The 144179-nt window shown below is 35.0% G+C and overlaps 1 protein-coding gene across 1 annotated transcript; it reads left to right on the top strand.

The window, feature by feature from the left end:
- Positions 1 to 58505: 58505 nt before the first annotated feature.
- LOC134739319 (UDP-glucuronosyltransferase 2A2-like) lies at positions 58506 to 114900 on the top strand. Its single transcript, XM_063663135.1, is given in 7 exon segments — positions 58506 to 59220; positions 66629 to 67258; positions 103905 to 104053; positions 106909 to 107040; positions 108043 to 108130; positions 108596 to 108815; positions 113664 to 114900. Coding segments are annotated over 7 exon segments (2214 nt in total). The 3' UTR covers positions 113944 to 114900.
- The last annotated feature ends 29279 nt before the right edge of the window (positions 114901 to 144179 follow it).

Genomic DNA, 144179 nt, shown 5'->3' with positions numbered 1-144179 from the left:
TCATCAGTACAATTTCCAAATGAAAACACTTAAAATAATCTCATATTACTATCTTTCTCTAACAGAACCATGATGTAAGGACAGTGATAACAAATATCTGACAATGATATGATTATTTCCTCATCCATGGAAATTCTCCTTAATAAACTAAAGGGCTATTTTCTAAAAAGCCAAAGCATTGCTTTCAAGAACTTTTCATCATGACATGGATAGACACTCAGATTCATACATTCAAAGGGAAGTGTCATGTATTCCCTTTCACTCCACCCTATTCTATTGTGTTATCTTCCTAAATTATTTCTATCTACGTTCTTCATTCTCTTTCCCATTGACCCTATGTTCTGTGTGATAAAAATTACGTCATTGGAGGCTTTTGAAGGTTAAGTATTATGCCCCATTTCACCATTAATCAACGTACAACTCTTCTCCATATTTTGTAATTCCTTTCATATACAGAAAAAAAGATACTATAATTTGTTCAAAATGCTTGATGTTAATGATATATGGGAAAACAATTATTTTGTGCAGCGATCTTCAGATAACTGGGAAAGGCCAGGGGAAAAAGAGAGATAGTGGTGGTTATCAATGACCCATATATAAATTGTTTTTATTATGTAAGCTGTCTTCACAAATGTCTTCTTATGTGTGATCATTAGAATTGTTTTTTATATATATGTAAAATTTCCACATTATCGAGACATTACTTTCAGCAGTGAAGTAATCCTTTTTTAACTGCCACTTAATGAATTGAATAAAATATAATTTATTGTATTTTGCTATAATAAACTATTGATGACTATTTGATGACTGCGTGCCATTATGACATTTAACTGGCTTATATTTTGAAATCTCATTTCTGTTTTTTTGTGGCTATTTTAATTTTCCACCCTCAAAATATAAACGAGTATCTTTGTAGTAGGAAAATCATAAAAATTAACAGCTTCTTCCTTAGTTAATAACTCTGCATATTGTTTTTGTGCATGGAGCAGGGGCTAAATCAGGAGGGGATTTGAGGCAACATTGAAGACCAAGCAGTATAGAACAAAAGATAAGAGCACAAAATCTGTAATTATAAAGCCTTTTTAGAATTAGGTCTTTGCCACTTTCTAACCATGAAAACTTGAGCAAGTTACAACTTTTCTGCGCTCAATTCCTTATCTGTACAATGTAAACAATGAGTATTTCTTGCAAAGATGAAATAATATATAAAACAATTAAAACAGTGCCTAGCATACTTCAGTATGCTCATTTAATATTAGCTGCCATGAAGGTAATCATCGTGAAAATCTTGAAATTTTATTTATCTAAATGGGATTGAGGCATCGGATTTCTTGTTCCACACTGCTAGCTGGCTTCAAAATGTACAAATATTTTGCAAATTACTGGGAGGCAAGGAGGTTTCTGGCTTCATTACTGTTACCATTGTTCTTTTGTTGTTTGCTACCAAGTTAAATTTTTCACGTGTGTCAAGTACTCCTGCTTAAGGCATTACTCTCAAGTACTTAATATTTTCAATGTGTGTCAATGATCATCATTCAACAGAAAACACAGCAAGGCTATAAAGATTGGAATAACACTGCAAATGATATATAGGTTGTAATAATCCAGCTATTGAAAAAAAAAGATAAGTTAGATACTGTGACATAGGTGGATTGAAATTTCTCAGTGGGAATTTGATTACATGGGGAAGCCTATTTTTTAAATTTCAAATTTTTATTTATGTATTTTTGTAGAGCAGGTTCTTGCCATGTCGCCCAGGCTGCTCTCAAACTCAGGCCTCAAGTGATCCTCCAGTCTCGGCCTCCCAAAGCACTGGGATTATAGGCATAAGCCACCATGCCCAGCCACAAAGTCCACATTGTCAAACTTAGCATTTGGGTGTCATGTAAATTCACATATATATTCTCTCAGTAATGCTTTGTAATCATTTTGGTAGCAATTGGGAAATGCTGTGTCTCAGCATCTTTAGAAAATGCCAGCGGACACGTAGAAAATGACTTTCAAATGTGTTTGAAAATCTTAAATGCAAATTTTCTTGGCCCTATTATAATCATAAATTTATTGGTCAGGAATTGGGAAATGGCTAAACACAAATGGGCTCTATCTCTTACTTTATCATCTTACCTAAGGCTGATCACAGCCTTTTCTCATTAGTCTACAAGAAGAAATAATTTTCTTAATAATTATAGAATATGATAATAGAATTGGATATATGCAATTGGGTAACAATTCAACATTAATATGATATGTAGAGTGATATATAATTAGTATATTTTATATTTTATTACCATTTTAATTGATAATTTATTAGATATGAGACAATACTGTAGAAGTATCAATATATTCCATTTTAAAGCAAGCAAACTGAGACTTAGAACTGGGATTCAAATATAAGTCTGTTTGTCTTCAAAATGTCATTCAACATTACATGATACTTTGTAGAATTATATGTAAATAATCACCTTCAGATATTAGATTACCTCTCAAACATGTCATGGAAATAATTAAGTAATGGTGCCTAAACTGACAATGTTAAATTTACAAGTTCTATTCTCTCTTAGAGACCTCATATGGCAAGGATACTGCCTGAGAAATTATGAAAATTTGATTTATGAGTGCTTTTTTTCTATAAACTGTATTATAATTGGTGCTTGTTTATAGTCTTAAATAATGACGGCAATACCATAATTCAAACTCATCTAGGTTAATTTGAGTTTCAAGTGTTGATTTTAAAACTTACTCATTAAGAAGGAATGTCTCTGGTAAAATGCATAGAGTCCCAACAAATGATTAATAAGATAATGCAGCCTATTCATAAGAAGGGCACTAAATGTACCCTGTCCTGTTCTCTTCTATTGAGAGAAAGAGAACAAGATGTCACAAATCTTATGAAAAAGCTTCTCCTGTAACTTTGAATATGGGAAAAAAGGAGAGGGAACAAACTATTTTCTCACAACTTGCATCCTCTATACCCCCTCCCTCCCTTCCTCTAGAACTATTGGCAAGAGTATCAACATTGTTGTGCATATTAGAAGTTTTTGTAAAAGAAAGATTCTTGTAGATCTCTCTAGAGATTCTGATTAAGAAAGCCTGGAGTGGGACTCTAATTTACACATTTTATAAAACACTAGAGGTGACTCAATAGCTGTATTATATATTGCAATTTCCAAGTGATGAAGATGAACTACTCATTTTGCAAGTAATAGATAGATAGACAGATTTAACAGCTACAAAGTAGCTCCTTTTGTACGAATGAAATTCATATTTAGAAATGCAGAAAAATAAAATAATGAAAACATAAAACTTAAAGCCAGTGGCTAAATATAATTTGAAGGGAAAGAGGAAGTTAAGCGAATCACATAACTTAAAACTGGCCTTTAGCCAAATATGCAGTGTGTTTTAAAATAAAATAAATGGGTAACTTTCCCAGTACAGTTTGCTTAGTGTGTAAACTATTCATTCGCTTAAACAATGAGTATAAATTGGGTTTCATTGAGAACATTTTTTCTTATTCCCTGGGTAATTATTTCTTCCATTTTTTGAAAGCTAAGTTTCTGAATAGATTAGTATGTGATAAAGCTATATACTCTCCCATTGTTTTGCCTGAGTTGTTCTTATTGTTGTATTTTGGGGTCTTGAGCTTGAACCACACTGGGCCTCTTCAACAAAGCCAAAATGCAAGGGAAGCAAACCAGAAAGGGATAGTAACATACAATAAAAATAAATAGATATAAAGTCTGTTCAAAGCAGCCTAGTGGTCAAGGAATATTTTAGGGGTACCAAAATTTCATCGCAATATCTGAATTTTTCATGATCGTTGAAGTTTTACCTTTTTTTTAAGTATAACATACAGATAGAAAACTCCAAAAATCATAGATATACAGAGAAACCTTCCATGAAATCTGAGTTACCAGATTTCATGTCTCTGGTTAATTTGGTTAATGTTTAAGAAACAGAACATTACCAGCATACCGGAGCCTCACCCTTCCAGTCAATGTTACTCCCAATGGAAACCACAAGTCTGATTTCTAACACCATGGATTACTTTTGCCTTTTATTTTGAAAGTTATATTAATGGAATGGTACAGATGGACTCTGTGGACTTTGTGACTTTTTTCACTCAACATTGTATTTTACTGATTTATCCATGTTATTGCATGTTGTTGTAGTTTTTATTTTTATTATTATATAGCATTCCATTGTGAGACTATACCAATATTTATTTGCTTTTGATATGCATTTCAAAATTTTCAGTTTGGTTTACTACAAATAGTACTACGGTGAACATATTATTTACATTTTTGGTATATATATTTTATGTGCATTTTCCTTGAGTGTAGCCTAGGTATTGATTTACTAAATAATGAGATGTGCATACATTTAAGATATACCACCATATACTTTTCCAACGTGGTTATATTGATTTACAATTACACCAGCTGTACAAAAGCATTCCAGTCCCAGATTTTATACTCATCACCTATTATTTTATGTAATTTTCATTTTAACCATCTTGGTAAATGTGTATTATGTTCTGGTTATAATTGACATTTCACTGCTGATAAATTTTGAGTAAGTTTTCACATTAATTCATCATATTGATTATTCGTTATACCTCTTTTGTGAAGTACCCATTCAAATCTTTTGTCTATTTTTTTATGTGTTGACCTATTTTTTCACTGATTTGAAGAATATGCATATATATTTATGAGTGTGCATATGTTTGCTTACACATATATACATATTTTTATGTAGGTATATATATATATATATATATATATATATATATCTTTCCTTAAGATTTTTTATATCTTTGCTCTTTTCAAAACCTTTCTTATTTTCATATTGTCTATAGAAATATTAGTGATATCCCTATTTCAACCTCAATATGATGATTATTCTCTCTCTCTTTTTTAATATGTCTTGCCAGGTGGTCGTCAATTTTATTACTCTTAAGAAACACAAAGCTGTTGGCTTTTTTGATATTACGTCTGCTATTTCATCTGCTTATTCTATGACTTGAGTTTTTAGTCACTTAACAGTGTCTTTTGGTATTATTAGTCTTAATATTGTTCAATTTATAATTTTTTCTGCAGAGTAAGCATTTTGTATCCCACATAAGAAATATTTGGCACATGTATACATATGTAACTTACCTGCACATTGCGCACATGTACCATAAAACCTAAAGTATAATAATAATAATAATAATAAAAGAAAAAAAAAAAATTAGATGTTTGCACTTAAAAAAAAAAAAAAAAAAAAAAGAAATATTTGTTTGCAATGAGGTAATAAAGATGCTCTTTTTTTCTACAGGATTTGTTTGCCTTTCACATGTAAATCTAAAATATATCTGGAATGAATATTTATATGGTAGGACTCCAGTGGTTTTCCCCACCTAGAGATATCCAGTTGACTTAGCACAATTTACTAAAAAGGCTGTTTATTCCTCACTTTACTGCAGGCACATTTGTAATACATCAGTTGTCCTTATAAATGTGGGTCTGTATCTGGACTATTTTATTCCACTGGTCTTTTATAAATGTTTACACTAACATCATATTGCTTTAATTAATATAGCTTAAAAATGTAACTGAATGACTGATAGTAGAACTCAATTTCATTTTTCCTCAAGAATGCCTGGTCAAGTATTGGCCTTTTGCTTTTCCATATACATTTTAGAAGAACCTTACCAATTTCCCTTTAAAAAAAAAACCTGCTATGATCTGTATTAGGATTGCATTTAATCTATTGATCAATTAGTCAAGTAATTACACGATTACAAAAAACTATGCTTTTATTTGGGAATTATTTGCTTACCTCCAATAATTTGTTGTTTCAGTGTAGAAATCGTATATTTTTGTTAGATTCAGTTCTCTATATTTGACCTATCTTGATCATTTTAAATGATATTTTCCTTAAAGGCCATTTTATAATTTTTGTTGCTGGTATGTAGAAATGCAATTGATTTTTACTTTAACCTTTTATCCAAAGACCTTATTAATTTCACCTGTTAATTTTAATAGTCTACAGATTCTATCAAGTCTTTTTACACACAATATAATGTCAGTTATCAATGACAGTTTATAATTCTTCCTTTAAAACTTTGTACTTTTTTTTAGTTCTTCTTGTGCTGCCTAGCACATTTAATAAAATACTTAAAAAATAGTTAATTGAGCACTTAGGCTTTTGTTTTCAGTCTCAGAAGTAAAGCTTTTAATATTTTATTACTAATTCTATTTTCTGTATTTCTTAAATTGAAATTCTTCAATTTGTTAAGAAAATTTTCTTTAATTATGTATTGCTAGAATTGTATCTTTATGCACATATTGAGATTATTTAATTCTCTTTTATAATTTTTAATAGAGGTGAATGAGTATTTTTTGTAAAATAACATAAAATCAATATTGCATTTTTGAAATGAACCCACCTGGTTGTTGTGGATTATCCTGTTTATCTATTCCTACATTCAATTTACAAATCTTTGAGATATTTTTATTTATATTCATGAGGCTAATACATAATATTTTTTCTTATATTTCCTGTGTTAGATTTTATATCAGTTTATGGGAGTCTCATAAAGAGAATTGGAAAGTGCTTACTCTACTCCTAGCCTATGAAATGTGTGAATAAGATTGATGATATTTCTCTTTTAAGCTTTGTTGAAGCCATTAGTGACTGGGATTTTCTTTGTGGAAAAGTTCTTAATAATACTTTCAGCTCTTTAATGTATACAAAAATATTGTAATTTTCTATTTCTCTGTCAGTTTTGACAACTTGTGCTTTTTGAATCATTTTTCCATTTCTTTCAAAATTTTAATTTACTCTTTATTATTTTATCTTTATATTTTCTATGGAAATATTAGTGATGTCCACTTTTTCATCCCTAATATTGATGATTGTTCTCTACTTGTTAATGTTTTGCCAGGTAGTTGTCAATATTATTACTCTTAAAAAATACCAAACTTACTTGGCTTTTTTGATATTACATCTAGGATTTCATTAAATTCCGTCTTTATATTTTTCTTAATTGAGGCTTGTTTTGTGTTGTTTTCAAGTTTCTAGAGATAGAAGCTTTGATCATTAATTTTCAGCTTTTAAAGTTGATATGACCGGGTGCAGTGGCTCACACCTGTAATCCCAACACTTTGGGTGGCCAAGGTGGGCAGATCATCTGAGGTCAGGAGTTTGAGAGTAACCTGGCCAACATGGTGAAAACCCATCTCTACTAAAAATACAAAAATTAGCCAGGCATGGTGGTGGGTGCCTGTAATCTCAGCTACTTGGGAGGCTGAGGCAGGAAAATTGCTTGAACCCAGGAGGCGGAGGTTGCAGTGAGCCAGGATCGTGCCACTGCGCTCCAGCTTGGGTGACAGAGCAAGACTCCATCTCAAAAAAAAAAAAAGTTAATACATAAGAATTGTACATATGTATGGAGTACATGTGATATTTTGATATATGCATATAATGTGTAATGATCAAATAAGGGTTATTGAGATTTCCATCACCTCATTTATTGTGTTAAGAACATTCTAAATTTTCTCTTCCAGCCATTTTAAAATATACAGTAAAATATTCATAACCACAGTCACCCTCCTGTGCTGAACACCAGAACATATTTCTCCTAATTTCAAGATTTAAATTTTCTAATATGTGCATATCAATATAATTCACTTGAAACATTTTTTTATCCTCACTCTTCAACTTCTTTGTCTTTGTTTTTTTGAGACAGGGTCTCGCTCTGTCACCCAGGCTGTAGTGCAGTGGCTCAGTCATGGCTCATTGCAGCCTGGGACTCCTGGGCTCAAGTGATCTTTTCACCTCAGCCAACCATGTAGCTGGGACTACAGATGTGTATTACCATGATCAGCTAACTTTTACATTTTTTGTAGTGACACAGATCTTGATATGTTACCCAGACCGGTCTCAAACTCCTGGCCTCAAGTGATTCTCTCTCCTCAGCCTTCAAAGTGCAGGGATTACAGGTATGAGTCACTGTGGCTTGCCACATTACAACTTTTGAAGTGCCAGGTTGTATTAGCATTTAATTCAAAAATTTATTTTATTTCCTGTCTTATATTATCCTATTTAAAGGTGAGAATACTGAAGCTCAGTGGGTTAAGTAACTTTCACAAAATTAGAGCTGATACCTCAGAATCAGCGTCAAATTCAGCTCCACTGTTTATAGGGACAGTGCTGTTCATACAGGGGCTTTCTGCATGCTGGAAAGTGAGATATTCTGTTGCTGTGACATTGTAATAAGAGCAGGCAAGCAGGCATGCAGTGAGCATCAGCTATGGTAATCATTACACAAGTTATTACACAACTGACACTAGCTACATGATTATTGTGTAATGATGACCACAGCTGATGCTCACTGCGCACAGCTGATGCTCACTGCATGATTATCAAATCATCACTTTGTACCCCTTGAATGTATACAATTTTCATTTGTTAATCAATTGTATTTTTACATAGAATCAGAGAGCAGGATTCCAGGCTTCAGGCTTCAGCTCCTGGGCATCTCGTAGCCCTTTCTGTCTCATGGAACCCATCCACCATTGCCTGCTCACATTGCTTTGGAGGTTATTTTCTGAAATCATTGTCTGGACCTTAGTAAGGGCATTTTCCCATCCCTTTCACCTATAGAAACAAGTGTCCCAGAGGTCAGGTGAAGAGAAATGAAATAGAGAAATATCCAGGCTCTTTTAACAGGTTGATCACATAAATGTACAAGCAAATAGCTTGAGTAACTAAGTTTTAATTTCTCTTTATGGGCCCCAAACTATTTTCTTATATTTGTTAGGGAAAATTTTATCCAAGGTAGCACCGTCTTTTGAGGACAGCAAGTTGAATCATGTTCCTGTGTGACCCCTCTGCATACTTACCAGTTTTTACTTATGACCCACCTTTTTCCCCTTGGCCATTTGTTTCCTGTGTGGCACCTGGTGAATTAAGTTCCCTATACCTTGGAGAAAAAGTTGATGCTGTTAATGGAGAGGATCACCGTGTCCCTGCAGCTTTCCAGAGCCTACAGGAGGTTCTTCTACCAGGGTTCTGAGCAGAATAGAAAATAACCTCATGGTTAGAGCCAAGAGCCAGGGTTGCAGCAGTGTCGTTTGGTAAAATGAAGTGGCAGAGGGAGATGGTGTAGTGTAGAGGAAAAGCACAGGGCTTCCTGTCTAACATACCAGAGTTTGGATCCCATCTCTGCCACATACTAGTTCTTTCGTCTTACGCAAGTTATGACTGTTGCCGAATCTCAGTTTCCTCAATTGCGTGAACACCAGGACAAACAATACCTCTATCAAGGATAGGTCATAGGATCATAGTATTATGAGGATTAAATTAGATGATAAAATCTCAGCTGAATCTGGTCCTTGAGAAGGGCTTAATAAAGACCTCTTTCTCCTCCTTTTCTTAGAAGAAGGCTCATCTGCCTACCAACATATGACCCAAGGAGGTAGGGATGTGTATTAGTCCATTTTCGCACTGCTATAAAGATACTACATGAGACTGGGTAGTTATAAATAAAAGAGGTTTAATTGACTCACAGTTTCACATGAGTGGCAAGACCTCAGGAAACTTACAATCTTGGTGGAAGGTGAAGGAAAAGCAGGCACCTTCTTCACAAGGGGGCAGGGAAAGAGAGCAAGCAAGCAAGCAGAGAAAATACCAGATGCTTATCACACAACCAGATCTCCTGAGAACTCACTCACTATCAAGAGAACAGCATGGGGAAAATCATACCCATAAGACAATCACCTCCTACCAGGTACCCCCCTCAACACGTGGGGATTACAATTCAAGATGAGGTTTGGGTGGGGACACGGAGCCAAACCATATCAGGGAGGTGGAGGAGTAGGATTTGACCACTCTGAGATGAGGCACAGGTGTATGGTAAATGCACCTGATAGCAATAATTAAGCATATTCTGAGAATGATCCTGCAAGGCACATGCACCTGAATGTGTGTTACGATCTAGAGCTAGAGAATTTTGGAGTAGCCATCCAGAGATTTGTTTCTTGCCTATGAGGAACTTCTGAGACCCTGGCTTCTCCTATGGAACATGGGACATACAGGGGAGTGAGTTTTGGGTTGCATAAACGTTGTAAGATGGAAATTGTTAGGGAAAGGGTGCTACGTGAAAATGCTCTACAAACTGCATTCTTTTTGCAAGTGGTTTCAGTCTTCTGCCCAGCCCGCCACCACTGGGCTATGTGGTTGGTTCTCCTGTCCAGCCCACTAATACTAGATTTTTAGGCCTGTATGTAAGTCTCCAATAAAACCCAATGTGTCATTTGCTGACTCTGGTCTCTTCTTTGGCTTCTTGAACCTGGTGCCATCCTTACTGGAGTAGACAGGAGTTAGGTACAACAACAGCTCATCCTGAAACTCTTGGCTAGAAATCTTTCCTCAATAAACTCATCTCTGATGACCTACCTGATTCCATCAGTTCATTCATTCATTTGAGTTACATATTGCACTCCATCTAGGTTTTCTTTTAAAAAAAAAATTATTTTATTTCAGTTGTGAGGTAATGGAGCTGGGATTTGACACCAGGTAGTGTAATACCTGAGCATAGTCTTAACCACTGTGCTCTCCTGCCTTCTCCTAGACCTCAGTCTCTTCTCATGAATTCATCTGGGCACATTAGCTGCTTTTGCACCTCTCTTCCCTGGAATACTGGGAATTCCTCACTCTCCCCTTAACAAATTGGTGTTTCTCTCTACTTTGAAAACTTTATGTACAAAATACATAAAAAGTGTCTGTTACTTACTTTGGATTTCTAATATAATAGCTAGCTTTTGAAAATGAGGTGTTGATTATTATCTGCAATGAAAAGGCAAGCTAGAATTTGTTCACTGGAATTTGGCTTTGGAAGTATTCTATTTGGCCAGTAGAATTTTCAGTGTTGTTGTTGGTACTAAGGTATTTGTTTGACCTTTACTTTTTTAAGAATTTGAATATCTTTACCTGGGGGCATATAATCTCCAGTTCAATATAAGCACCACTATCCTTCTCAGTCTCTCTCACATTTATGTGACTTGCCTAGGACATTAAAAGCATTTTAGTTTTTGGCTAGTCCATAAAAATCTCATCTAGTTTCTTCCCTAAGGTATATAATCCCCGTCAAAGCTATATTTTCTGTCTGCACAATTGGTATTAGATTCAATCTTTTATTTGAAGCTGAAGTATACTATTAAACCAGCCACATTTTTCCTGTTGTTATCTCACACACAGAGGAACACACACAAATATAAAATAAGTGACAAATAGAAAAACAGCAAGTTGCAAAAGTAAAATGAGCTTAGTTATTCAATTAAAATAAAAAGAGGTTGATATGGTTTGGCTGTGTTCCTACCCAAATCTCATCTTGAATTGTAACCCCCATAATTCCCACATGTCCTGGGAGGGACCAGGTGGGAGGTAATTGAATCATGAGTGCTGGTCTTTCCCATGTTGTTCTCATGCTATTGAATAAGTCTCAAGATATCTGATGGTTTTTAAAAGGGAAGTTTTCCTGTATAAGCCCACTTGCCCGTTGCCATGTAAAATGTGCCTTTGCTCCTCCTTTATCTTCCACCATGATTTTGAGGCCTCCTCAGCCATGCAGAACTGTGAGTCCATTAAACTTCTTTCCTTTATAAATTACCCAGTTTCAATTATGTCTTTATTAGCAGCATGAAAAGAAATTAATACAGTAAATTGGTGCCAGGTAGTGGGGTGCTGCTGAAATGATATCTGAAAATGTGACTTTGGAACTGGGTAACAGGCAGAGGTTGGAACAGGTTGGAGGGCTCAGAAGAAGAAAGGAAGATGTGGGAAAGCTTGGAACTTCCTAGAGACTTCTTGAATAGCTTTGACAAAAATGCTGATAGTGTTATGGACAGTAAAATCTGGGCTGAGGTGAACTCAGATGGAGATGAGGAACTTGTTGGGAACTGGAGCAAAGGTAACTTGCTATGTTTTAGCAAAGAGACTGGTGGTTTTTTGCCCCTGCCTAAAGATTTGTGGAACTTTGGACTTGAAAGAGATAGTTTAAACGCATCTGGCTGAAGAAATTTCTAAGCAGCAAAGCATTCAAGAGGTGATTTGGGTATAGTTAAAGGCATTCAGTTTTATGTATTCACATATATATGGTTTGGAATTGGAACTTATTTTTAAAAGGGAAGCAGAGAATAAACTTTCAGAAAATTTTCAGCCTGACAATGCAATAGAAAAGAAAAACCAATTTTCTGAGGAAAAATTCAAGCCAGCTGCAGAAATTTGCATAAGTAACTAGGAACTAAGTGTTAATCATCAAGAAAATGGGGACAATGTCTCCGGGACATATCAGAGGTCTTCATGGCAGCCTCTCCCATCACAAGTCTGGAGGCCTAGGAGGAAAAAATGGTTTCCTGGGCCAGGCCCAGGGCCTTGCTGCTTTGTGCAGTCTCAGGACTTGGTGTCCTGTGTCCTAGCCATGGCTAACAGGGGCCAACATAGAGCACAGTTCATAGAGCTTCAGAGTGCAAGCCCCAAGCCTTGGCAGCTTACAGGTGGTGTTGGGTCTGTGGGTGCACACAAGTCAAGAATTGAGGTTTGGGAACCTCCACCTAGATATCAGAGGGTGTGTGGAAATGCCTGAATGTCCATGCAGGTGTGTGCTGCAGGGGCAGAGCCCTCATGGAGAACTTCTGCTAGGGCAGTGTGGAAGAAAAATGTGGGTTGTGAACCCCCACACAGAGCCCTACTTGGGGGCACTGCCTACTGGAGCTGTGAAAAAAGGGTCACTGTCTTCCAGACTCTAGAATGGTATACCCACCAACAGCTTACACTGTGCACCAGGAGAAGTCACAGACACTCAATGCCAGCCTATGAAAGCAGCCAGGAGGGGGACTGTACCCTGCAAAGCCACAGGGACAAGACCATGGGAATCCACCTCTTGCATCTGCATGACCTGAATATGAGACATAGAGTCAAAGGAGATAATTTTGGAGCTTTAAGATGTGACTGCCCCTGGATTTCAGATCTGCATGGAGTGTCTTGTCCCTTCATTTTGGCCAATTTATCCCATTTGGAATGAGTGTATTTACCCAATGCCTGTACTCCCATTGTATCTAGGAAGTAACTAACTTGCTTTTGATTTTACAGGCTCATAAGCAAAAGGGACTTGCCTTGTCTCAGATGAGACTTTAGACTTGGACTTTGAGTTAGTGCTGAAATGAGTTAAGACTTTAGGAAACTGTTGGGAAGGCATTATTGGTTTTGAAATGTGAGCACATGAGAGTTGGATGGGGCCAAGGGCCAAATGATATGGTTTGGCTGTCTCCCCACCCAAATCTCATCTTGACTTGTAGCTCCCATAATTCCCACATGTTGTAGGAGGGACCCAGTGTGAGGTAATTGAATCATGGGGGTGGGTCTTTGCCATGTTGTTCTCATGGTAGTCAATAAGTCTCACGAGAACTGATGGTTTTAAAAAGGGGGGTTCCCCTGCACACATCTTCTTGCCTGCTGCCATGTAAGATGTGCTTTTGCTACCCCTTTGCCTTCGGTCATGATTATGAGGCCTCCCCAGCCATGCGGAACTGTGAGTCCATTAAACCTCTTTCCTTTACAAATTACCTACTCTGGAGTGTGGTTTTTTTATTAGCAGCATGAGAACAGACTAATACAGAGGTTAACATCTATATGCTCCCAATTACTAGCTCCATAACCTTGGCTTGTTAGTTAGCATGTCTGATTCTATTTCCACGTTGCTAAAAAGTATTTCATAGCATTATGAAGAGAATAAAATAAAATGAAATATGCAAAATCTCATATAGAGTACATAAAAAACATGTAAAAATGGTAATTACTTATATTACTTGAATTATTTTTGAAATTATATAATGAAATAGTACATGAGAGTTGTTAAGAAAGTAGGCTTTGCCGCTTTCTGGCAGGGTGCTATGGATCAGGTAGCTTAGCCTCTGTTTCAGTTTCCTTCCTTAAAAATGAGCACATTTATAGTGGCTACTCATGAGAGTGTAATGAGGGTAAAATTAGTAAGCATATGTCAAGCCCTTAGAAATTACTCACACATAGTAGGTCTAAAGAAATGTTACTCATCTCATTAGTGAATATCATTTTAGAAAATGAATGTTATCTGTTGCAGACTAGCCTGGCAAGAACAAAACTCAGAAAGCAACATAATTTTTTCTAAAAGCAAGCATGAGACAATTGTCTAAAAATTAGCATGGCAGGATGGGAAAGGCACACACACTCACACAGCAAATATGTCTTACATGAGTAAATTTTTTGGGTTTGTAATGGACAGAAATGTATTTTTAACTTTAAAATATAATATCCAAATGAGCATTTCAATCCTTATCATAAAATTGCATCCAGATGATTCATTTGGAAACAAAAAATAGAAACAAATATATCTTAATGGGAGAAACATGTAGAATATTGACTCTTAGTCAATTTTGAAGAAATTTGATGAATTTCCATCAAATTCTTCTGTCACATGTATACCATGAAATGTGAAATTAAATATGATTATCTGGTGCAAAGGCACACTTAAAAACACACTCAACAATAACAAAAAGAAGTAAAGAAAAGGAAAAGGGAGACAAACTCTGACATGCCTAGAACTGAAAGGCAGTTGTAAATTTCTCCTGCCTTAGGCAACACTTTATTTCATAGGTGTGTTGATTTTGCCCCAGCCAGCTATCACAGGTGTGTTTAGTTCAAAGCATTTATAGAGGAAATTTCCCAGATAGTGAGAACATTCTGACATGAGTAATAACGAGATAGTGTGTGATGTGCCAAAAACATGGTTTTAGCATTGCCAAAAACAATGCTATACAAGCCAGGTTTAAGAAGCTCATGTAGATCCTCTAAAGAGTAAGTGAAACCCAAAGAAATAAACAGGAGTGTAACTTTACATTTCGCAGCTTTTTCATTAGAGACAAAAGAACTCCTGAGTCCTGAAAGCCAATGAGACAATTTGCTTTTTTTTTTCTGAAGTGAAAATAATCTTACAAAATATGGTGTCATTAAAGAGGTGTAAATAATTTTCAAACTAAATTCATGTACATCTTCTCATTTTGTCCTGATATCCAAAGATCTTGCAAAATTACGTAAAAAGAATACAGCTTAATAAGGGATTTTGGTAAATATTCTAAAATTAAAAAAAAAAATTTGTTCCTTCACTCTCAAATTTTCTTTCTCCAGCAGTATCAGTATATTCTTACCTCTTTTATCTCACCACACATATGTTAAAAATAATCCCATTAACTTTATCACATTTTCCAGATAATTTTTAATTTAAAATCAGTGCATGAAAATATTACAGGCAATCAGTAGGAAAATCAGTTTTCTTTCTTAAATGAATCATTTATCGATTTTTCAAAATGCATTTTAATAACCGGCTTCTGAAACTTTAAACTGTGATAGATTAAGATAAAATGCTACTAAGAGCTTCTATTTTGATGGAATTTTAAAAAAATCCTTCAGCATGCAGTCGAGTTAGAAAGTCTGACTGACAAAAAATGAACAGCATGAACTGAGCAGAAACATTTAGAAGTGAAACCTGATTTCTAATTCTGCTTTAATAGCTATGTGATCATTAGAAACTCACTTTATTTTTCTTTGCCTAGTTTCTTCTTTCTCAGACTGGGCATAATCACATTTTATCTGAGTATAATTGTCCCAAATCACCAAACCATCCCACTCATTAGAAGTGTTAAAAATCATCAAATGTGATTCTCCCATAAGTAAGGGTTCCTTCTGGGAAAAACACCAAAATGTCTCCAGAGGAAGGAGATACTGGAGATGTTCAAGCAGATGATCTGCAAGGAGGTTAAAGAAGTAAATGAGGGCCGGGTGCGGTGGCTCATGCCTGTAATCCCAACACTTTGGGAGGCTGAGGCGGGCAGATCACAAGGTCAGGCAATTGAGACCATCCTGGCTAACACGGTGAAACCCTGTCTCTACTAAAAATATTAAAAATTGGCCGGGCGTGGTGGCGGGTGCCTGTAGTCCCAGCTGCTTGGGAGGCTGAGGCAGGAGAATGGTGTGAATCCGGGAGGCGGAGCTTGCAGTGAGCCGAGATGTGCCACTGCGCTCCAGCTGGGCGACAGAGCAAGACTCCGTCTCAAAAAAAAAAGAAGTGAGATTTGGTTTGATTAGACCTCACCTCATAAAAATTTTAATGTAGAAAATGTCTAACCATAAAAGCAAAGAAAATGAGCAGAACTGCAGTAGTTTGTTTGCTTTACTTAGGTTATTTTCTTCTAATAATATAATCAGTGGCCAGTAGCAAATGGGAAGTGAGGGAAAAACAGAAAATAGAGATAAAAATAAATGAAGAAAATGTATAATAAAGAACTCTCCAAGGTATAAAGATCTAAATCAGATACTGTTGGATTGAAGATTCAAAGTCTTGTAAAGACCCCTGAAGATCTAGATTACCTAAGTAATTTCTATACAGAATAATAATTGTTTTATTTCTTTTTATTACAACTTTGAAAGGAAGTTTTGTTTTAAAGAATCTCTATGCTAGTACTTCCCAAACTGCTTAAGATTGAATAATCTCAGTTTCTTCTTCCCCCAGATGTGTATATTATATAATAAATGTTATTTAAAATGCCACATTTTTCAAATTACTCTTTCAAACACTAATAAAATGAACACATAAAAATATGTAATAATTTTAACACAGCTCTACAAATGAATCCACAACTATAGAACTTTAAATGGGAAAAGTCAAGAAAGGTCCATGACACCTGATTCTTTGCAACAAAATATCATACTAAGTGATTCAATTAAAAGTAAACACACAACCAACGGTGTAATGAAATTATAAATAGCTTTATTAGTTTCTGTAATATTTGGGTATTTCTCATCTAACATATTTGTACCTATGTAGAACACACACACACACACACACAATTGTTAAAATGTTTCAGGTTATCTGCTTTTATGCAACAAACTACCCCAAAATATAGTGGTATAAAAACATATTTAAAAATACTGTGGATCAGGAATCCAGACAAGGGACAGAGAGATGGCTTGGTTCCCCTCCATAATGTTGGGGGACTCCACTGGGAAGATTCAAATGGCTGGGTGCTGAAATATTTTGGAGGTGTCTTCAATCACAGATTGGAAGCCTGGGCTGTGATAACTTGAAGACTATACTCAACTGGTAATGAACACCAGGGGCTACCTTCCTTATGGCTTGGGCTCCCACACAGGATAGTGTCCTCTTCTTACACGGCAACTTAGGGCTCCAAGAGCAAATATTCTGACAAACAAAGGGATAGTTACACAGCATTTTATGACATAGAATCAGGATTTAAATAGTGTCACTTCGATATAATTTTGATTGAAGCCTGTCCACACTCAAGGGGAGGTAACAAAGACCCCACTCATTAGAAGAGTGTTACAACTTAACATCATTTAAAAATATCACTGCAAATAGCATTAATAATTAATACTGAAACAAATTTTCTATTAAGTTGAAATGTTTATTGTTTTTTATTTCATTTGTTAGAATACAAATATTATTCAACTGTAATTGCGACTACTTTTTTCCTATCAATTCTATGAAACAGAACAATAGTGCAATCTCTAGGAAATAGTGTTTATTACTCCTCCTTTGTTTTTTATGTAATATTGAAATCACAGAAAACAATGCCATGAGTTCTTACCTGCCATGCAGGAAAGCTGTAAGACAGCTGATTAGTACCGTTGATTAAAAAAAAAGCGAAGTCCTGATTAAATGCCTTAGTTGTGCAGGGTAAACCCTGAAGCAATAGGGTAACCTCTGTAACTCAAATAGAAAATAAAAATACAAAGAATTAGAGAATGTCATACGTGAAACCTTCCTTCACTGCTAAGCCCACTCTCCTCATCTCCCACCAGACTGGGCATTTATGGTGCTATTGCTATTTACTTTTTATCTCCTCATATGTGTAGTCCTCCATAATCCTTATCCTATAAGTTTGTCTGATTTTAACTGAGAGAAATGCATCCCTGGCTGTTATCTGCTGAGAGCCACAAGTTTCAGGGGCTCATACTCTGGCCTTTCTCTTGCTGTACCCCTCACGATGGACAAAAAGCCAGGGACTGTCCTTCCATGTAGGCCATGTTTCAGGTGTCCCAAACTCAGAAATTCTCTGCCCATATAGTCATGGCCCACTTGCAGACCTATGAGGCTTTCTTCCCAGGTCCTAAACGTCAGACCTAAAACCATAAAAACCCTAGAAGAAAACCTAGGCATTACCATTCAGGACATAGGCATGGGCAAGGACTTCATGTCTAAAACACCAAAAGCAATGGCAACAAAAGCCAAAATTGACAAATGGGATCTAATTAAACTAAAGAGCTTCTGCACAGCAAAAGAAACTACCATCAGAGTGAAGAGCCAACCTACAGAATGGGAGAAAATTTTCGCAACCTACTCATCTGACAAAGGGCTAATATCCAGAATCTACAATGAACTCAAACAAATTTACAAGAAAAAAACAAACAACCCCATTAAAAAGTGGGCAAAGGATATGAACAGACACTTCTCAAAAGAAGACATTTATGCAGCCAAAAGACACATGAAAAAATGCTCGCCATCACTGGCCATCAGAGAAATGCAAATCAAAACCACAATGAGATACCATCTCACACCAGTTAGAATGGCAATCATTAAAAAGTCAGGAAACAACAGGTGCTAGAGAGGATGTGGAGAAATAGGAACACTTTTACACTGTTGGTGGGACTGTAAACTAGTTCAACCCTTGTGGAAGTCAGTGTGGCAATTCCTCAGGGATCTAGAACTAGACATACCATTTGACCCAGCCATCCCATTCCTGGGTATATACCCAAAAGACTATAAATCATACTGCTATAAAGACACATGCACATGTATGTTTATTGCAGCACTATTCACAATAGCAAAGACTTGGAACCAACCCAAATGTCCAACAATGATAGACTGGATTAAGAAAATGTGGCACATATACACCATGGAATACTATGCAGCCATAAAAAAAGATGTGTTCATGTCCTTTGTAGGGACATGGATGAAATTGGAAATCATCATTCTCAGTAAACTATCGCAAGGACAAAAAACCAAACACCGCATGTTCTCACTCATAGATGGGAATTGAACAATGAGAACACATGGACACATGGACACAGGAAGGGGAACATCACACTCTGGGGACTGTTGTGGGGTGGGGGGAGGGGGGAGGGATAGCTTTAGGAGATATACCTAATGCTAAATGGCGAGTTAATGGGTGCAGCGCACCAGCATGGCACATGTATACGTAAGTAACTAACCTGCACATTGTGCACATGGACCCTAAAACTTGAAGTATAATAAAAATTAAAAAAAAAAAAGTACTGAGAGACAAAAAAAAAAAAAAAAAAAGAAAGCAGTGGGGGAAAAAAATACAAACTTCCACCATCGTTATAGAGCACCTGATGTGAAAGTAGTTCTTCCTCTTTCCTCTCATTTTTTTTTTTTTTTGAAACACTGGTTGTATCTTTCACTTTTATGCTTTATTTTGTTGTCTTAACTAATTCTCTCTAGTACTCTGGAACTTATTCAGGGGCTTGATGTCTAACTAAGAGTTGTGAAGAGTTACCCTGGATAGTCCCCCGACAATTCTGAGTAAACTTGGGCATCCTTACCTGCTACCAGGATGTGTAACTACCTTCACCATAATGTCTAGTGAGTTAAAGGGTATTGTTTTTGTCCCATGATGAATAAATGTCTTTCCTCAAATTGTTGATAAATAACTCCAACATATATAATAATCTTATCACAAAGCCCTCACAAACTTGAACCTCATATGTGCTACACTAAATTATATATTTAATTATCTCACACATGCATGGCTTTCATGGCTCACTATGCTCTGGAAAGCAATGGGTTAACAAATTTATCAAAAAGGGAGATGAGAAATAGGGACCTAAAAGTAAAACACAAAGTAGAGCAAAGAAAAATAGCAAAGGGGATGTGGAATGTTATTTTTTTAGAAGTGTAGGAAAATATAAGAAGAGCCGTGGGAGAATGGTCATGCCATGAATTTAAAATGAGACCAGTCACTATAGCAATGTATTTTCTTTAGCCATGTTTGAGTATAAAATGGGTGGAATGTTGAATTTAGACTTGGGATTTCTCAAAACAAGTACGCTGAGAGCTGAGAGAGGCTACAAAGCTGAGTGAATATACAAGAAAAGAATTAGAATAATCTTCATGAAATGTTTATGGAATATAATCTCCCAAATAAGACAATTAAAAATCATAAATACAACAATAATAAATACCATTGAATAATTTATAAGTTCCAAGCACTGAGCTAATCTTGTACCATTGTATTTATTCTTAAAACATGACTTTCACCACAGTTTCTTTATTCAGTCCACTGATGATGAGAATCTACATTGATTCCTTGTCTTTGCTATTGTGAATAGTGCTGCAGTGTACATACGAATACATATGTCTTTTTGGTGGAATGACTCATTTTCCTTTGAGTATATATACACCTGCTAATGACATTATTATGTCAAATGATGGTTCTGCTCTAAGTTATTTTTAAAAATTTCCATGCAGGTTTCCACAGTGGGTGAGCTAATTTACATTCCTACCAACAGTGTATAAGTATTCCCTTTTCTCCACATTCTCACCAGCATCTGTTATTTTTCATCTTTTTAATAATAGCCACTCTGACTGGTGTGAGATGGTATCTTGTGGTTTTGATTTGCATTTGTCTAATAATTAGTGATGTTCAACCCTGGCAACATAGTGAGACTCGATCTGTACAAAAAAAGAATCTTTAAAAAATAGCCAGGTGTGGTGGCACATGACTGTAGTTCCAGCTACTCAGAAAGCTGAGGTGAGGGGTGCACTTGAGCTCCAGAGTTTAAGGTTGCAGTGAGCCATGGTCATGCCGCTGCGCTTCAGCCTAGGCACCAAAGCAAGACTCTGTCTCAAAAAATAAAAATAAAAATAATTAGGAATATTGAGCATTTTTAAATATATTTGTTGGCTGCATGTATGTCTTCTTTTGAGAAGTGTCTATTTATGTCCTTTTCCTATTTTTTAGTGGAGTTGTTTTTTTGCTTGTTGAATTGTTTAAGTTCCTTTTAGATTCTAGATATTAGACCTTTATAAAATGCATAGTTTGCAAACATTTTTTCCCATTCTGTAGATTGTCTGTGCACTCTGTTGGTAATTTCTTTTACTGTGCAGAAGCTCTTTAGTTTAATTGATCCTATTTGTAAATTTTGGGGGGTTTTGCAATTGCTTTAACAATGTAATTATAAATTTGTTGTCAAGGCTAATTTCCAGAATTGTATTTCCTAGGTTTTCTTCTAAGATTTTTATAGTTTTAGTTCTTACCTTTAAGTCTCTAATTCATCGAGTTCATTTTTGTATATGGCGAAAGATAGGGGTCCAGTTTTAATATTCTACATATGGCTAGCCAGTTATCCCAGCACCACTTATTGAATAGGGAGTCCTTTCTTGATTGCTTCTTATTATTGAGGTTGTCAAAGACCAGATGATCGTATTTGTGTGACATTACTTCTGGGCTCTTTATTCTGTTCCATTGTTCTGTATGTCTGTTTTGTACCAGTGCAATGCTGTTTTGGTTACTATATCCTTATATTGTATTTTGATGTCAGGTAGTGTGATTATCTTGAGCTTTGTTCTTTTTGCATATGATTACTTTGGCTATTCAGGCCCCTTTTTGGTTCCATGTGAAATTTAGAATAGTTTTTTCCAATTCTGTGAAAAATGACATGGTAGTTTGATAAAAATTGCGTTAAATCTGCAGTATATTTTAATCGTATTGCTTCTTCCAATTCATAAGCATAAAATGTCTTTATTTATTTGTGTCATCTTTTATTTATTTCAGTAGTGTGGTTTTCCTTGTAGAGATCTTTTCACCTCATTCATTAAACGTATTCCAAGGTACCATTATAGCTCTATTATATATATGAGGAAGCTAATTAATTAAGTACTCTAAATTAGATGATACATTTATTTAATTACTAAGTATAATGTAGTCATAAAACTTATGGAAAATAGAACTAGGGTGAAATCAAGAATGCATAAAATTTAAACATAAACAAATATAACAATTAGGGGTTTGAAAGACAGATCTTATTAAAGGTGCAGGAAATAAGAAATGAAGATGACCTGAGGTCAGCAGTTCAGGACCAGCCTGATCCACACGGCAAAACCCCGTCTCTACTAAAAATACAAAAATTAGCTGGGCATGGTGGTGGGTGCCTGTAATCCCAACTACTCAGGAGGCTGAGGCAGGAGAATCACTTGAATCCAGGAGGGGGAAGTTGCAGTGAGCCAAGATCATGCCATTGCACTCCAGCCTGGGTGACAGAGTGAGACTCTATCTCAAAAAAAAAAAAAAAAAAAAAAAAGTGAAGATGGCCAGTTAGATGCAGCCAGGAAGAATAGCTCCCACAGAGAGAACAAAATTTTGAGTAAACAAAAATAATTTGAAAAGCTCTTCATAGAGAAAATGCTGAAAGTAGATGAAGACACGTTGCAAACACTTAAGCTAAAGAAGAAAGCCAGTAGCCCTGTGTGGGGTACCCGAATGCTAGAGCTAGTTTCCACTCTTGAATGACTCCTGGCAAATGAATAAGTGAAGGAAATATGAGACTACTGGGATTCTAGCTACAAGGGACCCTGCTTTCCCCGTTGACTTTTGAGCTGACAAAATGCTCCCTAACTCCAAAGGACAGAGCCACATGCTGATCTGGAACCCCATGGATGTGGCATGAAGCTTGGAAATGCTAAGCTGAGCTATGTGGCCATGATTTGAGCAGAAGAGTAGCCCACACTTTTAGAGTGCTGAGCAATGTAAGATGTTTGTGTTTGTGGGCTGGAGTAGGAGTTGGGTGTGCTTCCATTAAAAAAGCCAGCCTGGAAGGGGTGAGTGAGCCCTGTGACCTATTATTAGGTAATAAAACACCTAATAAAAAGAAATATGAGTGCAGTGCCAGTAATTGGAGGGGGTTCTGCTAAGGCCCAGGAGCGGATCTGGTAAAGGGGCCATCTCTCTCCCCATTGCACCACAACACATGGCTACAAATGCAAGGAAATCCAAAGGAGCCATGTGGCTAAATAAGAACTTATCTACTGCCCATTACTCTTAAGCATCATTTACTGAATCACAACACAAAGTATAACACCAAAGATATTTTACTAATATATCCCCTGAGAAACCAAGGGCAATAATTCAACTACAAATAAAAACCCTGTACTTAGCCTTGACCCTTTAAAAACATCTAGAAATGAAGACAACTGACTGTACTCAACTTATACCACAGTTAAAGGGACACAAACCCTCCCAGCTGAGAAGTATCAGCACAAAAATTTTGGCAATTCAATAAGCCAGAAGGTCCCCTTTCCTCCAAATGAGTCAAATAGCTTCATAGCAGGGGTTCTTAAATAGACTGAAATGACAGAAATAGGATTTACAATCTGGATGGCAAGGAAGTTCATAAGATTCAGGAGAAAGCTGAAACCTAATCCAAGGAATCCAAGAAATCCAATAAAATGATCCAAAAGTTAAAGTCAACAAGGTCATTTTATGAAAGAACCAAACTAAACTTCTGGAGCTGAAAAATTTACAGTAATTTCATAATACAATAGAAAGTATTAACAGCAGAATAGACCAAGCTAAGAATCTCAGAGCTCAAAGGTGAATTATTTGAATCAACTTAGTCAAAAAAAATTTAAAATAATTTTAAAAATGAACAAAACCTTAGAGAAATATGGGATTATGTAGAGACCAAGTCTACAACTCATTGGCGTTCTTGACAGAAAAAGAGAGAAAATAAGTAACATGGAAAATTTGTTTGAGAATATAGTCATGAAAAGTTTCCTAATTTCACTAGAGGTTGACAAGCAAATTCAAAAAAATATAGAAAAACCTGCTTAAATACTAAACAATACAACCACCCTACAACATATAGCCATCAGATGCACCAAGGTAAACACAATAGAGTCATGTTACATACAAAATGAACCTCATCAGGCTAGTAGCTGACTTCTCAGCAGAAATTGTACAAGCCATAAGAGATTGGGGGCATATTTTCAGCATCCTTAAATAAAAGAAATTCCAACCAAGAATGTCATAGCCCAGCAAACTAAGCTTCATAAGTGAAAGAGTAATAAAATCCTTTTCAGACAAACAAATACTGAGGGAATTCATATCAACTAGACCAGCCTTACAAGATTTCCTTAAGGGAGTGCTAAACAGGGAATCAAAAGATCAATACCTGCTACAACAAAAAAACACCTAAGCAAGTAGCCCACAGGGAGTATAAAGCAACTACACAATCAAGTCTATGTAACAACCAGTTAACAATATGATGACAAAATCAAAATCTCATATATAAACACTAACCCTGAATGTAAATGAGCTAACCACCCCACCAAAAAGACTTGGGTGTCGAGCTAGATTAAAAAAATAAGACCCAATGATATGCTGCCTTCAAGAAACCCGTCTCACGTGTCACAACAGCCACAGGCTCAAACTGAAAATGTGGAGAAAGATCTACCATGTGAATGGGAAACAAAAAGAGCTGGAGCCACTATTCTTATGTCAAATAAAACAAACTTTAAAACAATAACAATTTAGAAGGGACAAAGATGAGCATTGCATAATGATAAAGAGTACAATCCAAAGAAATTAACTATTTGATCTATATGCACTTAACATCAGAGCACCCAGATTCCTAAAATAAGTTTTATTGGCCTATAAAAAGACTTAGACAATGGCACAATAACAGAGGGAGACTTCAATACCCCACTGACAGCATTAGACAGATCATCAAGGCAGAAAACTAACAAAGACACTCTGAACTTAAACTCAATACTTGAATAATTGGAACTGACACCCTGCCCCACAATCACAGAACATACCTTCTTCTTATATGCACATAGAATATATTCTAAGGCTGACTACATGCTTACTCATTGATATGGTTTGGCTGTATCCCCACTCAAATCTCATCTTCACTTGTAGCTCACATAATTCCCACATGTCGTGGAAGGGACATGGTGGGAGGTAACTGAATCATGGAGACGGTTATTTCTCATGCTGTTCTCATGAAAGGGAATAAGTCTCATGATATCTGATGGTTTTATAAAGGGGGAATTCCCCTGCACATACTCTCTTGCCTGATGCCATGTAAGACGTGACTTTATTCCTCATTTGCTATCTGTCATGATTGTGAGGCTCCCCAGCCATGTGGAACTGTGGGTCCATTAAGCCTCTTTCCTGTATAAATTACCCAGTCTCAGGTATGTCTTTATTAGCAGCATGAGAATGGACTAATACAGTCATAAAACAAGTCTCAACACATTTAATAACACCAAAAGCATAGAAAGCATGCTCTCGAACCACAGTGTGATAAAAATAATGCTTAATCTTCAATTAGTCTGATTTCAAAACTGCTATAAAGAACTACCTGAGACTGAGTAATTTGTAAAAAAAAAAAAAAGGTTTAATTGACTCACAATTCCACATGGCTGAGAAGGCCTCAAGAAACTTACAATCATGGCAGAAGGTGAAGAAAAAGAAAGGACCTTTTTCTCACAGGGCAGCCAGCGAGAGAGAGAGAGAGGTTTGAGGACTGCAAAACACTTTTAAACCATGAGATCTTGTGATAACTCACTCACTATCACAAGAACACCAAGTGGGAAACTACCCCCTTGATCCAATCACTTCCCATCAGGTCCTGCCCTCAACAGATGGGGATTATGATTTAAGATGAGATTTGGTTGGAGACACAGAGCCATACCATATCAAATATCAAGAATAGCTCTAAAACTAAACAAATACATATAAATTAAACAAAGTGCTCCTGAATGATTCCTGGATGAACAGTGAAATTAAGACAAAAATAAGATAATTATTTGAAATTAATGAAAATAGAGACACAACCTCCCCCAAATGTCTCGGTTTTAGCAAAATCAGTGTTAAGAAGAAAGTTTATAGTGCTAAATACCTTCATCCAGAAATTAGAAAGATCTCAAAGAGGCTGGATGCAGTGGCTCATGCCTGTCAGTCATCTCAGTGCTCTGGGAGGCCAAGGTGGGTGGATCACCTGAGGTCAAAAGTACAAATAAACTAGAAAATCTAGAAGAAATGGATAAATTCCTCGACACATACACCCTCCCAAGACTAAACCAATGAGAAGTTGAATCCCTGAAAAGAATAATAATAGGCTCTGAAATTGAGGCAATAATTAATAGCCTACCAACTAAAAACGTCTAGGACCAGATGGTTTCATAGCAGAATTCTACCAGAGGTGCAAGGAGGAGCTGGTACCATTCCTTCTGAAACTACTCCAATCAATAGAAAAAGAGAGAATCCTCTCTAAATCATTTTATGAGGCCAGCATCATCCTGATACCAAAGCCTGGCAGAGACACAACAAAAAAAGAGAATTTTAGACCAATATTCCTGATGAACATCGATGCAAAAATCCTCAATAAAATACTGGCAAACCGAATCCAGCAGCACATTAAAGAGCTTATCTACCATGATCAAGTGGGCTTCATCCCTGGGATGCAAGGCTGGTTTAATATACACAAATCAATAAACATAATCCAGCATATTAACAGAACCAAAGACAAAAACCACATGATTATCTCAATAGATGCAGAAAAGGCCTTTGACAAAATTCAACAGCCCTTCATGCTAAAAACTCTCAATAAATTAGGTATTGATGGGATGTATCTCAAAATAATGAGAGCTATTTATGACAAACCCACAGCCAATATCTTACTGAATGGGCAAAAACTGGAAGCATTCCGTTTGAAAATTGGACCTCTCTCACCACTCCTATTCAACATAGTGTTGGAAGTTCTGGCCAGGGCAATCAGGCAGGAGAGAGAAATAAAGGATATTCAATTAGGAAAAGAGGAAGTCAAGTTCTCCCTGTTTGCAGATGACATGATTGTATATGTAGAAAACCTCATTGTCTCCGCCCAAAATCTCCTTAAGCTAATAGGCAACTTCAGCAAAGTCTCAGGATACAAAATCAATGTGCAAAAATCATAAGCATTCTTATACACAAAGAACAGACAAACAGAGAGCCAAATCATGAGTGAACTCCCATTCACAATTGCTTCAAAGAGAATAAAATACCTAGGAATCCAACTTACAAGGGATGTGAAGGACCTCTTCAAGGAGAACTACAAACTACTGCTCAATGAAATAAAAGAGGACACAAACAAATGGAAGAACATTCCATGCTCATGGATAGGAAGAATCAATATCATGTAAATGGCCATATGCCCCAAGGTAATTTATAGATTCAATGCCATCCCCATCAAGCTACCAATGACATTCTTCACAGAATTGGAAAAAACTGCTTTAAAGTTCATATGGAACCAAAAAAGAGCCCGCATTGCCAAGTCAATCCTAAGCCAAAAGAACAAAGATGGAGGCATCACACTACCTGACTTCAAACGATACTACAAGGCTACAGTAACCAAAACAGCATGGTACTGTACCAAAACAGAGATATGAACCAATGGAACAGAACAGAGCCCTCAGAAATAATGCCACATATCTACAACTATCTGATCTTTGACAAACTTGACAAAAACAAGAAATGGGGAAAGGATTCCCTATTTAATAAATGGTGCCAGGAAAACTGGCCAGCCATATACAGAAAGCTGAAACTGGGTTCCTTTCCTTACACCTTACACAAAAATTAGTTCCAGATGGATTAAAGACTTAAATGTTAGACCTAAAACCATAAAAACCTTAGAAGAAAACCTAGGCAATACCATTCAGGACATAGGCATGGGCAAGGACTTCATGTCTAAAACACCAAAAGCAATGGCAACAAAAGCCAAAATTGACAAATGGGATCTAATTACACTAAAGAGCTACTGCACAGCAAAAGAAACTACCATCAGAGTGAACAGGCAACCTACAGAATGGGAGAAAATTTTTGCAATCTACTCATCTGACAAAGGGCTAATATCCAGAATCTACAATGAACTCAAACAAATTTACAAGAAAAAACCTACAACCCCATCAAAAAGTGGGTGAAAGATATGAACAGACACTTCTCAAAAGAAGACATTTATGCAGCCAACAGACACATGAAAAGATGCTCATCATCACTGGCCATCAGAGAAATGCAAATTATAACTGCAATGAGATACCATCTCACACCAGTTAAAATGGCGATCATTAAAAAGTCAGGAAACAACAGGTGCTGGAGAGGATGTAGAGAAATAGGAACACTTTTACACTGTTGGTGGGACTGCAAAGTAGTTCAATGATTGTGGAAGACTGTGGCGATTCCTAGGGATCTAGAACTAGAAATACCATTTGACCTAGCCATCCCATTACTGGGTATGTACCCAAAGGATTATAAATCATGCTTATATAAAGACACATGCACACGTATGTTTATTGAGGCACTATTCACAATAGCAAAGACTTGGAACCAACCCAAATGTCTAACAATGATAGACTGGATTAAGAAAATGTGGTACATATATACCACGGAATATTATGCAGCCATAAAAAAGGATGAGTTCATGTCCTTTGTAGGGACATGGATGAAGCTGGAAACCGTCATTCTCAGCAAACTATCACAAGGACAAAAAACCGAACACCATATGTTCTCACTCACAGGTGGGACTTGAATAATGAGAACACTTGGACACAGGAAGGGGATCATCACACACCGGCGCCTGTTGTGGGGTGGTGGGAAGGGGGAGGGATAGCATTAGAAGATATACCTAGTGTAAATGACGAGTTAATGGGTGCAGCACATCAACATGACACATGTATACATATATAACAAACCTGCACGTTGTGCACATGTACCCTAGAACTTAAAGTAAAATTAAAAAAAAATAAGTACAAGATCAGCCTGGTCAACATGGTGAAACCACATCTCTACTAAGTACATGAAAATTAGTTGGCGTGCTGGTGGGTGCCTGTAATCCCAGCTACTCAGGAGGCTGAGTCAAGAGAATCACTTGAACCCAGGAGGTGGAGGTTGCAGTGAGCCAAGATCACGCCATTGCACTCCAGCCTGGGCAAGAAGAGTGAAACTTCGTCTCAAAAACATAAAACAAACAAACAAACAAAAACCAAACACACACAAACAAAAAAACTCAAATAAACAATCTACCTTTGCATCTAAGGGAGTAGAAAAAAAGAGAACAAACTTACCCCAAAGCTAGCAGGAGAAAAGAAATGACAAAAGTTAGAGAATAACTGAACAAAATTGAGACATAAAAGTCTATATAAAAGATCAATGAAAGCAAGTGTTGGTTATTTGAAAAAATAAACAAGATTAATAGACTACTGGCTAGATTAATAAATAAAAAAGAGGATATCCAATTAAATACATTCAGAAATGATATAGATGACATAACAACTGATCCTACAGAAATAGAAAAGATACTCAGAAAATACTATGTACAAGTGTATGCACACAAATTAGAAAATCTACAGGAAAATGATAATTTCCTGGAAACACACACTATCCCAGGGTTGAATCAAGAAGAGATTGAAGCCCTGAATAGACAAATATCAAGCTCTCAAATTGAATCTGTAATAAAAAAACCTATCAACCATAAATGCTTTGGACCAGATGGATTCACAGCTAAATTCTACCAGATGTACAAAGGAAAACTGGTACCAATCCTACTAAAACTATTCCAAAAATATTGAGGAGGAGTGACATTTCCCTAATTCATTCTATGAAGCCAGCATCACTATGATACCAGAATCTTGCCGAGAGACAATGAGAAAAGACAACTTCAGGCCAATATCCCTGATGAACACAGAAGCAACAATCCTCAACAAAATACTAGCAAACTGAATCCAGCAGCCCATCAAAAAGCTACTTCATCATGATCAAATAGGCTTTATTCCTGGGATGCAAACTTGGTCCAACATATACAAATTAATAAATGTGATTCACCCCATAAACAGAATTAAAAGCATAAGTCAATTGATCATCTCAGTAGACACAGAAAAAGGCTTTGATAAAACCCAACATCCCTTTATTGTAAAAACCTCAACTAACAGGTATTGAAGGAACATAGGTCAAAATAATAAGAGCCATTTATTACAAATCTACAGCCAACCTCAACTGAACGGTAAAAGCTGTAATCATTCCCCTTGAGAACTGGAATAAGACAAGAATGGCCACTCTCATCACTCCTATTCAACATAGTGCTGAAAGTCCTAGCCAGAAAATTCAACCAGAGAAAATAATAAAAGGCATCAATATAGGAAAAGAATAAATCAAACTATCTCTGTTTTGATATTATTCTTTACCTAGAAAACCTTAAAGACTCCATAAAAATGTTCCAAACTAATAAATGACTTTAGTAAAGATTCAGGATAAAAAACCAATGTACAAAAATCAGCAATTTCTATATACCATTAACCTCCAGGCTGAGAACCAAATCAATAACACAATACCATTTACAATAACCAAAGGAAAATGAAATATCTAAAAATAAAACTAACCAAAAATGGTCAAAAATGTCTACAAGAATAATTACAAAACACTACTGACAGATATCAGAGATGATAGAGATAAATGGGAAACATTCCGTGCTCATGAGTTCAAAGAATGAATATCAAAATGGTCATGGTCATACTGCTCAATGCAATTTACAGATTCAATGATATTCTTATAAAACTCCCAAAATAAATCTTCACAGAATTAGAAGAAAATAAACTATTCTAAAATTCACATGGAACCAAAAAAAGAGTGTGAATAGCCAAGGCAATTCTAAGCCAAAGAACTAAGCCAGAGGCACTATACTACCCAACTTCAAACTATATTATAAGGCTACAATAATCAGAACAACATGATACAGTTACAAAAACAGACACATAGACCAATTGAGTAGAAAAGAAACTCACTATTAAAGCCACACACCCGCAAACATCTGATTTTCAACAAAGGCAGACAAAAACAAGAAATAGGGTAAGAACTCCCTATTCTATAAATGGTGCTGGTATCGCTGATTAGTCACATGAAGGGGAATGAAACTGGACCTGTATATTTCACCCTATACAAACATTAACTCAAGATGGATTAAATATTTAAATGGAAGACTTCAAACTATAAAAAAAATTTAAATGGAAGACTTCAAACTATAAAAATATTTGAAGAAAACCTAGGATACAATTTCTTGTCAAGGGCCTAGGTAAAATATTTTTGGATAGGTCTCCAAAAACAATTGCAACGAAAACAAAAATTGGTATGTGGGACATAATTAAATTAAAGAACTTCTGCACTGTAAGATAAACTATCAAGAGATTACACAGACAATGTATGCCAAGTATATACACTGCTGAATTGACAGACTTTTCAATGAATGGTGCTTGGAAAACTGTATATCTGTATGCAGAAAAATGAAACTAGACCCCTATCTCTTGCCATATATAAAAATTAAATAAAGGAGGATTAAATATTTAAATGTAATACCTCAACCATATAAGAAAACACTGAGGAAACAGTCTAGGACAGTGTTCTGGGAAAAGATTTCTTGAGTAAGACCTCAAAAATACAGGTAACCAAAGCAAAAATGGACAGTGAAATAGCATCAACCTAAAAAGCTTCCGTACAGTGAAGTAAACAAACAACAAAGTGAAGAGACAGCCTACTGAATCAGAGAAAATATTTGCCAAGTGCCCACCTGACAAAGGATTGATAAGCAGAATCAATAAGGAGCTCAAACAACTCAGTAGGGAAAAAAAAATATCAATTTTAAAAACGGGTAAAAGATCTGAATGGATATTTCTCAAAAGAAGAATGGCCAACAAGTATATGAAAAAATGCTCAACATCACTAATCATCAGAGAAGTGCAAATAAAATCTATAATGAAATATCTTATCCCAGTTTAAATGTCTTTTACTCAAAAAAGTAGGCAACAACAAATGCCGATGAGGATGTGGATAAAGGGGAACACTTGTACACTGTTGGTGAAAAAGTAAATTATTACAGCCATTATGGAAAACAGTGTGGAGTCTCCTCAAAAAACTAAAAATATGACTACCATATGATTCAGCAATTCTACTGCTGGGTATATATCCAAATCAAGGAAATCAATATATTGAAGAAATATGTGCACATACATGTTTAATGCAGGACTATTTACAATAGCCAAGATATGAAATCAACTTCCATTTCCACCAATGGATAAACGGATAAGGAAATCCTGGTACATAATATACAATTAATTATTATTCAGCCATAAAAATAATGAAATCCTGTCATTTGCAATAACATGGAGTGTCCTCCAGTTATGTTAAATTAAATAAGCCAGGCACAGAAAAAAAAATATTGCATGTTTTCACTCTTTTGTTGGAGCTAAAAACAAAAATTAACTCATGGACATATAGAGTAAAACGATGGTCACCAGAGGCTGGAAAGGGTGGTGAGAATGGGGGGCATAAAGACTGCGTGGTTAATGGCTACAAAAATCAAGTTAGAATGAATAAGATCCAGTATTTGGTAGCACAATAAGGCTACCATAGTAAACAGTAAGTTATTGTATGTTTTAAAAGAACTAAAAGAGTGGAACTGAAATTTTCCCAACAGAAAAAAAGATAAATGCTTGAGGTGATGGGCATCCCAATTACCCTTATTTGATCATTATACACTTTATACTTGCATCCAAAACAACATGTATCCCATAAATATGTGCAACTATTATGTATCCATAATAATTAAAACGAATCTTTTTATCTTCTAACTAGAATATGCAACAGTTCATTAAGGGAAATAATAAATGGAAAAGTGCAAGCTGTAAATTCTCTATTTAGCTAGGATTGTAGCTTGTCATTACTACACAAATCTAAAACTAATGACACTTTGAAATTTCTTTGCCAAAGATTTTTATTTTTTTGGAATAGTCGTCTTAAGTTTCATTGTCTCACTTGAAATTACCTTCTGTGTACGTGGCATCTCTAATTAATGATAGTGGAGTAAAGAAACATATGTATAAGTTTTTGCCCATGCTTTTCTTACTACTGTTTTGTAGTAAAAATGTAGGTGAATAAGAAATATGTAATTGGTGAAAATGGAATATAATTCCAGTTTTCATTTGCCAGGGATTTCTCAACTTCTCTGATTTTGATTTCTTCATCTGTAAAATAAAGTTGGGAATAGACAACTTTTGCTAGGGTTCAACATGAAACTATAGGTAAAAGCACTTTCAAAACTGTAATATAAAAATCTGCATCCTTTAGGATATGCTGCCCTCATGTGGATAACGGTTGATAGTGCTGAATATGTATGATGAGTCCAAATTATTAGGAATTTAATAATTTTGTTGATGGTAAAATGATGAAGTTTAATCTAAATATATATATATCCAAAACCGAGATGAACACACACAATATATTTATTAGGAAATTCTGTGGTTATTCTCCAAGCACTAGTTTTTTTGATATTTATCAATACTTTTTCAGGTTAGCGTTAGTGCTATTTATAAGCTAAAAAAAGATATAAATAATTAAAAGTTTAAACAGATTTCATTAGCAACATATAGGCTCCATTAACAGGTTTTAAATAATTTTAAACAGTAAAATGACACAATTTTTATTCAATACTATATATTAAAACTTCTAAAACTATTTCCACTAACATCTAATTAATATCCAGGATTATCTGATATACTCTTCAAGATCATTGAATTAAAATATAGCTAGGTTTCAAAATAATGCTGGAAAATATCATTATCTGATCTAAAAATGTTCAATACCTAGTTTCCTGAGGAAGTAACAAAGCTAACACAATAACAATAACAACAAAATGATAAACAAGACAGTGTAATCCTAGCGTTACGGTGTTTTAATAAATCGTTTGGGAATCACTCACATTTGAGTTTAAATGAGAGATAATTTTCCAGGCCTTACGAATTGATTTGTTCAAAGTCATTCAATTAGGGGTCTAAATAGATTCAAATTACACAATAACTTGATTGCAGATTTTTATATAGAGAGTTTGTATCCATGTTGTATAATCATCATAATTCTATGAGAAAATGTCATTTCACAGGAAAATAAGCCTGTGGGAAAATTATGTGTGTGTGTGTATGTGTGTATTTGTTGTGTATGCAGGTTGAAGGGGGGAGCATGTATTGAATTTGATAGAACTGATTATATTTCACTTGAAAATATTTTTGAGATATCATATTAACAGAGTCAGAAATTCCAGGACCTCAAATTCATCAATATAGTTGAGAAATTCTACCAAAGTTTGGGAAAAAATGTTGTCACATGAGAACAGTTTTGAAAAGCACAAAAATATCTAGGCGAATTCTAATACGTTTCTAAGTGTACTGATTCAAATGATCTTTTGCTATTCCTGCTGCCAAAAATAAATTTATTTTAGCCCTGCAGTAGTGTGTCCGGAATTGGTGGGTTCTTGGTCTCACTGACTTCAAGAATGAAGCCGCGGACCCTCGTGGTGAGTGTTACAGTTCTTAAAGGTGGCGTGTCCGGAGTTTCTTACTTTCGGATGCGTTCAGAGTTTCTTCCTTCTGGTGGATTTGTGGTCTCACTGGCTCAGGAGTGAAGCTGCAGACCTTCGCGGTGAGTGATACAGCTCTTAAGGCAGCGCGTCTGGAGTTGTTCATTCCTCCCTGTGGGTTCGTGGTCTCGCTGGCTTGAGGAGTGAAGCTGCACACCTTTGTGGTGAGTGTTACAGCTCATAAAGGCTGCGTGGACCCAAAAAGTGAGCAGCAGCAAGATTTATTGCAGAGTGAGAGAACAAAGCTTCCACAGCCTGGAAAGGGACCTGAGCAGGTTGCTACTGCTGGCTCAGGCAGCCTGCTTTTATTTTCTTATCTGGCCCCACCCACATCCTGCTGATTGGTCAATTTTACAGAGAGCCGATTGGTCTGTTTTGACAGGGTGCTGATTGGTGCGTTTACAATCCCTGAACTAGACACAAAAGTTTTCCAAGTCCCCACTAGATTAGCTAGATACAGAGTGTCTATTGGTGTGTTTACAAACCCTGAGGGCCAGCTAGAGTTCCGGGTGGGCGTGGGTTTGGCGGGCCCACACTCCTGGCGGCAGAGCGGCGGGCGGCCCTGCTGGCCCAGGCAGTGAGGGCCTTAGCATCCGGGCCAGCAGCTGCAGAGGGTGCGCCGGGTCACCCAGCAGTGCTGGCCCACCAGCTCTGCGCTTGATTTCTCCCTTAGCTGCCTTAGCTGCCTCCCCGCGGGGCAGGGCTCGGGACCTGCAGCCCACCATGCCTGAGTCTCCCCTCCCCCACCATGGGCTCCTGCGAGGCCTGAGCCTCCCTGACGAACGCCGCCCCCTGCTCCACGGCGCCCGGTCCCATCAACCGCCCAAGGGCTGAGGAGGGCAGGCGCACGGCTGGGAACTGGCAGGCGGCTCCACCTGCGGCCCTGGTGCGAGATCCACTGGGTGAAGCCAGCTGGGCTCCTGAGTCTAGTGGGGACTTGGAGAACCTTTATGTCTAGCTAAGGGCAGTTTTTGCTATGCTGCTTTCCTAAGAGTGAATGAGTTTCACGAGATCTGATGGTTTTACAAGCGCCTGGCATTTCCCCTGCTTGCACTCATTCTCTCCCCTGCCCGCCTGAGAAGAGGTGCCTTCAGCCACGATTGTAAGTTTCTTGAGACATCCCCAGCCATGTGGAAACTGTGAGTCAATTAATACTCTTTCTTTATAAATTACTCAGCCTCGGGTATTTTTTCATATTAGCGTGATAATGGACTAATACAGGGCTCAAAATAGCCAAAATACATTTTAAGGACAAAGTCATAGTCACATGAATAGATATTAAGGTAAATAATAAATAATAGCAAGTAATAATATAGTGTGGTAACGACACAGAGATGGAAAACTAGCATATAAAGAAAGGTAGAGACCTAACCATATATGTATAGCTAATATGTCACTGCATTTCATACCACTGGGAAATGGGAAAAATTATAGATTGCTTAATTAATGACCTGAAACAATTGTTTAACCACATAGAAACAAAAAGAGAACTGCATTTTTTTGTGCCTAACAAAACCAATTACAAATTTCTTAAAGAAACAGATTTTAGAAAAAAAAATGTATGATATATTATCTGTCCAATAGACATAGTATTTATATAATAGATACTATTAATGTATAAATAATATAATATTTATTACATATTAATATTATATATATTATATATCATGTTCACAACTCCTGGTCTAGAAGCTCGAAGGTGAGAGGGGCATATATTGAGTATTTTGTGTGTTATAAACTTTAATTCTATGCGTTGTCTCCATGCAAGAGGATGCTTAATTGTCTAGCAAGGAGAAGAGAGTCTTCAACTGACCTGTAGGGTTCAGGGGAATATGGAGGTTCAAGGTTCTCAAATACATCAATCCAGCTGTCCCAATCCTATGCCTTGGCTTTGGTGTAGGTTATTTGCTGGCTAGGCAAAAAGAATTGCTATAAATTCAGCATCCTTTGTAATTCTGATAAGCCAATGATTAGGTCCTGGTTATGATTTTCAAGACAGTTTGCCCATTTGCTATGGGACATAAGGGTCTCTTTAAAAACTATACTGTAAGTACTGTACTCTAAACACAGTATAGTATATATAAGGCTACAGTAACCAAAATGGCACAAAAACAGACACATAGACCAATGGAACAGAATAGTCAAGCTCTCCCACAACCATCTGATCTTTGAGAAAGTCAACAAAAACAAGCAATGGGGAAAGAATTCCCTATTCAATACATGATGATGGAGTAACTGGCTAGCTGTATGCAGAAGATTGAAACTGGACCCCTTCTTTCCACAACTCAAACAACTCAATACAAAAAACAACTCAAGATGGATTAAAGACTTAATTGTAAAAACCTAAAATCATAAAAATCTTGGAAGATAACCTAGAAAATACCATTCTGGACATAGGAGTTGGCAAAGATTTCATTATGAAGATGAGAAAAGCAATTGCAACAAAAACAAAAATTGACAAATGGGACCTAATTAAACTAAAGAGCTTCTATAATGCAAAAGAACCTATCAACAAAGTGAATAGCCTACAGAATGGGAGAAAATACTGCAAACTATGCATCTGACAAAAGTCTAGTATCCAGAATCTATAAGGAGCTTAAACTAACAAGCAAAAACCACCCCATTAAGAAGTGAACAAAGAACATTAGCGGACACTTTTCAAAAGCAGACATACATGTGGCTAATAAGCATATGAAAAACTACTCAAAATCAATAATCATTAAAGAAATGCGAATCCAAACCACAACAAGATACCATCTCACACCAGTCAGAATTGCTATTATTTAAAAGCCAAAAGATAAGCAGACCATGGTGAGGTTGCAAAGAAAAGGGAATGCTTATATACTGCTGGTGGAAATGTAAATTAGTTCAGCCATTGTGAAGCAGTTTGGTGATTTCTCAAAGAACTCAAAGCAGAATCGCCATTCAATCCAGCAATCCCATTATTAGGTATACGCTCAAAGGCATATAAATCATTTTACCTTAAAGACATAGGCACACATGTGTTCATCACAGCACTGTTCACAATAGCAGAGACATAGATTCAACCTAAATGCTTATCAATGGTAGACTGAATAAAGAAAATGTGGTATATATACACAATTGAATACTATGCAGCAGGAAAAAAAAACCAAAAAAACGAGATCATGTCCTTTGCAGCAACATGGATGGAACTGGAGGACATTATCCTATGCAAAATAACACTGGAACAGAAAACCAAATACCACATGTTCTCACTTATAAGTGGCAGCTAAACATTGAGTATATATGGACATGAAGAAGGAAACAACAGACATTAGGGCCTACCTGAGAGTGGAGGGAGGAAGGAGGATGAGGATCAAAAAACTACCTATTGAGTCTTATGCTTATTACCAGGTGGATGAAATAATCTGTACATCAAACACCCATAACACACAATTTACTTATGTAACAAACCTTCACATGTACCCCTGAACCTAAAATAAAAGTTTGAGAAAATAATTACTATTAAAAAAAAAAAAAACCTGTCATGGATGCCTTCTGCTTTATATTGTGTCCTGAGATATACATGGCTGAATTGATTCTGTTATTTTCTTTCTACCTTATGTTGTTGAAGGTAATAAACACAGCTAACAGCTATGTAATCTTAAAATCGTTATTGGTCCCAATAACGATTAGTCCATCCTCTTCCATCAGTTCCTCATCACAATTCACCAACAATGAAAGTAGTAGTAACTGTGATTGTACTGCATGCAAAGTGGTATCTACCTCACTTCTACCAGTAATGTAGTTTTTATAGCTATATGGCCTGGAATCACTACAATATTACTCTCTGTTTTGAGTTCCCAAAGAAATAGGCTCTCAGGAAAAAATTTGGGTGCAAATAATTTCTGTAAGAAGCATTGCCAGGTAATTCCACAAGGGCAGTGGATAACATTAAATAGGGAAAGGACAAGAGCCAATATAAAGATATTACTAAGTCACTTACCACTGTGGGAAACTGTGCACACATGTAATAAAAATCAACATAATATTTAACAGAATATTGTGTATTCTGTTGTATATTTAAAAATATATAAAATAATGTATGTTATTTAATAATAAATACAAAAAATCATTACAAAGAACATGAGAATCAAAGAATTGAAGTCACAGTTATAAGGAGCAAACAAGCAGGCAAGATATATAGAATTGTATTGTAATATTTAATTTCTTTAGATGGCCATCAGATAGATTAGTATTTGTTTTACCTCAATTTGTGTGTGAAATTATGTATGACTATGTATAAAAATAGTTCAAATAAAACCTTTGATATAAAGGTAAAAAATTGAGCTTAATAATTTTTGTAACAGATTTATTTGAAAGTAAATTAAATAAAAATAAAGACATAAGCAAAAGCATTTCAGAAAAAAAGAAAGATAAAGATTTTACAAAATTAATGCAAGCCAAAATGCCCAGAAAAAGCACCTTAAAAAGGCATGTTGTATATTATAAAATATAACAAGAACATTTAATTTTTGCAAATTATTTTTCATGAACAATATGAACTCTATTATTTCTTATTTACTTTCTATATGCTTATTTTGTCAATTAGTAAAAGAAGGCCATCATGATCTCCAAGTGTAAATGGGAATCTGTCTATTTCTCCTTTAATTTTCATCAATTTGCTTTCTTTACTTTGATGCTCTTAGGTATATATATATTTATGATTGTTAAGTCTTCTTGATGAAATGACACCTTTAATTATCAAATCATCATTTTTTGCTAATAATTTTTCCAAAAATCTACTTTATTTGATATTATTGTAGCCACCCCACGTTTATTATACTTGTGTTACTATAAAATGTGTATTCTCATTTTATTTTTAAACTTTTTCTTTATAAAATGAGTTTCTTCTAGACATCATATAGATGTCTAGAAAAACCAATCTGACAATGCCTAACTTTTAGTGAAAGTAGTGAGACCATTTATATTTATTGTGATTATTCATATGTTTGAGGAGAAATTTATTATTTTGCTATTTGCTTTATAAATTCATCTTATCTCTTCTTTGTTCTTTTTTTCTTTTCTTCCTTTATTTGAATTAGTATAATATATTTTATAATTCTATTTGACATTTTTATTGGCCTTTTAGATATTTGTTTTGTTCCTTTTTTTGTGGTTGTATGTTCAGTTTGCAATTAATATCATCTTTTGCATATCAACTTTACAACAGTATACTTCCTGTACCTCTTCTCAGATTTTCTGCTATTGTTGCCATATATTTTACATCTATGTGTTATAACTTCACAATACAATAAATAACAGTAGTTATTATTTTGGTTTTAAGCAGTCATTTAACCTTTAGTGATATTAAATAAAATTTTTAAACAACTTTTATATTCATACACATATTTACAATTTTTACGTGTCTCCATTCAGTTGTCTACGTCCAAATATCCATTAAATACTGTTTTTCTTCTGCCTTTAACGTTTTTTAAAGAAGTGGTCTTCTAGAGAAGAGTAATTTTCTTGTTTCTTGTAGCTATAAAAAATCTTTATTCAGTCTTTATTTTTGAAATTATATTTGCTGTATATTTAATTTTCTGGGCATACATATATTTATTACAAGGATTGTATTTTTTCAGGACTTTTTAGATTTAGCTTTATTGTTTTCTAGCTTGCATTGCTTTTAATGAGAAGTCTGTTTCTATATTTTCTTCATTCATTAGGTGATATGTTTTTTAAAACTTTTCTGCAATTTTTAAGGTTTTTTCTTTATCACTGGTGTTCAATACATTGATTATGATGTGCTCAGGATGTTTTTTTTCTTTTTACCTGGTAAATTGAATTTCTTGGATATATGCGCATATGGAATTCACCAAATTTGAAAATAATTATTGTTTCTTTCCAAATTTGTTTCTGTTGATGCTCCCTCTTTCAGGAAATCTAATTACATGCATGTTGGGATGCTTTGTTTATTTTGTAGGGGGAGTGAAGAGTGGTTTTGTTCATTTTTAGTAGTTTATATTACACTATTTTAAAGTTTATTATATTATTCTATAGTATGTCTAATCTGTTAATACTATCCTAAGTGTTCTTAATTTTAAATATTGTGTATTTCATCTCTGGTAGTTTAATATAGGCTCATGTTTAGATCTTTTATTTTTCTCCTCACATGCTCACTTTTATGTTTTTCTGGCCATAGCTATTTTTTTTTTCAGGTCTAAACTATATCACTTAAGTAAATTTAAAATTCACACACAGAAATACAGAGCAACTGCTAAGTATTGTAAAGATGTATCCTTTCAAAAGCTCCAGGCAAGATAACTTGCAAAATCAATAAACAAATATTAAAACTAACTAAAGAGTCTAACAACTTGTCTGATATAATATCAAGTTATAAAACTCAATAGCATTCTCTAAGCCAGATACAATTAGAAAATATAGTGAAACCTATCCTTAGAGGATTATCTTAAAGAAAGCTCAGTAACCATAAGCTGTTTATAATAGCTGTTTTCAAGTCTATTAATTCTATCATCAGTGTCATTACTGTGACTTGGTCTATTAAATAATATGCCATGTTTTATATCATATATGTCACATATTTATGATTTGTTGAATATTTCAGAACTTTTTACTCCGATTTTACCTTGTTGGTTACTGGACTTTATTTATTTATTTATATTCTTTTAAGTGTTTGGTGGCTTTGATCTGGTAGAGAGAAATTTCTAAATGATCCATTAGAAGCTGGCTTTTAAGTTTCGTAAATCATATTCTAACATTTTATTTCAGAGTAATTTTTACCCCACCAATGAGGTAACAGACTTTAAGGAATGTGCTTTGATGTTTGGAAACCTTTTCAGCATGGCAGGAATCAATATGAACTAACTAACTATTCCTGGAGCACCTATTGTTTGTAGTGGTTTTATGCCCTATTATAGCAGTTTCCTCACCTGCATGTGCAGATCAGTATTCTGACAAAGACAATGATTATTGAAGAGGCTTTGATCATTACTATTTTTAATTTTAAGAGGCTCTTTACTGAAACAAAATAGCTCATATTTCTTAGGAAAAAATGAACTTAATTGTTTAGGTAGTTTCTAGTGATTATGTTTTACTTCAAGTTATTTTATTTTTCTTAACTTCATAGGACACCCTTCTCTCTTAAGCATCTGTCACTCTTCTTATCACCGTCAAGTTTTTTAACAATTCAAAAAAATTGATTTATTACTTTTTTGGAAAAATATTTTATTCCTAGTGAGCAATTGAATTGTTTTATAACAAGTCTCTACTCTACTTTAGAAAATTATAGTGTCCTATCAGGTTATATTGTGGATCAAATTATATCACCTTGTCATATTATATTGTCCTTCCCGGCTGAGACTATAATTACAGATTAATTTTTACTTAAAGTTTAATTATTTTTTATCTTAATCAAATGTTCTTATAGAGAGCAGATAAATCATTTAAAAATATATTTACATAGAATATAATTGTCAGATATCAAGAGACTAAATACATTTTTTAAAATTAGAAGAAAACATTAGTCTTTCTTAAAACTTTTGCAAACTGGATTTCTCTCCTTTTTAATGAAAAATATTCTATGTTACTTTAACGTAACAAGAAGCCATGAAGCTAGAAGGAATAACTGTTTATTTTGCATCTTTCTCCTAAGATGAATACATTGTCACATCTCTGATTATAGTCAGAGAAGACTCGGGCAATATTTATTACACAAGAAATGTGGTATAATTTTAGTAGCAAAGTGTGTCTCTAAAGGTATTGCATCAAATTTTGTTGTCTTTTAATTAAGATCCTATTTCAATATTTTAGTGCCATGATTTTTATCTCCTTATTCTACATATTTTTTGTGCCAATATTTATTTTATGCTTTTAGAGATGTTTTTCTTGAGTGTGTTTTCTTTGTGTAATTACCTTAAAATTGATATCATGGAGACTAGAGTGGTTCTGTACTTATATACTATTCTGAAGATAAATAAGGTCCTTATTATATTTTTAGCAATTGTTAAATTATTCTAGCAAAGTATCCATATATTAAACTGATTCAGGTATGAGTTACAGAGATCTTACAATATTGTCTTTTTAGCACCTTTGAGTGCTCCATGTGTCTCACTCTGGTGAAACATATGTTGACTGCTTAGTATCATGCATCCCAACACACTACCTTACCCCAATCCTTAAGTACGTCATTTCCCAGAGTTATATACATTAAACACAATGAAACAGGAATTTAAAAAATTTTACAGGAGGTGTAGTCGAGGAAATAGATGTATCCTTATGGCACAAAAAGAAAAAAAACTAAAAGTTATTGTACTGACAAGTATATAAGCTTGGGCTTAAGAATAGAGAAAAACAAGAAATGGGGAAAAGATTCCCTATTTAATAAATGGTGCTGGGAAAACTGGCTAGCCATATGTAGAAAGCTGAAACTGGATCCCTTCCTTATACCTTATACAACAATTAATTCAAGATGGATTAAAGATTTACATGTTAAACCTAAAACCATAAAAACCCTGGAAGAAAACCGAGGCAATACCATTCAGGACATAGGCAAGGGCAAGGACTTCATGACTAAAACACCAAAAGCAATGGCAACAAAAGCCAAAATTGACAAATGGGATCTAATTAAACTAAAGAGCTTCTGCATGGCAAAAGAAACTACCATCAGAGTGAACAGGCAACCTACAGAATGGGAGAAAATTTTTGTAATCTACCCATGTGACAAAGGGCTAATACCCAGAATCTACAAAGAACTTAAATAAATTTACAAGAAAAAAAAATCCTGAATACAGCACACTGATGGGTCTTGACTCTTTATCCAATTTGCCAGTCTGTGTCTTTTAATTGGAGCGTTTAGCCCATTTACATTTAAGGTTAATATTGTTATGTGTGAATTTGATCTTGTCATTTTGATGTTAGCTAGTTATTTTGCTTGTTGGTTGATGCAGTTTCTTCTAGTGTTGATGGTCTTTACAATTTGGCATGTTTTTACAGTGGCTGGTACCGGTTGTTACTTTCCATGTTTAGTGTTTCCTTCAGGAGCTCTTGTAGGGCAGGCCTGGTGGTGACAAAATCTCTCAGCATCTGTTTGTCTGTAAAGGATTTTATTTCTCCTTCACTTATGAAGCTTAGTTTGGCTGGATATGAAATTCCGGGTTGAAAATTCTTTTCTTTAAGAATGTTGAATGTTTGCCCCTACTCTCTTCTGTCTTGTAGAGTTTCTGCTGAGAGATCAGCTGTTAGTCTGATGGGCTTCCCTCTGTGGGTAACCCGACCTTTCTCTCTGGCTGCCCTTAACATTTTTTCCTTCATTTCAACTTTGGTGAACCTGAAAATTATGTGTCTTGGGGTTTCTCTTCTCAAGAGTATCTTTGTGGTGTTCTCTGTATTTCCTGAATTTGAATTTTGACCTGCCTCGCTAGATTGGGGAAGTTCTCCTGGATAATATCCTGCAGAATGTTTTCCAACTTGGTTCCATTTTCCCCATCACTTTCAGGTACACCGATCAGATATAGATTTGGTCTTTTCACATAGTTCCATATTTCTTGGAGGCTTTGTTCATTTCATTTTACTGTTTTTTCTCTAAACTTCTCTTCTCACTTCATTTCATTCATTTGATCTTCAATCATTGATACCCTTTCTGTCACTTGATCAAATTGGCTACTGAAACTTGTGCATGCATCACGTAGTTCTTGTGCCATGGTTTTCAGCTCCATCAGGTCATTTAGGGACTTCTCTACACTGGTTATTCTAGTTAGCCATTTGTCTAATCTTTTTTCAAGGTTTTTAGCTTCTTTGTGATGGGTTCGAACATCCTCTTTTAGCTCAGAGAATTTTGTTATTACCAGTTGTCTGAAGCCTTCTTCTCTCAACTCGTCAAAGTCATTCTCCGTCCAGCTTTGTTCTGTTACTGGCGATGAGCTGCATTCCTTTGCAGGAGAAGAGGCGCTCTGATTTTTAGAATTTTCACCTTTTCTGCTCTGGTTTCTCCCCATCTTTGTGGTTTTATCTGCCTTTGTTTTTTGACGATGGTGATGTACTGATGGGGTTTTGGTGTGGATGTCCTTTCTGTTTCTTAATTTTCCTTCTAACAGTCAGTACCCTCAGCTCTAGTCTGCGGCTCCCAGTGTGAGTGATGCAGAAGATGGGTGATTTCTGCATTTCCAACTGAGGTACCGGATTGATCTCACTGGGGCTTGTCAGACAGTGGGTGTAGCCCACAGAGCAGGGCAAGGCATCAGCTCACCCAGAAAGTGCAAGGGGTTGGGGAATTCCCTTTGCTAACAAAGGGAAGCTGAGACAGACGGTACCTGGAAAATTGGGACACTCCCACCATAATACTGCTCTTTTTTAACAGTCTTAACAAACGGCACACCAGGGGATTATATCCCATGCCTGGCTCAGAGGGTGCCCCACCCACAGAACCTTGCTCGCTGCTAGCACAGTCTGAGATCGAAGTGCAAGGCAGAAGTGAGGCTGGGAGAGGGGCGTCTGCCATTGCTGAGGCTTGAGTAGGTAAACAAAGCTGCCAGGAAGCTCACTGCAGCCCAAGGAGGCCCGCCTGCCTCCATAGACTCTACCTCTGGGGGCAGGGCATAGCTGAACAAAAGACAGCAGAAATTTCTGCAGACTTAAACATCCCTGTCTGACAGTTTTGAAGAGAATAGTGGTTCTCCCAGCATGGAGTTAGAAATCTGAGAACGGACAGACTGCCTCCTCAAGTGGGTCCCTGACCCCTAAGTAGCCTAACTAGGAGACACCTCCCAGTAGGGGCTGACTGAGACAGCCGGGTGCCCCTCTGAGACAAAGCTTCCAGAGGAAGGATCAGGCAGCAACATCTGCCTTTCTGCAATATTTGCTCTTCTGCAGCCTCCGCTGGGGATACCCAGGCAAACAGTGTCTAGAGTGGACCTCCAGCAAACTCCAATTTCAATTTTCTTAAATGTATTGAGGCTGGTTTTATGGCCTATCACATGGTTTAACTTGAAGAAAATTCCACGCACTATTGAAAAAAAATGTGCATTCTGCAGTTGTTGGATGAAATGTTCTATCTATCTGTTTATCTATCTATCTGTCTATCTATCTACCCATCTATCTAGTCCATTTGTTCCAAGGTGTGGTTCAAATCCATTGCTTCCTTGGTGACTGTCTGTCTTGATGACCTGTCTAGTGCTGTCAGTGGAGTATTGAAGTCCCCCACTATGATTGTGTTGCTCTCTATCTCATTTCTTGGGTCTATTAGTAATTGTTTTATAAATTTAGGAGCTCCAGTGTTAAGTGCATATATGTCTAAAATTGTGATATTTTCCTGCTGGTCAAGGCCTTTTGCCATTATATAATGATCCTCTGTCCCTTTTAACTTCTCTTGCTTTAAAGTTTGTTTTGTCTGATATAAGAATAGCTACCCCTGCTTGCTTTTGGTGTCCATTTGCATGAAATGTCTTTTTCTACCACTTTACTTGAAGTTTATGTGAGTCCTTATGTGTTAGGTGAGTCTCCTGAAGGCAAGAGATGGTTGGTGAGTTCTTATCCATTCTGAGATTCTGTATCTTTTAATTGGAGCATTTAGGCCATTTACAGTCAATGTTAGTTTTGAAATGTGAGGTACCATTGCATTCATCATGCTCTTTGTTGCCTGTGTACTTTGGTTATTTTTGTTTTTTGTTTTTGCTTTTAAACTTGTATTTTTGTTTTATAGGTTCTGTGTGATTTATGCTTTAAAGATGTTCTGTTTGATGTGATTCCAGGATTTGTTTCAAGATTTAGAGCTCCTTTTAGCAGTTCTGGTAGTGGCTTGGTAATGGCAAATTCTCAGCATTTGTTTGTCTGAAAATGGCTGAATCTTTCCTTCATATATGATGCTTAGTTTTGCTGGCTACAAAATTCTTGGCTGGTACTTGTTTTGTTTAAGGAAGCTGAAGATAAGGCCCTATCCATTCTAGCTTGTAGGGTTTCTGCTGAAAAATCTGCTGTTAACTTGATAGGTTTTCCTTTACAGGTTACCTGGTGTTTCTGTCTCACAGCTCTTAAGATTCTTTCTTTCATCTTAACTTTGGATAACCTGATGACAATGTGTGTAGGTGAAAATCTTTTTGCACTGAATTTCCTGGGTGTTCTTTATGTTTCTTGTATTTGCATGTCTAGGTCTCTAGAAGGCCAGGGAAGTTTTCCTCAATTATTCCCCCAAAGATGTTTTCCAAGCTTTTAGAACTGTCTTCCTCCTCTGGAATACTGATTATTCTTAAGTTTGGTTGTTTAACATAAACCCAGACTTCTTGGAGACTCCCAGACATGTTTTCTTATTCTTTTTTTCTTTGTCTTTGTTGGATTGGGTTACTTCAAATACCTTGTCTTTGAGCTCTGAATTTGTTTCTTCTACTTGTTCAGTTCTATTGCTGAGACTCTCCAGAGGATTTCACATTTCTAAAAGTCTGCTGAAAGTTTCCTGAATTTTTTTATTGTTTTTTCTTTAAGCTGTCTATTTCCTTGAATATTTCTCCTTCAATTCTTGTATCATATTTTTGGATTTCCTTGCATTGGGCTTCACCTTTCTCTGGTGCTTCCTGGATTAGTTTAATAATTAACCTCCTGAATTCTTTTTCAGGTAAATCAGGAATTTCTTATTGGGTTGGACCCATCGCTGGTGAGCTAGTGTGATTTTTTGGGGGTGTTGTAGTACCTTGTTTTGTCATATTACCAGGGTTAGTTTTCTGGTTCCTTCTCATTTGTGTAGGCTATGTCAGAGAGAAGGTCTAGGGCTGAAGGTTGTTGTTCAGATTTTTTTGTCCTTCGGGGTGTTCTCATGATGTAGTACTCTCCCCCTTTTCCTGTGGATGTGATTTCGTGTGAGCCCAACTGCAATGATTGTTGTCTCTCTTCTGGGTCTAGCCAGCCAGTGAGTCTACCCAGCTCCGGGCCGATACTGGGGATTGTCTGCACAGAGTCCTGTGATGTGAACCATCTATGAGTCTCTCAGCTGTAGATACCAGTGCCGGTTCCATTGGAGTTGGCAGAAGGTGCAGTGGACTCCATGAGGGTCCTAGCTTTGGAGGTTTAATGATCATTTTTGTGCTGCTTGGCCTCTTGCCAGGAGATGGCACTTTCCAGAAAGCATCAGCTGTAGTAGTGTGGAGAGATACCCACAGTGGATGGGACCCCGGAACTCCCAAGATTAAATGTCCTTTGTCTTCTGCTACCAGGGTGGATAGGGAAGGCCCATCAGGTGGGGGTAGTATAGGCATGCACAAGCTCAGCATCTCCTTGGGCGGGTCTTGCTCCAGCTGCTGTTGGAGATTGGAGTGCGACTCCCAGGTCGCTGGAGTTGTGTACCTAGCGAGAGGTGACAACAACATGCTAGCAGCCCTCACTTGCTCTCTGCACCTCCTCGGCCTTGGAGTCTGCTCTGGCCGAGCTCGAGGAACCCTTCAGCCTGCCGCTGTGCTGTGCAGGACCCCTCTCTGGGGCTGGCCGAGGGCAGAGCTGGCTCCCTCTGCTTGCATGGAGGTGTGGAGGGAGAGGAGCAGGTGGGAGCCAGGGCTGCGTGCAGGGCTCGCAGGCCAGCGCGGTTCTGGGTGGGCACAGGCCCTGCAGGCGCAGCTGGTTGGCACCTGCTGGGCTTGATCAGGGGACGAGCTCCCTCTGGGCTGCCAGAGTGCCTGGGCTAGGTGCCACAAAGTCCCACAGCCAGTGCCATTGCGAGGTGAAGCCCACTGGGCTTCTGGGTTGGGTGGGGACTTGGAGAACTTTTCTGTCTAGCTGAAGGTTTGTAAATGCACCAATCAGCACTGTGTATCTAGCTAAAGGTTTGTAAATGCACCAATCAGCACTCTGTGTCTAGCTAAATGTTTGTAAATGCACCAGTCAGCACTCTGTGTCTCTCTAATCATGTAGGGGACTTGGAGAACTTTTGTGGCTAGCTAAAGCATTGTAAATGCACCAATCAGCGCTCTGCATCTAGCTAAAGGTTTGTAAATGCACCAATCAGCACTCTGTCAAAATAGACCAATCAGCTGTCCGTAAAATGGACCAATCAGCAGGATGTGGATGCAGCCAGATAAGGAAATAAAAGCAGGCCATGGGAGCCAGCTGGAGTCCCCTTGCCACTATGGAAACTTTGTTCTTTCACACTTCACAATAAATCTTGCTGCTGCTCACTCTTTGGGTCCGTGCGGCCTTTAAGAGCTATAACACTCACGGCAAAGGTCTGTAGCTTCACTCTTGAAGCCAGCGAGACCATGAACCCACCAGAAGGAACGAACAACTCCAAACGTGCTGCCTTGAAGAACTGTAACATTCACCGTGAAGGTCTGCAGCTTCACTCCTGAAGTCAGTGAGATCACGAACCCACCAGAAGGAAGAAACTCCAGACATGTCCGAACATCAGAAGGAACAAACTCTGGACACACCATCTTTAAGAACTGTAACACTCACCGTGATGGTCTGCGGCTTCATTCTTGAAGTCAATGAGACCAAGAAGCCACCAATTCTGGACACACTAGGAGGAGTACGGCTGCCTCTGCTGAGTCATGTAGGTTGTCAGGTAAGTGGGGGAAAGCCAGCAGTCACAGGCCTCACCCAGCTCACATGCTAACTGAAGAGCCAGTCTCACTCCCACTGTGTCCCCCTCAACAACCTGGAGTCTGTTTCCAGGTGGAGGGTGAGACCCACTTGAAAACTTGCCTAAGGCTTTCCACCTCCCAGCTGCCAAAGAAAAAGGCTTTAGTTTTCCCCCTGCCTGTGAAGTCTGCATGCTGGATTCACACCCTCCTCCAAGTACTGGCCAAGAGGCTTCATGCCCCGTTTAAATTATTACAAGGTTTAGCTAGAGAATTCCTTCTGCCTGTGGTATTTTACCCTCTACTTCTCTGGCCAACCTCCCAGTGGATCCCTGTGGTGCCAGACAGGTATCGGCTGCTTGGGGGACCCAGCGAGCTCCCAGGGCCTTTCTGCTACTTCCCCTACCCCTGTATTTCGCTTGGCTCAGCTCTCTAACTTGACTCAGCTCCAGGTAAAGTCAGAAACAGCTTCTCCAGTGGGGGTGTGTGTTTGGAAGAGAAGGGTCTCCCTTTCCAATTTCTGCAGTTGGGACACCCACAGTATCTGTGGTGTCTCCTTGGTCCTGCAGAAACAGTCTGCTGCCACCAGAGGATCTGTGGGTCCGTCCTCTCAGGATTACCGGTTTGCTCTTGCAAGCCTCTGTCTCCTGCTCTGTCTGGAACTGCAATCTAGTCCTGCCTCCTATCTGCCATGATGCCTCAGTCATCACAAATGATATTTTAATAACATTATGACTAAGCGTGCATACTCTGTAGTCAGATAGTAAGCATTTAAGTACTGGTTGTGACATTAAGTTTCTGAGTGTTACTGGGCAAGTTACATAAGCTTTCTATGCCTTGGCATTTTCATCTGAAAATGGGAACAAAATAGTATTACCTATCTCAAAAGGTTGTTGTAAGAATTAAATTAATGTACATAAAATACTTAGAATAGCACATGGCACATTGTAAGTGCACCATAAATGTGAAATTACAAAAAAACTTAAAATGCAATGAGATAAAAATTTATATTGAAGTAATGTGTATACAATTCATCACAGGAAGAGAGAATCATTCACAAGAATGTAAAATTTGAGAAGCCATCTGAGAATGTATTGTATGGTAGGCTGTTTGCCATATGGCCCTCAAAATTCTCCAACTATGACTCTAGGCTTGGCCAGGTAACTTGTTTGATCTAATAGAACTCTACAGAAGTAAAATATGACTTCAAGGCATAATCCTTAAGAAAGCTTGCAGGTATTATCCTCACTTTTTTGGGACAATGCCAGGGTGCAGCTAGATGGAGTTTCTTTACATGAGAGTCTAAGAACATTGTTTCAAGAGAGTGAGGGCAAGAGTTGACATCCAAAACTTAAGTGAAGCCGTCTTAGACAATCTAAGTGGAGTGTGTTAGGGTTCTCCAGAGAAAGAGAACCAACAGGATGTGTGTGAGTGTGTGTGTATATGTATGTGTGTAGAGAGAGAGATATGTACATTTATTTTAAGGAAATGCTTCGTACAATCTTGGAAGCTTGGTAAGTCCAAAATCTGCAAGGTAAGCCAGCAGGCTTGAGATTCAGGGAAGAGTTGCAATTTGAGTCCAAAAGCAGTCTTCTGGCAGAATTCCTTCTTACTTAGGTGTGATGTCAATTATTGTCTATTAAGGCCTTCAACTAACTGGATAAGGCCCACCCGCATTGTGAAGAATAATCCAGTAAAATATTATCTCATTCCCAAAACACCTAGACAGAAATATTTAGAATGATGTTTGACCAAATATCTGGGGACTATCATCCAGCCAAGTCGATACAAAAATTAACCATCACATAGAGCCACCAGGATGACTTTTGCTGCATGAGGTGTATACAGGGAAATCAGTAGAACTGTCCAACTGAGACCAGCACAACCTTCTCACACAAAAAATTGGTAGCAAATAAAATGATTGTTGGTTGAAGCTACTAAATTTGAAGTGACTTTTTTCACAGCAATAAACAACTGATACACATAGGAAAAATAACTCAGAAATTAAAATGAAAAGAAAACATTTGACATGAATTTTTCAAAATGCTTTTTAAACATTGATAAAAATTATTATCATACATGATAAAAATTATTATCATACATGGTATGAAATATTGTTGTTTTACAAAGAAGTTTATTGGTTAACCTTGAAGTTGATGATACTTTATTCAGTATTTCTCCTTAATTATAAGTGGTGAAAATTGCTGTCATTGAGTTGGGTAAAATGAGTCATTTCCAAGAAAAGCTTCACCAATTTAAAATATTTTCTTGTTATAGAGTTAGTCAGGTCTTTGCCTGTTAGTCTTCATGGGAGGATGAGTAGAATAACAGTAATCTTTTACACCTAGAAATGTATTGGAATCATAGGGAGTCTTCAGGCCCACTGTGTCCAGTGTTCATTATAAATTTTTCTTATTTTGAGTCTCTCTTTTGTCAAGTTGGGAATCATGCTGTTCAATATTTTCAGTTACTGGCTTTGCTCATTCTGTCCTAGATGGAAATTTAACCACTTGTAGCAAGTAAAAATCTTGGACAAGCAAAAAAACTTTTATATTACAGTTAATATATTTGATATAAATTTTACAGTACAGAGAACCAAACAGAAATAATGCTTTTTTTAAAAAAAAATTAGTTATCAATTATTTGGCTTAAAAGGAATGTGTGTGTGTGTGTGTGTGTGTGTGTGTGTATTTGTGATTGGGATTATAAAAAAATAATAGAGTATGATCAAATAGATTTGAGTGAAAACTACGGGAATCAAAAATATTAATTAACACCCAAGCTGTGTTCCAAGTGTGAAGGCAAAAGATATATTACTGTGAGTGTAAAGACTCAGAAAAGTTTCTATTTGAGGGCTCATGGTGAAATATTTGCATGAAGACTCATTTTATTTAACTGAGAAGTTAATTATATTAGCTATTCAAAATGGAGAAATCATTGTATGAAACACACATGTTACTTCTCTTTTATCAAGATTGAACTTGCACTCCATGAATTGATGAATATTTGTAGTCAGGTGTATGCAATCCAAGCTGAGTTGAACTTAAAGACTTGCATGGGGCCTCCACTGTTCTCCTCTATTTCCTCTTCAATGTTATCATACAAAGTGTGTCTCTGTGGGACTATGCCATACTTATTAGCTGTATAAAATTTATTTCCACATTTGCATGTTTGTTTATCAGCAAAAACAACAAGTGCTGTTGTTCTATCTCAGTACTTAGTTATTACTAAATATGACATATCTGGGACACTATGCCAAAAAACATACTAAGTTGTTTTTTGCTACTTCAAAATATTAGCACACAGAAACAGCAGTAATTTTATTCCCCAAGGATGGTGCATAATGAAGGTGTGCAACTCTAAAAAAGTTGTTTCATTATCTAAATTACTATCTTCTTTATTTATGGTAAAGATCAATCAAACCACCCACTTTCATCATCATGAATCAGGAAAATAAATATATAAATAAATAAAAATAAAGACATTTTAATTTTTAAAACTTTTTTTCATAATAATAAATATAATTGTTTCATGAGTTTGAGAGACATTAATTGCTCATACTTATTCATAACAATCTCAAGATTACTAATTATTGTCAGTCTTATTTTAGATATATCCTGACATACTTGGTTAGTGGGGGTAGGGGCAGAGACCGTGATAGCAAATGCAAAATTCAGGGCAAATAGCTGCTAGGGAACCAACAGACGGTTACACCTGTGACAAAAGGTTAATCTGCTTCACAGTGTAGTGGGTGGAAAAGGTTAAGTATAAACAACTTTACATAATCTTTTTTCCATTTAAGATCATATTACTCATTATATTATGCTTATCCACCTAGGATTTTTTTACATTCAGTTTCTTCCTAATGTCAAATTAGTGCTATTAAAGTTCCTTCAGGAAACTTCAGGTAAGAAACTAGAAAACTTCATGATAATCAATATAAAATGTATATTTACATTTATTTTCCATTCTCTTCTTAAAGAAATATCAATGTTTAAAACGTTGGTTTACCTTTTGGTTTGTTTCGTTGCTTACCAATGAAAGCATTATTAGTTCTCTTTTATAATTTGATGGATTTTTCTCCCAGATTTTATACTTCAAAATAATTTTACAGATATTGAGGGAACTGTGTGGACAGAGCAGTAAGTTGAGAGTTTTGTCTAAGTGTGACTCAAAGTCCTCTTTAGGGGTTCTTCTCATGCCTTTTGTTCCTACCAGTGGACAGTTGTTTGTTCCTTCATTAGATGACACATAAAGTGACAAATAAGAAACTTTATACTGACATATGGTGAAGACAAGGATAATGTACACAACTGACCACTGTGGTCCTTAAGACAACACATGAATAAGAGGATGTAAGATGTCATCCTTAGTGGGTATTTTATTTTCTTAATATTGTTTAATGGATTTCTAAATATTTATTTTAAAATCTATTTACTTTAAGTCAAATAAGTTTTATGCTATAAATCAAATAAGTTTTATGCAAAATCAATTTTATTTATTAAAAAAAGAAAAAAGATGTCCAGGCACAGTGGCTCACGCCTGTAATCCCAGCACTTTGGGAGGCCGAGGAGGGTGGATCACCTCTGGTCAGAAGTTCAAGACCAGGTGAAACCCTGTCTCTACTAAATATACAAAAATTAGCCAGGCATGGTGGTGGTCGCCTATAATCCCAGCTACTCAGGAGGCTGAGGCAGGAGAATAGCTTGAACCCGGGAGGCGGAGGTTGCAGTGACCTGAGATTGTGCCCTTGCACTCCAGCTTGGACAACAAGAGCAAAACTTGGTCTCCAAAAAAAAAAAGGACATAAAGTTTTTCTAAAGAAAATGCTGTTGTAAAAGCAATAGCCAATTGTGTTAATGTGAATGCCATGCTAACTCCTTTTGTATGCAGTTGTTAACCAGTAGAAAGCATCTGAGTTATCAGTGGCGAATCCTTACAGGTCTGCAGCAACTTCAATTCTTGCCTCCTCAGAAGAAAGAATTTGACTGAGGGGCATAAGGCAGATGAGACTGATGCAAGTTTCAGGGCAGGAGTGGAAGTTTCTTTTAAAGTCTTTAGAACAGGAAAGAAAGGAAAACTCACTAGGAAGAGACTCAAGTGGGCACCTGAAGTGCCCCATTTAACCTCGATCCTAGGACTTTATAGGCTTGCCTCTTTTCCATGATTCTTCCCTTAGGGTGGGCTGCCCACATGTACAGTGCCCTTCTTACCCTTGGGAAATGAGCATGCACAGTCTGTTTAGGAAGTTGTATATATGCTCATCTGAGGCTTTCTTCGCTTTTTTGGTAAAGTGTCCTTGGATGGTCACACTTCAACATTTTGTCTCTTAATGCACATGCCCAGGCAGTCGCTCCTCTCTGGCATCTGCATTCAATTAATGCTTTAATGTTAACAGCTGTGGATCATAAAGAGATTGTCTCTCCCTGGCACTACTGGCTGCAAAATTCTCATTTTTAGAGAGGCAGTGTGATAATCATGGAACTGTCACCTGATATTCCTAATGCCTATCTAATTACCTGCAACACAATTAAGCAAAGTATATATTTTATTATCATTCTCTAAGATGAAAATATTTGAGTATGCTAGCTTCTTCTGAAACGTGTTAGTTTTTTTCTCTGAATTCATGAGCTTTCACAAATATAGTAATCATATTACACATAGTTTATTTTTATTTTTAATTTTATGTGTACATGGTATATATAGGTATATATTTATGACATATTTGTGATGTTTTGATACAGGCATACGATGTGTTTCTTTCAACATTTTTCTGGCAGTGGCAGATTAGCTTTTCAGTGATTTTAAGATCAGAGTAATTACAAACACAAATTCAGACCCACATTTTAGGCAAAATCTTTTTACTTAACAACCTCTTTAAGCCTTCTGTTGTGAATATAATTTCATTTAGTTTTCTATTAAATTCAAAAATACAAATCAATCTAAAATTTAACCTCACTAGTGTGAGAAATTTTTTAATACTGATCATATTTCTGAGGTATTTATGCTGCATCAGCACATCACATGTATCACATGAATTTATGCATCTATTATGTACTCCACAAAAATTAAAATAGAAGACATTTAAAAACACTAAAGTTCATTAGTGGCGTAACAGCAATTGCCTTTTTGCGCACTGCTTGTCATGCACATCCAGGTACCCTATACTTCAACATGAATATCAAATATCATACCTTTCATGAAGACTTTCCTATCCTCCACCCTACCCTTAATCCCCCCAAAAAGCTGGAAGTAATCTCTACAGATCTCTGAAAACACTTTACCTATGTCATTTCATCTGAAGACCCTTGTTAATTTCTCTAGGGAAGAGAAAGAGAAGGGATTACATGAAAAAGATAGTACATTTTTAAACATCACTTTTACTCCAGGTAATATACTTGTTGCTTAATAAATACAATTGTATCTATTTAAATATATAGTTTTCTTATATGTTGTACGTATTATTACATAATAATTTATTGTATTTTTTGTATATTCATTTTTAATATATTAAGATATGTTGTTTATTTTATTACTTTATATTCTCAAACTCGTTGTTTTTAATTTTCATTTTATATATGAGAAAATTGAGTCTAATAAACATTAAGCAGCATAATGTTAAGCTAGGATTCTTTGGCCTAATTTATTCTAAAATCTAAATTATGTTTATAATATCTTGCTGACTATAATGTACTACAGTGATTTTTGTCACAGATATGTATGTATTTTTCTTATCTTCCACTGATAGACTATAAAATTAATATGAGAAAGATCTCCTGGATTCCTCTTCTACCTAGTAGGTACTGCTATGTGTGAATAGTAGGTACCCAATAAACACATAGTGAAGCAGCCTAGGGTCACTGGAGCAGTCTCCCTATCTGAGGTATTACTCAGAGTTCTTTGTCTTAGGACCAAGAAAATTAATGAGCGTGGACATCAAGGGTGAGGTTGGGGTGAAAGTTTAATAAGTGAAAGGGAAAGGTTTTCCACAGCAGAGAGGGGGCCTGAGAGGATTGCCATTTCTCAGTTGAATACAAAGGCTTTTATAAACAAGCCAGTGGGGTGGGGTGTTTCATTTTCACATGGCACACAAAAAAAGATTTTTATTTACAAAGGTAAGAATTTCTCACAACTCCACCCACTCCCTCTCATGCTCATGCAGGCCCTTAACCTGAGTTACTCCTTATTACCCTGTTTCCTTACTGCGCATGTGTCAGGAGATGGACTTTTCCATTACAGACATGTCTGGTTCTGTGTAACTAATCTTACCTGTGCACTTCCAGGCATGTCGTAGGCAAGCCCCCCTGTGTAAGTTCTTTTATCTGAGTATGTCCAAAAAAGGAAACAAACATGCTCACTGAAGCCCACAGCGTGTATATGTATATGTATATGTCTTTTGCTGGTTACAAAAGACAAAGGTGTTTTATGGTCGACCTTGCCTCTTTTTCTGTGCTTGAAGGTTGTGCAGCTTCAGGCTGCCCTTTTGTTATAAAGAATTTTACCAAAGGACCTTGTTCTAACTATCTGCCCAACTGGTTTCTTGCTTTCTCCTCTCTCACTAGCACCTGAATAAAATACTATATTTTAGTTGTCTAAAACTGGACCTGATTCGCTGCCAATAAATAAAATGAAGAAAATAACATCAGTGAATCATGACATCCTAGTGAATCATGACAATTATTTTAAAATTTCTTTCCAAGTCACTATGAACCAGACTGACACCAGAAAGGCAAAAATTTTGTGCACACCATAACATCTTCTGTAGAGAACCTGCAATGGAAATACATTCAAGGAATTTTATGATTACTCTGTTAAACTTTGAACAGTACTTTATAAAAGTAATTGTTTTAATGAAACAGTTGATGTTTCCATACAGCTTATCTTTGGTGATGGGAGAGCTTAGAAGAGACATTTTTATGATATTACTAAAAATATAGAATTTATAATTTCAGAAGATTTGTTAACACAAAAAGATCACTCTGCTTATTCACAGATACATGCATACAAACATAATATTTTCACAGAGATCGCTTTACTTGAATTACTTGATCCGATATTATCCAATGTGTGTTACACTATTTTGTATTGTGTTAGCGTGCTTTTGTCAGGCTGCTATTCATATGGATTCCTTAGTTGGTAAGGGGACATGATACATTTTGATGTGGCAGTCTATCCCAGTGGTTAATACAATAGGCTCTGGGAGTCAGAGATCCTTAAGACTGCTACCAGCAATTCCTGTCTTTTATTTATTCTTATTTTTATAGATTTACGGGTTCAAGTGCAGTTGTCCCATTTGGGTACATTGTGTAGTGGTGAAATCTGAGGTTTTAGTATACCCATCACTTAAGTAGTGTACACTGTATTTCCATTGTACCCAATAAGTAATATTTTCTTATTTTGCTGTAGGAACATGGCAAATTATTTAATCTCTTTGGGCAGTGGTTTCTTTTTCTTTGATATGGGAGTTATTATGAAAGATCCATAATTGGATCTTTTTTAAAATAAGGAAGAAATGAAATTAACATGTTAAAGAGTTTGCATAATGTCTAATATAACAAGGACTTAATAAACGCTAGCAGTCATTGAAGGCTGAGTCTACATGTCATGCAGGCTAGATAGCTTTTGAACAGCACTTTTGGTAGATGTATGCTTGACTTAGTAATTCTCTTAAATAGCTTCTATTCACTAGTAACATTACCTATAATCTCTTGCACGTATTTTATTTTATTCATTTATTTATAATATTTTCTTGATGATTAACATAAACTATTTTTGTAAACATATTACTAAGGTAGTAATATAATACTATATGTTACACATTTATAAGTATTTGAATTTATAAATATTTGAATCCATAAATATTATTTATAGTAATATATATTTATACATATTATTTGACATAATCTTACATATTGTAACTATTATTATAATGTTTAATTGTGATAAATGGAATTATATTCATGCATTAAAAATTTAAAAACTTACAGCATTAACATCTTTAAATTTCTGAATGAGTTTTGGTCCTATCTGAGGTTTCAACACCTAGGCCTGAATGTAGAGTTGAGATATACAGAAGCTTTATCCAATTTAATAGTAAAAATGTAACAATTATGAAACACACAAAAAAGGGTTGGAGTATCAAGTTCAAAAGGAGGATTAGACAGCAGGAATCATAACTAAAACACTAAAATTAAAACAACAGATTGAGAAGTAAGATACATTACCTATAAATCTGTAAATACCCTAAAATATGAAGCTACTATGACTAGTATCACTTTCTGGAAAGAAGGCTTTTAAGGGTATTAATGGTTTGCCTCAAAAGTGAGAAATACTTTTGTCTTTCCTTTTTTTCTTTAAAAGCAGAGAAAAACATTTGCTTCACATCTCATCAAATCTTCTGCATCAAGCCACATCATGTTAAACAACCTTCTGCTGTTCTCCCTTCAGATAAGTCTCATAGGAACCACTCTTGGTGGGAATGTTTTGATTTGGCCAATGGAAGGTAGTCATTGGCTAAATGTTAAGATAATTATAGATGAGCTCATTAAAAAGGAGCATAATGTGACTGTCCTAGTTGCCTCTGGTGCACTTTTCATCACACCAACCTCTAACCCATCTCTGACATTTGAAATATATAAGGTGCCCTTTGGCAAAGAAAAAATAGAAGGAGTAATTAAGGACTTCGTTTTGACATGGCTGGAAAATAGACCATCTCCTTCAACCATTTGGAGATTCTATCAGGAGATGGCCAAAGTAATCAAGGACTTCCACATAGTGTCTCAGGAGATCTGTGATGGCGTTCTTAAAAACCAACAGCTGATGGAAAAGCTAAAGAAAAGCAAGTTTGAAGTCCTGGTGTCCGATCCAGTATTTCCTTGTGGCGATATAGTAGCTTTAAAACTTGGAATTCCATTTATGTACTCCTTGAGGTTTTCTCCAGCCTCAACAGTGGAAAAGCACTGTGGGAAGGTACCATACCCTCCTTCCTATGTTCCTGCTGTTTTATCAGAACTCACCGACCAAATGTCTTTCACTGACAGAATAAGAAATTTCATCTCCTACCACCTACAGGACTACATGTTTGAAACTCTTTGGAAATCATGGGATTCATACTATAGTAAAGCTTTAGGTATGTAACACATTTTGTTTTTATTACTTGAATTTGAACAAACAGACCTTTGTAGAGCCTCTTCTTTATTTCCCTATGTCTATTCTTTTTTAATTCCAAGTATTGATGTACTATGTATAACTATCACTTGATAGCAGAAAAGAAGATAAAAGACATTGTACTTCAGAAGTACAGTGTGTCGTTTTCTAATTGCATGGACTTAAATATATCAATTCAGTTCTTTTATGGATAAAATATAGTGACAGATACTTCAGTTTAAAAGTTGGGCTGGATCTCATGTAGATATTATGCTCAAAATAGAAATTGCCTAGAAACTGCAGTGATGTGTGGAGAAAGCCGGAAAATGTTAAACTTTCCACAAGCTTATTATTAATACAGACATTAATATGCATGTTTAAGAACATACATATATGTGGATAATCTCTGATCATCGCTTAATAAATATTAAGGCTCATAAAGAAACAAAATACGTTACGGCTTTATCACCTTTAATTGTAAGGTGTGAACTACAACCATTGATCAGGATGATTTATCCATGCTAAGCTTATTCAATTTGCTTAAGTGTGATATGGTGTTTACCTGATGAATACAATATAATCAATGGTACTAGAATAAAAGCCTATATTGATCATGTTGATATGTTTATGCACATATTTGTCTAAAAATCCAACAGGCCTTGCCCATTTTTTATGCTTTTGAATTTTACCATTTATTCTTCATTAGTTATAGATTTCTTACTCTTTACTAAGCACTCTTTTAGATAGGAAGACTAAAATAAAGTCCATGGGTTCAAGGATTTCACAAACAGATAAATCAGACATTAAAAGGAATATTTATCATGTGAATTATGTAAATATGGAAATATGTACAAAATACAAAATGTAGAGGAGTTAGGTATTATGCAACAGACACAGTGTGTTATTCTGTAAAACTTCAGAGTTCAGATGACGCATAAGGATATTTTAAAATACTGAATGTGAGTTTTTCTGCAAGGTAAGAATGGGGAAGGAAAAGTGTGCTCAAATTTGAAGACAAAACAGCACAGGTGTGATGGATATTTCTGATAATTTAGTATTTCTGAAGGTTCAAGTGTAAGGGAGGGAGGCATGGGGGAAGATGCTAATGATGTCGGAACCGCAAGAATGAGTGAATTAATTCAATGAATATTTCAAAGTCTCCCGTATGTCATTCTAAAAACATTTTAATCTAATAAGCAATTGAGAGCCATCTAAAGGGAAATATTATGACCCGATTTTCATTTTTGTAAAACACTTGGACAGATGTGGCAGTAGAGTTGAGAGGTGTGAGACTAGACTAATGTATCACTCTAGGAAAGATGTGGTAAGAGCCTGCCCTACAGAAGTAGCTGATAAATGGAGGAAAATAATGCAGTATGAGACTACATAGCAACACAATTGGGAGAGCAGGCACTTACAGACAACATCCACATAGCAGTCTGTGGCTTGGAAAAGTAATTCAGTCTCTTTGCACCTGAACTTCATTTGTCTCATCTCTGACAGGGCTACTAAAAGGACTAAATTAGTTTACATCTGAAAGGATTTTAGAATAGTGTGGCCCAATCAATCCTGATAGCGAATATGGGAGAGTAAAAATTAATACTGCATTGAATTTTGGACATGTTGTGTATGTGATACCTTTGGGAATATTTAGCGAAATCCAGTAAGCAGCTGGATATACGGGATGAGATCTCAGAGGTAATCTCATGAGTTAGTAACATTGACACATTAATTTATGTGCATTCGTTACTGATAACAAAGTAATAATGCACAGACTGCAGAGACTGTAATGTTTGCTAAGCAGAGCTTGTAAGGCCTAGAGATGTTTACTCGCTAATGAATGAACATCCTAAATGCTATTAAAAATAATTTAAAGATGACAAAGTGTACTGTGTAAAACAGTGGGTTGCGTGAATGTTGGCAAAAGAAAAAGTGAGATTTCTGTGTAGTGATACCTACTGACACATTAGCTTCTTTTCTACAGATTTCTGTTCTAAAATAACTATAAAGTTGATATATATCAATCAAAATAAATATACATAGATTAGTATGTGAATGAGGATGTGAGATACTACAGCCATGTGAATGATTATTATCAAAAGCTGGTAAACCAATTATAATTAACACTGATAGCAAAAGTCATCATCTCCTCTGGGTATGTGAAGTAATTGGCCCAAAATTCAAAAACAGATCTTTATCTCTTGGGATGTAAAAGAAGAGCTAGCTATTCTGTCATTCAGAGAATACAAACCTTGCTACAATGATTATAGATAAACCTTCAAGTGTCCTATAAAGATAAAAGTGAATGGGAAACATCTTATGGTTGAAACTAGATCTTAAAAAAGAGCGGAGAAAAAAAATTGAAGTTTTGTGAAGCAGTGAAACTGTCAAGATGGCAAAATCTCCTTCATATCCTCAGGTATGTGGTAAACTAAAAGGGACTCTCAATATGTGCAGCATCTCCGTTCATGTAAGAGCGGAATGTACAAAGACTGTCTCTTGGTCACAATTTATATTTACATTTTCAATCCTACCACTTCAGTTTTGTCAACTGCCCGTCATCAACCATGGAATTCTAATTATCATGATTACTATGCTCTTTATTTGTGAAGTTATCCACCAGTTTACTTTACCTAAGCTGGCAGTCTTGGAATCACATGTTCCATTTTATTTTGACTGTAGGTTAATGCTGGTAATAAAAGCACACTATTCTTTCGGTCTTAAGACATGAGGCTAATCTTTCTTAACAATTTGTTCAGAGGAACATAATGAAGATTTCTAAAGATGTTCTTGTCCTCTGATTTTGATATATCATGTTTCTGATCAAATTACCCTCTTCTGACTTAGAATGACTACTTAAGTTTGTCTTTATTAAAACACAATATTGTTACTGATGCCAGGAACATGAACAGTCATATTTAAAAGACCAGGTAAGAAGTAAAGTATTGACATGATAGAGTAACTTATTTTTGTGCAAGACTTTGTGGATGTAGAATGATAAAGGAGAATGATAAATGGAACTGACTTGTAAAAATAACTCCTTTCCAATTTGTAATTTGAATTGATCTTCTATATTTACTTAAAATTCTTTAATCAAATCATTGCAACAAATTTATATCCACTCAGGCCTCGCACAGCCTCACCTGAGTAAATAAATAGAACAACTCCCTAAGTTTACTTCTCTGCAGTGGAATGCAATAAGAAGGTCAGAGTGAGTCCTTAAACTCTGCTAATTGGTAGAAATTGGATATTTATAATGTAAAATTACTCATTTTATTTGAGATCATGGGCATTTAGCTCAAACTCATGGATATCATAATAGTGATAGCAGTATATATTAATATCTTCCTATGCAGTAGCCAATGTGATAAGTGATTTACATATATTTTCTCTCAATCCTTGAACTGTTGCAGTTCATTGCAAGAAAAAAGTTGTAACATAGGAAAGAATATTGAGACTTGGAAATATCAAACATGTTAAAATTATGAGAAAATAGTATTCAAATTAAAATCTTTCTCATATCAAAGCTTTGATCTCATATTTCCTTGTTCTAGGAATTGTTTTTCCTTCTTTTTAAATTTCAGGTGCAAATCTATTAACTGTTCAGAATATTTTAGGTTAAATTTTTCTTGGACACTTTTCTTCTTTTCAATGTGTTTAGCTTTTAAAATCTGCTATTCTATTTCTTGCCTATTTTTGATTTGTCGAATGAATATAATTAGGCCATTGTATCACCAGGTAACTTACTATTCATTAAGGGGTAGGTCATCATGTGATTCTGTTGTCTGGAGAGGATTGTCTAGGGATATATTTTTGACATGAGGAGAGCTTTCTAAGTCACCTCTAACTGAAAGGAAGTAAAGGGTTCCACAGTTTCGAATGTATACCTTCAAAAAATTTTTGAATTTTTATGCATTTAAAAAAATGGAACCAGGTATTTCATTTTTACTTTTATCTAAAAAAAAAAAAACACCAAAACTGGGGCACATTTAAGGGGAGAAAAATGTAACATTTTTATCATTAAAAATACTTATAATCCATAAGCATTACATATTGTTACCAACAGCACTTTACCCTTTAACCACTGTAAAAACAAGGTTTTTTTGTGAATAATCTCTATATATTAGAGGTATATAATATGTAAAAATACATAACATTATATATGAATAATTAGGTGAATAATCTCTAAGATGAATGCCATCTATAATAACAGACTTTAGCAAGTCTATTAAATAAGAAATCTAGATTTTCAAAAAGAATGATCATAATATCTAGATCTTTGCATGAACTGTGGGCTCGCTGAGCATGAGTAATTAATGTAAAATAAAGTGCTAGAAATGAAACACATTCAAGTGTATATCCTTCCATGATTCTTGATTTTCAGTAGTAATTTTAAAGAAGAAAAAATGCACTGGAATCTTTTCCTGTAGAATAATACATTTCTACTTAGGTCTTCCTTTTTTTCTTTTTCTCTTTCTTACTAATCATTCCTTTGCTTTCTTCTCTCCTTCCTTTCTTCCTTTATTCTTTTTCTGTTTTAATTTACACTGATCTTGATTGGTTAGAATCTTTGAAAAACCCTCTAGTATCATTCCCTTTTCTGCAGTGAGCCATAAGCTGAATGACAGCCACAGGCATTACATTGGAGATGTAATTGACATTGGGACATTGGAAATTCTCGGAGATAGTGATCACTCTTATCTTTTTTGCTCCCACTCATGAAAGGGTATCAGAACAAAAGGAAATGGAAGTGACAATTTGTGTGGATATAATCTTGAGTTTTATATGCATATATTTCTTAAAATAAATAATTTGTAAATTTTGGTACTCTGTGCATTGTTAATAACCTATCACTTGTGGTCTGCCTAAAGACTGAGAGTGACTGCCTTATGGGGAGACTCTCAGTGTTTGAGAAATTCTGCACCAAACCCTAGATTCCCCAGTCTGTCAGTGTAGGAGGAGGGAAAGAGTAGAGAAGGGTCAAAGTTAATGAGATCGGATTAATTTGATCATTTAAAAAATAAGATTCTCTCCCTAAAACATCATAGCTAGCTATCACTTATGGAGCCCAGGTGCTGTTCTGAATCATTTACCTGCATTATGTCGCACCATACACAAAACTATAGGAAACAGGTGCCATTGTTCTCATCATTTCTTAAATGAGGAGGCTAAGTAACTTGCCTAGTTACAATTCAGAAAGTGGTGAATCATTAGTATCAGACTCCACTCTGAGGTAAAAAGCAAAGTGCTAGAATATACTCAGTTTCTGTTTAGCAAAACAAAGAAAAACTAAAAGTACATCTAAATTTAAGCTTTTAGAGAATTAGGTGAATACAAATCAAGAAACTCAAATAAAACTGAATCACTCATACCCAAAACAGTATGAAAGCTGGTTTCCAGGCTTTTTTTGGCCTTGGGGAGACAATGAAAAAAGAGCCAGCAGAGTTGAATCCTAGCCATCAGGTGCAATATTCAGGGAGCACTTAGGAAGAGAAGACTTTCAGGCAAGGGCATGTCTTCAGTGGAAAAAAAAATCTTTCATACCGAAATGTTGTTCTGAGGATTATCAATTCAGACTAATAGCATTATATACATTTTACTAAACGAAATGTTGTTTTAAGGATAATCAACTCAAATTAAAGTGTTATATACATTTTATTGTTCTTCACTACATTAGATAAATATTTTATTGCCCTGCAGATATTACGTAAAAGTGGAAGTTGACTAAAATCATCATTTTTTCCCTTACTCTGGGTAATTTAGGGATATCTATATGTATTGAGATTTTGGAGCATATTTTGATAAACTTTTATGTGCTATTGTAGCTACATTTGTGAATAATCCCTAATTAATTATTATATTTTCCTTACATGTAACTCAATATTTGAACAAATCTAAGTATTTTATAGATAGACTTTTGTTCATGTTTTCTATGATGTTTTGCTTTCTTTACTTTTTATTGAAAGTTTGACAGCAACAGATTTTTTTATGATTTTTAAACCCCTTTTACTGGGCTTATTTTGAAGACCATTAAGATTATTTACACTCTTCTCTGGCTGCCTTGTTTCAAAAATCTAATTAATTTTTAAGGTACTGCCACTATATTCAAATTGAGGCTTATTGTTGAGAGGACACAAATGCAAAAATTCTAAAACCATCACTTCTCTCTCTTGTCTTTCCTGTTCTCTGTCCTCCCAGTTCTTTTGTTACTCAAGGGCCTGAAATTACATAAGTTAAGGGCAATTGAGTATAAATTTAAAATCTGCCATTTTCTAATCTTAATTTTTGATTTTTATCCTTTCAATCACTCTATTTGTTCTTATTTCTCTTTTTAATGGTGGCCTGTAATGATTTCAAAACAGCGTTATTACATAATTGCTATTGCTCAGTTTGGGATTCACTAAGAATTGCAACACTATATCCATATCTGACCTCATTATATCCAAGTCTAGCCAGTGATTCTGTAGCTGGCCCACTAATTTTCTAATCAATCTTTAGACAAATTTATTAAACCGCTAACATTACTACACTCTTACTCTATACCAAGAAGATTGAAAAGTAGCTTTACAGATACTATTGTTAATCCACAAAGTAATATAACAAATTAATGTCATCACCTCTCATTTTTCTTTGAGAAAACTGAGAATGGGAGGGTCTGAATAATTCCCCGGTGTCAGAAATCTTATAAAAGGTCAATATTTGAATCTGGGTCTATTGAACTCCAGTGTCTACCTAACTTCTCTGAATAACAAAGTCTGTGATTCTTTGGAGTTCCGGGCCATATCTTCTTGATTTGGATCATATGGAAGAAACTGAAAAATTCCCTGTAACAAAGGCATAGGAGACAACAATCGATTGGCTTTATGGAGAAGAAAGCTATTCTATATCAAATGCATAGTATTTTACTCTATAATCCATATAATCTAAAACACCTTGAAATGTTTGAGCAAACTTCCTCTGAAAGTTGTTTATTCAATTTTGTGAAAAATATATCAAAGATGTATTTTATAAATCATAGTTATTATCACAGAGTATGTAGATGGTAGGTTTATAACCCCCTGCTTCCTTTTCTTTAAAAAGAACCAGATTTTATTTCTGTTACTGAAATAATGATGTTAGTGCATATAGGAATTTGAATTGTATTATTTACCTTTTAATCTAAAGATCAATTGACCTACGACTGAGTGTAACCATCACATTAAATATTATTTTATTTAAAAATTGACCTAAATATACTTTGAAGTTTTTTTTTTTTTCATCTGGAAGGATCTACAGTAGGATGGTTTCCATAAGGGATTTTACCATGCCTAAGAAGTTTGTCTAGATGCTGGTTTTTAATTTGACTCTGACTGAAGTTGTTCTAAGTGGGAATGTGTTAATTTGGCCTACAGATGGTAGCCACTGGTTAAATATTAAGATTATTCTAGAAGAGTTGATTCAAAGAAATCTCAATGTGACTGTACTGGCTTCATCAGCAACTCTATTCATCAACTCCAATCCTGATTCTCCTGTGAATTTTGAAGTGATACCTGTTTCCTACAAGAAGAGCAATATAGATTCCTTAATTGAGCATATGATAATGCTGTGGATTGGCCATAGACCAACTCCTCTCACAATATGGGCTTTCTACAGAGAACTAGGAAAACTTCTAGACACTTTCTTTCAAATTAATATACAAATCTGTGATGGTGTACTAAAGAACCCAAAGTTGATGGCACGACTTCAGAAAGGTGGTTTTGATGTGTTGGTAGCAGACCCTGTAACAATCTGTGGTGATCTCATTGCTCTGAAATTAGGAATTCCATTTATGTACACATTGAGGTTCTCTCCAGCATCAACAGTGGAGAGACACTGTGGGAAAATTCCAGCACCAGTCTCCTACGTACCGGCAGCCTTGTCAGAGCTCACTGACCAGATGACCTTTGGTGAAAGGATTAAAAATACCATATCTTATTCTCTTCAAGACTATATATTTCAGTCCTACTGGGGAGAATGGAATTCATAGTATAGCAAAATTTTAGGTAAGTCTAAAATTTTCTCTTCTTAATGACTCCACATCCCTGATTTATTCTTATTGTCGTATGGCAAAAGATTTCCATTCCACTGCATATGTTGAGCTGAAGATAATGGACTTCTTATATCTCTGTACAAACAATTCCCTGATTATTCTCTTTGAATAAATCCTTAACAATGAAATGGTGGTATTAATATGTATGCTATTGTCTCTTAATGCAAACAACTTTGTGTCCATTTAGGTAATAGCTTTTCAATGTATAAATCAATTTCAAAATATAAATGAAAGTGCCCGTATTAGGATACATTATAACACTACTGAAAAATACCCTGGCAAATATTTTTGAGGTGATACATGATTTACCGTGCCTCCTTTGTCCTTCATTATTTTCTTTGTCTGCAGAAAGCTTTGAAAAGCATAGAATCAGACAATAGAAAACTGGAGTTTACACTCTACCCTGGTTCGTTCTCACTGTCTCTCTATCTTTACACGTCTCTGGGTAGTTGGACACCATCTCTCAAATTAATTTCTCTCTATCCTGTGGCCAGCCTCATGTTTCCTTGCATGAAACATTCCTTATGAGAATCAAACACAATAATGTTAACCATCAAGGCCAGTCCTGATTGGTTGTTTATATTACTGATTTTTCCTGGCTTTTATGAGCCTCCCTTTATATTTTTATTTCCTTCTCTCTTGATGATTTTGCCTCCAGATCTCTTAGTACTCGGGACACTAATCAATAGCAGGAATTAACAGATGATGCTACCACTGGTACTTTCTCACAGAGGTAATGTGAAAGACTTTTTTACATACCTTTTGACTTTGTTTCCTTTCTCCCTCACTCCCCTTGGTCCTTCCTTTTTTCCTTCCTTCTTTCCTTCCTTCCTTCCTTCTTGCCTGCCTGCCTGCCTTCCTTCTTGCCTTCCTTCCTTTTTTACTTTTCTTCCTTCATTCTCTCTTGTTTACTTTGTGTAAAAAAAAGTATTTGTTGAATGCCAACCTAGTTCCTACAACTTGTCTAAGTGGTAGGAATACAACAATAAGCAAAACAGATCAAATTCTCTATCTCATGGAACTTACATTCTAATGAGAGGAGACAACCAATAAATAAAATAAATATATAAAATATATGGATGTTAGCCTGTGATATATGCTATGTAATAAAGTAAGAAGAGCAGATAGTTCTTAGAGTGAGTTTGCATATTTAAATAGAGCAGGCAGAGAAAGTATCAAATGAAAGAATGACATCAGGCCAAAGACCTGAGGGAAGTGAAAGTCAGAATCCATAAGATCCCTGGAGGAAAAGCCTTTTAGGAGTAGGTAAGAACAAGTACAAAGACCTGTGGCAAGTCCTACACACAAGAATACTCGTAAACTAACTTGATCTTACTCTTATCTTTCACAAGTGGTATTTGAATATATCTTTTTTCTTCTCTTGATATTGCAAAACTCTTGCAATAATTTTTTTTATCAAAAACGTTTCAACTTTTTCTTAGAATTTGTCTAGAGGAAAGATATTAAATATACCACATATAAAACATGTGCAAGGTAAATAAAATTTGAGTTTATTTTTGAAGATGTGATAACTAACATTTTACAAGTATAATTCTGTGTTTTTAAAATTCCTTTAAGGCATAATTTAACCGTAGTTTCTTTTTTTCCTGGCTTTCAAATTTTATATGCCTTCAAACCACATTTTTGTTTTAATTTGGGTATGATTCACATAAGTATGTCTCAAGACATTTGAAATGTGTTCTATAATAATTGTAACTACCCAGCTATGTAGTGGATAGTGATTATTGTAGCTACTGAATCAGTTAACAATCTATACACCTTAAATAAGAGACATACAAAAAGTAACAAGGTGAAGGGTCCTGAAAAATGCATGTGGCTTCAGGTTCCACTTGCTAACTGGGATCTCAGACAAGTAACTGAAACTTTTGAGTCACAGTGCTTTCTCTTCTTTAAAATGGGGTTAAAAATTTCACTATATTCGTTAGGAGGATCATATGACATCATATGTGGCTATTCCATATCAATTATAAAGAATTATACTTATATTAAATGTTATTTACACCAAACTGCTTAGGAAATCTGCAATGATAAAACCCTAGTTATATTACCATAGGGCTCTGTAAATGGAAAGTAGCCAAAAAAATCTACAAAAAATAAATGGTTTCTGGTATATACTAAACCTTCCTTCTCAAAGGAAGCCATAACAAATTAGATAAGTGTGAAAAAGGCTTTGTAAAACAGCAAGTTCCCAACTTCTCACCTTTACAAAATAATAATCTAGGTTCAGAAATTCTATCATTTAAGAAATTAGATACCTTATTTACTTAAATCCTTTATGCTTCTCATGTTACTGAACATAATTTGAACAACAAATAACTGCCTTGAATATTTTATTTCAAATTAAGGTATACTGTGAAGAACTGGTAAAACCCCATTTTGTATTTTGTTTGCCATCACATTCTCAAAGGATTAAGAACACCTGCTAACTGTAAACTGATGTTGAAAGAGGGCAGATACACAATTTTACATAATTATGTTTGACCACAGGAGAGCTAACAACATGTCAAATTTTTGTGGAGTTTCCATTACAATGGTTGTTCTTCAGTTCTGTGTAGGAAAAACAGACTAGAGAAATGATATGTTAAATTGTGACAAAGAAGAACTCCAAATGTCTTGAAGGACATCGGAATAAGTACAAGGACATATTTGATTGCACCAGTTAAAAAACTTGTTTTCTATATCAGTGAGGAAGTCTTAAATCTTACAGATGAAATGAGTAAAACAATTAACATTTTAAAAATACCTTTAATAGCTAAGGGAACAGGGATATCAGGAATTATGAAAATCACTGCTACTCATATCCAGAAGCGAATCTATTAATAAATTTTGGGCAGGCCAAGTGTTCTGCATGGCACCATCAAATTTAACTGAACCTTATTTCTCTCTTTCTTTTTTTTTTTTTTTTTTTTTGAGATGGACTCTTACTCTGTTGCTATTTTTTTGTATTTTTAGTAGAGACGGGGTTTCACCATGTTAGCCAGGATGGTCTCGATCTCCTAAGCTCCTGATTTGCCCGCCTCGGCCTCCCAAAGTGCTGAGATTACAAGCGTGAGCCACTGCACACGCCCGGGTTTTTAAAATTTTGTGTAATCTTTCTGTAAAACAGAAATCCTAAACTTTATAGCTCATTGAAGTTTCACGAAATAACCCCACCCTTGCAACCAGCACTCAAATTAATAAACAAAACATGAATGCAATCCATAACTCCTCTTTCATCCACTTATCAATCCCCACAACTCCTATTTAAGGGTAAACACTTTCTTGGCTTCTGATACCATAGATCAATTTTCCTTCACTTTAACGTTATATAGTTGAATCACACATTATGTACTCCTTTGTATTTTGCTTATTTTGATTAATATTATGTTTTTGAAATTCGTACAAGTTGTTGCATGTAGATATGCTGTGCTCATTCTTATAGCTATACGGAGTCTATTGAATTAATGTATCACATTTTATTCATCCATTCTACTGCTGATGGAAATTTAGACTATTTTGGTTTTGCCACCTTATGATGAACACTGCTTTGAACATTCTTTTACCTAATATTGGTGAATACATGTATGCCATACTGTTGGATATATTCGTGAGAGTGGAATTGACAGGTCATAGATACCATTAAAATTTAGCTTCCCAAAAGGTTGTACAAACTAGTAAACCTACTAGCCATATACTAGGGTTCCAGCTCTTCTCCATTGTCATCCACACTTGGTATTGTTCTTTTTGGTATTTATTTTCATTGTATCCACTCTGTTGATCTCTATTGTTTTTATTAAGGTATAATTTTTATGTGATAAAAAGTACATAAACTGTACGTGTGATTTGTTTCATTAAATGTGTAGTGTGTAACTAACACATCAGTCATTCTCTGGGATTTCTTTCTAACAAGGCCACTACCCAGACCTTTTCAGATACTTAGGCTGAATAACTCCCACCTCTTAGTTCTCATTCTTCATTCTTACTCACTTTTAGTTTTCTTTGGTGGACTTTTTACTACATCCTCTTATCATTTTAACTTTAACATCATGATTAAATTGTCACCCACGTCCGGTTTGTAAGCCATCAAGAATCTCTAGTGCATAATATATTCCTTGATTAAAAATAAAAGTTGTCTTAAATATAGTTACTTTCTTTTTTTTTTTTGACTGAGTCTTGCACTGTCGCTCAGGCTGGAGTGCAACGGCGCAATCTCAGCTCACTGCAACCCCCGCCTCTTGGGTTCAAGCAATTTTCCTGCCTCTGCCTCCAGAGTAGCTGGGGTTACAGGCTCCCGCCACCATGTCTGGCTAATTTTTGTATTTTTAGTAGAGACGGGGTTTCACTATGTTGGCCAGGCAGGTCTCGAACTCCTGACCTCGTGATCCGCCCGCCTCTGCCTCCCAAAGTGCTGGGATTACAGTCCTGAGTCATTGTGCCAGGCCAGTTACTTCTTTATAAAAATATATTCACCAAGGATGATTTCCATATTTACTATTGTCGTACATAAGAAGTTTGCCACCTGCCTGTTTTTAGTTTGTCATAAATAGAAATTATTCTCAGTGAGATTGTGCTCTTTTGGCCTAAATGATGAAGCCATTGGATGTTTCAAAGAAATCATAATGTGGGTGTACTGGCATCATCAGCAACTCAACTTCAATTCTGAAAGGTGCTGTGTGTAAACTAAAAAAGAATTTCCCTACTTGTGGAAAAAAAAATGTACCTTATCTTTAATGCAGACCCCTTATTAACCCCCAAACCTAGTCCTTTTGAGCTTTGTAACATTACATGTTATGCGTTCCCTCTTCTTTCATGGTAGCAAATCAAATTATTTTGTAATTTCTTTTATATTTATATCAAAACACCTTGAACCTTTTAAAATTTGCTCCGAATGTAATTATCTTTGAACTCATAGACCATTTTGTTATTGCAAATAAACACATAGGAATAGATCTTTCATTTTTGTGAATCTTTTTCAAAAATAAAGTTAATATACATCACATAAGTGAACAATTTTAGGAATAAAGAAAAACTAATAACTATGATGTGGTATTTATTGGATTCATACAAATTGTGGTGCTTATATTGTCCTTCTAATGATACTATTTTGGAACCCATGTTTCCAGATATTTTCTGTCTTTTCTTGACAAAAGTGCCAACTAAAGGTAGTGTGAAGTGGTAGCCTTGTGTTAGAATAGAAATTGAATTCAACTAATCTTTGTTTTTAGCTCAATTGTGATTTCATTAAAGTTGGTGTCCCAGCATCAGTGGAGCCTAGTAATCTGTCCGTCGTCTTCAAATTCCCAAAATATCCTGATGTAGTGGCTATAGTTGTTCTCTTTTTCAGGTTGTCAGCTGGGATAATTAGAGGACACACCCAGAAATGCCCATGTACACACTCCTCTCCTTGCTTGGCAGGTTTAGATACACAAATATCTGACTATTTGAGATGGCTTCTCATCTCAAATAGTATTCTTCATTCTGTTATATTTTTGTATATTCTGTTATATACTTTGGAAAGATAACTGAACTATTTCTCATTATTGATGATTAGGCAGTAAATGTGTTGACAGCCTACTTTCTTGTGCTGTAATCTTCAGTTTAGTTTTAAAATTTGTGATTACTGAAACTCTCCACTGAAGCATTTTTCTAAACATTTGGATTATTATTACTAATTTTCACAATATATTTATAAAATATTATCATTTTAATTTTATGATAAAATAAAAACAGTAAAAATTAAGTGACTCTCTCTTTGACAAACATCATTTTGAAAAAATATGGGAAGATAGATCTATCTACCTCCAAAGCCCACTTAACTAATTTCACTAAAATAGTATAGGTATCTTTGTGATTCTAGGATTCACTCAAGCCCTAGCTCTCTGCTTTTCCAAAGAAAAGATGTCAATAGGAAGTAAAAAATAAAGCATTTGATATTGAGATAGATATCACTGATTCTCTTTTTCAAATGAGAAAGTAGTGTTATAGTTTAAGAAAGAGAACAATAGAAAGGTTATGTCGATGATTCCATATCTAGAGAGCTGGGACATCCTATCACAGAGATCACATTCAAGTTACTAATGACATTTAAGTAGTATTGTTAACTCTGCCACTTAGTCATGTATTCTTTAGCACACACCACTGTGTAATTCTTACATGTATGTATATATATAATATATGTACAATTGATATATAGTATATTTGTGTGTTGTGTGTATGTGGGTGTGCTGGAGACTTGGTAAATCAGGAATTCCTCCAGCGGTAGAATTGCATTCACGGTGTCATCTTTAGGGTCTCTATACCAGTTCGTTAACATAATAAAACACATATAATTTTCATACATCCTTGGCATCTTGGCTATAATAAATGGTTTTTATTTTGTGACCAGTTTGTTGAAAATATGTCTCATTTTAACTTGCATTCCTCTGGGGTTTTCTTAGAGGCCTATTTTATAATTCCCTGTTTATAATGCTTTTCTACTTGGAGGAGTATTGATATTCACAGTGATTTGTAGTAGCTTAGAGTACAATGTGTAAATATCATTGAATCTGCAAAATTCAAATGAAGGTGGTTAAAAGGAGAGGGAATAGTGATGGTTGATAAAAACTATGGCTTGTGATGCTGGGAAAATGACAAAGGTAGCTTTAACATAGTCAGGATAAGAGTGTAACCAGGAAGAGGTGGGAATGGGGAGTTATAAAGAGTAAAGACACTGCATGGCACGTCTGGGAAGAAGGAAATGGCTTAAAGACCCTGTTGCATATGGCCTCACTCCAACTACATCAAAAATTGCAGGAGAAAAAAATAAATCATAGCCAACTGCAGATGGAGCTATTACTATTGGTATATCCTCATTAAAACAAAGAGAAAGACAAATGTCTATAAGAATAGAAACTTACAGCTCTGATCCATATGGCTGTATTTTAGTTATATATTTTAATATAATCTTTTAATATAATCTTAATTACACTATAATAGTGTCATTTAAAGTCACATTTAAATATGAGAAATAAATTCCAGTAAATTATTTTTCATATGGTATTTTGGAATTTTAACTATACTTGTACATTCAAGATTAAGGAAAAAATATTTTAGAAAGAAATTTCTATTGCAATGATAATATACATTTTGTTTTACCAAAATATTCATAACATCTTACTGATTATTCTTATAGATCTACTCTGAGACTCGATGATTCACTAGAAAGACTCACAGGACTCAGAAGCTGCTAGACTCATGGTTATGGTTTATTATAACAAAATAATACAGATTAAAATAAGGAGAGGGAAAAGACCCATGAAGGGTAGCCCAGAAAAGATCAGTTGCAAGCTTGCAGGGGTCCTCTTCCAGTAGAATTGCACAGGATTTATTTAATATTCCTAGCAATGATATGTGGTGACGGGATGCAGTTTTATCAACTAGCTCACCTGAACCTTGATGTCTTGGGTTATTGCTAAGGCTCAATCACATAGATGTCTAGGGCCTGTTTGACTAACCTCAGCTACCCAGACTCTAGACCCTCAGAGCAAAAACTGGTGATCATGGCAAATCACATTGATAACACAAACTATCTGGTCAAACTAATGTGGACCAAGACCTCAGATATACAAAAACACTCTTATTAGGCACTGTATTCCGAAAGATTGGAACTCAGCTCTTAGGAGCCAGGTATGAGCCCCTCTTGAATATAAGAACATGAGCCTTTTTTGGAAATGTACAAGTTGAGAAATCCAGACCTGCAAAGTAAACACTTTGCAGTACACCTCCTGAATGAACGCTATTCGTAGTCCTAGGAAGCTACTTTTATTGACTGTATTACCTGGCTCCCTTTCTACTTGGAGGAGTATTAATATTCCCATCATTTGTAGTATCTCAGAGTAGAATGTGTGAGTATCATTGAATCTGCAAAATTCAAGTGAAAGTGGTTAAAAGGAGAGGGAATAGCAATGTTTGAAAAAAGCTATGGCTTGTGGTACTGGGGAAATGACAAAGGTAGCTTTAACATAGTCAGGAGAAGAGTGTAACCATGTATCACCTGGTATCACGTGGCTCCCTTTCTCTTTGGTATCAATTTGGGTTCAACAATGAATCCCCTTTGAAACTAATAGCTAAGGGAAATTGCAAGATTGTCTCTTTCAGTGTAGACTATAACTTAATAGTGGCTGTGGGTTCCTTTGAATTTTAATATAGACCATAATAGCATGTAAAAGTTATGGCAGTCTTTTTTCTTTTATTCAGTTTTTAAGCATTTCACATGTATTTTATTTTGTAAGCTGAAACTTTACATTTAGTATTAAGTAGAAGTAGGAATTCTAGATCATTCATATATTTGCTTTTAAAGAAAATGTTTTTATTTTTTTCTCCCATTTAAACTTACGTTAAATATATAACCGTTGTATTAATTCAAAAAAGTTCTGTTTTCTAAGTTTTAAGAATTTTTTTCATCAAATTTGAAGAGGTATGGCTTAAGATAAGGCTCCAATTTCCTTCTTTTGCTTGTGGATATTTAGTGTTCCCGACATCATTTATTGAAGAGACTACTCTGTTCATCGTATATTCTTGACATCTTGTTGAAAGACCAGCTGACCATACATGGATGGGTTTCTTTCTAGGCTCTCCATTTTGTTCCCTTGGTCTATATGTGTGTTTTAATACTGTTTGTATTCTTGTCACTTTGTAGTGTATTTTGAAACTAGGGAGTGTGATGTCTCCAGCTTTTCTCTTCTTGCACAAAGTTGCTTTGAATATTTGTTTGTTTTTTTTGTGGCTCCATATAAATTTTGGTTTTGTTTTTTCTATTTCTTTAAAAAATGCCAATGGGATTTTGATATGGATTCATTGAATCTGGGTTGTTTTGGGTAACGTGGACATTTTGGTGCCGAGACAAATTAAATATTCAACCTAAGACCTAAAACCACAAAAACCCTGGAAGAAAACATGGGGAAATGCTTCTTGACATTGACCTTGGCAATAATTTCTTGGATATAACACCAAAAGCAAAAACAGACAAGTGGGATTATATCAACCTAAAATAGCTTCTGGCCACCAAAAGAGACAATCAACAAACTTAAAAGGCAATCTGTTGAATGGAAGTAAATATTCGTAAAACATATATATGATAAAGGGTCAGTATGCAAAAATTAATAATATTTTAATATTTTTATCTCCATTCTCTTTTAACCTGTAATATTGTCTATGACATTTACAAATTTTCTATTTATCCCTCCTTCCATCTTGAGTTAATTTCAATGTGATACTAATATTTTATATTTTCTTGCTCATCATTAATTCCAGTTTGCTCATAATTTGATACAGGGACACTTGCCTTTGTATTCATGAGTGTTAATGAACCTTAAATATATTTGTTCTTCAGTCCTTTTCTGAAGAGTTTGAATTGGCATTAGGAGATTTTCTTTTTTCTTTCTTCTCTTCCTGTCTTTCTTTCTTTCTTTCTTTCCTTCCTTCCTTCCTTCCTTCCTTCCTTCCTTCCTTCCCTTCCTTCCTTCCTTCCTTCCTTCCTTCCTCCTTCCTTCCTTCCTTCCTTCCTTCCTTCCTTCCTTCCTTCCTTCCTTCCTTCTTTCCTTCCTTCCTTTCTTTCTTTCTTTCTTTCTTTCTTTCTTTCTTTCTTTCTTTCTTTCTTTCTTTCTTTCTTTCTTTCTTTCTTTCTTTCTTTCTTTCTTTCTTTCTTTCTTTCCTTCTTTCTTTCTTTCTTTCTTTCTTTCTTTCTTTCTTTCTTTCTTTCTTTCTTTTTTCCTTCCTTCCTTCCTGCATGCCTGCCTGCCTGTCTGCCTATGGAAGAAAAAATATTTATTATTTGGAATTTTGTTATAATCTATGCATAAAATCATATGAGTCTATTATGTAGTACTGTAGTATGTGGTATGAGTCTAGTAGTACTGTTTCAATGCTGTTAAGAGACTCATTTATAAGACAAATATTTTTCCATAAGCAGTGAATTTGATTTTTTTTTTACAAATCTCTGAGTAATTCCAAAACAAATTTCATGTATTTATTAAGACTTATCAAATAGGTAAACATTGTGTTATTGTGGCAAAGGATTTTTACTGTTAAAAATTATTTAGAAGTAGATAATAGAAAATGTTTATGTGTGTGTCAGTATGTGCAAATATATTTTCTCTCTTTGTCCACTGAAAACACATGAAACCCCAGTAACAATGAATATGCCTATAATATACATCTTGAGTTTTATATGCCATTATCTAGTAAAATAAAATACCATTCACTGGAGAAGTGTTTAATTTTAAGTTTGAGGCAGGGAAAACAGAAGAATCTAAACCATCTAGTAATGCCAAAAAGTCAAAAGTGCTCAGAAATGATGGAGCCATTTCAAAAGAATACAGGAACTACTGTGAAGAAGTTTCCAAAATCTGGGAAAATTTGAGAAACAAAATAAATAATTAGTATGATTGAATAGAACACATAAAATAAAATTAATTAATATTTTAGTTTATACTGTATAAATAAACTGTTCAATGAACAAGCAATCTCTTAATTCCAATAATGAATATAAAAGGAATAATGAAAAATTTTTAAATGACCAGCTTTCTTTAGTAGTAACATTATATTTTATTTTTTATCTTCTGCTTTTATTTTAGTTTCCAAGGGTATATGTGCAAGTTTGTTATCTGAGTATATTGCATGTCACTAAGGCTTGATGTATGAATAATCCCATCACCCAGTAGTGAGCATAATACCCAATAAATATCCTCAAGTCTGTTTTGTTTTTTGGAATACTGATCTGCACATGAATGTAAGGAAACTACTGAAACAAGGCATAAAACAACTAGAAATAGTAGATGGTCCAATAATAGTTACTTCATATATACATATGTATATAAAAATCATGCATATGTATATAGTTTTTTTTGGCCATGGTTAAAGGTCTCCAAACATCAAAGTAGAGTCTTTTTAGATGTGTATTGCCTCTTTGGTGGAATAAAATTTACTCTGAAATAAAATGTTAGAATATGATCTAATAAACTTAAAAGCAAGCTTCTAGTGGATGAAATTACAAGTATCTCTCTACCAGATCAAAGCATCCAAATATTTAAAAGAATTAAAAAAATAGCCCAGTATCCAACAAGGTAAAATCAGAAAAAATAGTTATGAAGTATTTAACAAAGCATAAATATATGACTGACAGCAACAAATGCCATAATATTAAATAGACAAGTTCACAGTCATGACATAGAGGATAGAATTAGTAGACAAGTACTCTAAAACAGCTATTATAGATAGCTTGTGGTTATTGAGTATCTTTAAGATAGCTCTTTGATGATAGTTTTTGTTGCAATTCTAAACATCTTATTTTGTTACATTTTGTAGTTGTATCTGGGTTAGAGAATGCTATTGAATTTTGTAATTTGATATTATGTTGGACAACTTGTAAGACTAATTAATTTTAATATTTGTTTATTGATTTTTTAAGTCTTCCTGCCTGGGGCTTTTGAAAAGCTACATCTTTACACTATTTAGCAGTTGCTCTGTATTTCTGTATGCAAATTTTAAATTTACATAAGTGATATAGTGTAGACCTAAAAAAAATAGGGTATGGCCAAAAGAACGTGAAAGTAAGCATATAAAGAGAAAAATAAAATATCTGAAAATGAGCCCATATTAAACTACCAGAGATAAAACACACAATATCTAAAATTAAGAATACATTGGATAGTGTTAATAGATTGGACACAGCATAGAAAAAAAAAATTTAAAGATATAGTAATAGAAACTATACAAAATGAAAAATAAAGAAAAATAATCACTTCTCCTTTCCCCACAAAATAAACAAAGCATCCTAACATATAGTATTTCAATATCCTAAAGGAAGGAGCATCAGCAGAAAAAAAAATAAATAATGCCCCTAAATTTTTCAAATTTGGTGAATTCCATATACAAATATATCCAAGAAGTTCAATTAACCAAGTAAAAAGAAAAATAAAATGCCTCTATCATATCATAATCAATATACTGAACAGTGATAAAGAGAAAATCTGAAAAATGGACGGAAAATTTAAAAAGTACTTCATCTAGCAAAGAAAAAAAGAAAGGAATGAAAACAGACTTCTCATTAAAAGCAATGCAAACTAAAAACAGCAGTTACACCTAAAAAGTACTAAAATAAATTAAAATTATGATAACTAATACATATATTCCCAGTAAATTTAATACCCAGCCAATATAATTTTAAAAATAAAGGCTGAATTTTTTTTGTTGCTACAAGAACCAAGAAAATTAATCTTGTGTAGACCCCCACTTCTTGAAGAAATGTTGAAGGCAAGAAGAAAAATGATCTCAAGTAAAAATTTAGATCTAGACAAATGAATGGAGAGACAAAAATTGTAAATAAGTCAATGAATAAAAAAGACGTTAAAATTTTATTTAATATTACTAAAGTTTAAATGAATGCTTAAAACCAAAATAATAACTACTGATATTTATTGTATTTTGAAGTTATAATACATAGATGTAAACTGTATGGCAACAATAGCACAAAATCTGCGAAGAGATACAGGAAGTATACTGTTGTAAAGTTCTTATGCTAAAAATGATAATAACTGCAAATTTTACACACAACCACAACAAAGGTAGAGCAAAAAAAAGAATATTTAATAAGCTAATAAAAATATCAACTAGGATCATAAAATATGTTCAACTAATAAAAATGAAGATAAAGAAAAAAAGAACAAAAAAGAGATGAGATAAATTAAAAAAATAGCAAAATGATAAATCCCAACTCAAACATGTAGATAATCACATTAAGTGTAAAGTTCTCACAACTCTCACCAATAGTTAGACGTTGTCAAATTAGATTTTTTTTAAAAAAGCAAGACTAAACTCTGTGCTATCTTAAGAAACTCATAAAGAAAAAGGTTAAAAATAAAATGAATATACCTATGATACTAACAGTAAAGGTGAAGTGGCTGCATTGATGTTAGGTAAAGTAGATCTTCAGAGAAATGATTATTATGAGAATAAAGGTCATTTTATAAGTAAAGGTGTTAAATTCATCAAGAAGACATAATAATCACAAATATGTATGTACCTAACAGGATCAAAGTAAAGAAAGTAAATTGATGAAAATTAAAGGAGAAATAGACAGATTCCCATTTATACTTGGAGATTACGATGGTCCTCTCTCAGTGACTGATGATACAAGCACACAGAAAATAAATGAGGAAATAACAGAGTTCATATTGTTCATGGAAAAATAATTTGTGAAAATTAACATGTTTTTGTTACATTTCACAATATATAAGATGCTTCTTTAAGGTGCTTGTTCTGGGCATTTTGGCCAGCATTAGTTTTGTAAAATCTTTTTCTTTCCTGTTTGTATTTTCTGAAATGCTGTTGCTCAAGTCTTTATTTTTATTTAATTTACTTTCAAATGAATCTGTTTTAAAAAGCGTTAAGCTCAATTTTCTACCTGCATCTCAAAGGTTTTATTTGAGTTATTTTTATAATGTATTACATATAATTTTACAGATAACTTGAGATAAATCCTAATATATTTGATAGCCATCTGAAGAAATTAAATATTACTACACAATTTTTTATACCTTGGCTGCTCATTTGCTTTTTAAAACTGTGACTTCAATTCTTTGCATCTGTTATATGTCTTTGTGCATTTTGTATCTTCATTAAATAACATAAAATATTATTTTGTGTTTTTAAAAATATTTACATAAACTATTCTGTTAAATATTATGCTTTTTTTTTTTACATGTATGCACAGTTTCCTGCAGTGGCAAGTGACTTGGTAATACATTCATATTGGCTTTTGTCTTTTCCCTACCCCATTTTATCCACTGCCTTTGTGGTGTTACTTCGGGATGATTCTCACAGAAATTACTTGTATTCAAATTCTTTTCTCAGCGCCTGTTTCTTGGGGAACTCAAAACAGAGTGTTATATTGTAGTAATCCTAGGCTAGATAGCTGTAAAGACTACATTACTGGTAGAAATGGGGTAGTGGTATCACTTGGCATGCAGTACAATCACAATTACTATGATTTTCATTTTTGGTGAATTGTCACGTGGAACAGATGGAAGAGGATGGACTAGCTTGTGCCAAATCAATAATTGAGAAGTGTGGAAGCAATAATAATTATAAGAATTATGTAGCTGTTAGCTGTGTTTATTGCCTTCAGTAGAGAAGGTAGAAAATTTCAATTAATTCAGACACGTATAACTCAGGACACAATATAAAGCAGAACACACCCATGACAATTTTTAAAGAGACCCTTATGACCCATAGCAAGTGGCTAGAGTATGTTGAAAATTACAGCCAAGACCTAATTGTTGGCTTAGCAGAATTTTTAGCACTTTATGTCAGGAAATCTCCTACACCAAAGCCAAGATATAGGATGTGGACCGCTGGATTAATGTGTTTGAGGACCTTGATCCTCTATATTCCTGTTGACCCTAGGGGTCATGTGAAGATTTCCTTCTTTTTGCTAGACAATAGCAGCATCCCATTGCCTAGACATCATGTATAGAATTAAAGTTCATAACACATGAAATCCTCAATACATGCCCCCCTCACCTTTGAGCCTCTAGACCAAGAATTGGCAGTACAACATACAATGCATATATAATATTAAGGTATAATATATCATTCATTCAGTATATTGTATCCATTATATAGATTCCCTGTGTCTATTATATAGATAACACATAAAAACAATTTTTTTCAAATCTATTTATTTAGTGAGTTTGTAATTGGTTTTGTTACACATAAAAATACAGTTCTCTTTTACTTTCTATGTAGTTAAGAATTGTTTCAGATCGTTAATTAAATAATTTGTATTTTTTCCCATTTCTCAGTTGTATGAAATACACTGGCATCTTAGCTATAAATATGTTTTGACCTCTAACTTTTTGTATGCCAATTTCCCATCTTTGTGGTTTATACATTATATTATTACTTTGTTATGTATTTTGATATAGGTTCAGGTAAGTATTCATAACTTTTTTTTTACAATTTCTCTTGGCTATTTTAAGCTCATATGTTCAATTTTTTAATTTTTTTTTTTAGAAAAACTCTTTTGGTTCAGGAGTACATGTGCAGGTTTGTTATGCAGGTGATGTGGTACACAGGGGTTTGTTGTGCTGATTATTACAAGACCCAGGTATTAAGCCTAGTACTCAACAGTTATGTTTTCTGTTCTTTTTCCTCCTGCCACCATCCACCCTCAAGTAGGCCTTAGTGTCTTTTGTTCCCCTATTTGTGTCCATGAGTTCTCATCGTTTAGCTCCAACTTATAAGTGAGAGAATGTGGTATTTGGGGTTCTGTGTCTGCGTTAGTTTGCTAAGAATAATGACTCTCCCCCAGCTCCATCTATATTCCTGCAAAAAAACATATTCTCATTCCTTTTTATGGCTGTGTAGTTTTCCATGATGAATATATACCACACATTCTTTATCCAATCTGTCATCGATAGGCATTTAGGTTGACTTTATGTTTTTGCTACTGTGAATCATGCTGCAATCAACATTCACATGCATGTGTGTTTATAATAGAATGATTTATATTCCTTTAGGTATATACCCAGTAATGGGATTGCTGGGTTTACTGGTAGTTCTGTTTTTAAGTCTTTGAGGAATCACCACACTGCTTTCCACAATGGGTGAGCTAATTTACACTTCTGCCAACAGTATATAGATGTTTCCTTTTCTCTGCAACCTCGCCAGCATCTGTTATTTTTTGACTTTTTAATAAAAGCTATTCTGAGTGACATAAAATGGTATCTCACTGTGGTTTTAATTGTCATTTCTCTAATAATCAGTGGTATTTAGCTTTTAGCTTTTTAATATACTTGTTGGCCGCATGTATGTCTTCTTTTGTAAGTGTCTGTGAATGTCCTTTGCCCATTTTTTAATGAGGTTGTTTGTTTCTTTCTTGTAAGTTTGCTTAAGTTTCTTATAAATGCTGGATATTAGACCTTTGCCAGATTCATACTTTGCAAATATTTTCTCTCATTCTGTAGATTGACTGTTTACTGTTGATAGTTTCTTTTGCTGTGCAGAAGGTCTTAAGTTTAATTAGATACCATTTGTCAAATTTTGCTTTTGTTGTGAGTGCTTTTGGCATCTTTGTCATAAAATATTTCCTCTTTCTATGTCCAGAATAGTATTGACTAAGTTGTCTTCTAGGTTTCTATAGTTTTGAGTTTTATATTTATGTTTTTAATTCATCTTGAGTTGATATTTGTATGTGTTGTAAGAAAAGGGTCCAGTTTCAATCTTCTGTATGTGGCTAGTCATTTATCCCAGCACCATTTATTGAATAGGGAATCCTTTTCTTATTGTTTGGTTTTGTCAGTTTTGTAGAAGATCATATGGTTGTTAGTTGTGTAGCCTTATTTCTGAGCTCGCTATTCTGTTTCCTTGGTCTGTGTTTCTGTTTTTATACCAGTGCCATACTGTTTAGGTTACTGTAGCCCTGTAGTATAGTTTACAGTTGGATAATGTGATAACTCCATCTTTGTTCTTTTTGATTAGTGTTGCCTTGGTTTTTGGGGCTCTTTTTTGGTTTCATATATATTTTAAAATAGATTTTATTTCCAATTCTGTGAAGAATAGTATTAATAGTTTAATATGAATAGCCATGAATCTCTAAATTGCTTTGGACAGTATGGTCATTTTAATGAGACTGATTCTATCTATGAGCATGAAATATTTTTTCATTTGTTGGTGTCATCTCTGATTTCTTTGAGCAGTGTTTTGTAATTTTCATTGTGGAGCTCTTTCACTTCCCTGGTTAGCTGTATTCCTAGGTATTTCATTCTTTTTTAGCAATTGTGGATGGGATTGCCTTCCTGATTTGGCTGTCAGCTTCGCTGTTGGTGTATAGGAATGACAGTGATTTTTGTAGATATATTTTGTTTCTTGAAACTTTGCTGAAGTTTTTTATTAGCTCAAGCAGCTTTGGGGCTGAGACTATGGGGTTTTCTAGATATAGAATCATGCTGTGTGTGAACCAGGAAAGTTTGACTTTCTCTCTTCCTATTTGGATGCCTTTTATTTCTTTTTCTTTCCTGATTGCTCTGGAAGGACTTCCAGTACTATGTTGAATAGGAGTGGTGAGAGAGGGCATACTTGTCTTTGCCAATTTATAAGGATAATGCTTACAGCTTTTCCCCATTCAGTATGATGTTGGCTGGGGGTTTGTCATACATGGCTTTTATTATTTTGAGGTATGTTTCTTCAATGCTTAGTTTATTGAGTTTTTGCATAAAGGTATCAAAAGCCTTTTGTGTACCTATTGAGATAATCTTGTGGTTTTTGTGTTTCTGTTTACATGAGGAACCACATGTATTGATTTGTGTATGTTGAACCAATCTTGCCTTCTGCAGATAACGCCTATTTGATTGTCGTGGATTAGCTTTTAGATATGCTGCTGCATTTGGTTTGAAAGTATTTTGTTGAGGATTTTTGCATCTATATTCATCAAGGTTATTGTCCTGAATTTTATTTTTTTTTGTTGTGTTTCTGCCAGGTTTTGGTAACAGGATGATTTTGAGTTCATTGTTTTTTATCACAGATTTTAGAATGTGTTTCACACAAACAAATGGAATAATTCACCTGAAAAAGATAATATTCCTTTTCTGTTAGATTTATTTCTGGGTATATCATTACTTTTAGAGTCTTCTTTAATGTTATTTTAAAATTTCACTTTTGTTTGTATTTGGTATGTAAGACTGCGATTTACTTTGTATATTGGCTTTATTTATTTTATTTTATGTATTTATGTATGTATGCATTAAGACAAGATTTTGCTCTGTCACCCAGGCTGAAGTACAGTGCCACTGATGGTGGCTCACTGTAGTCTCAGCCTCCCAGGCTCAAGCAATTCTCCAACCTCAGTCTCCAAAGTAGCTGGACTAGAGGCATGCACCACCACACTTGGCTAAATTTTATTTTTATTTTTATAGAGACATGTCTCCCTGTGTTGCTCAGGCTGATCTCAAACTCCTGGGCTCAAGCAATCCTCCTGTGTTGGCTTCCCAAAGTGCTGGGATTGTAGGCATGAACCACAGCAGGTGGCCTGTATGTTAAAATTATATCTATCAATATTGATAAACTTTTTTCTGATATAAATAATTTTAATTCCTACATTTACAAATGTATATATGTGTGTAATATAAAACTTTTTTCCATATATTATTGCATAATTAAATTATAAAATTCAACATTAATTTAAAGTATGTTAAACAACATCTTTGTCTTGATCCTGAGTTTTTAAAATATTTCTTCTAACCTTTCAATTTTGAGTAGAAAATTTTCCCAAGTTTGGTTTCTTGCTGGTCTTATTTTTTTTTTGTCATTTAATAGTTGTTTTATAATTTTCATCTGTCTAAGAAATTTCACTTCTATTTTTTAACCAATAAGGGTATTGGATTATACTTAAGGCTTTTCTACATTTATTGATATAATCATAGAATTAATTGAACTTAGAATTACACTTTTAAAGAAATTTTAACCAAAGTTGAATCTGAAAAGCATAAAGATTCTACCATATCGAGGGTTTCAGGGATTAATGGTCAATATACAGTCTTTGTGGACTTGCACATGAAAACTTATTTCAAAATATTATTAATATGGTCTATTTAAATTCTCATTCAACAGCCACATGGTTGAAATAAATTTATTTTTGGCAGCAGAAATAGACAAAGACCCTTTCAACCAACAAAGTTAGAAATGTGTTAGAATTCACCAAGACATTTTTGTGCTTTTTAAATCTCTTCTCTTGTGACAAAGCCTTTTGCCATCCTTTAGTGGAATCTCCCAATTAGATTGATTGCTTATGAGTTCCTGGGGTTACTGGTTCTATTTAATTTAATGCCCCAAAAATATTTTTAAGAGAATTATAACCAGACTTACCAAATTTAATACATTCTTCCCCCTTCAGCACACACACACACACACACACACACACACACACACAAACATACACATACACAGGCTTACTAGCCTATTTCTCTGTGAAATAATATTTTCTCATAGAATTAGGATGATTACATACATGGATACTAAATCTCTATATAACAACATGTAATCCAATTTTTCTTTAATTCGAATCTATTTAGACTCCTAATTCAATGATGGCAAACAAACAAATTCTTAAGGCCTGGAAAATTTTCTCTCATTAAATCCCAAATGTGAATGATTTCCGAAAGACATATTTAAACACAATAATGTTAGGATTGTAAAGTCTTGTTTATCATTTTTGTTGTTGTTATTGTTACTGTGTTGGTTTTGTTTCTTCCTCAGGAAACTAACTCCTGAAGATTTTTAGATAAAACAATTATTGTCCTGTTTTATTTTGAAATGTAGTTATATTTTATTTCAATTATCTTGAAAATTATATCAGAAAATCCTAGATAGTAAGTGTATTATAATGGCAATATTTTTAGAAATGTTAATTTCCAATAATGAATAATAATTCATATTATTTTAGTGTTTAAAGTTATTTTAAAGAACGTATTAATGGATCCTGTATGTTGCTAATGAAATCTACTTAAACTTTTAATGTATTTATATCATTATTTCAACTTATAAATTGCACTAGCCCTAATATGAAACAGTCTTTCTTCCTGAAATGAAGGAAACTAGTGCTTGGAGAATGGCTACAATATTTCTTATTAAATATGTTGTGTGTGTTCATCTTGGTTTTGTACGTCTACGTATATACGTACACATAATTTGTTTATAATATACATTTCTTATATGTTATAAACATATATATTATATCTTTGTATAAACATAAGTAGATCTAAATGAACTTTATTTTTACACCATCAACAAAATTATTAAACTCCTAATAATTTGGACTCATCGTACTTATTCAGCACTATCAACCATTATCCACATGAGGGCAGCAGATCCTAAAGCTTGATAAACTGCTTCAAGAAAAAGGAAGTCTCAAGTGAGATTTAGCTTTAACCTAACGCCTACATTGAGCAACTGCCAAAGGATGCACATTTTTGTTTTATAGCTTTGAAAGTGCTTTTACACATAGTTTATTGTTGAATACTCACAAAAGTTATGTGATTCTAACTGTATTTTACAGATGAAGAAATCAAGATCAGAGAAGTTGAGAATTTCCTGGCAATTGGAAACTGAAATTATATCCCATTTCCACCGGCTACATATTTCTTATTCACCTACATTTTAACTACAAAACAGTAGTGAAAAAAACATGGGCAGAAACTTATGCAGATGTTTCTTTACTCCATTGCCATTGATTATAGATGTCACATACACAGAGGCAATTTCAGGTGGGAAAATGAAACTTAGAAACCACTATTCAAAAAAAAAGAAAATGGCAGAGAAATTTAGAAAGTGTCATTAGCTTTTCAGTTTTATTGTAATGAGAAGTTACAGTTCCAAGTAAATGGAGGATTTATATCATACTTTTCCATTTCTTATCTCCCTAAATGAATCATTGCATATCCTAGTTAGAAGACAGAATTATCATTTTTTTCTGGCTTCATTTCTCTCAAATTAATTGAATGAGTAAGCCAGTGGCTTTCCAGGAAATGGTAAACTGGAAGTTGCAAACGCTTCATTCCTTTTTGTTGGTGGGGTACATGTTATAATTGTTCAAGTTTTCATTTTTAATTATTATGTATACATAATAGTTGTACCTATTTATAGGAAACGTGATATTTTGATGCAAGCATAAATGTGTAATGATCAAATCAGGATAATTGGGATATCCATAACCTCAAGCATTTATCTTTTCTATGTTAGGAAAATTCCAATTCCACTCTTAGTTATTTTAAAACACACAATAAATTATTATTGACTATAGTCATCCTATTGTGCTATCAAACACTAGATTTTTTCATTCTAACTACATTTTTGTAGCTATTAATCATGCCCTCTTTATACCCTCCCCACCCCCCAAGACCTTTTCCAGCCTCTGGTAACCATCTCTCTACTCTCTATCTTCTCTATATCTTCATTCGTTAATTATTGTTTTTGGCTTCCACATGTGAGTGAAAACACGGCATATTTGTATTTCCGCGCCTGGCTTATTTCACTTGACTTAACTGGAGGAAACTCTAGTTTCATCCAAGTAATTGCAAATGACAGGATTTTCACTTGTGCGTTGATTCACCCATTGATGCACATATAGGTTGATTCCATATCTTGGCTATTGGGAACAGTACTGCAATAAACATGGGTGTGCAGATATTTCTTTGATATACTGATTCCTTTATTTGGATATATACCCAGCCGTGTGATTGTCGGATCTTATGGTATTTTTTTTTTTTAGATTTTTGAGAAATATCTATACTCTCCTCCATAGTAGCTGCACCAATTTTATATTCCCACCAACAGTGCACAAGGGTTCACTTTTTCCATATCCTCACCAGCATTTGTTATTGCCTGTTTTTTTTTTTTTTTTTTTTTTGCAGCGGGGGCAGGGTGATTAAAGCCATTTGAACTGGGCTGAGATGATATCTCATTATAGTTTTTACTTGCATTTCTTTGATGATTAGTGATGTTGACCATTTCTTCACTTGCCTGTTGGCTGTTCTTTTGAGAAACGTATATTCAGATCTTTTACCCACTTTTTTTTGGATTACTCGTTCTTTTCTTATTGAATTGTTTGAGCTCCTGATATATTCTACTTATCAATCCCTTGTCAGATGGGTACATGGAAAATATTTTCTCCCATTTTGTGGACCATTTCTTTAGTTTGTTGATTGTTTTCTTTAATGTGCAGAAGCTTTTTAGGTTGAGGTTGATGTGATCCCATCTGTCCATTTTTGCTTTGGATGGCTGTGCTTCTGAGGTCTTATTAATCAAATCTGCCGAGAACGTTGTCTTAGTGTTTCCTCAAAGTTTCGGATTTTAAATCAGTGAGATTTAACTTAAAGATTAAAAGATTAGATTTAAATTAGAGTGATTTAATTTTTCAGGGTGATTTGATTTTTGCGTATGGTGAGAGATAGAGATTGATATGGTTTGTCTCCTGTGTCCTTACCCAAATCTCATGTTGAATTGTAATTCAGAATGTTGGGGGAGGGACCTGTTGAAAGGTTATTGGATCATGAGATCTGGTTTTCCACTTGCTCTTCTTGTGATAGTGAGTTCTCACTAGATATAGTTGTTTAAAAGTGTGTAGCACTTTCCCCTTATCTCTTTTTCTCTCCTGCCACCATGTGAAGATGTGCTTGCTTCCCCATTGCCCTTCCACCACAATTGTAAGTTGTCTGAGGCCTCCCAACCATGCCTCCTGTACAGCCTGTGGAACTGTGGGTCAGTTAAACCTCTTTTCTTTATAAACTACACAGTCTCATATAGTTCTTTATAGTAAAGTGAGAACAGACTACTCAGAGGTCCAGTTTCATTGTTCTACATATAGATACCCAGCTTCCCAGCACCATTAAGAGTCCATTCCTTTCCCAATGTATGTATTTGGCAGCTTTGTTGAAAGATAGTTTACTGTAGATGTACAGATTTATTTCTGTGTCCATTATTCTATTCTATTGGTCTATATGTCTGTTTTTATGATAGTGCCATGCTGTTATGGCTACTAGCCTTGAAGTATAATTTGAAGTCAAGTAACGTAGTTCCTCCAACTTTGTTCTTTTTGCTCAGAATAGCTTTGGCTATTCTGGTCTTTTGTGGTTCCATATAAAGTTTAGATGTATATATTTTTTAATTTGTGAAGAATTTTATTGGTATTTTGATAGGTATTGCATTGAATCTGTAGCTTGTTTTGGGTGCTATAGATGTTTTAATGCTTTTGATTCCTTTATTCTATGAACAGAAAACATATTTTCATTTTTTCTGTCCTGTTCAATCTTTTTCATCCATATTTTATAGTTTTCATTGTAGATATATTTCTTGTATTTGATTCAGTTTATTCTCAGGTGTTTTATTTTATTTGTAGCTGTTGCAAATGAGATTACTTCCTTTTTTAACATATGGTTCACTGTTGGCATATAGAAATGCCACTGATATTTGTATGTTGATTTTGTGTCCTGGAACTACTGAATGGGTTTATCAGCTTAAAACAGTTTTTGGTGGGGTTGTTAGGTTTTTCTAGATATGAGATCATGTTTTTTTTGTAAATAAGAATAATTGACTTTATTTTCTTTATAATTTGAATGCCCTTTACTTCTTTCACTCATCTAATTGCTCTGGCTGGGACTACTACTATGATGTTAAGTAAAAGTTGTGAAAGTTCATATCCTACTCTTCTTTCAGATCTTAGAAGAAAGGCTTTCAATTTGTACTCATTCAATATGATGCTACCCGTAGGTTTGCGGTTTATGGCTCTTATCATGTTGAGCTATGTTCCTTCTATACTCAGTTGTTTTGAGAGTTTTTAATCATGAAGGGATGTTAATGTTCTCAAATATTTTTCTCATCATCAAATAAAATAATTATATGGATTTTGTCCTGGTACTGTTGATATGATGTATCACATTTACTGATTTGCATATGTTGAAACATTTTTGCATCCATGAGATGAATCACATGTAATAATGATGAATGATCTTTTTAATATGTTGTTGAATTCAGATTGCTAAATTTTTGTTAAGATGTTTGTGTCTATGTTCATCACAGATATTGGCCTGTAGTAGTAGTAGTTGTTGTTGTTGTTGTTATTGTTGTGTCTTTGGTTTTGGTATTCTAAACATAGAATACTATGTTTTGGAACATATTTCAACCATGTTTGGAATAGTTTAAGTAGAATTGACATTAGTTATTCAAATGTTTGGTAGAATTCAACAGTGAAAGTCTTCAGGTCCTGGGCTTTACTTGGTTAGGAGAATTTTTATCACTGCTTTACCTCATTATTTAATAATGCCTTGTTCATGTTTTGGATTTCTTCACACTTCCATCTTATGGGTTGTATATTTCTAGGTATCTGTTTACTTCTAGGTTTTCCAAATTATTTACATATAGTTACTCCTAGTGGCCTGTATTTGAATTTCTGTGGCACCAGTCATAATGTCTACTTTCTTGCCTCTGATTTTATTCATTTGGACCTTTCCTTCTTTTTGTTAGTCTGGCTAAAGTTTTGTTGATTTTGTTTATCTTCAAATAAACAACTTTTTGTTTATCTCTTGTATTATTTTATTAGACACAATTTTATTTATTATGTTCTAATTTTATTATTTTTTCTTCTACTAACTTTTGATTTGGTTTTCTCTTGCTTTTCTAGTTTGCATTTCCTATTTTGTTTTGTTTTAAATTTCAACTTTTATTTTAGATATAGGGGTACGTGTTTAGGTTTGTTACAATGCTAATGTTTGTGGTATGCATTTTGTCACCCTGGTAGTAAACACAGTACCCAAAAGGTAGTATTTTAGCCCACACCTCCCTTCTCTCTCCACTCTATAAGTCCACAGTGTCTATTGTTCCCATGTTTAAGTTTATATGTGCTCAGTGTTTAGCTCCCATTGGTAAGTGAGAACTTGGGGTATTTTATTTTTTGTTCCTGCCTTAATTTACTTAGGATAATGGATTCCAGCTGCATCCATGTTGCTGTAAAATACATGATTTTGTTCTCTTTATGGCTGCATAGTATTCCATGGTGTATATGTACCATATTTTATTTACCCAATCCACCATTCTTGGTAGATGATTTCTTGTCTTTGCTATTGTGAAAAGCACAATGATGAATGTATTAGCACATGTATCCTTTTATGGAATGATTTATTTTCCTTTGGGTATATACCCAGTAATGGGATGGCTGAGTGAAATGGTAGATCTGTTTTATGTTTTCTGAGAAACTTTCAAACTGTTACACATGTTGGCTTAACTAATTTACATTCCAACCAAAAGTTTCTAAGCTTCCCTTTTCTTCAGAACCTAGTCAGCTTCTGTTTTTTAACTTTTTAATAATAGTCATTGTGACTGGTGTGAGATAATATATCATTGTGATTTTGATTCACATTTTTCTGATGATTAGTGATAATGCACATTTTTTCGTAGGCAGGTTGATTGTATGTCTTCTTTTGTGAAGTGTCTATTCATGTCTTTTGCCTGTTTTTTTAGTGGGGTCATTTGTTTTTTGCTTGTTGACTTGTTTAAATTTTTCATATAACCTGGATATTAGACCTTTATCAAATGAGTAGTTTGTAAATATTTTCTCCCATTCTGTAGGTTATCTTTGTACTCTCTGGATAGTTTTTTTTTTTTTTTTTCTGTAGAGATTCTTTATTTAATTATGTCCCACATGTCAATTTTTGTTTTAGTTGCAATTGCTTTTGAGGACTTAGCCAAAAATTCTTTGCCATGGCTGATGTCAGTACATAATATCCTAGCTTTTCTTCAAAGATTTTTATACTTTGAGGTCTTCCACTTAAATCTTTGATCCACATTCCATTAATGTTTTTATAGGGTAAATTGTGACAATCCAGTTTCTTTCTTCTGCATATGGCTAGCCAGTTATCCCAGGGCCATTTATTGAATAGGGAGTGTTTTCTCTATTTCTTGTTTTTGTCCATATTGTGAAAAATCAAATGGTTGTGTGTGGCTTTATTAATGAGTTTTGTTTTCTGCTCCATTCGTCTATGTGTCTCTTTTCAAACTGGTACCATGCTTTTTAAATTACTGTAGTCTTATAGTCTGAAGTTGGGTAGTATGGTGCTTCCGACTTAGCTCCTTACTTTGGCTATTCTCACTTTATTTTGGTTCCATATGAATTTTAGAATAGTTGTTATCTAATTATGTGATGATTTTGGTAGTTTGACATGAATGTCATTGAATGTGTAAATTACTTTGGGCAATTTGGCCATTTTAACGATACTGATTTTTCCAACTCATGAGCTATCTTCCAACTCACGATAGTATATGGAATAATTTTATATTCTATTTCAAATAATTCTAATATTTGAAATAATTATATTAATATTTCTAGTCTCTGTTACTTTTGCTGATTTTCATACATGAAGTCTTGTTTGTTGGTAAACAGGAGCTGCCTATTAACCTTGGAATATGATCTGTGGGAAGCCTTTGAGGCTAGGGTCAGTTTCTTCCAAGATGCTTTTCTAGCTTGAATTTTAACTGGAACTTCACATGAGTGCTGACTATGTTAATTCTCAGAGAAGATATTTTTCTTCCACACAGGGACAAGTCAACAGAGGAAATTTTTCTTGCTGTACATTTCCATGTAATGGAATTTATTTGTAAGAGTGAGGGTAGATTTGGGGAGTTGAACTTACATGAATGTGCATATGTAATGAGGGACGCTAGTGCAACCCATTAGGCTTTCCTACTTTCCCACCCTAAAACATACTGTGCATCTTTAGAATGAACCATTCGAGTTTTACTAAATTGTGTTATTTCAGAATTCCTGTTTTTACTTTGTTTTGGCAGTGTGCTGATTTTTATTTTCTTGCTTACTCAAAAGTGACTTGTAAAGGGCACAATTTTATATTTCACCCAGCTTAATGAAAAATAATCCCATACTTTTAAATTTGTGCAATCCCTATTAGACCTTAGTTTTCTCAACTAAAATAATTTAGAAGTATTTCTATGCTAACACACAGATTTGGAGAAAAAAACTCTGAGCTATATCATGTAGCATTACTCTTCATTTAAAGTATTTCATAATATATTATGAACCTTGTCATAGTGTGTGCATACATTTATTAGTTTTTTTTCTTATCATTTTTGGGTTATCTTGTAGAAAAGGACTTCCATTCTCTGAGACTATAATGTTACCTCTATTTTCTTAGAGTACTTTTATGACCCTGCTGTATTTTGTTGTTTCTGAGTTTTTAAAAATTTGGCAGAAATTAATAGCATTAAGAATAGCTGGAATTGGAGGTGAGCTACTGGGAGATTGAGGTAGGAGGATTGCTTGAAGCCAGGAGGTCGAGACTGCAGTGACCTGTGTTGGTGCCACTGCACTCCAGCTTGAGTGACAGAGCAAGATTCTGTCTCAAAAAAATAAAACAAAAACCCAAAAAACGGTAGACTTCTTTTTTACTTCACTGATAGCATTTATTCTACCTATTTTAAAATTATTTGCCTATTCTGCTAAATAATGGTTTTGCTTTCTAATTTTTATATACACAGCTTTCATCTAAATCCATCAACTGAGGTAGGCTTCCACTCCAACTATTATTTTTGAGAATCATAAGAAAATGTGAACTAACAAACCAAAAATTATACTGGGTATGAAAAATATTAGCTAATTAAACTTCCTAACCAGTGGTGTGTAGCTGTAGCAGTGCTAGCAAACTAATACAAGAACTAATAATAACAAAAGTTTATTTTCTTACAGTTCTGATGGCTAGATGTCCAAAATCAGGGTTTGCCAGGTCTGTTTTTTCTTGAAGTTTTTATGGCCACCATCTTGTATTCTCATATAGCTTTTTCTCTGCATATGGGCTTTCCTGGTGTCACTTCCTCTTCTTGGAAGGACACTAGTCATAATGGATTAGAGACCCACCCTTGAACTACTTTAAGCTTAATTATCTCTAAAGGCCCTATCTTCAAATACAGACAGGCTTCATATACAAATTTTAGGGGAGCACAATTCAATTCATAACACTGATTTTTAAAACAGATTATTTAAAGTTTATGTTTAAAGTTTTAAAGGATGCATAAAGTTAATCGGTTCATAAGTCAACTGAAAAAAAAATTTGTAATACATATCACAGGAAAAAGGCTTAAATTACCTAAAATGCCATAACAGTTACAAGTCAAGAAGATAAATGGCCAAATAGAAAATGAAATGATTTGTACCCTGCCCCAGAAAATGTCTGAGGGTAAATGCTACATGATTAAGCAATTTTAGGGTGCTTCATACTAGAGACATAAGGACAACGAATTCAATGCAACTTTTTTTTTTGTAATAGCAGAATTAGAACAATGCAAGTTTGACTCATGAACTTTAATTTTTGCACATTTAAAAATATTTTATATATCTTTTAAAATATTCATGTATTTTCCACTTTTAGAAACTATATCAACTTTGATAACATATGAGTGTAAAGTTTTGCTGCCAGTATTAGAAACATGATTCTTCCAATGGAAACCAGAAGCCTGACTGGTTTTAACATTCTCTTTAAAAACTTTATAGGTCTGCTAGTTATATGTTATTTCCTCAACATTCTATTATTTAGTTTTTTGAAATGTATACAAACACATATGTAGAATTTCTACTTATGCTCAACATTAGTGTACAATCATGTGTTTCCTTTTTGTTTTTCCCCAAGTTCTATAGACGGTTTTCCATCAGTTGACTATAACATGACATTCTGTCAATTGACAATTGACTGTAATTTTTTTGTGGAATGCAGTGAACATTTGCTATGTGTCTCCTGTTCCATAAGAACAATTGTATTTACAGGATATAAACCATTTATTTTCACCAAATAAGTATAGGTATAGCTATAGGTGTGGGTATAGGTATAGAAATATGTATAGGTATAAATAACCTCATGTCAGAGATATTATACTAGTTTATACTTTCACGAGTAGGGTGTTATATTTCCCATTGTTCTGCAAACTATTCAATTCATTTACTGACTTTTATTAACAGTTGTATTGAGATATAATTTACATGCTTTAAAATTTACAGTTTCAGTCTACAACTCAATGATTGCTACACCTGTAATCCCAGCTCTTTAGGAGGCCAAGGTATATTACTTGAGCCCAGGAGTTTGAGGCCAGCCAGGGAAACAGAGAGAGACATCATCTCTACAAAAAAAATAAATTAATTAATTAAAATTAAAAAATAAAAAATAATAAAAAAGAAAAGAAAAGAAAATGGTACCAGTACCATGCTGTTTTCGTTACTGTAGCCTTGTAGTATAGTTTGAAGTCAGGTAGTGTGACACCTCCAGCTTTGTTCTTTTGGCTTAGGATTGACTTGGCAATGCGGGCTCTTTTTTGGTTCCATATGAACTTTAAAGTAGTTTTTTCCAATTCTGTGAAGAAAGTCATTGGTAGCTTGATGGAGATGGCATTGAATCTATAAGTTACCTTGGGCAGTATGGCCATTTTCACAATATTGATTCTTCCTACCCATGAGCATGGAATGTTCTTCCATTTGTTTGTATCCTCTTTTATTTCATTGAGCAGTGGTTTGTAGTTCTTGAAGAGGTCCTTCACATCCCTTGTAAGTTGGATTCCTAGGTATTTTATTTTCTTTGAAGCAATTGTGAATGGGAGTTCACTCATGATTTGGCTCTCTGTTTGTCTGTTATTGGTGTATAAGAATGCTTGTGATTTTTGCACATTGATTTTGTATCCTGAGACTTTGCTGAAGTTGCCTATCAGCTTAAGGAGATTTTGGGCTGAGATGATGGGGTTTTCTAGATATACAATCATGTCATCTGCAAACAGGGACAATTTGACTTCCTCTTTTCCTAATTGAATACCCTTTATTTCCTACTCCTGCCTGATTTCCCTGGCCAGAACTTCAAACACTATGTTGAATAGGAGTGGTGAGAGAGGGCATCCCTGTCTTGTGCCAGTTTTCAAAGGGAATGCTTCCAGTTTTTGCCCATTCAGTATGATATTGGCTGTGGGTCTGTCATAGATAGCTCTTATTATTTTGAGATACATCCCATCAATACCTAATTTATTGAGAGTTTTTAGCATGAAGAGTTGTTGAATTTTGTCAGAGGCCTTTTCTGCATCTATTGAGATAATCATGTGGTTTTTGTCTTTGGTTCAGTTTATATGCTGGATTACGTTTATTGATTTTCGTATGTTGAACCAGCCTTGTGTCCCAGGGATGAAGCCCACTTGATCATGGTGGATAAGCTTTTTGATGTGCTGTTGGATTTGGTTTGCCAGTATTTTATTGAGGATTTTTGCCTCGATGTTCATCAGGGTTTTTGGTCTAAAATTCTCTTTTTTTGTTGTGTCTCTGTCAGGCTTTGGTATCAGGATGATGCTGGACTCAAAAAATGATTTAAGGAGGATTCCCTCTTTTTCTATTGATTGGAATAGTTTCAGAAGGAATGGTACCAGCTCCTCCTTGTATTTCTAGTAGAATTCAGCTGTGAATCCATCTGTTCCTGGACTTTTTTTGGTTGGTAAGCTATTGATTATTGCCCCAATTTCAGAGCCTGTTATTGCTCTATTCAGAGATTCAATGTCTTCCTGGTTTAGTCTTGGGAGGGTGTATGTGTCCAGGAATTTACCCATTTCTTCTAGATTTTCTAGTTTATTTGCATAGAGGTGTTTATAGTATTCTCTGATGGTAGTTTGTATTTCTGTGGGATCGGTGATGATATCCCCTTTATCATTTTTTATTGCATCTATTTGATTCTTCTCTCTTTTATTCTTTATTAGTCTTGCTAGTGGTCTATCAATTTTGTTGATCCTTTCAAAAAACCAGCTCCTGGATTCATTGATTTTTTGAAAGGTTTTTTGTGTCTCTATTTCCTTCAGTTCTGCTCTGATCTTAGTTATTTCTTGCCTTCTGCTAGCTTTTGAATGTGTTATGCTCTTGCTTCTCTAGTTCTTTTAATTGTGATGTTAGGGTGTCAATTTTAGATCTTTCCTGCTTTCTCCTGTGGGCATTTAGTGCTATAAATTTTCCTCTACACACTGCTTTGAATGTGTCCCAGAGATTCTGGTATGTTGTGTCTTTGTTCTCGTTGGTTTCAAAGAATATCTTTATTTCTGCCTTCATTTCGTTATGTACCCAGTAGTCATTCACGAGCAGGTTGTTCAGTTTCCATGTAGTTGAGCGGTTTTGAGTGAGTTTCTTAATCCTGAATTCTAATTTGATTGCTCTGTGGTCTGAGAGACAGTTTGTTATAATTTCTGTTCTTTTACATTTGCTGAGGAGTGCTTTACTTCCAACTATGTGGTCAATTTTGGAATATATGCGGTGTGGTGCTGAGAAGAATGTATATTCTGTTGATTTGAGGTGGAGAGTTCTGTAGATGTGTATTAGGTCCACTTGGTGCAGAGCTGAGTTCAATTTCTGGATATCCTTCTTAACTTTCTGTCTCGTTGATCTGTCTAATGTTGACAGTGGGGTGTTAAAGTCTCTCATTATTATTGCGTGGGAGTCTAAGTCTCTTTCTAGGTCTCTAAAGATTTGCTTTATGAATCTGGGTGCTCCTGTGTTGGGTGCATATATATTTAGGATAGCTAGCTCTTCTTGTTGCATTGATCCGTTTACCATCATGTAATGGCCTTCTTTGTCTCTTTTGATCTTTGTTGGTTTAAGGTCTGTTTTATCAGAGACTAGGATTGCAACCCCTGCCATTTTTTGTTTTCCATTTGCTTGGTAGATTTTCCTCCATCCCTTTATTTTGAGCCTATGTGTGTCTCTGCACATGAGATGAGTTTCCTGAATACAGCACACTGATGGGTCCTGGCTCTTTATCCAATTTGCCAGTCTGTGTCTTTTAACTGGAGCATTTAGCTCATTTATGTTTAAGGTTAATATTCTTATGTGTGAATTTGATCCTGTCATTATGATGTTAGCTGGTTATTTTGCTCATTAGTTGATGCAGTTTCTTCCTAGCCTTGATGGTCTTTACAATGTGGCATGTTTTTGCAGTGGCTGATACTGGTTGTTCCTTTCCATGTTTAGTGCTTCCTTCAGGAGCTCTTTTAGGGCAGGCCTGGTGGTGACAAAATCTCTCAGCATTTGCTTGTCTGTAAAGTATTTTATTTCTCCTTCACTTATGAAGCTTAGTTTGGCTAGACATGAAATTCTTCATTGAAAATTCTTTTCTTTAAGAATGCTGAATATTGGCCCCCACTCTCTTCTGGCTTGTAGAGTTTTTGCCGAGAGATCAGCTGTTAGTCTGATGGGCTTCCGTTTGTGGGTAACCCGACCTTTCTCTCTGGCTGTCCTTAACATTTTTTCCTTCATTTCAACTTTGGTGAATCTGACAATTATGTGTCTTTGAGTGGCTCTTCTTGAGGAGTATCTTTGTGGCGTTCTTTGTATTTCCTGAATTTGAACGTTGGCCTGCCTTGCTAGATTGGGGAAGTTCTGCTGGATAATATCCTGTAGAGTGTTTTCCAACTTGGTTCCATTTTCCCCATCACTTTCAGGTACACCAATCAGACGTAGATTTGGTCTTTTCACATAGTCCCATGTTTCTTGGAAGCTTTGTTCATTTCTTTTTATGCTTTTTTCTCTAAACTTCTCTTCTCGCTTCATTTCATTCATTTGATCTTCCATCACTGATACCCTTTCTTCCAGTTGACCGAATCAGCTACTGAGGCTTGTGCATTTGTCACATAGTTCTCGTGCCTTGGTTTTCAGCTCCATCAGGTCCTTTAAGCACTTCTCTGCATTGGTTATTCTAGTTAGCCATTCGTCTAATTTTTTTTCAAGGTTTTTAACTTCTTTGCCATGGGTTCAAACTTCCTCCTTTAGCTCAGAGTAGTTTGATCATCTGAAGCCTTCTTCTCTCAGCTCATCAAAGTCATTCTCCGTCCAGTTTTGTCCTGTTGCTGGTGAGGAGCTGCATTCCTTTGGAGGAGGAGAGGTGCTCGATTTTTAGAGTTTCCAGTTTTTCTGCTCTGTTTTTTCCCTATCTTTGTGGTTTTATCTACCTTTGGTCTTTGATGATGGTGACGTACAGATGGGGTTTTGGGTAAGGAGTTGTCCCATCACTGTTTATTGAAAACATTTTTTCCTGCATGCCTGCATCTTTGTCATTCATGAATTTCATTACATAAGTGGTTTTGTTTTTTTCACTATCTTAACTGCTTTCCTTTATATTAGTTCTTGATATCTGATAAACTAATATTCTTTCCTCTTGTATCTCTTCATCTGGTGTACCTTGATTATTTTTGGCTCTTTGCTTTTCCGTATGGATTTTAGAATCACATATAAATTTCTACAACAATTGTAAAGGTTGATGAAACTTGTGATTTTGAAATTTTAATAAGATTTATTTATTTATTCATTTATTTTTTATTTTTTTTTAGATGGAGTCTCTCTCTATCACCCATGCTGGATTGCAGTGGTGTGATCTTGGCTCACTGCAACCTCTTCCTCCCGGGTTCAAGCAATTCTCTGCCTCAGCCTCCGGAGTAGCTGGGATTACCGGCACCTGCCACCATGCCCGGCTAATTTTTTTGTATTTTTAGTAGAGACGGGGTTTCACCCTCTTGGCCACACTGGTCTTGAACTCCTGACCATTAATAAGATTCGTAATTAATCTATAAATCGATTTTAGAGAATGGACATCTTTATGAAGTTTGATCTTCTTATCTGTGAACAAGTTAGCTGTATTTACTTTTCTATTGTGGGTTTTAATACAATTTTGCAATTATAAGCTTGAATAGAGTATGTAACTTTTATAAAAATTATTCCAAGTTTTTCAGTGGAAATTTAGTTTTTAAATTAAATTTTCATCTACTTGTGCACAGAAATTTCAGTTGCTATGTTATAGTTTTGCATTCAGAAAAATTAAAACTTCTCTTGCTCATTCAGAAGATTTATCTGCATATTATTTTGGATTTGTTACATAACATGATATCAGATAGATAGATAGATAGAACTCCTAAATCTTTTTTATTCTAAAAATTGTTTTTCTTGTTTAACTGCAGTAAAGTATTGTTGAATTAAAGTTGTCATTAGTACATACCACTGACTTTTTCTCATCTTGATAAGAATGCTCTTACTATTTTAACATAAAGGTTACATTTGATGAAACTTTTTTGTTTGGAGTGCCTTTGTTGGTGTAAAGAAATTATTTTCTATTTGTAGTTTACTAATAGGATTTCAAGATTATGAACAATTGTTGAGTTTTTATTGCTTGAGATGATAGGATTTTTCTCTTTTTACCTTCTAATAAGGTGAACTTATCTACTTTTCAGTTTTAAGCTACCATTTCATTACTATAATGAGCCCAACTTTTTCATATCTTTTGTTAAAATATTACTAGATTTAGTCAGATAATCATTTTAACTGTAACAGCATCTATTTTTGAGTATGATTGACTTTTAATTTGATTTCTATTTCAATAATATACTTTTTCTTGATTATATTAATTATTCAAGTTGTCTTAGTTTTACTCTACCCTTTAACTTCTCAAGTTGCATGGGTGTGGTGCAGCCCTCCTTTGCCTAAGAGTAAGAGTCTCTGAGGGCCAGACTACTATGAATGCTGCTGCTCCTCTAGACCTGGCCACCCAGTGGGGCTGTCACATCCCAGACTAGTGCTAGGGAATGTCTGCAAGGGATCCAGTGATATGACCTGTCCTCTAGTCTCCCATCAGTGGATACCAGCACCAGCTCTGACAGGGGTGGCAGGGGAGTTACATAGACTTTGTGAGATTCCTTGGTTATTGGCCTTAGCAATGTTGACTTTGTCAAATGCCAGCTGTGGTAGTAACGTACTAGCATGTGGACAAACTCAGGACCTCCTGGTTACCCAAAGTGATTCAGGCAACAGTGATAGCCGAGGTCATGCAGAAGTTTTTTTCCTTCCTAGGGTTGTGTTATTATGCCTGCAGATGCTGTAATGGACTGTCAGTTGGCCTCTAGCCAGGAGGTGGCACTTGCAAAAAGAGCTCCAATTGTAGTGGTAGAAGTGAGTTTTGTGCTTGCTTTATGTTACCCAGGAGAAGTACTCCGGGGGGCGGGGAAGGGCATGGAGCTCCCCACATTCTCTGTCCTTTCTGTTAAGCTACCAGGGCAGGTGCAGGAGCAAGGACATGAGGCTGGGTCAGTCAAGTCTGTGCTCTGGCTCCCCCTATGTAGGCATGACCAGTGGTCACAATGAGGATCAGAGGGAAGCTCTCTGGCTGCAGGGGTAATGTTCCAGGGAGAAGTGCAGCTGCCTCTGCTGCACGGAAGAATCCATGTGGGGAGTATGTGTAGCAGCAGGAAGTAAACCTCACCTGGCTCCTACATGCTTGGCAAGGCAGTTCTCACATTTGCAGTGTTCCACTAGCATCAGGTAACTGGATTCCAGGCACACTCCACTCAAAACTCAAAAATGCCCCAGGTCATAAGCCTTCCCCACTGATATGGTTTAGATCTGTGTCTCTGCCCAAATCTTATGTCAAATTGTAATCCCCAATGTTGGAAGTGGGGCCTGGTTGGAGAGGATTGGATCATGGGGGGTTGGAGAGGATTGGATCATGGGGGTAGAGTATTCATGAAAGGTTTAGCACCATCCTCCCATGGTACTGTTCTTGTGATAGTGAGTAAATTATCACGAGATCTGTTTTTTTTTTTTTAAGTGTATAGCACCTTTGCCCTCACTCTCTCTCTTGCTCCTGCTCCCATCATGCTAAATAATCTGCTGCTCTGTTGCCTTCTGCCATGATTAGATGCTTCCTGAGGCCTTCCCAGAAGCAGAAGCCACTATGCTTCCTGTACAGCCTATGGGACCATAAGCCAATTAAACCTCTTTTTAAAAAAATAAATTACTCAGTTTCAAGTATTTCTTTATAGGAATAAGAGAATGGCCTAACACACCCACTGGGATGGAAACTGTGGCTTTCAGGCCATGATCCTCTGAAGCAGGGGTGTCCATCTCCTGTGCCTGTGGCCATAGCACACTTCCTACTCTTTCCTCAATTCTGGCCAAAGGGAGTTTGACCCCACTCAAGATTGTATTGTGGTTCTCAGTTGGGAGCTTCTCTCAACCTGTGACCACAACCTGAGTTAGTTGACAGACTTCCGCAAGGTCCCTTGTGATATAAGATTAGGAGTGACTTGTCTCTGTTCCTGCTGGAGTCTGCGAGTGCACACAAACCATGTCCAGATGCTGCTCTTTCTCATGTATTTCCCACTGCTCACTAAAGCAGCTCCAGTACTGGGTAGGGTTAAGGCATTTCCCCATGGTCTGGATTGCCAGGTTTCTGAGTGGGTGTATATATCCCAGAGGCAGTTTCCCCCCACTCACACTCTGGGGACTCATGGTTTTTCACCTGGCTCACAGGATAGGCTGCTGCCCACCACTTTTTTCAAAGGATTTATGGTTACTTTTGTTTTTTTTCTGTTAAGTTTCTGTGTTGCTTCTTGTAAACAATTTCACAGTGTGTCTCTCTACTCACTATATTGTCTTTTCAAGTGGGAGAGGCATGCTAACAATGCCTCTGATTTGCTGTCCTGGGGAAAAAACGTTATCTGGCATTTAATTGAAGAGAGAAAATGAATGTTAAATTTGTCAGTAGTTGTAGTTATAGTTTAATTTTGGTTTATTTATTATTGTGAAATTACACTTACACATTACTTCTTTTTCACTAACTAAAAATCCTTCCTCCTTCCTTCCTTTCCCAGGCCCCACTCTACTCCCTCTCTTCTTCCCTTTCTCCTTTTCTCCCTCTCTCTCTCTTCCTCTCTCTCTCTTTCTTTATTTCTACCTCTTTCTTCTCTTTTTCTCACTTTTCCTTGCTTTCCTCTCTCTCTCCCTCCCTGCTTGCCTGCCTTCCTCCCTTCCTCCCTTCCTTCCTTCTTTTCTTCCTTCCTCCTTCCTTTCTTCCATCCTCTTTAATTTCTCCTTCTTCTTAGTATATAAACATGGTAAGTATTCTAGAAGCCCTAATTGAATTTTTTCTTAACAGCTTATCAGGAAATTATTGGTAGTTTTTTTCTCCTCAGCAAACATATAAGCTAATTTCCTCCATCCAACTTTGTTACATTTTCTCCAGGAAGACCCACTACATTATGTGAGACTATGGGGAAAGCTGAAATTTGGTTAATCCGAACATATTGGGATTTTGAATTTCCTCGTCCATACTTACCTAATTTTGAGTTCGTTGGAGGATTGCACTGCAAACCTGCCAAACCTTTACCTAAGGTAGGTCTACAACAGTGGAGGATTTTATGCTCCTCATAATAAAATACTTAATTTTCTTTTAAAGTTTATAGCCTCAATAACAAATAAATGCAGCTGGACATTTCAGTTTGCTACTCCACATCTATTTTCCTTGTGATAGAGTTCTCCTACAAGTGATATTCGGTGTTTTGGACTTTACATTGACAATTTAAAGTGAAGAATAAAATGATTAAAGTTGTGTGTTACAAATATCAGTGTGTCTACACCTTGATAATGGACTTGGCGGGACAGAAAACCAGATCATAGAAATTACGAAGGATACTGCCCTAGTCTTCTTAACAAGCCACATAGCATTATGAACAGTAATATTTACCAAATTTCTTGAGAGATAAAGATGTCTTCATGAAAACTGTTGGGTGAATTCCATTTAACTTGGTGAGTAAGAAGTCATTATTGAAGAAAGACAATGAAAAGAGGCAGGGCTCTTAGGTTTTAATCTTGAGAATTTATTAGACAGTTGTGACATCTACTGTTAGGAAACAATTGGTTAAAAAAAATAAAAACTCTTTTGAGTTGACAATGGTGAGTTTAGTTTCTGACCTATTTACTTTAAGGAACCAAAAGGATTTTTGGTAATTTCTAGAAATCATTTAGGTAGTACGAAGTGTAAATCCAAGCAAAAAGCATTAGAAATAGATTCAGATTCATTAGCATAAAGTAGCTATTGTAAAACTGAGAGATTCAAATGTTGTATTGGTTCTTTATAAATATAGTGTCAGGTTTTATGGCATGAGAAGGAAATTGTATGCTACAATATGAAGTCTTCAGAAAAGAAATGTGGAATATAAGAAATGTTATACACAAAAAGTGTTGAGAAGCAAAATAGAGTACAGGTACACATGGTAGGAACAATGTATTTAACTATCAATAAGGAGTGAGGAAACAGGCTATTATTTACTTGGTTTATACACAAGCAAACGTAATCTTTTTAGAAAGTTGCAGGTTCCTATAAGAGTACTAAATTTCTGTTTATGGTAACAGACATATTTAAGTTTAAAATTTTATTTCAGGATTCTAAAAATTTTATTTCAGGATTTTCTTGCCAGTCAAGTTACGGCTGCAGGCAAGCTCTAGTGAATGTTTATTATAGAAGATAATGTACCAATATCAAAATAAAGACACAGAAATATACATGACATATCCATCGGTCACTGGATAATGACCCACGCCACCCTATTATGTTTTTCCTCCCAAACCCACTTTTTACACAAACACACACATATACGCATACTCTCACAATTTCACAGGGACAAATCAGCCATGTTTTACAATAGCAGACATGCCATTATGTATTCAATCAATATAAATATTGATATAGGCTTTGGGAAATATGAATACCAGTCATGGATTATATTGCTGATGAAATAATTACGCCAATCACTGGGTACACAGAACACAAAAACAACAAGAGGCTGTCAAATGAAAAATCCATATCAGTATGGTAGGTGTGTATGTTTGTGTGTGTATGTGTGTTTGTGTGTGTGTGTGTGTGTGTGTGTATTTTAATGAATTAATATCTGTTTGGAAAATAAATCAAAATGGCAAAGCACCAATTCCTGGGACTTCGGAAATATTCTCCTGACATTAACTAAGCCAAAAAAAGCAATCTATTTTCACTTAAGATATCACCCTCCCCTAATAATTTGGCTAGTCATAAAGTGATACATCAGTGATTCCAGTGTGATCACAACAAGTATTTTCACAGGGAATGCAGGATACATCTGTAGAAAGTAGCATTCATATAGATTATGATGTGAAAGGCCTTAATCTCAGATTTTGCAGTGTCAGATTTGCAAAACTATAAGTAATTACCTAAGGAACTTTATTGGCAGACAAATTTATGTTTTAATTTTGCCTTAAGGCTCAAATTAAGGGCACAGAGATAACATCACACTCATGGCAGCTTATACATCAAGAAGAAAGAGATGTACTGTCTCATAAGCATCATTGTGATTATAGTTGGAGGTGCACTTTGTTATCCTGTTCTAAAATATGTTACAATTAGATGCTATTTTAAACAAATTTTTTCTTAGACCTATTAATCAAAGAAGGCATAAACTTGAGAAAATGATCTTGAATGCTTAACAGGAACTGGTAAATTTATTAATAATTTTGTTAGATATAACTGGCACGCTAACAATTTTAAAAGCCTAGCTCAGTATCCTTTATTGGGCTTCCCTCCAAAAACCGTTTTTATGAGTTTGCAAACAACCCTGTTGATTGGTTAAATTAAGCCTTGGGGGCAACAATTTCAGTTACCATGAGAAGAGTTGTCCCTTATTTAGTGTTCATTTCTGTAATGGTTTTGCTTCCATGCTTGGACTTGTAATCACTGATTACATATTTAAGTTATACATTTCAGAGACATGTTTCCTCTTAAGGAGACTAGATCTGACTGTGCACAGTGGCTCATGCCTGTAATTCCAGCACTTTGGGAGACCGAGGCAGGTGGATCACTGGAGGCCAGGCGCTGGAGACCAGCCTGGCCAACATGGTGAAACCCCATCTCTACTAAAAATACAAAATTCAGCCAGACACGGTGGCATGAGACTATAATCCCAGTTACTCAGGAGACTGAGGTGTGAGAATCACTTGAACCGGGGAGGTGAGGTTGCAGTGAGCAGAGATCATGCCACTGCGCTCCAGCCTGGGTGACAGAGCGAGACTCTGCCAAAAAAAAAAAAAAAACTTCTACATGTCAGAAGACAGCAGTTTCTCTGACATATATCTTAATTTTACCTACTTAAATGTGTAAGTGAACTTATTTTTTCTTATGATGCTACATCTTTGTAATAGAAAATATATTATGTATGCAGGAAATGGAAGAACTCATCCAGAGCTCAGGTAAAGATGGTGTTGTGGTGTTTTCTCTGGGATCAATGGTCAAAAACCTTACAGAAGAAAAGGCCAATCTTATTGCCTCAGCTCTTGCCCAGATTCCACAGAAGGTCAGTACAGCCTGGGATCCTGGTACACAGCTTTTTACTAATGGGAGAGACAGTGCAGCTAGTAATGTTCTTTCCATACGAAAATTGAAACTCATTATACACTGAGTATCACTAGTAACAGTTGTAAGTAACATTGTGTAATATATTAAAATTGTGTACATTAGCACATTGAGTCATTTGCCTACTGAGCCTTGGCATTATTTTAGAAACACATACTTTTTTGAAGTCATTTATTTTTAATGGAATAGAAAGGAAAGCTTTAAGCCCCCACTGACCTTTTACTATTTGAAATTTTTTGTTCTCCACTGACTACTTTCAAAAGTTTTGAAGTTTGTTAGCTCCATGGCCCAGGAAAAGAGAGAGTGTATACACAAAGCAGGGAGAAATTATGCTAAAAATATAATTCAAATGTCTAGGTTTTATTACAACTCTATCAAAGTGTAGTTGGTTTAGAAGTAGAAGCCCAGATTCACTTAGTCTTTCTAAGTTGAATATTCTCTAGCTAAAAACAATTAAAATTCAAATATTATAGTCCAACAACATGCAATTTCTGACTTATGTTATTCAATTAACCTTAATTTTGATCTCTACAATTTTGCATTTCTATTCTTTTTGTACTTCTATTCATGACACATCCTAGGACTCTTTATATTTATGTATCGGTTAAAGCACATAGCACTCCTCATGATTTTTCTCCTCCATGTTGTGATTGATTAAACTGGTCCTGTTTACGTTCTATTTCTTCACTTAAAGTCTAACTTCCAAAAGCTTTTAAGTGATAAATATCAAAACAATAATACTATACTTGATAGACTATTAGTACAAGACTTTACAAAAGGGTACATATAAACAGTCCTACTACGTATCTCAACGTTTGTAAACTACTGCTTATGTAATTCCCATCTTCCAAGTAGCTGGCTAAATGATTTCTAAATAATTCTACCGACTTAAAATGTCTTCATTGTGTTTTTCCTTGCAAAATTAAAGCACCATTTTCCACAGGTTTTATGGAGATACAAAGGAAAGAAACCAGCCACATTAGGAAACAATACTCAGCTCTATGATTGGATACCCCAGAATGATCTTCTTGGTAAGACTGTGGGGAAAGAAAAGCTGTACAGTGGGACAATAGACAAGTTAAGTAACTGTTTAATAGCAAATAAATTCAATACATTTTTAATAATTTAAAATTTTATTTGACACTCAATTTTAAAGCAGATATAATTACATAATTGGCCATTAATTTTATAGACTCATGCTTCCTCTGGCTCACAAAAGAGCATTTTCAGTTAAGATTAATCACACTTCAAGTTTCATTTTCAGTTCAGATATCATCTCCTCAGTAATATATTCCCAGAAAATGCAAATGCTGTTAATTACTGCTTTTCCTGGGATCACAGTTTTCTGACATTCCAATGCCCTATGTGATCTGCTTTTGTAGAAAACGTATCCTTCTTTAGAAAGTTATATTGTAACTTTTTGACCCCTTCTGTCTCTCAAATTCTGCTAATGTGTTATTATTACACACCCACTTCTCACTCCATCCTCAAATTAGGTCATCCCAAAACCAAAGCTTTTATCACTCATGGTGGAACTAATGGGATCTATGAAGCTATTTACCACGGAGTCCCTATGGTGGGAGTTCCCATGTTTGCTGATCAGCCTGATAACATTGCTCATATGAAGGCCAAAGGAGCAGCTGTGGAAGTGAACCTAAACACAATGACAAGTGTGGATTTGCTTAGCGCTTTGAGAACAGTCATTAATGAACCTTCGTAAGTACTAAGGCTCCTAAAGACTTGCCTAACATTAATTATGTTATTTATAATACCAGAAAATGTACATTCTTTTATACTTCTGTAATTACTTTCCAATAACAACCATAACCTGACCAATATAAAAACTATTTTATTTGCCAAACTGCTAAAGTGATTGGCTGAAATCAGAAAAATAAGAAAATCCTAAGACTTCAAATATTGGCTGGGCGCAATGGCTCAAGCCTGTAATCCTAGCACTTTGGGAGGCCTAGGTGGGCGGATCACAAGGTCAGGAGATCGAGACCATCCTGGCTAACACGGTGAAACCCTGTCTCTACTAAAAATACAAAAATTTAGCTGGGTATGGTGGCGGGCGCCTGTAGTCCCAGCTACTCAGGAGGCTGAGGCAGGAGAATGGCATGAACCTGGGAGGCGGAGGTTGCAGTGAGCCAAGATTGTGCCACTGCACTCCAGCCTGGGCGACAGAGCAAGACTCTGTCTCAAAAAAAAAAAAAAAAAAAGACTTCAAATATTATTTCAATATTTTTCAAAATAAAGGATGCTATGATTATATAAATTCTCATTTTTTCTGGATAATCTGCTTAATATTATAAACTAATTAACAAGTATGTACATATTATAAGCTAATCAGTAAATACAAAATTGAAATGATAATATGCTCAGTAATAATCATTCAGAAATAACTATTAACACTGAGTATATACCATTCTATACTTTAATTAGTATATGTATACACACAGAGAAAAGGTATAGGGTAGTGAATAGTTTTTCAAATATTTATTGGTACTGTGTGATATTTTAAATGAAATTTAAGTATAATTTTATCTGATTTAGCTTTTAGATTGAAATGAATCTATAAAATATATTGAGCTATATATATATACATAGCTTAGTATATAATATATGTATGTCTATATATATAGCTTAGTAGATAGTGTGTGTGTATATATATTGTGTCTTATTTTTTTCTCTGAAAGATCTCACCAAAGATAAGAAGTAATATGATATATGTATATGTAATTTTGAGTCTTTATTTTTGATGATGTGTTTTAATTTTAGCTACTTATAGTTGAACTCCTGCTTTGAAATGTATCTCTATTTGATTCCAAATTTGTATTACTTATATTGTAATTTTACTTTACCAATATTTATGTCATTTTTTTCTCACATTTAGTCTGTTTCCTATATTTTAAGGGACTCAGTGTTCACTATTGAATTAGAGATTATTTATTCCAAAATATTTAGGATTTATTTCTTGACTGATTATCTCACATGGAATTTTCTTCCAATAAAGACTTGGATATTGAATTCTCTGAGATAATGTTTAGCAATATTCACGCACTGCTTTGTTATGAGAATGACTTTTATCTGAATACAATATATTTAGCTCTTGCTTTCTTTCCTTCAGACCTGTGGAAATATTACTTATGGCCTTCCAGTTTAAATTGTGCTATATGATTTCTGAGTCCTGCCTGACCATTTTATCTTTTTGCTTTCTTTTCAACTTGGAAAAAGAAATTGTTACTTTTTAAAATTCAGAAACTCAATTATGGTGTATTCTTACAAATTATTTTGTATATTTTTCTTCAATTATACTGTGTCTTTACAACACTGTTAATCTAGGATAAAAAATTATCCAGTTTTTCTTTTCAGAAATTAATTTTTTTGTGTATTATTTCTTTGAATGCTTTTTATTTCCATTTTTTATCTTTACTTCTGGAGCATCAGTTTAGTCTTCCCTATGATAAAATATTTTGGTATGTTTTCCTCTCTTATTTCCTGTCTAATTGTTCTAATCAATTTTTACTATTATTAATTCATTGAGATTGCCTCCAATAGTTCACAAATTAGTAAATTTATTATTTTTACCATGAGCATTGCTTGCTGTTTCTAATTTCTTTATTAATTCTTTCAACCGTCATTTTTAACAACTTATATCATCAGCTCACCTATCTCCTTATCACTTCCTCTTGCTTTGTAAGTCATTTTTGATATATTCATTACCCTCCCGCTATTATTGTATTTTGAATCTCCTCTTCTTTGGACTATATGCCATACCTAAATGCATTTTTAGTTTCTCATTATTTTTCAATATGTGTAAGTGGTTATCAGGCTGTTATTTTTTCTCGGTCTTGGTGTTTGCTCTGAATTTGTGTGGGTGCTTTAAACTTGCTTTATGTTGTATTGGACTTAATTGTTTTCATGTAGAGTCTAAGCTTGAAGAATAGCTTTAATATTTCATTCACTTTTCCTGAAGGCTGAGATTTAGGAAGTAGAGGAGAAGGTAAACTCGGATGGAATTTAGTGCTTTTTCTTAATGGAAGTAACCTGCTTAAAAACATCTATTCAGTGCCCTTTGCCAGGCATTTTAGGCACGAGGGCCAATGTATTCATTTCAAAAAAGAAAGACACTCAACAGTTGGTTTAGATTCATACCAAGACTCAGCCCTGGTTGTCCACTTTTGCTTCCCATCCACATTCCGATTAATTGACTTTTATTAATACGTACATGTTGTATAAGTCCTAATTTTAGAAATCATAATTCATGAGCTAAGTGGTTGGTTAGGAGCTTCAGCAAGGCTCAGTATGATCTTTTTTTGACTTTAATGTCTAGTCGATTAGACTATTACAAAGTTGTTAGTTGCTGACAATTTGGTTCATTTTATTAATTATCAGCGTAAGTACAGTCTGTGATTCTCTTTAACTCTAATGCTTAAAATGATCATTAAATTTTATTATTGACTTGAAAACTGTAAACCAAAAATAAAATTCTAAGCCTCTCACCCAACCGTCCGAATGGACTTCGTCCTCAGCCAGAGATCTTTTAAAATTTATCCTGAGAGTCTGTTTCAGGCCATGATGGGAAGTGAGGGTATACCTCTCTGGCATTAGCATCAACACAGACTTTAAGTCTGATAAGAAACATTTCACAACCTATTCTCTCTGAAGCCTGCTACCTGAAGGCTTCCTCTGCAAATAAGGACTTGGATCTCCACAATCCTTTATCTTAGCCCAGGCATTCCTTCCCTTTGATCCCAGGTCTTTAGAGAAACTCAACCAATTGTCAACCAGAATATGTTTAAATGTACCTATAGCCTGGATGCACCCCCACTTCAAGTTGTCCCACCTTTCTAAACCAAACCAATGTATTTCTTAAATGTATTTGATTAATGTCTTATGCCTTCCTAAAATGTAAAAACCAAGCTGCACCCCAGCCACCTTGGGCACATATACTCAGGACCTCCTGAGGGCTTTATCGTGGGCCATGGTCACTCATATTTTGCTACAAATAAGTATCTTCAAGTATTTTAGATTTGGATTCATTTCATTGACAAAACTATTGATGAAAAAAATAAGAACTATAAATACTGTTAGAAATTTCTAAATAAATGCCTAAAAATTATTTAATGTAAAATACCTTCACTTTAACCCTAAACCAAATACCACCTCTGGGAACACAAAGCATAGTGCAGAGTATATATATGGATGTGTTTGTACTCCATTCTGTTATTCATTAAAGTAATTAATAAACATTAAAAATTACATTTGAATAGATAGACCATTGTAATTTAATTATTCAGAATATTTTAACATATCAGTCATAAAACATTAGTGTATAAAAAACATGAAATAATAAATTTATAAGCATGGTCTTTGTCCCACATCATTTATAGGAAAACATGCTTTCTTCTTATTATTTTTTGATTCACATGTACAAATTTATTTATTTGCCTAAAGTATATTAGGATGATCCATGTGAAATTACTGTCTTGACCCTACCTAAGTTTCAATGCAGTTGAAAGTATGAATATTCTTTTTCACTAGACAGACAGACACACAAACACACACACACACACTCAACACATGTAAACTACTCCTGCTGCTGAATCTAGTGTACCATGTTCTCTTGTAAATGATGACCCTGTTCCCCATTCCCCAGTCCTAACAATGTCCAGCCAACACCAGGACATCTCTACACAAACCATTTACCTTCTCTCATCTTCATGAATCCAGGCTGGAACTTTTATTCCAGACACAAACCAAAATGAAACCTACTAATTTTGGTTTAACAACTAGGGAAACTGCAAGTGAAGACACAGTTTGCCTTTTAAATATGTAGATATCCACCCAATATTGTTTGAGAAGCCATTAGAACTGTTATCTCTGTTACTATCGCTATTGTGATGGCAAGTTGATTAAGAGCTCTAATTCTAGGGAGATGTTTCAATTGAAACATCAAAGTTCATGTACTTGGATATGCCACTTCTTAAATCACCAGAGTATTTTTGTACAGTCTTCATGTTACAGATACAGACACTGTCCTTCTCGTCACAAACATACAGATGTGTGCCACAGAGTAATTATCACAATGCCTACATCTTAGAACTGTAAAATGACTCACTAATGCTGACTGCCAATTTCCTTTGTCTGTCATATGAACTAGCCAAACACTAGAGGGTATGTTTATGTATGTCTTAAATGATTTTTATCCCACAGTATTAGGTTATGTACCATCTTGGTATTGGAACCATCCTGGACAGTATAGTTCACACAGTATCAAAATTATTTTTGGAAAAATTATGCTAAACATATATATTTACAACTGGCTTACTCTACTTTTTTATGTCTACATTTGATCATACTGTGTTAAGCATATATTTCATCCATATCTTCCTTTTTGTAACTCTTAAAATCCTATACAACTAGCAAAGTTCATGCAAGAATTATATTTTCTCAACGTAACTATGGCCTTAAACTTGTATAGCAAAAGTGTATCACATATTTATCTTCAATGAAAATAAAAACAAAAATTATCTAATTTTTGCCTATTTATTTGTCTTCTAGTTATAAAGAGAATGCTATGAGGTTATCAAGAATTCACCATGATCAACCTATAAAGCCCCTGGATCGAGCAGTCTTCTGGATCGAGTTTGTCATGCGCCACAAAGGAGCCAAGCACCTGCGGCCAGCTGCCCACGACCTCAACTGGTTCCAGTACCACTCTTTGGATGTAATTGGGTTCTTGCTGGTCTGTGTGACAACAGCTATATTTTTGGTCATACAATGTTGTTTGTTTTCCTGTCGAAAATTTGGTAAGATAGGAAAGAAGAAAAAAAGAGAATAGGTCAAGAAAAAGAGGAAATATATATATTTTTAAGTTTGGCAAAATCCTGAGTAGTGTAGTCCTATTAATTCCAGCCAAAAGGAGTTTAACAAAAACGCATCTCCCATACTGTTTCCAAATTTTCTATTTTTGTACCTGCGATAAGCCTACTGATAAAGCCTAGATTTTGGCATGATTATTATTAACTTGTGAGTTATAGTCTTCTATTTTTCGTTTGTCTCTCCCTGCTGACTATACCCTCTTCCTTTCACTTTTCTGACACAGGGATACTACCTAATTTTAAATATGTTCTATTCATAGTATCAAATTATTTTATAGTTAACCTTAATTAATGATTAACAATATGCTGAATCCTGGTAATGCATACAGTGTAGATGGAATTTGATAGGTGTAAGGAAGAGTGAAATTCACAAGTTTCCACATACCAAACAAATCAGGGAGCCACCATTAAGAGAGTAGTGTGTTATGAGAAAGGTAATGATATCCTTTTTTAATAAAAACAAACTCTTCTGCTTGCTCAATGTTTCAGGAGTTAGAGAATAAATTTTAAGTGTGACGTGCATCCCTATTAAATGTCTACAAAATTTTCATTAAGCATATCTAGAAAATCACGGCATAACTTGCCTGCCTTTCTTCAACATATATTCTTATATAACCTGTAGTGGAAGATTTGGGTACTGTCTTTAATAAATAAATCAATTGACTCTTTTTTATTTCAAGGAGAAAGTTCTATGTTATATGTTGAAGGTGAACAGATCATATTTAGAGGATATAACAATTAGAAATCTGGAAAATGATTATCACTTTTATAAAATTTTTAGTTAACTGTACAAATAATTACATGAAACATCAATTAATTATGCTTAAAAGTCACTAATGTTCATAATATATAATCACTATTTGTAATCAAAAGTTTAATTTTATGCCAAAAAATAAAAAATGCTTACTTGGAATTTGATATCATTGCATTATTTTTGTCTTTATCTTCCACAAATTTAAATTTATCAATTAATGGTTATGCTATGTATATAAAAGACTAAGAGCTTCACCAAGGATATGGCATAATAAATATTTATCAGTGGAAAGCACTAGTTGAAGGCAAATACTTTTACTTGATTCAGCCTTGCATTAATTTAATAAATATGTTAAAGATTTTGCTTTCTTTACCATTTGTAAATTTAATGACATTTCTAGCTAAAGTGTTAATTTCAATATTTGAAATTGAGAAGATAAATTACATTCGTTGCCTTAGTAACATTTTTGAAATTCTTCTTTCTTTCACTGCTTCTTTTTTCAATTTTATGTTATTTTAAGTTCCAGGATACATGTGCAGGTTCGTTACATAGTAAACGTGTGCCATGGTGGTTTGCTGCACCTATCTGCCCATCACCTGGGCATTAAGCCTAGCATGCATTAGCTACAGGCATATAGCTAGGCATATACTCAATTTTAATAGTATGTAAAATCTAGAAATGTAGCCAAACATAGAGTCAACTGATATTCCACAAGAATGCAAAACTATACAATGGAGAAAAAACAATGTCTTTAACAAATACCAGTGGGCAAACTGGTTATCAATATTCAAAAGAATAAAATTGAATCACTTACCTCAAGCAATATATAAAAATGGACTCAAAATAGATTAAAAAAAAAACCTAACTGTAAGATCAAGAACTATAAAACTCTCAGCAGGAAGAACATGGGTATAGCTTTGTAACCCTGAATTTTGCAAGGTTTTTAGATATGACACCAAAAGCAGAAGCAATCAAATTAAAATTGATAAATTGGACTTCACTGAAATCAAAATTTTTGTACATCCAAGAACACCATCACTAAAGTCTGAAGAGAAACCAGACTTTGGAGGATATAGTTGCAAATTACATACATGGCAAGTGACTTGTGTAAGAAATTTATAAAGAAAGCTTACAGCTCAATGATAAAAAAAAATAACCCAATCCAAAAATGTGCATAAGATCTGAACAGGCATTTCTCTAAGGAATATGTAAATGTCCAATGAGGACAAATGAGCAAATGTAATGTCCAATAAGAACAAATGAAAAAATGCTCTACATCATTAAGTTCAACATTATTACAGGAAAATGTTAGTAAAAACCACAATGAGATACCACTTCATCCTCACTAACATGGCTATTATCAAAAAGATAAGTAACTAAAAGTGTTGGCAAGGATGTGGAGAATTTGGAATCTTCATACTTTGCTTGTGTGTATCAAAAATTATTCAGGCACTTTGAAACAATCTGCCAGTTTATCAAAAGGTTAAACACAGAGTTACAATATGACCCAGCAATTCTACCTCTAGTAATATACCAGAGACAAATGGCAATAGGTCTACACAAAATTAATACGTGCATGTTGATAAACAACATCTTAACCAAAACTGGAAGGAAAATTATAGTTCATTACTGATAAATGAATAAACAATATGTTGTAGAATATTATTTGGCAATAAAAATAATAAAGTCTTGATGCATGTTGTACCATTAATGAAACTTTTTAAAACATTATACTAAGTATAGATGTCAAACAACAAAGATCCTTCATATAACAATATGTCCCTTCATATGAAATGCTCTTAATAGGAAAATTGATAGAGATAAAAAATAGGTTAGTGTTTGCCTGAAATGCAGGGTAAGGAATGGCTAAGGGTACAGTGTTTCTTTTGGTGGGTGATAAAATACTCTAAATCATGTTGTTCCAGTTGTTGAAAAATTCTATGAATATATGATGAACCACTGAATTGTATATTAAAAACTTTTTTTTTGGAAGACAGGGTTTCACTTATCACAAGGCTGGAGTGCAGTATTGCAATCTCCACTCTTTGCAGCCTCAACCTCCTGGGCTCATGTCATCCTCTCACCTCAGCTTCCCAAGTAGCTGGGACTGCATGTGCACACCACCACAGCCAACTAATTGTTCGTTTTGTTTTTGTTTTTGTTTTTGTTTTTGTAGAGATGAGGATTCACTGTGTTGCCCATGTTAATATCAAACCTCTGGGTTTAAGCGACCCACCTTCCTGGGTTTCACAAAGTACTGGGATTACAGACATGAGCCATTGCACCCAGCCATTGAATTGTACACTTTAAATTGATAAATATGTGATTTGTATGTGTAGAAATTTTTTACACACAAAAGTATCTTGAACTGTGACATCAAAGAAATAGTAATTCAGCTGTATAATTACTTTATCTCCAGTTCTGTGTCAAGGGGACTGCAGACCAAGAAGTCTCCATTTGTCACTGTACTTGACACTTCACAAACCTCTTACATGACTTAGGTGTCTAGAACACACAAATTCAACTCTTACTGGGGAGTAAAACACTTGTAGTTTTAAAAGACACATTAACACACACTTGTAAGCATGAGGCCATCTACCTTTTCTTGATCCATTTGCCATCCAGAAACTGTGATTGTTCATATAATGTATTTACTTTGACATTGCTATGGTTTGAACGTGTCCCTTCCAAAATTTAGGTGTTGCCAATGTGACAAATTATGAGGAGGGGCCTCGCAGAAGTGATATTGCCTTCTTCGTGAATGGGATGAAGGTCTTTATAGAAGAGGCTTTAAGCAGCATTCAGCAGGCTTGCTCTTCTGCCACATGAAGATACAGAATTGGTCACTTTTGCCATTCCACTTCCACCATGTGAGGATGCAGCAAGAAGTCTTTCCCTAGATACCAGCATCTTGATCTTTAACTTGCCAGCCTCCAGAGCTGTGAGAAAACAATTTCTGTTCTTGGTAAATTATCCAGTCTCAGGTATCTTGTTATAACAGCAAGGCTTGGTAAGCCAGATGTGTTGGAGTTTTATTTTAAATTCTTGATGATTTCTCCTTAGTTAGAAGCAACAGATGCATAGAGAAATAAGCATTGCATTTAACTAGAATGTCTATGAAATGAACTTCAGTTTTGCTTCCCCTACAGTTGAGTTGTTACTTTAGGTACAGGAGTTGTGGAAAGGTGCTGGTAAAATATAGACATTGGATCAATATGAAGTGAATTGAGAACTGGATGAACTCACTTCATATGAAGTGAGTATTGAATAAACTTGTCTAGAGAGGTCATGAGGTGACTGTTCTAGACCTTTGTCTTCCATTTTCCTTGATCTCAGTAGACTATCTAGTATTAAATTTGAACTTTTTTATATGTATTGTCCTAAAGATGGATTGTAGAATTTTTTGACAGGATAGATCAATGCATAAAAGATGTACCCGAAGATACATTTTGGACAGATATTGCACTACTGCAAAACAATTACAGGGATATTGTGATTGTTATGAAAATCTTTGTAAAAATTTGGTTTTGAACAATAAACTTAAAAAGAAAACCTACAAAAGTTGAGGTTTGATGTCATTCTTTCACATGCCAGTGGTCTCAGTGGTGAGCTGCTGACTGAGCTACTAAAGCATCCTTTTTTTCACAGTTTCTGCTTCTTTCCTGACTACATACTGGAGAAGTATAGTGGAGGACTTCAGTTACCTCCTTCCTACATGCATGTTGTTCTGTCATAATTTTTATAATCAAATAACATAAATGGAGAACTATATATATGTGTGTGTGTGTGTGTGTGTGTGTGTGTTTTCTTTTGACTTTTGGTTTCAAACAATCAATGAGAAATGGGATCAGTTTTAAAATGTGCCATCAGGGCCTGGTGTGGTAGCTCACGCCTATGGTCCCAGCACTTTGGGAGGCTGAGGTGGGTGGATCATTTCAGGTCAAGAGTTTGAGACCAGCCTGGCCAACAACCTTGTCTCAACTAAAAATGCAAAATTGGCTGGGCGTGGTGGCACATGCGTGTAGTTCCAGCTACTCGGGAGGGCTGCCTCCTCTTGAACCCGGGGGGCGGAGGCTGCAGTGGGCCAGGATCGCGCCACTACACTCCAGCCCGGGCAACGGAGAGAGACTCCGTCTCAAAAAAAAAAAAAGTAAAAATGTGCCATCAAGTTAGAAGTTTTAAATTCATGGTACAAGCATTGCCATAGATGTGCCCAAAAGAAACACCCACATGACTTTTCTTTTGAGACAAGGTCTGTGTTGCAAAGGCTGGAGTGTGGTGGCGTGAGCATAGCTCACTGCAACCTCGACCTCCCAGTCTCAAGAGATCCACCTGCTTCAGAATTTCATGTGATTGGGACCACAGGCATGTGCCACCATGACCAGCTGTTTTTTGTTTGTGTGTTTGTTTTGGTTTTTTTTTTTTTTAATTTTTGTAGAGAGTACAGGAAATCTAACTTTGTTGCCAGGTTGGTCTCGAACTCCTGGGCTCAACCGATTTGCCTGCCTTGGTGCCCAAAGTGTTGGGATTACAGGTGTGAATTTTTTTTTTTTTTAAGAGACAGTCTTACTTCATTCTGTCACACAGGCTGGAATGACTTTCTAAAACTGCAGAAAGCAGAACATGTATGTTCCTTGCTGTTTATAATACTGTGGTCATACCAAAGGGAAAGAGTATTTCTCCTTAAATAAAATTACAAATAAAAAATTTATGTTTTACTCTTACTCGTAAAAGGTATTGTAGAATACAAAATGTTTTTCACACTGGTTTTGTCTTTGATTGGCTTTTATAATCCACACTTCACAAGAAGAAATGCATTTAACTTTTAAGAATAACTTAGTCAAAAAGTATAACGTTGCCTTGCCTTGCATAACCTTTAACTATTGCAAATGATGGTTTGTTCTTCCCCTTTGTCCAGTATTTTCCAAATGGTCAACAGTTTAAATATTTAAGCTTGCACTGAGAAACCTTGCCACATTTCAGAAGTTTTGTTTTGCTTTTGGTGGAGAGCACCTGAGCGCGACTTTACAGCCAATGTATTTACTCTAAATTACACTTTTATAGATACAAGGTAAAGTGTAGCTGGGTGAAGGCACTCAGGAGCCATAAAATGTGGTCAAACACAATAAATGAAAACATAAGGTAAAAAAGTATTCACGCTTTCATTTTTTTAATAAGGAAGTTAAGATCCATAGTAAAAGTTTAATGCTTGGAAGAGACTCAAGGTGATAAAAATATTAATTAGAAGACCCATAACATGTCTCGAGTATATCGACACTTGACTCCACAAACAAGGCATGACCATGAAAACAACACTCCCTTTATTTTGGGCTCCCAAAATCAAAAGTAAGATTAGAACTAATATATTTAATCTATCACAGATATTTAGTATACTCCATGAACTAACATTTTCTTTAAAAAAAAAAAAACCACTAATATTGTACAATGTTCTATAGCTGTTGAAAATTTTAGCCTCAATTTGAAACATGACCTGCATGACAGGCTATAAATTGTCAATAGTTCTGTTTCTTTGGAAAAGTACAGTTGTGACATTTACTCATTTTAGCAGATAGCTAAAAGGGAAAAATAAGGAAAAATATACACTGGACCTGCAGTTAAGTTTTTGACAATGCCAAGGATCAAAAACAGACAAAACAACAGTTGTTGAAGATGAAAAGGTATTGCATTGGTCTTCATAGAGATGTTGCCATCTCTGGGTAAGAATGCTGACTGAGTCTGTTCTGTTTCTTCACCTCTATGTGTTTTCTCTTCTGCAACAGACCTCCAAGAAACAAGATCCATGTAGTCAGCCACACAAGGTCCATCTGACCTTTCTCATTCTTCTCTAGTCTCTTCCCTGTGACTTTTGACAAAATTGCTCAGTTCACAATATTAGCTGCCTGCTTCTGATGGGTAGTAGGTATATAATCAAAATACTCCCACCAAAGCACTCTATGGTCTAGACTTGATACTTAAAATTTAATTTTCAGCATTCCTCAACAAGGATAGCTTGAGGTAATAGGAGATATTTTGGTAAGTGAGAATAATTCCTGCTTGGAACACAGCTTACTGAACTCAAGATTTCATTTCTTTGAGTATTAGGCAGTTCTCAATAAATTGATGTATACTGAGGAATGATTCTAAAGAAGTTAGTGATATCCTGTTTGGGAATAGATTTAGAAAACTGAAGTTACTTTCCAGCTCTACAATTCTGTATTAGGAACAATAGGGACATGATAAAGTGCCTCTATATTGCAATCTAGTGACTCTCTGGCGGATGACTGTCTACCTGCATAGTAGTTGAGGAACAAGACAAGCTTCCAAACACATGAAAATCAACTTGAAATAACATCAAATTCAGCCTGGGAAATATATTGAGACCCCATATCTACAAAAAATTAGCCAGGACTGTGGCACACGCCTGTAGTCCAACTACTTGGGAGGTTGAGGTGGGAGGATAGCTTGAGCCCGAGAGGCCAAGGCTGCAGCGAGGTGTGATCATGCCACTGCACTCCAATCTGGGCAACAGAGAGAGACGCTGTCTCAACAAAATCAAACAAAAACATCGAATGCATTCCATATTCAGGTTCTGTAACGGTGACATGTCTACTGAATTACTTTTATTTCTTTTAGGAATGTCTATATCTATGGATTGTCACTATTAAAAAAAAACTGTGAGCTTGACAAAGGGAATAAAATCATACTTTGTTTAAAAAAAAGAAAATGGGATTAGTTTTACAGTGAAGTACTATGTAAGTTTTTAATTGGTACTATGAAGTCCTACCTTTCCTTATGCCTTTTAAGGTAAGTTTATATAAATATAAAATCAAAAAATTGTGTGTTTTATAGGTGAAATGATAAAATGCAAAGATAAAATGATCAATAATCTTACAAATATGGTGGAAAAGCTGCTGTTACAGGATCAGCTAGAAGCCTGTGGCTCTCACTTATACAGGACACTGTAGGAAGTCATAGAACTATGAATTAATAAATTGCAAATGTATTTAGGCAATTAGATATACATTTTACCATACATTCATTTTTATCTTATAAAAACCCAGCAGACATCTTCCTAATATCTTGATAAACAAACACATAGATTGATGAGGCACACATATATTTCTAGCACAGTTGTGTAGAATTGAGGAAATTGCCTTTTCTTGTATATATCAGTTTCCTTATTTAAAATGAAAATATTTATTTCATATTACTTAAAAGACTCTTCACAGGTGAGAAATACATTATCTTTTTCTCCAGGTGCAAAAAAAACCCTATACTTTGAGGTTTTTAATATTTACACATTTCTTTATTAAGTCCTCACAAGTCTGTTTTAAAGACATAAAATCCTGTTAAAGTTTGGACATACATGTAATTAGTCTTTACTTTTTAAAATCTATTTTTCTCCATTTAAAAACTCAGCCAAAACTAAGGGTGAGCACAAATCTTTATTTCCATAATTTCTGAAAAAATTCCAACTAATATTTGCAAATATTTCTATAAACAATATTCTTCAGTTATTAACATAACTAAAAGCAGTACATTCACTTGAGACACTTGAGCAGACATTCTCTCAAAAACATCATATTCACTTGAAAAGTCAATGTTCAGGAACTAGTTTGCTAAATAGTAGAAACTAAATACTAGAAAATAAAATCCTGGGAAACTTGTTTCCATGGATATGTTAAGATTACTTGATTCTGGAACTAAAATAGTTGTTTACATTTATATCTTTAGATAGAAAACAAATGCATATTCAATTTTATAGTGGGTTATTTTAATGACTAGGTGATGTTAGAGACATAGTCTCCTCTCACTTTGCCTTTCATATATATGTGTGTATGTATTTGTGTGTATACATATACTATATAACACAAATTATTCACACAAATTATATTATGTCCAAATTAGTATAATTGTTTCATTAATGCACAGACACTGTGTAAAGCATTGCCTGTATTATTCCAACTTATTTTGGAAAATTACATAGTCTATTCACATGACAATTATCTCATTATCCTGTCTTTTATTTTACTCATTCAGGGAGACCCACTACATTGTCTAAGACAATGGGGAAACAGAAATATGGCTAATTAGAACCTCATAGTATTTAGTATTTTCTCTCCCAAACTCATCAAACTTTGATTTTCTTAAAGGACCTCACTGAAAACTTGCTAGCCCCCTGTCTAAAATAACTATCATTATCATTATAGAATAAAGTGAGATGCCTGTGAAACATTAAGAATAGGGTCACTGAAACTAAGGTATTCATTACTCAACACAGAAGACAGTATAAATCATTTGCTCAAAAACTCTTTATAAAGTGACTAAAATGCACCAGAGGTAAGTGCTGGATTTGCAGAGAAAGAAATTTAGGCACATTTTCTACTCCCATAGACTTTAAAATCTCTTTGGAATTGTAGAATAAAAAGCATATCATAAAACGTGTATAAAATGTTTTAAAAAGGAAGGACCACAATGCTTGGAGAACATTCAGTAGGGATAATTGTAGGTATACCAGCAACACTGATAATAAAAGTGAGACCTGAATGATTTGTATAAATAGGTCAAGTGAGAGGAAGGTACAAAATGAAAGCAGGTAGAATAGTAATGATAGTTCGGTTCCGAAGACTCCAAGTTTAGTTTAGCAGGAAGAGGTTGCATAAAGAGGCAGATTTCCTTAGAGAGATAATTTGGAATCAGATAACAGAAATAAATTTGAAATATCTAACAAAGGCATTGGGGAGTCAGAGGAAAAAAAATTGAGCTGGGGAAAGATATGATCAGACTTCATTACAAAAAAAAAAAAAAAAAAGCCTTAAGATACAGTGCCTGGTTTTAATTGCAGAGGGCCAAGACTATGCACAGAAGCATTTAGGAGATTGGTCTAAGAGTTCAGGCAACAGTTGATAAAATTATCCGAGAATATTCTTGTCCGAGATGACTATGACTACTCTAATAATAGTACAAATCTTATATTGCATTGTGTGGGAAAAGCAGTTAATAGAGACAAAACTCTTAAAATATATTTGATACCTAGTTAGTGATTCGAATTAATGTTGACTATTAACGTTATTGCTATTTCTTGTTGTTACTAACACTATTAATTTCCTAATATGTGTCAGACACTCCAGATACCATCTCATTCAATAAGAACTGTTATTCCAACAGATTAAGATTATATTCTCAGGTAAATCCGAGAGAAAAGAAATCCTATGTACTTGTTTAAAAGTCAATGTACACATTTTCACAACACGATGAACAGAATGAAATGCTAAAATTTTAATACAAGAGTTGAGGCACTTTAGCATTATTCTAGCTTAAAATGTACATCATTTTTCAACAGTATAAATGTGTGGCCCCAGCAATATTTGCATCCAAATCCAATGTTTATTGGCTTTCACCCCATGCTAAATCATTCTTTATTTGAGATCACAGAGTTGTATAACTAAAAGTAAAAAAGAATGATATTTTATCTTATCAGAGCTAGTGTTTTCTGCGTTATGCCATGCCTATAAAACAGCTCAGTAAAGCATCATTGTAAAATTTGCATCTCAACATCATAGCTGCCTGAGAGAAAAAGACAGAGAAAATGTACACTGAGTATATTATAAACATCAAGTAATTTAACCACTTGTATCTGAAAACTGTCCTGAAAACTGACTATAAGGAAGAATCAAGAACAGGTGCAGTGACTCATGCTTAATTCCAGCACTTTGGGCAACCAAGGTGGGAGAATCCGTTGAGTCCAGGAGTTCCAGACCAAACTGGGCTACATAGCGATATCTCATCTCTAAAAACAAACAGAAAGAAAATTAGCAGGACATACAGGTACAAATCTGTGGTCTTAGCTACTCAGAAGGCTGATTTAGGAGGACTGATTGAGTCCAGGAGTTTGATGTTTCAGTGAGCTATGGTTGCACCATTGCACTCCAGCCTGAGTGACAACGTGAGACCCTATCTCAGATAGAAGAGGAGGAGGAGGAGGAAGAAGATGAAGAAGAAGGAGAAGAGGGAGGAGGAGGAGAAGGAGAGGAGGAGGAGAAAGAGGAGGAGGAGAAGGAGGAGGAGGAGGAGAAGGAGGAGGAGGAGAAGGAGGAGGAGAAGGAGGAGGAGGAGAAGGAGAAGGAGAAGGAGAAGTAGAAGGAGAAGAGAACAGAAAAGAAAAGAAGAAGGAGAGAAAGAAGAGAAGGAGGAGAAGGAGAAGGAGAAGAGGGAGGAGGAGGAGAAGGAGAGGGAGAGAAAGAAGAGAAGGAGAAAAGAAGAAGAAAGAAGGAGGAGGAGGATGAGGAGGAGGAGGAGTCAAGTAGAAGGAAGCCAGGTAGGGAGAGAGGTTCAGATACCCCATAAATTATAGTAATAACTAACTTTCTAATATGTACAATACAGCTTTGATCTAAATATTGTTTTGAATATTTATGAGGTATTCTTTAGTTTTATATCCTATATAGCCTTCCTGTAATCACCTTTACTAATTTTTTTGCTGCAAACCTGAAGTTACATTTAATGCTTATATAGCAAATATATGTTAAAATGTGTTCATTATACTCTATGAAGATTGTTTAGTAACTCCAAAATCAATATTTCATTTTGGTATTAGGCATATACCAAATGGCTTAGCTATAGATGACCATAATGATCACTGCTGTCAACGCTTTGTAGTTTGTCACCGAAAAGTTAACAGTAAGTTGAACAAAATTTAGCATCATCACAATTTTGGAAAATTTTCAACTGCCCTATTATTTATGAACTATCAATCAGTCTTTCCTATATTTAAAGAATTTACAATGCTAGCAAATATGATAATATTCTGAATGTATGTGAAAATGTCACTTGGATTTTTTATGGAAGAAATGCTTAGCAGTTTGTAATTAGAAACAAGTTATATGTAATTTCTAAGCAGAATTCATTTAGTTCTCATACATAAATGATTGCATAGATTTGATTTTTTGTAAATCATCAGCTGTCAGACTCTAACTTATGGAACAAGGGAATATAAGTAAATTCTCTCCAATTTAATTGATTTTAAAATAAAAAGCTTAATATTAAATTTAGCAGATGAAAGTGAATATGGTAAATACATTAATTAAAAAGGTGTAGACCATTAGAAATTACTCTTCTTTACATGAGAATTATGACTGCTTAACAATTACTTAAATACTTGAATTTATCACTTATTATCTATTTGTCTAAGTCACTGTGTGAAACATCACGATTGCATTTAACCTAATTTAATGTAAAAATAAATAAAAAATAGGTTGGTGCAAAAGTAATTGAGGTTTTAAAAACTGCAATTACTTTTACACCAACCAAATATTTTATTTATTTACTTATTTATTTATATTTACTTCAGTCTTCTGTAGCTCTGTTACTTAACCTATCCTGTCCTCATATCCTTACCAGCTTTATGGAAGGCATTTATCTCTTTATCATTTTAGAAATCTTACAAATATGCTGTAATTTGAATTTGACTCATATGACAAGGTACTTTGTTTTTTTTTTTAACTTTCACTTTAAGTTCAGGGGTACGAGTGATGGTTAGTTCCACAGGTAATCTTTTGTCATGGAGGTTTGTTGTACAGATTATTTCATCACCCAGGTATTAAGCCTAGTACCCTCTAGTTACTTTTCCTGATCCTCTCCCTCCTCACACCTTCCATCCTCTGAAAAGCCCCAGTGTGTGTTGTGGCCCTCTATGTGTCCCTGTGCTATCATCGTTAGAGTCCCTTATCTGTATGGTTCTAGGGAAATTTGGTGACAGGAAATCAGATACGTTAGTACCAATACTCAGCTGTATAAGTGGGTATCAGCCAAACAGGATGAAAATGGTTCAACAGAAAACTGTTTCACCATTTATTATTTAAAAACTCAAAATCTAACTCCATTACATTAATATTCCAGTCCTGGGGAAAAATATGATAAACTACAACAGTTAGCATTTTATCATACACAGTCTGGCCAAGCTTGAGGAGCCCTTCAGCCCACCGCTACACAGTGGGAGCACCTCTCTGGGCTGGCTGAGGCCAGAGCCGGCTCCTTCTGCTTGCGTGGAGGTGTGGAGGGAGAAGTGCGGATGGGAACCTGGACTGCGCAGGTCGCTTGTGGGCCAGCTCGAGTTCTTGGTGAGCGCCAGCTTGGCGGCCCCACACTGGGAGCTGCTGGTGCCGTCGGCCCTGGGCAGTGAGGGGCTTAGCACCGGGGCCAGCAACTGTGGAGGGTGCACCAGGTGCCCCAGCACTGCTGGCCCACCCACACCGCGCTCCAATTGTCACCCTTCAGCCACCTCCCCGCGAGGCAGGGCTCAGGACCTGCAGCCTGCCATGCCCCAGCCCCTTCCCAGGGAGCGCCACCCCCTGCTCCATGGCCCCCGGTCCCATCCATGGCCCAAGGGCTGAGGAGTATGGGTGCAGGGCAGGTACTGGCAGGCAGCTCTGCCCCGCGACCTCCCAGCAGGATCCACTAGGGGAAGTCAGCTGGGCTCCTGAGTGGGGTGGGAACTTGGAGAACTTTTATGTCTAGCCGGAGGATTGTAAATACACCAATTAGCCCTCTTTGTCTAGCTCAGGGTTCGTGGATGCACCAATCAGCACTCTGTATCTAGCTAATCTGGTGGGAACTTACGGAATATTTATGTCTAGCTGGAGGATTGTAAATACACCATTCAGAACTTTGTGTTTAGCTCAAGGTTTGTAAATGCACCAATCAGTGCTCTGTGTCTAGCTCAAGGTTTGTAAATGCACCAATCAGTGCTCTGTGTCTAGCTAATCTAGTGGGGACTAGGTGAACTTCTGTGTCTAGCTAAAGGATTGTAAATGCACCAATCAGCCCTCTGTGTCTAGCTCAAGGTTTGTAAACACAACAATCAGCACCCTGTCAAAATGGACCAATCAGCTCTGTGAAAAATGGACCAATCAGCTCTGTATAAAATGGACCAATCAGCGCTCTGTAAAATGGACCAATCAGCAGGATGTGGGTGGGGCCAGATAAGGGAATAAAAGCAGGCTGCGGGTACCAGGGTTGGCAACCTGCTGAGGTCACCTTACCTGCTGTGGAAGCGTTTTCTTTTGCTCTTTGAAATAAATCTTGTTGCTGCTCACTCTTTGGGTCTGCGCAGCCTTTGTGAGCTCCAACACTCACTGCGAAGGTCTGTAGCTTCACTCCTGAGGCCAGTGAGACCACTAACCCACTCAGAAGAATGAACAACTCCGGACAGCAGGAACCAACAACTCCAGGCGCGCTGCCTGAAGAGCTGTAACACTCACCGTGAAGGTCTGCAGTTTCACTTCTGAAGCCAGCGAGACCATAAATTCCGGACACACCATCTTTAAGAACTGGTAACACTCACCGCGAGGGTCCGCGGCTTCATTCTTGAAGTCAGCAAGACCAAGAACCCACAAATTCTGGACACAATATTATTTACGGCCAGAAACAAACTATCTTTATTTCTAGTGTTGTTACATTGCACGGATAATTTTTCAATAATATTCTGGTTTGCCTGTCTCCTACTTTGAATGTTACACCTACCTTTCTTCCTAATATATAAATATTTCAAATACAACTAAAAAATAGTCATTCTTTTATTATCAGTGACTGTATTTTCTATGGGAATAAATCCCCAGTCTTTATCATGAGGTGTTAACGCATTTTGTGATGGAGTATAGCATGTCCTTCCTCTATTCGAGCACCACCACCACCCCCCCACTCCCTGCTGCCCTGGGCAACATCTCCTATCACACTAAGTGACTTTACTGTTTCTCTAAGAGAACATGTTCCAGCATGCATCCTGCTTTTGGGGGGCTGAAGTGGGGTATATGCAGTTTTCTTTATCCACAGTGTGCTCTATTTGTCCATTTGACAATCTTCTATTCATTTTTCAAGCCTCAAGTCACATACCACTTGTGGAGCCTTCACTTATAGCCCCAGAGGTGCTGCTGCTTCTGAGATCTAAAGCAATTTTAATGCAGTTTTACTGTAATAGTAATTTGTTATCTAGAGAACACTACCCGTTTCATTGCCTCATATTGTGCATTGCTCATTTTATTTCTAAGACTTATAATGAATAATTATTCAAATATTCATCTAATACTTGGTCATCCAAAAAGCAAAGCTTTCATAACTCATGGTGGAGCCAACCGCACCTATGAGAGGATCTACCATGGGATACCTATGTGGAGGGGGCTTCCTTTGTTTGCAGACCAACCTGATAACGTTGTTCACATGAAGGCTAGGGGTGAAGCTATTAGACTGGACACAAAAACGATGTCAACTACAGATTTGCTCAATGCATTAAAAGCAGTCATTAATGATCCTTTATGAATGTACAGGGTTTTTTTAAACTACATAGCATGGATTGATGAGTTCTTACATGAAGACCAAGGGAGCAGCAGTGACTCTGAACATGAGGACAATGCTGAGTACATGTATGTATTTTCTAATGCTTGAAGACAATAGTTAATAAACCATTGTGAGTATCACGATCTGTTTTTTTGTGTGTGTGTGTGGTTTTAGTGGAAACATTTGTCAGAGGTTTTAGGATTGTGCATCAGTTTTGAAATAACTGAAAAGTGAAATAAGAGAAATTGCTGTTGATGGTAACAGAAGGATTATGAGGAAGATTGAGAACAAACCTGAAGCTGGGAACCAGGAATGTCATGACAGTACCGACTAATTTATGCAGGTCTTTCAGCATTAGAGCTCATCAAATGTTCATTTTAAATAAATTTTATTTTGTATATTGAAGGTACACAAAGTGATGTTATGGGATACAAATACATAGTAAAAATTTTACCATAGTGAAGCAAATAAACGTACAGCATCTCAAATTAGTTACATATTTTCCCTTGTTTTTAAAACTCTTTAAAACTAATTCATTTTCATTAAATCAGCATGACATAATCAAACTCTAATTCCCATTATATTTAATGCCTTCCAAAGTTTTTATGCTAACATTTTGTTCTTATCACTGATAAATTGTAAACTACCAGAGCTTTCAAATTTGACTTTTTAAAATTATTATAAAAAGAAGATACTAGTATGAATGTAGCTATATTCTTTGTTTTTATAGCTGTGGTTGCTTTTTTTGAAAAAAAATAAAATCAAAAAATAATTGACTTGAAAGAAATAAGTTGCCAAAATGTCTCAAAACAGAAATATGAGGCTTCTATATAGCAATTTTTGGTTTCGACATGGTAAGCCAAATACTTACATGCATTCTTATTCTTTGTCTATTAGTCAATAATTATTTCAACAGCAGAAACAACTGGAAGTACAATGCCTCAAAGTAAAATATTGAGCACCACTTAGATTCTACAAACCACAATACAAGAAAAAGTAATAATAACAAGCATTTACAGAGAACCTCTTTATAGTGAGAATAATTCTACCAAGTATTCTAAGATTCAAACTAAATCCAATCACTTTTATACTTTTAAACATTAATCCACTGACATAATGTCAATACTAATTCATGGTCAATACCGACTTCTTATCAGCTTTGCCTGGAAGTGTACCTGAACCTTGTCATAGATTTGTCTCCTACCTCTAGGCTTTGATACTAGTTTGAACCTTGTATACCACATCCATTACTATTTTGAACCGTGTATACAACATCCATTAATAATTTTTATACCAGATAATTAAACTTCTGTACTCTCAAATTATATATATATATATATATATATATATATATATATATATATATATAAATTTCCTTTTGGCTTTAACTTCTTCCACTCTCTAGGCTAGAAATACTTGTTGTCTCTTAAGTTCTCTCTTCACATCTTGAAATCGTATGCATCCAACAAATTCTAGTCCATAAATCAAAATCTCTATAATCACCTTGAAAGAAAATATTTTAGTTTTCATCCATGTTTATGTGGCACTCATTTTAAACTTCTGCAAAATATTTTCACATATTTGTCTTTTCTAGTTGATTCTATAAGTTGGTGTCTGTTTGATTTTCCTTTATCTATAAAGAGAATGTTACATGGCTGTTGATCATTCATTACGTTCAGCCTATGAAGCCCTACGAAGTCTTCTGGATTGAATTTGTCACACACCAAAACGCAACCAAGTACCTGTGCCAACTGCCCACAACTTCACCTGATTCCAGTACTACTCTCTGCATGTGCTGGCCTTCCTTGGCAATTGTTATTCTATTTGTCATAAAATGTTGCTTTTTTGGTTATCAAAATTTTGTAAAGTTCATAAAGAAGGAAAAGAGACTGTAGCACTCTTTGAGATCTAAGGCTGGTAGGCATGACACCGGAGATCATTCAATTTAATTCCACATCTATGCATTAAGTTGTGGCAAGATTCTCCTCTACATTTCATAAGACCTGTAATTCCTGATTTATCTAAAAATTTTAATATTGATTAAACATTAAGTAATGTGTAATAATTTTAGAAAACCTCAAATAATTCAATTTTTATGCTTACAAGTGTATATTTTTAAAGTAAAAAAAACAAGATTCACTGGAATTTCAATCTGTTGATTTGAAATCAGAAAGACTAGGCGTTTTACTGTGCATTTTAACAACATCTTCTGTATAAACAAAATACAATCAAATAGAATATATATGTTTCTGCTAAGAAAATCAAAGCAAGGTCCTTGTTAAAGATTGCAAGACAGATGTTATTCTGACTACTGAAGTAGGGGATAGAGAATATGGTATAAACTGAGCTCGACTCCAACTGAAACAAAGGTACCGAGGTTTCTAAAGAGAAAACTGATATGAATAAAAAGGAAATATGAGAAAATGAAAATAAGGAAAACAAGGGACTACTAGGACTATATGAAAATGGAATATTACATAAAAAGGAAATGGAAAATAATTGATAATTGTTCAGGAACATCAGCTAGACAGCGTATGTTTTGCAGTTCAGCAGGTTCATGCTATTTTCAGCAAAGTCTCAGCATGGAGGCTGGGGTCACTTTTCAGGACAAATCCATCACCTAGTACACATATAAGCTGAGCTAAACTTGGCCAAGTCTCTTAGCATGGTGTTTAGGCAAGTCTTTTGTGTTACATCGAAGTTTAAATTCACATTCTTTATGAAATACACAATATTTCCTCATGAAAATTTTCTTTGTTTCAAAAATGCTAGATGGTCATAATTGGCCTCCTATCTAAAACTATGCAACCTGGTAAACTATTTGTTTAGACAGTCTAAAGATGTTTTGCTCATATGGCCTTAAATGTGCTTGATTTGCTATTTTTGCTTTAGTAGTGACCCTTTGTCATTGGGTAGTAACGCACAAAACAAAAAGAGAGGCTAGTTCCTTTTAGTTAGGAATGACAGATGGAACCCAGAAAGTTTAGTCCAGTCCGTCTAGATTATAATGTTACAAGATTTCTCTCCTGCACTAGGATCTCACACTTCTTGGCCTTACCTTGTCAAGTCAGCTACTTCCAATCACTTTAATACCTGGCATACTGAGGATATACAAACCAGAAATGTATATAATCATTTTACTTACTATCCTCTCATAACACACACAAAAAAATTGTAGATTGAATAAAGAACCAAATATTCTGTACAACAGTTTTTAAAGTCTAAGCTGGAGAAAGCATAATAAGTGGCAAAAGCTCTCTAAATCTTGCCTTTAAATTTTGGTTTATATCCTTTGATTATATCCTTTAGATTCAAAACAAGAATTGCAAAGCAAATCACAGAGAAGAAAGAAACCAAGTTATGAGCAGTTCTTCTGTCTGATGAGATCTATCTGAACAGTTGAATGAAAAAAAGCATAATAATAATTTATGACACATGAGAAATAATTTTACAGTGCTCCTCTATAAATAATATTTTTAACAATAATTGGTGATGAAACTATGATAATGTCTAGAAAAGAAATATACACTGAATATTTTATTAAACTGAACATATAGTTATTCCATTAAAAAGAAAAAATAGTAAAATACAAGGAAAGAAAAAAGTAACACATGAATGCTCTTTAATTATTTTAATGTGTTTTTTTTTAAAGGGGTAAACCTTACATATAAATATTAGCCTAAGTCAATAATGAAGCTCAACATGTACTATGGAAACCAAATACTAGTTTATTTATATTTTCTTAACAAAATATTATCTGGAAATGTATTAATGGCTTTGTTAAAATAGATCTTCTTTGCAATTCTTAGACCACATAACCAGATACATAAGTCTATATCTATCCATAGGAGATCAAAGAATATTTTCACTTTGATTGGTTTAATTTTGAAAAGTCTTTTTACATAAAGTGATATATATATATATATATACAGTTAGGAGAATATGTAAACATAAAGATATACTTGATAGAGAGTCATAAAAATCCCAAAGTATATTAAGTTCAAAAAATTGTAATATTGTGCATCTGTTTCTTTGATATTGATTCAATAAACTTTTAAATGTCTCAGCCATTAAAAATATGTAAACTCATAAATTTTAAGTAATCACATAGAATGACTGAGTTTATGTAACATTCTTCATCTCTGTGATAATCTTTTTTATTTTTATTTTGAATATGATACTTAAAGACAGGAATATGCAAGCAACACAGGGGTTGAAGACAAAAATCAAATAATTGTGAACTCAGCCTTGAAAACAACATATAAAGCAGGGTCTATCTATGTCAAGGACAAACTGTATATGTACGAGTTTTCTACATTGATTCCTGAGCAGAATACTATGTTTCTTAAAAGATAAAACAAATATGCTAATTGAAAATGTCCTCTTATATTCTTTAAGTATATTTTTAAGTATATTCTTTAAAATACATATTGTTAAAATCCAATAATCATCATAAAAATTACTGAATAACAGTAAAGAGTAGGGCCTTGGGAGGGATGTGTCTTCCTGCCTCCACCACCTCACAGTCATTCCAGTGTCCTCTATTGATGAAGCTTACCATTTAAGACAGCTGGCAAATGAGGAATGTTTACAGGGTCCTGATTCAACATCAGAAAGCTTTATTTGCACCTGAGGAACAATCAATTGAAAACTGGTAAACAAATTTCAAATTTCTCATTTGTTAGCATCCCCAAAGTTATTGTACCCTTGGCTATTGAATCTTAGATTCAGATGAGTAAGAGTCATGGCTTTCTTTTGAAAATAATGTTTTTGCAAGTTGGGGCATATAGAAGTTCCAACAAAGATGAGCTTAGAATTGGCCCACAGAATTTTCAGTCCCACTGGTGGTCAGTTTCCTAATCTGCAAATGTATAATAAGAATTGAGATACTAGTAGGTTGCAATCTGCTCCTCTGGGCTCCTGTGTACTCTTCACCTATTACCAGTCATATGCCCAACAAACTAACCCTGGAGTCGCCAGTTATTTGGTGCTTTGCCTGTAAATAAGTATTAATTTTATAATGCAAATATATAAAAATGTATCAGTGATTTTACTGTAAATTTCTAGTTATTAATCTGATTAATCACTTTCTTGGTTTATAATCCAGTCAGAATTTTGTTCATATACTGCCCTCAATTTTTCTTTTTGTGTTTTTTCTATAGATTCTTCTCTAATATAGAGACTTTACAAAAGATAAATTTGTTATTTGAAGGAGATCTACAATCCTGAGTCATCATGACTGTGGTTCAGAGTGACTGGCAAAGATATAAAATTAGCCAAGGTCAGATAAACTAGTAAAAATTAATGAATAAACCTTGGTCAGATAAGGTGATCTTTGCAGTTGAATTGCTCAATCATAATGAGGACATGCAAGTTGCAAGAGTTGGGATAGCATGAAATAAAAATGGAAACAAACACATTGAATCAGATCACAAATATTTCAGCAAAGCATAGGATGGGTGGTTAAAACCAAGAAGACAACTAGAAACATGAGAGCTTTAGAAGAAAAACAGGTAATGAGGACAGCTTTAATGTAAGCTGTTAACAAAAAATAAATAAAAATAAAAATAAAAACATGTTTTCATCAGTTTACTGGCAATTTCTAGAGCATTAGGTGATTTCTCTTGGGGGCAATATTTCATATACTTAGGGAGCCCATTTCTAATTTCAAAAATAAAAATATCTAGTTTTTAAAAAATTTTTAAAATTTTTCCATAGGTTATTGGGGTACAGGTGGTGTTTGGTTACATGAGTAAGTTCTTTAGTAGTGATTTGTGAGATTTTGTTGCATCCATCACCTGAGCAGTATACACTGCACCCTATTTGTAGTCTTTTATTCCTCACCCCTCCCCCTCTCCCACACTTAACCACAAGTCTCCAAAGTCCATTGCATCATTATTATGCCTTTGCATCCTCATAGCTTAATTCCCACATATCGGTGAGAATATATGATGTGTGATTTTCCATTCCTGAATTACTTCACTTAGAATAATAGTTTCCAATCTCATCCATATTGCTGTGAATGCTGTTAATTCATTCCTTTTTATGGCTGAGTAGTATTCCATCATATATATTTGCATTGGTTCCACGATTTTGCAATTGTGAATTATGCTGCTATAAACAGCATGTGCAAGCATCTTTTTTACATAATGACTTCTTTTCCTCTGGATAGATACCCAGTCGTGAGATTGCTGGATCAAATAGTAGTTCTACTTTTAGTTCATTAGGGAATCTCCACACTGTTTTCCATAGTGTTTGTACTAGTTTACATCCCTACTAGCATTGTAGAAGTTTTCCCTGATCACCACATCCATGCCAATGTATTCTGTGTTTTTTTGTTTTTTTTTTTGATTATGGCCATTCTTGCAGAGTAAGGTGGTATTGCATTATGTTTGCTTGGTTTTTGGAATTCATCCTTCTTATCCCATCCCATCTTTGTCCTATGTTAGTGACTCTTTTTTCTCTGAATGTTTGAATCATGCTTATTTACAGTTTTTATTGTGTCCAGGTTCAGTGCCACATACATATAGCTCCAAAACTTTGAAAGGCCAAGGTGGAAGGATTGCTTGAGCCCAGGAGCAACATAGCGAGAGCTCGTCTCTACAAAAAATTGAAAACATTAGCTGGGTGTGGTGGCATGAATCTGTGGCCCCAGCTGCTCAGGGCGCTGAGGTGAGACAACTGCTTGAGCTGAGAAGGTTGAGGCTGCAATGAGCCATAATCAAACCGCTGAAAACATACCACTCTGGGCAATAGAGCAACATCCTATCTCAAAAAAAAATAAAAATAAAACATAAACGTCTCGTTCTGACATTTTTCTCTATCTACAAATCTTGGATGCAAATCTTTCTATTGTGTATGGTTATTTTCTTATATGGCTTTCTTTAGGAAATTTTCAACAGGTATTGTTTTATGAACACTTTTCATATAAGAACATGTCTTCACAATTTTTTTTAATTGACTCTGCTTTAGTCTAGGAAGATCTCTAGTTCCATTACATTTGTTTTATTTTATTATTTTTTTTTAAGCTGGAAGTCACTGCACTCTAAATTTTGTTCTGCACTTCCAGGGACTATGTCTCATTTGGTTTCCTCCCAAAAGTCACTTTTTCATAGCTTTTACAAGGATATAATCATAGAATTCCCTCTAATGTTAACAGTTGGCGAACATAATGTCTTCATTTTCTGCTAGGCTGTATATGTTTTTCAATGTCATTTTTTCTTCTGGAAGTGTATATTTCTGGAGCAGAGGAAGTGGGAAAAAATTGAGTCACTTATAATCATTTCAGTATATTACACTGTATGAAACACTGGAATGTATGTATTTGAATAGTGGTGCATTCCTTTTTAATTTTTTTAAAATTGGATTGCACTGTAGTCAGATATGTCTAAAATAAATACTTCAGAATTTGTTGAGATCTCATCTGTGACCTTGCCTGAAGCCAAGGTCAAAGAAATTTATAAAATTGTGTTAGTCAGTTCTCACATTGCTGATGAAAATATACCCCAGACTGGGTAATTTATAAAGAAAAAGAGGTTTAATGGACTCACAGTTCCACGTGGCTGGGGAGGCCTCACAATCATGGTGGAAAGCAAAAGGCATGTGGTACATGGCATCCTACATGGTGACAGGCAAGAGAGAAATGAATGCCAGCAGGGGAAATGCTAGACGCTTATGAAACCATCAGATCTCATGGAACTCACTCACTATCAAAAGAACAGTATGGGGAAAACCGGCCCCATGATTCAATTATCTCCCACCAGTTCCCTCACATAACACGTGGGGATTATTACAATTCAATGAGATTTGCATGGGGACACAGAGCCAAACCATATTAATACTCTCATATACTCCTTCAGGGTTTGGGAGACAAATAGTGCTACTTAACTTTAATGTACATCCAGAGTCAGGATAACTTTTTCTCCCCTAAAACATAGATTAAAGCATTTCCCAGTAGAATTTATGTGGAATGAGAAAAAATAGCAATGCCAATCTGCTTCTTGCTACAAATTGGGCCATTTAGAGAAGATTTTGCTTTCAGTAACTACTTTTTAGATATGTTGTGACATTCAACATATGTTTGTAAAAGATAGTTTTTTACACTAATAATTATTATTTTTATGTAGCCATAATTTAGATGAGCATGTCTTATTCCTTCTCTCTTTCCTCCAAAGACTGTTGCTACACTCTTCTCAAAACTATAATATGAAAACACTAAATAATTTGGCATGATTAAAAATAGGATAACAACAATTTTTTAAAAATCTATTCATGCTGTGGTTAACCATAATCAGTAATAATGCAAAAAATACAAAAATTACAACAATCTTATGGGATATTCACAGGGATATTCCAGGCCCTTCTGAAAGTTATGAATCAGCAAAGCACTTTATGATCAAAATTTTTGGGTTAAACAATGACAACAACAGTTGCCTTTATTAGTAAGAAGACCATCATTCAAATTGCACAAGAAACATTCTCCAGGTTGAGGCGTAAACTTAACTTAAAAACATATTAAAACTTTGACACTAAGAGAATTATAGAAATAGTTTACAATAGAATTTTTAACCAGGTAGATAATTGATATATTTTTAAAGAAAAATAGAACTAATATACTATCATGGTAGATACTTTAAAATTTTTCACATAAGCCAGAATTATTTTTTTCCAAATCTATCCTACAAAACATGTAACAAATTTTGGTCCACTGTACAGTGAAACTAGTAAAAATTATCAACCAAAATAACAAACAGACCAATATGAATATAGGTGATATATGAACAAGGAGTTCACAGAAGTAAAAAAGACAAACAACATATAAGATAGCAAAAGTCACTGATACTTAGAGAAACAAAGTTTAAGTCAATGAGTTCTTTTTCCAGAGAAGATTTACAACTTACACAAAAGAAAATTTTTTTGATGAAGTGTAAGTTGGAATAACCTTTTAACATTAAATGTGAAGATACTGTTTGGCTCCATAATTCTACTTTTGACCCCATTTTTCTATTTTTGCTTTGGTTGCCTCTACTTCTGGGGTATTTCTCAAGAAATTTGCCCAGACCAATGTCCTGGGGAGTTTCCCCAATGTGTCCCTGTATTAGTTTTATAGATTTAAGTCTTATATTTAAGTCTTTAATACATTTTGATTTGATTTTTATGTAAGGTAAGAAGTAGGGATTATATCATTATTCTGTAGATAAATATCTGGTTTTCCCAGAGCCATTTATTGAAGAGACTGTCTTTTTTGTAATGTATGTTCTTGGCAACTTTCTCAAAAATGAGTTTACTCTACGTGTGTGAATTTTTTTCTGGGTTCTCAATTATGTTCCATTGACTTATGTTTGTCTTTTGATGTCATTACCATGCTGTATAATATAATAATGCTGTAGTATAATTTGAAGTCAGATAATGTGATTCTTCCAGTTTTGTTCTTTTTGCTCAAAATATCTTTGATTATTCTGGGTCTTTTGTGACTTCACATACATTTTAGAGTTTTTTTTCTATATCTGTGAAGAATGTAATTGGTATTCTGATAGGCATTGCATCAAATCTGTAGATTGATTCAGGAAATATGAACATTTTAATAAAATTACTTCTTCTAATCCATGAAAAAGAAATATCTTTTTATATTTTGTTCTTCAATTTTTTGCACCGGTGTTTTGTAGTTTTTATTGTAGATATCTTTCAGTTTATTTGTTAAGATAAATTTTAGGTATTTAATTTTATTTGTTGCTCTTGTAAATGGGATTATATTTTTATTTCTTGTCTAGATTGTTTACTGTTAGCATATACAAATGCTACTCATTTACGTGTGTCCATTTTGTATCTGCAACTTCATGAAATTTATCAGTTTTAATTTTTTTGGTGAAGCCTTCAAGTTTTTTGAATTATAAGACATATCATCTGCAAACAAGGATAATTTGACTTCTTCTTCTCAAATTTCAATGTCCTTTATTTCTTTTGCTTGTCTTATTCCTCTACGTAAGACTTCCAGGACTATGTTGAATGACAATGGTAACAGTGGGAATCCTTATTGTGTTCCAGTTTTAAAAAGAGAGACTTAGTTTTTTTCCTGTTCAGTATGATACTAATTGTGGGTCTGTCATAGACGGATTCTGTTAAGTTGAGGGATGTTTCTTGTACTCTCATTTTGTTGAAGCTTTTATCAGGAAGATAGATTAAGCATTATCAAATGCATTTTCAGCATAAATTGAAATGTTCATATGGATTTTGTCCTTCATTCAGTTGATAAGATGTATTGCATTTATTGATTTGCATATACTTAATTTTCCTAGACTCACTGAGATAAATCCCAACTGGTCATAATGATTGATTTTTATTTAATGTGCTGTTGAATTGGATTTATTGCTATTTTTTTCAGGATTTTTACACTAATATTTATCAGTGATATTAGTCTGTAGTTCTCTTTTTTTTTTTTAAATGTGTCTTTTTCTGGTTTTCTATTTGCCCTTTAGAATGAGTTTGGAAGTGTTCCTCTTACTCTATTTTGGCAGAGTTTGAAAGGTATTGATATTAGTTTTTTTTTTTAACTTTTTAATGTTTGGAAGTATTCAACAGTGATTGGGTCCTGGGATTTTCTTTCCTAGGATATGGCTTTGATTTTGTTACTCATTATTTTTCTGGCCAGGGCAATCAGGCAAGAGAAAGAAATAAAGGGTATTTAAATAGGAAAAGAGGAAGTCAAATTATCTCTGTTTTCAGAAGACATGATTGTATATTTAGAAAACCCCACCGTCTCATCCCAAAATCTCCTTAAGCTGATAAGCAACTTCAGCAATGTCTCAGCATAAAAAATAAATGTGCAAAAATTACAAGTATTCCTATACATCAATAACAGACAAACGGAGAGCCAAATCATGAGTGAACTCCCATTCACAATTGCTACAAAGAGAATAAAATACCTGGAAATACAACTTAAAGAGATGTGAAGGATCTCTTCAAGGAGAACTACAAACCACCGCTCAAGGAAATGAGAGAGGACACAGAGAAATGGAAAAACATTCCATGCTCATGGGTAGGAAGAATCAATATCATGAAAATGGCCATACTGCCCAAGGTAATTTATAGATTCAATGCTATCCCCATCAAGCTATCATTGACTTTCTTCACATAATTGGAGAAAACAACTTTAAACTTCATATGGAACCAAAAAAGAGCCCACATAACAAAGAGAATCCTAAGCAAAAAGAACAAAGCTGGAGGCATCATGCTACCTGACTTCAGACTATACTGCAAGGTTACAGTAACCAAAACAGCATGTTATTTGCACCAAAACAGGTATATAGATCAATGGAACAGAACAGAGCCCTCAGAAATAACACCACACATCTACAACCAACTGATCTTTGACAAACCTGACACAAACAAGCAATGGGGAAGGGATTCCCTATTTAATAAATGGTGTTCAGAAAACTGTCTAGTCATATGCAGAAAACTGAAACTGGACCCCTTCCTTACACTTTATACAAAAATTAACTCAAGATAGATTAAGGACTTAAATGTAAGAATTAAATCCATAAAAATCCTAATTCAGGATACAAGCATGGACAGATTTTGGATCTTTTTATGGTTCAATCCTGATAGATTGTATGTGTCTAGGAATTTGTTCATTTCTCCTAGATTTTGTAAATTTTCAGCATATAGTGGTTCATAGTAGCCACCAATGATCCTTCGAATTTCTGCAGTATCAATTATAATGTCTCCTTTTACATATCTGATTCTATTTATCTATGTCTTCTCTCTTCTGTTTAGTCCAGCTAAAGGTTTATCAATTTTGTTTATCTTCTCAAAAAAACCCAACTTTTGGTTTCATGGATATTTTGCACTTTTTTTTTATTTCAAATTCATTTATTTCTGCTCTAATTCTTATCTTTTCTTTTCCTCCACTAATTTTCTGTTCATTTTGCTTTTGCTTTTGTTATTTTGTAGAGATGAGTTTTCCCAATATTGCCTAGGCTTTTTTAAAACTCCTGGACTCAAAAGATCCTCCTCCATTGGCTTCCAAAAGGGCTGGGGTTACAGACATGAGCCACCATGCTCATCTGTAATTCTTTCATTTGCTTTATCAATTCTGCTATTCAAGGACTCTGATACATTCTTCAGCATGTCCATTGTATTTTTTCACTCTAGAATGTCTGCTGGATTCTTTTTAATAATTTCAATCTCTTCTTTAAATTTATCTAATAGAATTCTGAATTCATTCTCTGTGTTATCTTGAATTTCTTTGAGTTTCCTTAATTCAAAACAGTTATTTTGAATTTTCTTTTTGAAAGACTATATATCTCTGTTTCTCAAAGACTGGTCCCTGGTGACTAATTTAATGAGGTTGGTGTTGATGCTTGTAGATGTCCCTTGGTGTCTGCAAATTGAAGAGTTAAGTATTTATTGTAGTCTTCACAGTCTGAGTTTGTTTCTGCCTGTCCTTCTTGGAATGGCTTTCCATATATTCAGAGACTTTGGCCCCAAATGCAATAATGCTGTGGTTTTTGCAGACTCATGGAAGTACTGCCTTAGTGATTTTGGATAAGATCTGAAAAAAATTATCTGGATTACCCAGCAGAGACTCTTGCTCTTTTTCACTACTTTCTTCCAAACAAATGGAATTTCTCCCTCTGTGCTAAGCCACCTGGCACTGTGAATGTAGAGATGCCAGCAACCCCGTGGCCATCACCACTGCAAATTTGCTGGATTAGATCTGAAGTCAGTACAGGACTGGGCCTTGCCAAAGCCCATTCCTTTAGGGTTTCTGTTGGCCCAGCACCAGGCATGTTCAGAGATGCTGTCTGGGAGCCAGAGATTGGAGTCAAGAATGTTAGAAATTGACTTGGTGTTTTATTCTGCTCTAGCTAAGCTGGCACTCAAAGCACAATACAAAGCCTTTTCTGTCTTTCCTCTCCTTTCTACAGGCAAAGGATCCTCTTATGATGGCCACCACCACCACCAGTTTACAGTGGGGTCTGACAGATCACCACTGATATTCACTACTGTGCTAAACTTCAAACTAAAGGTGTACAGCTAGTGTCACAATCACATGGTAATTTGCACATCAGTAAGGCAGAGGAGCTCTTTTGCATTAATGTAAAAACAAGTATCACGGGAGTTTACTTGTGTTATCTTGTATTAAAATATATTACTATGTATTTTTGGCTCATGTCTGTAATCTCAGCACATTGGGAGTCTAACACAGGGAAATCACCTGAGGTCAGGAGTTCAAGACCAGCCTGCCAACATGAAGAAACCTGTCTCTAATAAAAATACAAAAATTAGCTTGGGGTAGTGGCACGTCCCTGTAATACCAGCTACTTGGAAGACTGGGGCAGGAGAATCGCTTGAACCTGGGAAGCAGAGGTTGCAGTGACCTGAGATACTGCCATTGCACTTCAACCTGGGCAACAAGAGTGAAATTCCACCTAAAGAAAACAAAACAAAACATAAAACAAATGTGTTACTGTGTATTTTCTTTCTAATAAATTTCTCCTTAGCCCTATTAACAACGGAAGGTATCAACATGAAGAAAATAATACTCAATGCTTGCCAAAGAGAAATGGCCTCTTGCCTAAGAGATCATTTTATTAATAATTTTTGATTGTAAATTGGCATACTGTTTATTTAAAAAGCAAAGAGCTCAGGACTTTCTTGGGCTTCCTTCCAAAGAATATTTTAGTATCTTTGCAAACAGCTTTCTTGGTTGGTTAAATTATGCTGTTCAAGTAACAGTTACATGCACCATGAGAGGAACTACTCTTTATCATTTACTCATTTTCTAATCCAATTTTGTTTCATGATTTTACTTGTGATTACTGATAATGCATTTAAGCTGTAAATATTAGAATCATAATGATTCTTTAGGAGACTAGACAGCTCTACTTGTCAGAAGAAAGAATCAGCCTAATTATGTCTCTGACACTCCTTTACTGTTTCTATTTAGAAGTATATGTGAAAAATTTCTTTTCGTCTATGGTGCTGCTGCACCTTGGTAATAGAGTTTTACCTTCACAAGAAAGATAAGATTTTGCACAAAGTTTAGGTGAGGATGGAGTTGTTTATTTTCTCCAAGATCAATAGTCAAAAATCTCACAGAAGAAACATGAATTTTATTGCCTGATATGATTTGGCTGTGTCACCACCCCATCTTAAATTTTAGCTCCCATAATTTCCACGTGTCTTGGAAGAAACCTGCTGGGAGGTTATTGGATCATGGGAGTGGATCTTCCCCTGCTGTTCTCGTGATAGTGAATAGGTCTCGTGAGATCTGATGGTTTTATAAAGAGGAGTTCCCTTGCACACCTTATATTGCCTGCCACCATGTAAGACATGCATTTGCTCCTCCTTTGCCTTCAGCCATGACTGTGAGTCCTCCCAAGCCATGTGAAACTGTGAGTCAATGAAACCTCTTTATAAATTACCCAGTCTTAGGTATGTCTTTATTAGTAGCATGAAAACAGACTAATACATTTTCTAAGCCCTTGCTCAAATTCACAGAAGATCAATACTGCAATCCTCATAGCCACTCTACTAATTGGAAAGCTAGATTGACTAACAGTGCCCTTTCCAGATGAAAGTTAAGACATGGTATAGACTGATCATAGTTTCTTTTGATGTGCAGAAGCTCTTCAGTTTAATTAGATCTCATTTGTCAATTTTGGCTTTTGTTGCCATTGCTTTTGGTGTTTTAGACATGAAGTCCTTGCCCATGCCTATGTCCTGAATGGTATTGCCTAGGTTTTCTTCTAGGGTTTTTATGGTTTTAGATCTAACATTTAAGTCTTTTATCCAGCTTGAATTAATTTTTGTATAAGGTGTAAGGAAGGGATCCAGTTTCAGCTTTCTACATATGGCTAGCCAGTTTTCCCAGCACCATTTATTAAATAGGGAATCATTTCCCCATTTCTTGTTTTTGTCAGGTTTGTCAAAGATCAGATGGTCTACCATCAGAGTGAATAGGCAATCTATAAAATGGGAGAAAATTTTTGCAATCTACCCATCTGACAAAGGGCTAATATCCAGAATCTACAAAGAACTTAAACACATTTACAAGAAAAAAAAATAAAACAACCCCATCAAAAAGTGGGTGAAGGATACAAACAGACA

This window comes from Pongo pygmaeus, chromosome 3 (genome assembly GCF_028885625.2).
Source record: "Pongo pygmaeus isolate AG05252 chromosome 3, NHGRI_mPonPyg2-v2.0_pri, whole genome shotgun sequence".
In the NCBI taxonomy this organism is placed as follows: Eukaryota; Metazoa; Chordata; class Mammalia; order Primates; family Hominidae; genus Pongo; species Pongo pygmaeus.
Note: the sequence above shows the minus strand (reverse complement) of the source record. Positions and strands in the feature narration are given on the sequence as shown.